Here is a 121896-nt window from a genome sequence, read left to right as displayed (position 1 = left end):
ATCCGAAACGTAATTAAATTTAATTAAATGTACGTGATTTTATGATAATTAAAAGGATTGTCTTTTTTCTGTGATAGCCTTGAAACCTTGTTTTTGCGTTGAGAGAAAAATATAAATATATTTAATGATCGATGTGGACTCTGTTTGATTCCAAAAATATTTGATCAGGAATTTCATTCAAGTCATTGTTTTGACAAATCGAACTTCTAAATAGATTTTGAGATGCTACATTGAATTAACTTAATCAAAGTTAGAACGGGTGATCTCTAACATTTATTTCTGCTTTTAAAAGGAGTATTTAAATTGAAGAAAAACAACAATTCAAATGTTTGTTAAAAAATATCTCTAATTATCATAGACAGTTTTATTCTGTAAGAACTATTGGGTAATTGCGTAATTTTTATTACACAAAACTACTTCTTGTATTACCTAAACCGTACATAAGAATCAATCTAAAAACTGTTTTCTTGAACAAGATATATTTCTCATAAAACAAATTAAGACTGACCAATTATATTTTACCCTGCCCTAGATAACGGTATTAAGGAGACAACACTGTGATTGTATGAACTCCAGTATTTAAAAGTACGTCTACCAATTTAATACTGTATTTATTTAGTAGGAAATAATTTTACCTGGTTGAGTTTAGACCTACTTCAGACTCATTAAGGTACGTTTTTGTTTAATAGTTCACTGTAGCGCATTTAAATTTTACTTTTACTCCAAACATCGTGTATTACTACTGTGCACTACTACACATAGTCGACGTTGCCCTAACCACGTCATTAAGGATCCTCCCGATCCATTAACGGTGCTTTGCAAGCACCAGTCAGGGTTCGACGAGTGAATTACTGGTGGTAGGACCTCTTGTGAGTCCGCACGGTAGGTACCACCGCCCCGCCTATTTCTGCCGTGAAGCAGTAATGCGTTTCGGTTTGAAGGGTGGGGCAGCCGTTGTAACTATACTGAGACCTTAGAACTTATATCTCAAGGTGTGTGGCGCATTTACATTGTAGATGTCTATGGGTTCCAGTAATCACTTAACACCAGGTGGGCTGTGAGCTCGTCCACACAACTAGGCAATAAAAAAAAAAAAGAATTAACCTGTAGACACAGCTCACAAAGTTTCTCGCCGGATCTTCTCAGTGGGTCGCGTTTCTGATCCGATGGTAGATTCTGCGAAGCACTCTTGCTAGGGCCAGTGTTAGCAACTTTCCCGGTGTGCGCCCCGTGAGGTCACCTACACATTAGGGTGAAACTGAAATAACCTCTCAAGGCAATCAGCATAGGTAGGAAAAAAAAACTACACATAGTGGAAGGTATGAGGAGGAAGAAATGTGACTTGCCTAAAGCCGGAAATGCATGTTATGTGCAATAATTTCCTTAGGAAAAATATAGTAATCATCTTAAGCTGTCTCCAGTAGGAGACGTAATCTCAAGAAGAAAAGCGAGAGCCATATAGGCAGTGTTTGTTCAATTCGTATGGACCATATGGTCCATCACACTTTTTTTTTAAATTTTTTTATTGCTTCGGTAGGTGGACGAGCTCCCTGCCCACCTGGTGTTAAGTTGTTACTGGAGCCCATAGACATCTACAACGTAAATGCGCCACCCACCTTGAGATATAAGTTCTAAGGTCTCAGTATAGTTACAACGGCTACCCCACCCTTCGAACCGAAACGCATTACTGCTTCACGGCGGAAATAGGCGGGGCGGTGGTACCTACCCGTGCGGACTCCCAAGAGGTCCTACCACCAGTGATTACGCAAATTATAATTTTGCGGGTTTGATTTTTATTACACGATGTTATTCCTTCACCGTGGAAGTCAATTGTGAACATTTGTTGAGTACGTATTTCATTAGAAAAATTGGTACCCGCCTGCGGGATTCGAACACCGGTGCATCGCTACATACAAATGCACCGGACGTCTTATCCTTTAGGCCACAGCGACTTTAAATCAGAGCTTTCGATTAATTTTTCATTCCTTTGTGTTCTTCTTCTCGCTTCAGTTTCCTCAATACTGAGAGTCGTGACCACCTCTCGAGTGAGTTTATTCTGGATCATTCTACGCCATTTGCTACTATCTGCCACCAAGTGTAGAGCATCGTGAGCAGTGGTGTCGAGAGTAGTGCGGATCTGGTCAGTCCAACTTGTCGGTCTTCTACCTCATTGTCCTATTCCTTTCCATTAGACTATCCTGATTGACCAAGACTAAGGAAATCAAAACGGTCATTAAGATAAAACTTATTTACTTTTGTATCTTGAATGAACACGTCTAGCACGCCATAAATTACAATTGTCAGTTTAAACAGTAATTTAAACAGACCAATGACAATGGAACTCAGATATGCATATGAGGCAGGCCAGCGTCCGAGGTTCCGTCTCGATTCAGAATTATTAAATGTAATTAATACCGGTACGCTATCATAACTATTTTGATCCGGCCAGCGATAACTTTTCGCAGCCTGGAGGCCTATTCTATTGTATTACAACTTCTCGAAGTTGATGTGTAGTGACCACAATACGGTTTTGTTTGATCTGTTGATTAATAAATGAAATAGGACTAACCGGAAAGTGAGCATAGTTACATTCGTAGCGAATACTTGAGTGGCCAAAGTCTAAGTTCAGTGTGCTTAGTGTGAGTTTTTTAACGTTCTCGATAATGTATAAGTTAAATCAAATTTGTATGGAGTTGGAATGTTTGCCTACGTTTGCCGTTAGAGGCGCTGTTCCAACTGCATACAAATTTGAGTCAACTTTTACGTTTATCGAGAATGTTCGCCCACTGAGTTTCTCGCCGGATCTTCTCAGTGGGTCGCGTTTCCGATCCGATGGTAGATTCTGCGAAGCACTCTGCTCTTGCGAGGGTCAGTGTTAGCAACTCTCCGGTTTGAGCCCCGTGAGCTCACCTACAAACGTTAGGGCGAAGCTGAAATAGCCTCTCAAGGCTATCAGCATAGGTAGGAAAAAAAAGGAAAAAAAAAGAGAACGTTAAAAAGCTCGCACTAAGCACACTGATACACTATCGTGTATGTTTATGAGAATGGATTATGTGTGGTAGATGCAGAGCCAAGTTACTTCTTTAACAATTTCGGTAAAACGAAACCATGTGGGTGGGCGGAGGTATTCACGTGGATGTTGTCTATGGGCTCCAGTAAATTCTTTACATCAGATAGACCCTCAATTCGGTCACCGCGATAGAAAAAATAGCATTTTACATTACGTTAGCGGTGTACAAACGCCAAAAAAATAAGTTATATATAACTGAAAGAGAAAATAACGGTAATAATAATTTCAAAACTTTTCCCTTACGTTTAGGATGTTACACGGTTTTCATTGTCACGGAAGTTTATAAGAAATAAAGTTTTGAAATTATAAATAAAGGAGGAACGCCGAATTAAAGAAGTCAATAGGAACTATCGACGCAATGTCGGAAATTACAAATTGAATTAACTAAGGATAGTAAGACTGGCGTCCCGTCGGAGAGGTATATTAGAAAGCCACACAAATCACAACGTGAACCCGCCTTGAGACATGAGGTCGATGTCTCAATTGTATTCTATGACGACTGTTCTATCCTTCAAATTGGAATGCAAGATCGTGGTACCTGTTCCTGCGAATCCTCAGTATGGTGCGCTTACGTAATTATTGCAAGTATTAAGCAATATTGCGCAGACAGCAACTTGGTTTTTTTTCCCTACCTATGCTGATAACCTTGAGAGGCTATTTCAGCTTCACCCTAACGTGTGTAGGTGAGCTCACGGGACTCAAGCCGGAGTGTTGCTAACACTGACCCTAGCAAGAGCAGTGCTTCGCAGAATCTACTACCGGATTGGAAACGCGACCCACTGAGAAGATCCGGCGAGAAACTCAGTGGGCTACGACTTGGTGGTGCTCCTGATATTGCCGATATCCGTGACCGATGGACATCACTCATCACGTCTATTCGTCTGTCTACAAATGAAAAAAAAAAGTTTTTCTGGTATTCGTTTATGTCGGCAATAAGATTACTAACATATGAGTTAATAAATTTGTTAAAAAAAATTGCGCACAAATGACGAGTACATTGATTCAATGTAAGCGGCATTTAATTTGTCACAGCACTAATGTTTTACGTTACAACTTACAATACTTTAATTAATTTAATAAAGCATGCGACAGTAAGCAATACTTCGTTTTAATCATTTAAATCTAGATCTGAGTGCGATTAATCATTTCGGTTCACGCGGCCCGCAAACGAACTATAAGGTATAATCGCGAACCACTCACGCTCCACTCTAATCTATATATTAATACGTGAAACAAAAAGTTTGTATCCATTTTTACGAAAATTGTGCCGACGGAGGAGTATGAAATTTTCCACATTTATAGAGAATATAGAGAAGAAGTGCACAATTCTAATATTTTTATAAAATAATGCATAAAAGATACATTAAATCAATAAAGAAAACATTACACACACTACATACCATGTATTTGACGCACACACGTATGCATACTATTTATTGTCAAACTTTTGTTCTTGACGTCTGTGGTCAAATTGAGAATAGATTAAATATTGATTGTCTTTGTTAACATTTTTTATAGTGTAGTCTTGGCGAAATTTGTGATTATAGAAGTATAAAATACAATCATAATAGTGTACAAACTTACAATTCCAATTAATTATAGTCGAATTTCGACTACTGCGGGACCTCTAGTATCTATAATTGTATGAACAGGCAGATACAAAAGAGTTAATTACGATTTTATCCTTTGTTTGTTTATGCAATTTCTATTTTTTGTTTTAATATGTAGCTACTGAACAGAGCACAATTAATGCTTCAACGAAAAAAAATTTTTTTTTTCCGCTTATATTAGTGGAGGAGCTCACAGCTTACTTGGTGCTAAGTGGTTACTGGAGCCCATAGACATCTACAGCGCATACTACAGTATAGTTACAACAGCTGCTCCGCCCTTCAAACCGAAACGCATTACTGCTTCATGGCCGAAATAGGCAGGATGGTGGTACCTACCCGTGCGGAAACTCAGTGGGTTGTGTCTGTGGAGGATCTTCAAAGTTCTTGAAACTGCGAAGATCTTCAAACTGTAAACTGCTAACTCAGAACGGAACAATTGAACTAGGCTCATATTCATAGTTGAGTACTTCGCAACGTCGATTAACATCCATCTCGAATTATCATACTTCAACACAAGCTATCAAGCACCACTAGTACAACAGAAAGATAGAATTCTCGTCTGATAAATATACGATATGTTAGACTGTGATCTTTTTTGAGAGCGTATCCTATTCTTATACCGGTCACTCACATTCGCACGAATACGCAAGCCCACAGGTGTAGGACGACATTTGCAAATGATTATGCAAAGTTTTCGCTGCATTCGTGGTCCAAGCTGTGTCGGTTTTTTAACGGACATCAAAGCGCGCGAACCGCTATCCTTCGCATAGTCTCCCACATATTCGTGTGACCAGTTGTGCCCACGATTGCGAAGGTAATGGACGTTTCGCCATTTTCATAGTTCGTGACGTCTACTGTGCAGCGTACCTTTATCATGGATTGGAACAACACCAAGCTGATGGAGCCACCAAGCTGTTCGTTGAACTCCTGCAAAATGAATCGACCATATGGGATCTTCAAAAGAAATCCCATAAAAACAGAATGGCCGTTAATGACGCCTGGGAAAGAATTAAAAACTTTTTTTCTCTTCACTGTTCTATTGACGAATTAAAAAAGAAGAGAAATTCGTGACATTCGTAAACAAGTGTACCGAACCCATTTGTACAGCCGCTAAGTTTGCGAATGAATGTCTGACGGCCCGTCACATGCGCGCGAATATTCGTATAGTGTACGAATGATCGCGCGCATGTGAGTGGCCGACATTAGACTAGTGTTTAATAAATCCGTTCAAAGTGACATGAATTTTAAACGCTTTCCATCTTCGATCAATAGTACTATTATTGATCGAAGCTTTCCATTCATCAATAGATAAAAAATATTCAAACACAATCAAGGTTCACACGCCGGTAGTGTTAATGAAATTATTTTCTGACAGGAAAACTAATCAGATATAGTTTTAGGTATTAATTTATTTTGACAATTACCAATACATTGTCTATTGAACCGTTGAGGTCAAATCGAGTGATTGAGCGTGAAACATTACTGAACATGCCTGTCCAAAAAGCTTATTCGTATACTATGATTGAAATAATTCATTATACAGTTTCTTATTAACATGTTTCAATTGCGTGTTCAAAACAGAAGTCGTCTATATGAGCATGTAAATATTTTTTAATAAAATTTGCAACCCATAAAAAATGGATGGATCTTCCATTCTATATTCCTCGTACTAGATAATTGTAAAGTAAAATATAATAAGTTCTGAAAACGCCGGATGACACTGTACAAACGTTGTCTGTACACTGTACACGTTACACTGCATTCCATAAATGGCTGGAAATTTTACTAATGCTCCGTCCTCTTCTAATCTTCGTATAAGAAAGAGACAAAATGTACCCGAAAGTTTCCACGTACATTGTGCGTTCGAGCTAAATCAGTAACTAATACATTTAATAACCTGTGAGCTAAATCAGCACTAAAAATCAGCATAATAAGGAAGGAAGAAAACGTGGTACCGAAAAGGTTCATGAATTTAATGATTAAAAGACGCCCGCCATTTCCTAATGCCACCGCTTTGTTGACTAAGTTGACTTCTCGTTAATTGTTACAACATAGAATTCCTTTGTACGAATAGTCATGCTTTGACTAGTTTACCCCGAGGCACTACCGCTTATTCATAGCACTAGTTAGTGAGTGGATATGTCAACGAACACAATTGGCTAATGTTTGAAACTAATAAACAAAAGACTAAGAATTAATAAATAAATATTTTATGGTGAAAAAGCGTGAGGTGCTTTTCAGGATATTATCAAAATAACCTTCTACTCATATCTGTTCATAACTAATGATACCACGCAAACCACGCTTTTTTTACAATAAAATCATTTTTTCTTACACTATTTTTAATTCTAATTTATTAATATTTATTTTCTATTTTTTAGTTGGATTTTCAATTTTTCTGTTCTTTTTATTAGTTTTTTTAAACTATTATTTGTTATAGCTATAGCATATAAAGGTCATAGCACTATGAGTAGACGAGGAGTGTCTACGGCTTAAAGTGGCTACCGAATACCCACACCTACATGTCTAGACCAATTGCCGATGGCAGATCATCACGATTTTGATGTGTGTCTTCTTTTAGGCAGTAGTAGCCATGATTTCTTTGTCTAAAATTCATCAGATAACGTTGCACAATTGATTTCTAGGCAGGAAATAGATAACACACTCGTACGTCTAGAACATCTTCCAGTAGGTAACGAAAGATTTACTTTATTTTTCTCTACGAAAAGATGAATAAGAAGCATTCTGCGTTTATCGGCTGCGTGTCACCATGTCATTATATGTCAGAGTGCCGGAGCAAATACGGCCAAAGTCTGGACTAGATTTTTTTAAAGAAAAATAGGTACTGTATTTTTTTTATTGCCCTTGTAGGCAGACGAGCATACGGTCCACCTGATGGTGAGTGGTTACCGTCGCCCATGGACTTCAGCAATGCCAGGGGCAGAGCCAAGCCGCTGCCTACCGGTTAATACTCTCCACAAGCCTCGTTTGAAGAAGGACATGTGATAGCGCTCGGGAAACACCGTGGAGGGGAGGTCATTCCATAGCCGGATGGTACGTGGCAAAAAAGACCTCTGGAAACGCACTGTGGATGACCGCAGTGGCTCCAGGTAGTATGGATGAACTCTACTCCGGTGGCGGGCGGTGCGATGGTAAAAACGAGATGACGGTATCATCTCGAACAATTCCTCAGAGCACTTTATTTATTTATTTGTTTTTGTTTTGTCACTTAATTCAACGGTATTAAGGCGATTTGTTCGCTATATTACGTCGGCATTTCTGTGCCAACTCGATTCACTCGAACAAAGCAATGTCCAGCGTTCGATAATCCGTTTGTGTGGTGGACAACGAATTCCTGAACAGGTCGACAATGTGATCGTGCAGCCCCGCCCTTACAGAGACCTGCCGGTTGTCGTTAAGGCGTGGTTCAAGCTAAGTCGCATTTGATTTATAGAATCGAAGTTGGTCACTTAAATTTTATTGGTTTTCGAAAGCAAGTACAGCTAACAGAAACTTGATTAGTTTTTTTTATTATCTATACATATAAATAAAATTGGAGTGTCTGTTTGTAATATTGAAATAACCGCTTTTTACTACATGCATATGAATATATATATGTATATACGGTACATACACCAAAATAACATTTTTTACAATTTTTGTCTGTCTGACTGTCTGTTTGTTCCGGCTAATCTCTGGAATGGCTAGACCGATTTTAACGGGACTTTCACTGACAGGTAGCTGATGATATAATTAGTTACTTAGGCTACTTTTTTTAGACTAGCTTCGCCCACTGTACGAGTCAATAATAAGATTTCATTTTTCTGAAGCGAAGCGAGGGCGGGCCGCTAGTTTATAAATAAATTTTAATGATAATGTCGTTTTTGTTAACGCTAATAATTGTTAATTACTAGCATTAATAGAAGAATGCGCAATTCTTTCATAATTGCTTCAAAAAGGTAATATTTGTTATATGATAAAGAGCACTTAAACTAGAAAAAAACAAGACGAAGAAACAAGACTGCGTTATCAAGTGCTGGATTATGTTCATCAACTTTCTAAATTGCAAGTGCCATTTGCACACAAAGATATCGGGCATTAATTGATTTGTCTGCTTTAGTTTATTGTCATAATTTCGACAAAAAAAATCATAATTATACACGAAAATATTTTTTGCTCGTGTTTGTTCTTTTCATTTTATTATTTTCGACGGTTCGGATACTTTACAGTTGCCGTAGTCACGGACGACTAACAAAAACGGAAGAAATTACAAAAAAAAACATGTTACCTAATATGATGCTGTATTTTTAAGCCGTCTTTAAAAAATAACGGTAAATAAATGTACATACATTAATGCTATCTGTTGAAGCAAACTATATTACTAAAGTTTTTTTTTAAGGCAATGAAATACAATTAGCGAACCAAACGTCCACCTTCTTTACTTGAGATTTCGGATTCATGAATTATTACTTTTTTATTTTTATTTATAGTTTAGCGAATTAATATTGCTTTCGTAAACAGTACATTTTGGGGTATAGAATAATTTGCTTTAAATCGTTTTTTTACAGAATATTCAGTTATCCTACTACATGTTGCGACTGTGGAGTGGTTTGTCGGGGACAGTTGTTCCACTCTTAGTTGAACACTCGATTTATCATAACAACCTTATCCGAGCCCGATCATCTCATAGCCGAGAAAGAGCTCGGAAAGGGAAAGCATAGCACTGGTCTGCACAAGTTCCGTGACCTCCACCATTCTTGATACCATGTACGATCTATATTTCAAGATACTTTGGTCAGAGCGTTACCTTATCTGCAATGCAAGCTACAAGCCCCGCGTACACTGGTCAAGTTTTATTGAGCACTTATTTATAAACCAATAATTATTAACATAATCAGAGCCGGATACGCAACTTCGTGATCAATGGATTACAACTGTCGACAAAAGTCGACGTGAAATGTTAACGAAAACATTGTTCTGAATTATGACTGGTGCTTTGTTCACGACTTTGGCGACTTATGAGGCACGTGGAGGTTTTTTTTTTGACGTTGTCTGGCAAACGAGATAATGTGGCGGTCGTTGAAATTAGTATTAAGCTGGAGACTGAAGCAGCCGACAGGAACTTCTATTATAATTGAATAGGTATGCAATTTCGAAAAGGGCACATATCGCATATTTTGTCAAATACGTTTTTTCATATACATGTAGTTTTGAGGCTTACCTACAGCCATTTTATAATAATTCCAGTAATTTTCAATTGCTAATTAACACTAAAATATATCTCAAAAGTTAATATTTTAAATTTTACACTGCTTTAGAAAATAATCAGATTTTTTTTTCATTTCCTGAACATTTTACATTTTCAGAGATGTGCCCTTTTCGAAATTGCATATTCAATAAAAAATTTTTTGGCCTGTTGATTAATAGATAAATAGTTGCTAAGTATTGACGCGGACGTCTACTTATGAAATAAAAGTGACCAGAGACGCGTAATTCCAATATTGTCACGCCGTCACGGAAAAAACCTGCGTCGCTTTGACTTTCTTTTTTTTCTTTTTTTTTTTTTTCCACAGGAGAAAATCGCCGGATCCCTTGAACCTCACTATAAACTCCTTGCGTCGTTTTTACTTGACTAAATTTTAGACGTAAGATTAAATAATTCGAATGGTGAAAGGCTATTTAGTTTAGGCGACATTTCAATGAATACGCGACATTTATCTTTTGTAATTAAAGGTCCGTTTTATTTGATTTTAGCATCAACAATTCGATGTTTTTAATTAAACTTCAATTAAGTTTGCCTCATTAACGTAGCTGAGGAAGTTTTTTTATTTTTTTTATTGCTTAGATGGGTGGACGAGCTAGCAGCCCACCAGATGGTGAGTGGTCCGTGGACATCAATAATGCATGAGGCACAGCGAAGCCGCTGTCTCGCGCCGCTTTCTGAAGGTAAGGGATTTCAATTCATAATGTGGCATTTATGATCTTTAGTTATTATTTATTATCAGATTGAACGTGGGCTAGTCCAGCCATTTGAGTTATTTACTAATGGCAGGACCTCATGTGAGTCCGCGCGTGTAGGTACCACCACCCTGCCTATATCTGCCGTGAAGCAGTAATGCGTTTCGGTTTGAAGGGTGGGGCAGCCGCTGTAACTATACTTGAGACCTTAGAACTTATATCTCAAGGTGGGTGGTGCATTTACGTCGTGGATGTCAGATATAACCACTTAACACCACGTAGATGTAATCACTTAACACCAGGTGGGCTGTGAGCTCGCCCAAAAATGCAATAAAATAAATTTTGGGAGCAATACACAACATCAATGCAATAAATAAATAAAAATTGAGCAGTCAAATCACCTTAAGATTGCCTTAACTTGCTGTCGAAGAATACTTAAGTCGAATACTAGTTTGAAAATAAATTCAACACAATAGAGTCCTTTGGATATTTCAGTAGTGAATCATAACAAACTTAACCTTGCTGAGTTTTAATTTTCTTTAGAAAGGCGTGGGTATAGTGAGTCGACTTGTTGTCAGTCATAGATTGAGTCATTGTAGAAAACAAAACACTGACTGAACTATAGCATATTATAATTATTTAAAACATAAAACATTTTTTTTGCTGACAAATTCTGATGAAAGGATTAATTTTTTAAACTTAATTGAATTATGATGCTATCTAGCATATCAATTGATTCTGATGGAGCGCTCTGAGGAATTGATTGAGATGATACCCTCATCTCGTTTTTACCATCGCACCGCCCGCCATCGGAATAGGGTTTATTCATACTACATGGAGCCACTGCGTTCATTCACAGTGCGCTTCCAGAGATCTTTTTGCCACGTACCATCCGGCATACCAACCTCTGATTTATGTAGGTACTTTTTATTTATCAGTTCACATTCTTTCTTCATTTCACTCCATAATATCATTTTTCATAAAAATATGAATATAAATTAAAATAAGACATGACTTAAAGGTCTTAGTTACCGGGTCATAAACACCCTTAAAAAAAAATTCTTTCTTCCAACCGAACATGATAAGTTCTCTTTACAAACATTATATTACATTATATTACGAGTACATTTGGGATAAAAATAGAACAGTAAAAATACTCTACTAATGTTAATATGTACTAGGATAAAAAAAGTAAAAAGCTTACAACCGGCTCTTGGAGAACAAAAGAGTTCAACAATCACTAGTTTTCCATTATCTCGCTATGTTGACAATTAGACACATTGACACAAATTTTACAATTATATCATCAGTACGGGCTTTTCCAACTCCCTAAATGACAAACACGGATTTTTTATGTGACGTCCGATTTCTTAAGCCGGATACTCGGTTTTTTTTTTGTTTTTTTTTTTTTGTTACAATTAAATAGATTTATAAACAGCCACTCAGCGTTTGATTTATGTTCAGGGGCATGACGTAATATGAATTATTGAAGTTTAATTGAATCACTTGAGGCCAGAGGAGTTTACACAATTGTAGCAAAAAAAAATGTGTGCGTGTACTAGTGTACACACGTAAGAAGTGAAACTTCTTTATGGCCTTATTTTTCGAAAAATGATCTACATGCAACTTTCTAGAGATTGGTTAAATAAAGTTAAATTAGATAAAGTTTAAACAAAAGGATTTTATTATCATAGACATGAATACAAAAAAGTTAAATTAGATAAAGTTTAAACAAAAGGATTTTATTATCATAGACATGAATACAAAAAAGATGGCGCGTAACGGAAAAATGTGACGCGTAACCGAAAAATGTGACGGTAAATTTTTTTCCAACGCCGATAAGGAAGTTTCACTTCAAAAAAAAAAACTAAATTTGACTACGTAATAAGTCTACCGCGCTATTAATGTAGTATAAAGTATGTAGTACTGCAGCTACTGAGGTAATTCCCTTTAAAGATATGAAAATAAAATATTGTTAAGACTGACACTGATATTGTCGTAATATTGACTTTATAAAGCGTCCAATGCATAACGACAATGTCATTCGGCAAATACGGTTCTTACGATAACTATGATTGATTAATAGATTGAATTTGTTAGAACATGTCGTAAATTCTTGCGTGAAACAGATATTGAATGGATTCCGATTGTCGGTCTCATTACAATTCAGCTGTGAACTAATTGAATATTGTCCTTAATAGTTGCAGAATGAATCACGCTTCACTTAGGCCTACACTAAATTAATCGATACACACGGGTAGGTACTGCCAATCCGCCTATTTCTTCTGAGAAGCAGTTTGAAGGCAGGTCTTGTACTGTAGAACTGAGACTTAGAACCCATTTCCTATGGGAGGCGGCGGCATTTACGTTGGTGACGTCTATGGGTTCCGGTACCACTTAACATCAGGTGGGCCGTAAGCGTCTAAATAGTAGGAGGGTATTTGAATAATTAAATTAAAAATGTGAATAAATGCAAATGGAATTGGGATTGCAGATAAATTTCTGGAATATTACCTAGTAAAAAAAATATTACACTATTTTATTATTTATTGAAAATATACTACTATCGTGAGTTGAATGAATTAAATATTAGATATTAACCTTCATAAATGTCGTTTAGTTTACCGAAAATTAAAGTCATTTTTGATAAATATTTTTTATTTATGTCAATCAAAATATGCCCTGATGCTAACGATGTATATTTATCGATGTCGGCGCAGTGATAATATTCCAAGGCCCTTTGTGAGGAAGTGTACTTGAGGCAACAAACTCCTCAAACGCCTCTCGGGATATTGATTTTTTCCCTACCAAGAAATTCTCTATACTTCCGAAAAAGTAGAAGTCTGTCGACGCAATGTCTGGTGATCACAGTGGATAAAGCAATACTTCAAAACCTAGCTCTTGCAGCTTAGAGACCGTCTATTATGCCATATGAGGTCCTACGTTGTAATGGAGAAATAGCGCAGACAAATGATTAACCATGGATAGCCGGAGATTCGAGTGCTTTTACATCATTGTGTCCAATTCCTCACAATACACACTATCACAGTAATGCTGGTGCCATTTGGTAAGAGCCTATAATGATTATACCGGTACTAGACCGCCAAACATTGACCATGTTTTTTATGGGTAAGTTTTCGTTTGGGGCATTGTCTTGGTACTGAATAGGGGTCAACCAACACGTTGAGCGCTTATAATTATGAAAAGAATCTTGTTTTCACTGCAAGTGACGATGCGGCTCCAAATTCCTTTGTTTCTGTATCTGTTTAGCAACGCAAGGCATAACTTAACGCATTCGTCACGATGGCGATCATTCAGTTCGTGCGACACCACAATTTTGACACAACTATTTCAAGAAAATTGAAATAATTGCCTTAAAATATTTTAATTATTATTATTATTATTATTTTTTTTTTTTTTATTGCTTAGATGTGTGGACGAGCTCACAGCCCACCTGGTGTTAAGTGGTTACTGGAGCCCATAGACATCTACAACGTAAATGCGCCACACACCTTGAGATATAGTTCTAAGGTCTCAGTACAGTCACAACGGCTACCCCACCCTTCAAACCGAAACGCATTACTGCTTCACGGCAGAAATAGGCGAGGCGGCGGCACCAACCCGTGCGGACCCACAAGAGGTCCCACCACCAGTAAATTCTCTGTTGTGTTTATATTCTCTGAAGATCCACTAGTTCTATTTCAATATTCGCGAAGCCCATAAAAATTTCATTTTATTACACAAATCTCGGGACTAAAATCCTGTGGCAGTATCAATGTTTTCAAGTCTCGTGACGACTCTTTGGCGGCGTTTTAAATTCTAATGTGTATGGCTTTGGGCATGGGTTCAGTTGAATCGAACGAGCTTCTTCCTACTTCGATATTTTCCGAGATTAAAGTAAATACGGAAGACGTAGAAGATGGGTGGACAATGGTAACTTGCTACATACTCACTTGCAGGCTTATTGGCAATATTAAATTAGAATGGACAAGATAAGTTTAGCGTGGTAGAACATATGATGCGTAGAGAGAAGATGCATGTGACTAGGAAATGTATGGAAATGGTAGTGCAAGGTAGAGGGGGAAGAGGTCGAACGAAGAAGACATGGATGGAGTGTGTGAATGACGATATGAGAGAGAGGAGTGAGTGTTGAGATGACGGCTGATAGAAGAGAATGGAGGAGAAAAACTAGCTGTACCGACCCCAGCTAGTGGGATAAGGTGGAGAAAAAGAAGAAGAAATTAGAACAAAAGAATTTGAATTGCGCATCAACAGAAAAAGTTATATTAAAATTCGATCGATCCATATAAAATGACACCACTTAAAGGTCAAGTGTACAGAATGCGTCGACGACGAGACCAAACAATGACTTTTATTTCGCTACGGATTTCCCAAGTCTGGTACAGAGCTGTGTGTAGTGCTTCGCGGATGTTAATACTGCGTAGACTCGACGTTTGTAGGGTTGAAACGTTAACTAAAATTTATTATTAAAATATATATTTTTTTAACGTTAATTGAAAATCTGTTTATTGTGTGAAAATACTGAGCTTAGTGTTTCATAGCTTGGTAAATCATTGTGAAGAAGAAAATTATGATTTAATTTATAAAAAACAACATTTAAAATCAACGATTTTCTGTGTAAGTAAAAATTAACTGTGAAAACGACTGGAAATAATGTAACTTAAGATGACAATACACATGCTTAGATGAACTGGATCTATCAAATAAAAGGACCGAATTCAATAAATAGATTTGATTTATTAGTTAGAAAAAAATATATATTTTTGAGTTGCTAACCCTACATCAGCACATCGCATTTCAAAGTAGGCTACATTCAAAAGCTTTATATTGGCGTGTCCGAACTCATTACACGGTCTCATTTATTTTTTCGAACGCCGTCTGTTCAGTTGACTGACTTTAAATATTACGCATACATATTTACGTGGTTACAAAATAATTGCGTTTTTCTCGTTTCCCAGAATACGTATGCTACTAAAGGCTTAATGACTGTACATCCTACTTACTGATGAAGTGCGAATCAATTGTATGCATGACCTATGTAGGAATATACGACAAAGGGAAGATCTTCCACCGAGCGGGTGATATTGCTCGGTAGACCGACGGTCCGAATGTTGTTGTTCGGAACTTGTATATATGCGCTTTATCTTGAAAATGTCGTAAGCGAGATTCAGGCATCTGTCAATTATCTTGCGTAGTATGATGGCTACCCACCACAACCTATGACATCATTTGACAGATTTGACAGTCATTTATTAGGACAGCTTGTAATTTTGGAAATAGGAATGAACCAATAAGTTTCGCTTTATCTTCATTTGTTGTTGGAAGGATCGCGCAATTCCAGAGACCTTGACGCTTTTTATTGCTTTATTTATTTATTGCTTAGACGGGTGGACGAGCTCATAGCCCACATGGTGTTAAGTGGTTACTGGAGCCCAAATACCTCTACAACGTAAATGCGCCACCCACCTTGAGATATAAGTTCTAAAGTTTCAAGTATAGTTAGAACGACTGCCCCACCCTTCATACCGAAACGCATTACGCGGCAGAAATAGGCAGGGTGATCGTCCCTACTCGTGCGGAAAAAAAACCCAGCTTATAGCCCAGCTAGTGTAAATTATAGACATCACAACGTGAATGCCGCCACCTACCTTGACACTTGAGTACTACGTCTCGGTTGTTGAGTAGTTAATTACGCAAATCATATTTTGTGCGTTCATTTTTATTACACGATGTTATTCCTTCGCCGTGAAAGCTATTTTTGTACATAAGTTAAATACGTATTTTTTAATAATAAGAAATGCCTGCCTGCGGCAATAGATCACTGGCGAAGTCAAAACAAGACAAGAGGGGTCGTCGTACCCCGTTACGGGGGCACGGAACGGGCCTCGGGGCAAACCCCATCACCCGGGCAGACGCTCCCTGCCACTTAGGGCAGGGGTGAAGTGTGTGCATGGTGAGATGGGGGAGGGGGGGGGAGCTGTTCGTAGCGTGCTCAGCACACCTACATTGACATACATAATACGATGGCTCGAATCCTGCCAGGAGTGACGCCCGGCAGCAAGCTCCCACTGGCGCCGTGCTGTCGTCTGCTTGTTTTTTTTTTACTGGCAAAGTCGCTTCGCTCGATACGAGTATATCGGTCTGCTTATTCTTTAGGTCACGACGACTTTTAAACCCGAACACCGTTTGTCTAGGATAACGAACTCATGAGCTCTGCCAGGATACGTTGTGATCATAATCAGGCGACATTAGATCTTATTAGGAATAACTATGAACACATTTGGTATTTCCAAAATTATAATAAGAAAATAATACCTCTACGGTGAGTTTATTTTATTTTATACAGTTATAAAAAAAACCAAATGTGTGCAATTCACACGTGTAGAAGTGAAACCTTCCAAAATTAAAATACAATTATCCTAAACGTCTTAAGTATATGTAAAATTTTGTCATTAGTAAATAATTGTAAGGTAGCGCCCTCTATGAATTGATATTTTAATTTCACGTATAATCCTAAATTAAAATTCACTACAAGAGCTTTTATACACACGTTAGTATTAAAAAATCTCACAGATGGCGCTGTATTAAATAGTATGTATATTTCTGTCTCATTCTTTGCTGGCTTCATCTTACACATTTTTGTATTTGTGTCTCTTACCTGTCGTTTTTTCCGTTGCATCCGGTTTGAAATCACAACGATTCTAAAGAAGTTTTCACTTCAAAAATCCATGGTTCATTTATTGTTTCAAAACAGAGGCTTCGGGCGTAAAAAGCATCCAATACTTTCGACGTTTACTAATAGAAGCCATAGATTTGCATATTTTACATGTTTGTCACGAGTTATTAGCCTGATTCGTTAAAAATTTATGATACTTTCCAATCTTTTAATATTTCAGTCCAAACACTATTTTTGGCTGGGCTTATTTGAAATATATTATGCTATTTAAATATTAAAATAGGGGAGTCAACCGTAAAGTCCTATAAATGAGAAGTGAAGTCTTAACTTTATGTTACGAAGTTATTATTTTTAAAATTTATTATTTATATAAATATTGATATTTCTGGGAATAGGCAACGAACCTATTGCTAATTGGATATCGGAGTCTTTAGATAACAAAATTTAAATAACGATACCCACTAAAAATATGAGATCGAAATATAAAATGGATTAATGTCCATTTAATATATAGTTAATTATAATTTTCCAACTGGAATGCAGCCATGCAGTGCTTTGCGGCAGAAATAGGCAGGATAGCAGTGACTATCTGTTCCGGCCCTACTGGTTAGCGGCTTGGTTCTGCCCCTGGCATTGCTGACGTCCATGGGCAACTACAACCACTCACCATGAGGTGGGGCGTGTGCTCGTCTGCCTACAAGGGCAATAAAAAAAAGGACCAAATTACGAAGGAACTGAAAATGCCTGTCAGCGATACACTCCACCAAGCTACAGAACGGGTTCGATGGAGACAGCTGGTTGACGGAATCGGACGGAGTCACGATCCTCAGCAATGAGGGACTGATTGAAGAGAGAGAGAGAGAGAGAGAGAGAGAGAAAAAAGTTGAAAAGCTTATATCAGTTTAATTAAGAATCTTAAAATTCCCACAAGTCCATCTAAAATTCAAACTCAACTTAAATTAGTATTCAAAATAAATAAATCAAATTTAATTTGTATAATATATTACGGGTATAATATATTTTGTTATAATTAAGTTGTTTTAATTTACAGCTCGTAGACAACCTTCGATCAATAATATTGATCGAAGTAGACAACGCAGCGTTACACCCAAAAACCGACAAGTTTATCTATTACTAGCGGCCCGCCCCGGCTCCGCTCTGGTCTCTAACAAAAATTTCAACGATATTTGACGTTGTTTTATTTTTTTTAATAAAAGAACACTTAGTGCGGCATAACTATAATAATAGTTAGACATATGCTGTCGTGACATTTTTTGTAAATAATGTGTTCTACAAAGTCATAGTACATTCTTTTATTCTATCATCAATACATCAATAGTTTTCGTAGGGCACGCGATGTAAAGAATATTTTAGGTAATTATTTTACACCTTGGGTTACATTAATGCAGTTTTAGTGAGGATCCCTAATTTTTTTCAAACAAGATTATAGTCTATGACACTCGGGAATAGTGTAGCTTTGAAACAGTGAAATAATTTTTCAAATCGGTTCAGTAGTTTCCGAGCCTATTCAATACAAACAAACAAACAAATCTTTCCTCTTTATAATATTAGTATAGATTACTATACGTCTGTCCGCGATTTCAAACGCCTTTTACAATTTAAAATAACTTTTAGAACGGATTTAAGTATAATAATAACAAGTTTAATAATTACAATGTTAAATGTTAAATTTGTTCATCTTTTTCTCCAGACAAGCATACGCTGTAACTGATGGTGTATGGTCATCATGTCGGGATAAAGGCTAGCCTAATCTGAAGAATGCTTACTTTCCCCCACTCCTCACCACACCCCCGCCTCCCTGAAGTTGGACGTAGCAGGAAATTCATTCGAGCAGGGAGTTCGCTGTCTTATGAACATTTTGTTCCAGAGTAGGGATTGATAGTGTAGCAGTAATAAGGACGGTATCAAAAAACTGGTATTGGACATTCACGCAAACATATAACCACACAAAAACTGCGTTGTCACTTTTAAGGTTTAGTATTTGGGTAAATAAAAATTTGTTGACAGACACATGTAACGGAATGACTCATTTTTCTCAATGACGACACCGCATCGTTTCGTATGTCGTGTCATCGCTGAGTTTCTCGCCGGATCTTCTCGGCGGGTCGCAATTCCGATCCGGTGGTAGATTCATTTGCGAAACAGCTGCTCTTGAGTTGTTAGGTCTCCTTTGGAGGATCTCGGGTAGCTGTTAGCAAATCCCACCCCTCTTGGCGCCTACCTGAGCCTTTGCTCGCCCACCTGTCCTAATGAAACTCGGCCTCCGGTAATCCCTCATTCATAAAAAAATCATATCATTTGATATTACCATTACATGAAGTAAAATATACGGCGAATTTTGAAAAAAAAATGGAAACGAAAAGGGCTCTTGGTTGGCGACACTTAAATACTGAAATGGGCTTCAGGTTTCATCTTACGATACGTGGATATTTTTTAAATGCATCTGAACTTTTCCTACACATTAAGTTTTTTAATGGGCAATCATTAAACACACATCAATTCACATCAAGTTATTCTAGATTTCATGATATTTTTAGTTAATGTATCCTGTATTTACTTCCAAAGCAAAACAAGTCTGACGGAATCTGGTCACACAAATAATAGTTAAAAAGAATCGTGACGCCTAAATATACAAGTTCTTAATGATATAATTTGGTAACCACATGTAATATTCATTTTTAAAGGAAACTGTTACACAAAACAATTCCTTGAACATATTACCGTAAATTGAGATCTAGTGCTAATCTCTAATCATATAATAAGGACCAGGACGTAGCAACAGAGAAAACGAATAAAGGGATTCGTTTTGGTATCATGGTACCATTTCGGAAAATACGGATTCGGGAAATAATAATTTTGTTTAATGTTGTTCTTCACGTATTGATGTCCTTTATGTCTCGAGGTCGAGAACAACCCTTGTCGGGATGTCGTGATCAATAAACATACACTGAAATTTCCACCAACCTATAAAAATTCTAAAGAGTTCTACTATGACCCAGAGCGCCTGTAGCCTTCGGGTAAGCATTGGGAAACATAGTGTATAAACTGACCCTATCAGTAACTTTTTAAACTTATTGTTTAATTATAATAGTTAGGCTCAGAACAGGGAGTATTAACTTATAACGTGTGGAGAAGAAGCTACATACATTAATAATATTTTTGTTTGAATATAAGAAAATTCTTATATCCAAATGTCTTGTTGAATATTCTCTATAAAAATTGATTTTAAAACTCAAAAAGCCTAAAAAGCGATAAATATATATTTAAGTAGTTTGGAAATTTCAAAGCCATCGCTCAGACGACTTTTATCGTTTCTTAAGTACAGCAAGTTACCAAATAAGTCGTTTAAATTAAGTTTCACCAAATACGTACAGCACAGGGTTGCCATACTTACAAGTGTATTGTCAAGGTAGTTTTTGTATCTTAAGTAATTTAGATACATTTAAATTGAAAATATATGTCTGTTTTGATTCTGCATAAAAGCAAGTATTTTTAATAAATATTTAAAGAATAACTAATAAAATAGTGGCATACAATGAAAGATAATAAAGTATATTAAATTATTTATAAATTAAATCTGACAAATCGATTATCTTTGTAGACTTATTTAACAGTGATAAACGCCCACTGAGTTTCTTGCCGGATCTTCTCAGTGAGTCGCGATTCCGATCCGGTGGTAGATTTTGCGAAGCACTGCTGTTACTATGGCTAGTGTCAGCAAATTTTCTTAAGTTGGGCCCGTGAGCTCACCTACCCGTCCGGGCGTAGCTGGAATAGCTTCTTAGGCTGCCAGCGAATAGGTAGGGGAAATAAAGTGATGTAGAGTAAATAGAGTAATGCAACAGTTGTTATGTGGTTTTTTGGTGTTTTTGCGTACAAGTTGTTGTGTTGTTTTGTATGAGCGTAAGCCTCGATTGTGGAACCAAATATTTATAGAATACCTTATAATCCCTTCTATCGTGCTAGTCTACTGTTTTTAAGCGTTCGCATTTCATTGAACTTTTGTTTTTCGATTAATACATCATTTTTAGTCTACTTTTAAATTTTTTATTACTTACGTGTGTGGATGAGCTCACGGCTAACCTGGTGCTAAGTGGTTACTGGGGCCCATAGAAATCTACAACGTAAATTCTTTCACCTACCTTAAAACAAGAGTTCTAAGATCTCAGTTTTAACAGTACAATGGCTTCCGCGCTCAAACCAAAACGCATTACTGATTCACGGTGGATATAGGTGGTGGTACCTACCCATGCGGACTCACAAGATAATGCTATTAAAAATTAGCGTTGAAGTTAAACTTTTACCAACGCTTACCTCCGATATCTCTTTACATAGTATTATGACATGCAAAACATAAAAACGATAACCTTGAGTGTGACCAACTTTTAATTTGCCTTCATCGACATTTACATATTTTCACAATTATAAAAAATCTTAATTACGATTTTAACACATTTCGATCTCATAACGACAAAAAATTTATGATCAATTGATTAATTCGCTATTTTATCGACATAGAACGAAATCGGTCCCATCTGTTTTTATTAGACTTGTAAAGCCCAAAGATTAACTATTGACTAAGCATTTTATGTATCTCAATTGCATTGGAACGTGACTAGCTCGCCAGGAGCGAGCCAGAACAGTAGTGCAGATTTTTAGAGGCTGGTATAGCGTCAGTTTCTACTGCTCTCTGAGACTCAACTGGAGAAATCATAGTGAAGTCTCTATAGCAGTGTAAGGTCGTCTATGTAGTACGTACTCTCGAATCAAGAAACTATTATGGCTAGAAATTGTATAAGCTTATTATGGTTACGCCTGTAAGAGCAACATCATCTGTCATCGAATGGCGGAATCGAATATCAAAGGAACTAGTAAAATCGAGAACACTCGAGAAGTACAACGCCATCTATTGTCAGATAGCGGAAACACATATCGAAGCTACTCGACCTGTTAAGAATGTTCTCGATAATTTTAGAGATGTCGTATCGACTATAAAAGCGTTGCAGAGATGACACGAAGTTAGTAAGTAATCAGACATTGTCTAGGCACTAAAAAAGCCGTCGTCGAAAAAAGAATTGGCTTATCCTCGCTGATGGTTATTATACGAAAAATCGTTACTTTTGTTCGGTCTCGTTGTGTAAGGTTTAAAAACTGAAGTGTAAATAAATTATTTCATTCACTACTTGTACTTTATAAATTGTTTTTTTGCAAATACAACCGTCGTTCATGACAGTTGTCAGTTGCCAAGTCCGAACTTCGGTTAATACAATATAAGCTTTGTCTCAAATTTGCAACCAAAATCAGAAGCTCCGGATTTTTTTCATTGAAAATCTAAAAAAGATTCTTTAAGATATACATATAAGCAAAACTTTAAAAGAGTGTGTTCATAATTTATAAGGCGAATAGCGCGGGCTAACCATTTAGGGTTGAATAATGTTGAATAATTGGATAAAATAAAATGTTTTACTGATATTAATTAAATAGATTCAGTTTTGAATAAAATGATGTGCTGATCCTGATGTCGTTCACCTGTCATCTCATATTGACTAGCATAAATTTCCACATACCTACGAAACGAGAACAGCTACAGCCAAACCTCGAATGGCTATCCACAAAGATAATTGAGGCCGTCAGCGCAAAAGTGACCTAACCGACAATTTTTCATATTCGTGCTTATATATTGCAATTTATTTAGAATGTAAGTAATAAATGTTGATGCAAAAGCGGCCTATCCCTAGTATCACCCATAGATAACAGATGGCTTTGTAAACATTATTTTTGCACGTATTATTTTTGTCTACGAAGCAGTGTAAAAGTAAATTCAGACCTTCTTATCTCTACATTATGGTAGGCTAAGGCCACCTTTGCGCTGACAGCCTCAATTAGAGTCTAACCCACTCAGTTTCTCGACGGGTCTTCTCAGTGGGTCATCATTTCGATCCGGTGGTAGATTCTGCGAAGCACTGCTCTTGCTAGGACTAGGACCTACCAGTCTGCCATCGGCGTTCGCGTAGCTGGAATAGACTCTTTAGTTTACCAACGAGTAAGAATGAAAAAAAAAACTAGAGTCAAGACTGACGATCATGAGATGTTCTATCTCATAAAGTATTAAAATTGATAGAATCCATCAAGAAAAAAAAATTCTAGCCCCAAATTAGGGTTCAATCAAATTTAAAAAAAAAAAATCTGAAAGAATCCAACAACCAGCCAGACCTTGTCCAACATTTTGTAATCAAAGTAGACTGACGGAAATGTGTTGTAAAATTTTAATTTACTTACTGTCTAGAGTCATTACTGTCATTAAGTAACACCAATGAGGCGAAAGGAGGCAAGCTCCGACCTATCTGTTATGTACTTTTTAATTTACTTTTATATTAGTATTTATTAGAGTCTCTATAGACTCTAATAAATACTAATATAAAAGTACATAGTGATAATTACTATTAATTATCACTATGTAAATGTACCCACCTTGGGTCATCAGATCGAAGCTTCAATTCTATCTTCAAATCTATTATTTGATAGTTGATCTATACTCATATGGGAACGACAACAACTTACACAAATCTCAAATCGTGGCTATTAAAAATTTTACGTAAGGAAAAATATCCATCCGTGAAATTAAATTTTGATAAAACGGCAACCCTACAAAAAAAGCTTACGTAAATAATGTAAAACAATATGATTGCAATAGAGTGCAAATAAAATCATTGTTATTTAGACATAATAGAGATAGAGCATGCTTAGTTGTACACCGAAGTAATTCATTAAAAGAACATATCCAAAATTGTATCAGTACCTATAGTTTAATACGATTAGTACTAGACAACCGTTGTATGAACTAGAATAAAGACAACAAATATTATTATGTAAATTGCAGTGTACTTTTATATTGTAGATTTTAAAATTGCATTAATATAATAATTATTTATTGATGGAATATCATCAAGACAATTGTAATATTCGAAATTCACATTGCAGTAGTAAATTGAACATTTTCTAGTATAACAAAGGTAATGTGCAATGTTTTAGCCAGAAAAATAATTATCAAATGTAGTCCTTAATTTCGTCTTCGAAATTTTGGTAATGATTGATTTGATTATAAGTACTAAAAAGATAATTATTTACTCTGAGAAACTTTTATCATAGTATCGGCATACATCGCTCGGCCGAAGAGACCTTAGACGGGGATTACCGTCAGTTCCTTCTATTTGCCGTTTACATACCGAGAAATGAATCAGGATTCAGACCAAATGATAATGATCGAATTCTAAAAAGTTAAACACAAAATCGTATTTCTTTTTACCAGCACACAATACCCAATGAAAATCCAACCGGAACACATACATCATCGGAAGTTTACATTGATTTATTCTAGAGTGCCCATAGTGACAGCTGAGGTCTGTCGAGTAAAGGGAATGGCCACTTCAAGTTTCAACTTCATTCAGTCAGTAGTGGTCGCGCGCGAGTACGGCGGCGTGTGCGCATGTCATGTCTTGCCGCCATAACAAACAAAATTAACCCGCCATTATTAAAAAAAGTTTTCATGTGATATTGAAATTGAAACGTGACAGTTATATTTTATCTGTGGACTCTTGTTTCGTGTAATCGTAGAACAAGGTAAATCTTAGAAATTATTTTGAATTTGTGAAAATAAAAACCATTTTTTTAATTCTTCTTCGAATATAATATGTTTTTATTGCTAATCAAAACACAGCACGCGTGAGTTTATAACATCAAATTTATGAAATAATTGTAATTTAACGACTGTTTTGACAATAGCTTCGCCTGGGTTTCTCGTAATTATTGTCTGAATTCCGTTAAATTGAGTTTGTCTTTTATAAATTTATTTGTTTATTATCGGTGTACCTAATGAACACATTTGGATTTCCGTAATATAATTAAGATTCTGCGCTTGTCTTGTTTATTATTCTTCTTTTATTTGTGGCAGGCCTATTGGGATTGGGACAACCTTGAGGTTTATTTACGCGAATTTGTCGCCGTAATACGGATTAAATAATACAAATGTTCATAAGTATGTGCATATAATCTCATTTAAATATTCAAATGAGTTCGTAATCTAAAAGTTATTTTGCCGTGTTAAGTTTGTATGGTGTGTTGTCAGTATAATCTGTATTTAATGTTTGTTAAGTTTTAGAAAGTCCGAGTAGATATTATATTATGTTTACGATAGATAGAATTTGAAGTCACTAAATGTGGAGCTGGTAATGTGTGAAAATAAACGTCGCTTCCATTAATTAATTCACACTTCCTGATAATTAAGTTTTTTTTAAAGTTAATAGATTGATTATACTGATCATACAAAATATAACTAGGGCGAATGTAACGTAGATTTAATATAGAGCGGGCTTATTATTATTGTGTTAACGGGAAACGACCCGGTATTGGAATAAGGAATGAATCTATGTTAATTATGAATAAAGCGATTGAAACATATACAATTCAAAATTTACGGTACTATATGTACTATATGATACATATATGAGTGTAACAAAGGAAGCATGATCTCCTGAATTCAAATAACATACGAATAAAACGATCATGCAGATGATAATCCATAAAATATTTCGAATTATTTATGAATAGGTAAATGTATAAAGTATCTAATTTATCGTCACCAATAACTCAATTTTGTTAAAAGATATCAACATATCTGTGACTTGATATAATAGGATGTAAAGTTGATTGACACGTAATATTCTTCTTTGTCTCTACGTTATCTGTTGTTACTTTCACACTTCCCCTGATATACTCATTCCTGATTTTGCCCATATTTGAAAAAAAACTCACAGACAGCCTAGTGAGTATCTTGCCGGATCTTCTCAGTGGGTCGCGTTTCCGATCCGTTGGTAGATTCTGCGAAGCACTGCTCTTGCTGGAGTTAGTGTTAGCAACGTCGTCAGGTTTGAGCCCCGTGAGCTCACCTATTTGATAGGTTATGCTGACATAGGCTCTCAAGGCTATGGAGTTTAGGTAGGAAAAACAAGTACAGAAAAGTGTAAAATTCTCGAAATTATGGAATAATGTATTGTCACTAATTTCATTTTGTAAAATGCAAGAAGTGCTTGTCGCCGATCTTGTCACGTCTTGTATATATTTAAGTTGTTATCGGAGCCTTTAACATCGTAATGCAAATTCCGTTGCTTGGTTTGATACAAGTTGGTCAAAAATTGCCACTTTTCTACCGATAATTTATTCTATTATATCATATATTTAATTTGTGATTCAAAGAAGAAATCAATCCATTTATGCTGACACGATTCTCAGTCGAACACCACGAAATAATACTTAATAAGAATAACAGATATATGTAACTTGAAAAAGAAAGATTTCTTCTTTCTATAATAATATAATGAAGATCTAATAATAATGAAGATCTAGCGCGATCTCTTATGTTGATAAATTACATGTAGTGATAAAAATGTTAGTAACATCTTAATGGCGTTTTATAAATGTTTTCCTGTCATACATAACACAACATTTGAAAGTATTAAGTTATTTGCTTTTTTTTGTGCTTATACAAACATTGCAAATATTTTTCTCAAATGTTTCTCAACAACGATTATTTGTATTACACATCTAATGATTCATTAGATGAGGTTTCCTAGCAAAAAAACCGGGCTATGAACTCGATTTGCTCATAGATTTCGTTATTACTGTATCATCAAGGAGTTATGACATAAAGGTAATGATAAAAAAAGTAACAAATTCACACATACAACAGCAAACAGTTGATGTCATCTTGAAATTGATGTGAATATTACTTTTTTTAGTTCCATAAAATGGTTTTTTTTTAATTCCTTTGACGTGCTGAACACGCGACCGATGGATCCAAGTCCTTAGGCATCCCAACATGCATACTGTCTCATCGCGCACGTTGAAATATAACGTTTGGGAATACATATATACGTTCTCCAATCTCTACCATTGGGAGTATTCCGAAAAAGTAAGAAGAATACACTCTCTAGCTAGAGCGAATCATTTTTCTTTACTTTAGTAAATTTCCAGATGAAATCTTTTAATCATCTAACTTACATTCGTAAAATGAATTATCTCGCACTCTTCCGGGCTATAAGGCTTCTTTATAAAGAGTTAATATAGATATTGTATTGTTGCTGTGTTATGTTCCTGCCAACATTACTCCGTCCTTGGAGGGTAATGACCACTCAGCTATATTAGTAGGTCACAAGTTCTTCAGCATCCGTTAGTGATAAGAATTCTGTTATTTTCTCCGATGTAATTTTTTCGTGTTATGTTATATAATATGTATGAAACCTTTTTTATAATAATAAATAAACTTTAAATTTTCAACACGATATTAAGCTAAAAGAAAAGTCGCTAATCAATTTTTTTTTCTTCTATAATTATATTAATCTATCTTATATTGAAATACGTCGTGCTTAGATCGCGTGCTAACAGCCAATTAATCGATTTATAACAAACGATAATATAATCAACATGTAATGTAGTCAGTACTTTGAATGTAATTAGCAAATGTCCACAAGCGGTACTCGGAATTGTCACTAAAGGTCTTTGTTTAAGCGCAAATACCGAATTAAAGGTGTCGTTCCACGGTAAACGATAAAACAATTAATTTCGTTTTATTCGGAATGTTACAAATGATATTGTAAAATAAACAATATTATGGAATACTGTTTTTTTTTTGTAACAATCCTGTTACTAATTTTGACATTGAACATTTCAAATCACCTATTATATTCAATCAGATACATATTGCAAATGATAATAAAACTGAAATTTTATCATTCGGTGATTTGAAAATAAAATTTGGTTCATTTGTGAAATTAGGTTTTTCCAGTTATTTTATAAAAATCGCTTGACATGAATATTTGATACAACAGAGCAAGACAGTGCTTTAATTTTTTTTGCCGTACCCGGAAAAACGATACATTTTTTTCTTATCAACGACCTCAAATCGAAAGTCCGCAATCAGTTAAAACGAGTTTTAATTGGGGAGAATAATACATATATCGTTACGTGTACATTTTTCCGGGTGGCCTTGTCAAGTCGTTGACACGGGAATAAGTAATTTGTAGTAAGTTTTTTTTTTTTTTTTCAGATAAAGCATTATTGAGTTATTTACAAAAAAGGGTGTTTTTTCTCAATTTTCAAGCCAAAAATTAACAATTTCAATATACATATTCATATAATAATAATTACACAGCCAATTAGACTAACTCGCGAAATGTTTAGGGGTATCAAACGGTGTATTTTAAATTGAATACAATAATTGATTTCTAGACTTTGAAAAAGCGACCATTTTGAAACATTTATGGTCAATAGCTCAGCCCGGTGTGTTTACAGTTCTATCTACATATTACATTCCATAGAAGTAGCGCAGATATATTTTTGCAGTGGGGGATGAAATATTTGCTGAAGATTTTAATGAAAATAATCCGTACTATTATTAGGTTATTAGAAGATACTAAAATGCTTTAGTCTCGAGTTACTGCTCCCTTATTCTTTGCCTAAAGTCTAGTATGCATAGTGGGTGTACTTTGTTAGTCTACACATGTAGCTATCTTTTAATTCATTTCTACCATGAAACAATCATGCTTTCCTTTTTCAAGGCTAAGTCAAACAGTATTGCAAGATAATTGAGTTTTTGTTTCCTAGTGACGTCCGGGGACTTCAGTAGCCGCTTAACTTCAAACAGTTTTTGAACTTACAACAATTTTTAGATTTACGTATACTTCTTTAGCTAACGATCAAGATAACTATGAATTTATTCATCCACATTACGAAACCAGATCTGTGATTGACAGAAGCAGGTCAGATCGGGTCTAAAAACTCATGTGGAAATAACGCTTTATGGCTCTCTTAATGCGCCATTAGTATATCAACGTTTATGGTATTGCGATGATCGAAGTGCTAATCACTCCGAGTCGTAATAAATCTAGTGCAGTGAGCATTAACAACATTAGAATGGTAATAGAAATTTGATAAGGTTACGAACACGTTGAACTTTATTGAAACAAAAACACTGACTTTTATGTTTCTTGGCCTTTGTTCGTAGATGACTTATTCACAACTGTTGTAAGTACTGTTAATTATCTGAATTGAATAATAAAATGTTATCTGGTAATATATAGGTAGGTTCAGTAGTTTTATTTTATCAAAACATTGAAGCTCTTTTTTCCTTAACACCATATGCCTGAGACAATATTAAAAAAAATCATCTCTCTCGTTCTCGTTTCTACGGCCGTCTGGTTTAGTGGTAAGTGACATGGTCACTACACAAGGGGGTCACGGGTTCGAATCCCGCCAAGGGAAGATATTTGTGTGATAAATATATATGTTTTTTCCAGGGCTATGGATATATATTAAATATTAAATACATGTATGTGTATAATAAAAATCTTACATTTATTTTTGTTATCTGGTACCTGTAACACAAGTTCTTTACGAACTTAGCACGGGACCAGTTAACGTGGCGTGATTGTTAGTAAATATTTATTTATTTAATTATCTCTTTCTCTTTCTCGATTTCTTTTATGTATTTACAGTTTATTGTGTAAAAGGGCAGATATCACGGATTAATATTCAGGGTCCAAAGTACTAGTCACTTTTTAATTTTCATAGGTAACTCAATGGTTTTAAATCCTGGATTAAGCTACACATTTGTTCTCTGTGAATTTGGAGATCTTCCTACAGGAATATACCTCATTAAATTTGGCGTCTTGAGTACGTTTCAAATTATTCGCTTACCTAAGCGCCTCAGCCTGTTTCTTTTTTCGCAAATGACGTAAAATCGATTAGCGTGTTTCATCAACAGCTTTATAATCCAAACATGCTAATAAGTCAACTAAATATGCACAGTTATGGAGATTTTGTGGTGAAATGCAGCGATATTAAGGTATTGTTATGTTTTAAACTCAAATTTTCGATCTTAAAACTTAAAAATTTAATTAGTGTAAACCAGTTTATCCACGTGACCAAGTCAAATTAGTAAATTATTTAAAAATTCTGACTCTTTGTGGCTATAACCATTATGCAGACCGATGATCATGAGATGTTCTATCTCATAAAGTATTAAAATTGATAGAAACCAACAAGAAATAAAAATAAATTAGCTCCAAATTAGGGTTCACTCAAAATCTAAAAAATATTCTGAAAGAATCCAACAACCACCCAGACTTCGTCCAAAATTTGTTATTCAAAGTAGACTGAAGGAATTGTGTTAAAAAAGTACTGTGAAATTCGAAGTTTTAATGAAGGCTGTGGATGTAGTCTACGGTCGTACGATTTCGATTGAACCCCATCGTCGCAAACGGATGTTGTAGTCATTAACGTACTTGTTTCGATGGTGGTGCTGTTCACAGCTGACAGGTAGAGACTTTGATGCTTTAGCAATTACGCTTCTGTCAACCATATAAGCTTTATGAACATAACCAAAATTCTGAAATTAATCCATATACCTAAAGGCGATTGCATGCAGCAGAGATGCGAATGTTGCGATGGATGTGTGGAGTAACGAAAATGGATAGAATACGGAATGAATATGTTAGAGGAAGTCTGAAAGTGGCACCTGTGACAGAGAAGCTGAGGAGTGCGCGTTTGGGATGGTATGGACATGTGATGAGACGAAATGAAAATGAGGTTGGTAAGAGAGGGTTAACTATGAATGTGGAAGGATATAGAGGAAGAGGTAGACCTAAGAAGAAATGGATAGATTGTGTGAAAGACGATATGGGTAAGAGAGGAGTGAGCGAAGAAATGGTATATGATAGAAGAGTATGGAAGGAGAAAACATGTTGCGCCGATCCCAGGTGACTGGGAGAAGGGCAGGATAATGATGATACCTAATAATAGATATTATTTTATTTTTGAAGATTTTTCGAGTTTTATTACATACTTGCGCGCACTACAATGATAGTACATATTTTCTAGAGCTTTAGAGGATTTGGCAAGTTGTAGACGTAAGTCATAATATTATTAGGGGATAATCTCATCTCAGTTATTCGATTGACTTTGAATGATTCGAGTGCAAAAGAGTTTTTGATCGCTTTAAAAAAAACAATTATAATTCGTAGATGTAACTGAATTACCGAATTTCGAAACACAACATTTTTACAACAAAATCCTTATTTAAAATGACGTTTAAAAATACAAATACAAACGTTTAATAAATCTATGTAATATCTACCCACGCAGACTTATATCGCGACACGTAATTGACGACATGAATATTTTACTGTCTGATGCGTGGAGATAAAACAAAATTATAATTTGCGTAATGACTGGAGGTAGGACTTTTGTGAGTCCGCACGGGTAGGTACCATCACCCAGCCTATTTATGCCGTGAAGCAGTAATGCGTTTCGGCTTGAAGGGTGGGACAGCCATTGTAACTATACTTGAGACCTTAGAACTTATATATCAAGGTGGGTGGCGCATTTACGTTGTAAATGTCTATATGCTCCAGTAACCACTTAACACCAGGTGGGCTGTGAGCTCGTCCACGAATCGAAGCATAAAAAAAAACAGATTTTTCTAGTCCTAACATTCTATCTGCGGTCTTCAGCTTACCCGCGATCATGGCAACAGGGCGATCATTGAAAGTGAAATTCAATACATGAACCTTTTATATAATATTAGTGTTAGAGTATTCATTTATACGTATTCATATTATAAAACATAAACATAAATAGTGTATTTAAAGTTGCAGCCAACTATTAGATAATACGGTATTGTATGAGCGGCTGCGCTTTGTTATACAGTGTTCCGGAATATAAACTGATTTAATATTATAATTGTTTCAAATAAATTGAATATTACTCGAGTTGATCTTATCTTTTATTCCAGTAGCCAACTAAGTAACTTAAGTTGGTTTAATGTACTGAAACGTTCTTTTATATATTAAATTAAGATTTACGATTCTTTTCAGTGGTAAAACTACATTCCGTAGCGGTGGTAATGTGACTCTTAAATAGCGTCTGTAAAGGTCGGCTTAAATTAAGTAATACTTTTTGTTTAGATTTCGGTGTAATATAATAAGTTCATTTAAACACCAAAATATTTCTTTTTGAAAATAATATCTGATTGGTTACTTGACATTTGATAAGTCAGCAAAAAAATGGAAACTTAATTAGTAATAAACTCGTAAAATTCTATAAAGAATCAGCTTTCTAAAACTATGGAATTAGGATATATTGTTTTTATTTCAGCTTCGCCCTAACGTGTAGGTGAGCTCACGGGGCTCAAACCGGAGTGCTGCTAGCACTGGCCCTGGCAAGAGCAGTGCTTCGCAGAATCTACCACCGGATCGGAAACGCGATCCACTGAGAAGATCCGATGAGAAACTCAGTGGGCTGTGTCTGTGGGTTAATTCGCTCGTCGAGCCCTTCGTCGCAAGCGACGGGTTCGATGAGGACGGTGACCGGAATATACTATAATTTACTCTCTACCATATAGTATGCTATACTCTAAATCAGGGCAGTCCAGAAAAGCGGCCCGCGGCTTGTTTTCGTCAGAGAATAGTTTTAGATATGAATACATAGTTTGGAGTATAGAATTCTTATACAAACATATAATCAATATTTGGTATAATTTATTTTAATCTTGTAAAATTCCATTCCCGTGACATCATTTAAAAGTGAAGCTATCTTTTACTATTGTTTTTATGAAAATATTTTTGTCTGGAAAGTATTTTTTTTTTGATAATTGTGTTTTCTGCGGCCTTTTAGCTCTTGTGGTAAATTTAATTAGCCCGCAAAGGTATGTAATTTGGACAGCCCTGCATGAAATGAAATGTAAAGTTATATGTCATCCGAGATCGGACACTTAAAACGATTTTGTATTTTCAAATTAAAATCTCGATGATTTCGTTAATTTTCTCCTATTCCAAATTTAAAAACTTCTAAGTATATTTTCATCTAATTTGTTAAGAATTAACAGAAGTGCGAAAAGTCGGTGAACAATATCAAAATTAATCGTTATTCAACAAAATATGTCTGATTTTGGTATTAAGATACATAACACTTGCCCAGTACTGATGAATATTTTACTAAATAACATCGAAATCGTAAATAATCGACAATACCATCAATGCCCACGATAAGATTTTATTATAGTCATAAATTAGTTAAATTAAAAAAATCATAAATAACGACCTATTACGGAATCCTTTATGTATTTACATTTATATTTTATAAGTAAAAAAAAATTGGAGCAACTGATACGCATTCACGGCCACTTACATTCCATTGGACTGCTCGAATTGTGGCCGGCAAGGTCGCCAGACGTGGGCTTGTAAAGATTTAGCGCAAACCGTTTACATTATGTAATTTGATTTCGAACTTTGAACAAATCCGTTTGATAGTAAGCACTGGGCTCCCAAAGGATCTAGGTCTAGTACTATAGCCCTAACTTGGGGACATATCTTTAAATAAATACGTGAAGCAAAAATGTACCCCTTTTATACGAAAATTGCGCGGACGGAGGAGTATGAAATTACCCACACTTATAGAGAATATAGTGAAGGAGTACAGAATGTAAATTTTTTTTTATTATACATAAGAAATACGTTAAATCAATAAAAAACATTACACACACTACCATGTATTTGACACACACGCATGCATAGGTATTATTTGTATATTTCAAACTTTTCTTATTGCTTATAGCCTATGGTCAAATTGAGAATAGATTAATTACATATGGTTTGTCTTAATTGATATTTGTCTAAAGTGTAGTCTTGGCGTAATCTGTGATTATAGAAGTATAATAGTCTGACAAAAGAATTATAGCAGTGGACAAACTTATAATTTAAATTAATTATAGTCGAATTTCGACTACCGGACCACTAGTTCTACGAATTAGGTGAACAATCCTTTAGGCATATACTACGTATAAGCAAAGTTCCTATCGGCTGGTAGCTTACATGTAGGGACGGATATACACCTAGAGTTATTAATATGCCAATAAACATTTTATTTAGGGGTATTTCGGTTATGGGCTTAAGTTCATCTAGCATGTAGATTGCGATTCACTATAATATAGTCCGTCGGATGTCAGTTGATTGTGCTGTACCTCAGATCCAATTTCTCATTAACCAATCAACCAAGTAAATAGAAGAAAACCTTACTAATTCGAGTTCCGGTTAATACTGTGATGCTCCGCGTTATGCTAATGACCCTCGATCGCGAGACCATAAGATGAAACAAATAAACATATTTTTTTTTGTACAAGTTCACATACGTGTGCAGCACATGCTAAATAAAAAAGTATCTTTTGATCGATGATTTTTAAAAGCTTTTGAGTTTACAACAGAACTTTTATTTTAGTTGTAAAATACGGAGTCACGATAGAAATTGAGGGGGGATCTAAATATGGTCCTTTTTTTGTTTTATTTTTTCCTAACTATTCTAGTAACCTCAAGGGTCATAATATATTCACCGGGTGAGTAGGTGAGCTTACGGGGTTCTTACCTGGCGGTGATCTCTGAAAGAATGAGTGAAAACCAAAAAAATATTCGAATATTAGGAAAAATACTTTTGACACCTATGTCCTCCCCTATATAATTTACTGTTGGGTTATGGTTACTGATAAAGCATCACAGAGACAAATTTAGAAAATGCCAAATGATGGGACATCTTGGAAGTAAAACTAAAAGACAAAATCAGAAACATCAATATTACATACAGAGAATAAAAGTGATTGATGTTCTAATGTGTATTTACCAATTGGAAAGTAGTTTACTAGCCACTTGTTTCGCTGTAGCAAAGAAAAATCAAAGGAAAGAGTGACACACATATATCTGAGAAATGGCAACAGAAGTTGAAATCGATAAAAAGATGGGAGGACTTTTTAACATTACTGGACGAGAGTAACAGCTGACCGGAAAGCAATGAAGAAAATAGGAGGAAACATATGCCCCAGTGCCCCCCACACACATAAAAATTAGAGTCCTTCTGTTAATTTGTGCATGTTAAAACTATCGATTTAGACAAAAAAAACTAATATACATTTTTAGATTCAAAAAACAAAGTGTGTGTACCCCAATAGGTCTTCTGATGAATAACTGAAAACAGTCATATTTAATCATAATAAAATCTCTAGCTTATGACTTCGACAAGTCGTGGCGGGCAAATTTTGATTTAACGAGGAAATAAACAAATTTTCGGAATAAAGAGTTGCTTATGTCACTCTTTGATCAATAAATTACAAGTCAATTTGTAGATCCGTGAAAATACGTATGGTTGCAAACATAGGCCTGCTTTTCTGCTTATATCTGCTGAGAAGCGGTTATGCATTACGATTTAAAGTGTGGAACAGGCTTTATTACAATGCAATCGAGATTACGACCTCATCACTTGAAACCGGCAATATCTTTCACGTTTTGATGTCTTTAAGCTTCGTTGAAAACATGCAGTTTGTGGGTGACCCATATTAGGCTTTTCAAGCCTCATTTCAATGAGCTTTCCTTCTATATTAATATAAACAAAGTTACTGTACTGTATTGTACTATTAAAAGTGAGCCCTTACAACTCATGTCTCAAGGTGGGTGGCGGAATTTACGTTGTAGATGTCTATGGGCTTCGGTAAATACTCAACAGCAGGTGGGCCGTGAGCTCATCCATCCATCTAAGCAATAAAAAAAAAATAAAAAACAATAATTAATAATTATTGAAATAAAACATCTGTGTTAGGCAATTTCATGTTATTATACAAATTACCACTTTAAAAACCTGCTTGCGTGCACTATGTGATAGTTATAATAGCATTTATATGATTGCTATATTCCTTTATAGCATTCAGTGAGTCATAGGCATTTAAATAAGCTTCATTACTATTCAAAATATAATATTCTGATTATGATTATCCTGAGACTAATTGGTAACCGTTTTCGGGGCCTTATATATATATATATATATATATAATATATATTTAGTTTCTTATTAAACGAGCTACACCTGTAACAAATACTAAATATATTAAAAACATTTTGAAATTCATATCTTGCGATCGTTGTCATATACAAATACTCAGCAGATCTACAGTATCTGTCTGGTACGTTTTCGCGCCGAAATCAATGAACCGATTGTGACGTAATTCGGCATGGAAGCGATTCGAACGGGTTTTTGCCCACGCAATATAAATATATAAATTGTAGACCGCGCGAGTGGAGTTACGGTCATTTCGGATCCTCGCGATCCACTAACGGTGCTTTTAGGTACCTCAAGCACCGGTCACCGTTCACATCGAACCCGTCGCTTGCGACAAAGGGCTCGACGAGTAAGTTAACCCTCAGACACAGCCCACTGAGTTTCTCGCCGGATCTTCTCAGTGGGTGGCTTTTCCGATCCCGTGGTAGATTCTGCGAAGCATGGCTCTTGCTAGGGTTCGTGTTAGCAACGTCGGCAGGTTTGAGCCCCGTGAGCTCACCTACTAGTTAAGGTTTCGCTGATATAGCCTCTCAAGGCTATCAGCTTAGGTAGGAAAAAAAAATGGAGTTGCGTCAGGAAAGTAAGTGACAAATAATCGTGCATATCTTAGCAGATGGTCGATCGTGTTGTAAGAACTAGTTCGGCCAGTGAACGAAATTCGACTGTAATCACTGTCGCCTCAAGGCTTAGATTCGTTTGTGTATTACATATTTTTTTTAAATATTGACATACTCCAAAACACTAAAAATTAAAGGTACCGAATATCGTATTTCCCTATTTAAATGAAAGGATACACACATGTAGAACAAATTAAAAATACTCGATATTAATAAATTTACATAATTATCGTGGGAACCAATTGGTATGTATAATACCACCGTTCTACTATTTCTAAGGCGAAACAGCCCAGCGTTGTAGTGGTCGGCAACCTTGTCAACCAAAACAGCCAAATATAGATAACACACAAATGAAATTTATTCAAAGAGCCATTTTCTTTAACATTTTGAGGCTGGTGCTTGGAAAATGTATACTAACCGTACTCGCCCGCTTCGCTGCGCATTTAAAATTAGCATTATTATTTATTGCCATTATTATTAGGGAGTCCAACACTCATATAAATATTAGCCTATCCATTAAGTACATGTATTTTCTACATGGATACCAAGTTTCAAGTCAATCGGATGCATAGTTCAGTGGTTATAACGGAACATCCCTAAAAAGCACTGTAGATTTATATTGTAGTATAGATTAGTCTCTTAAAAGGCAAGATAATAGGTAATATTTCACAGAAGAACCGTAGCCGAGGAGTCAAACAGCGAAGCGCGGGTTGACGAGCACTAGGATGATGGGATAGTTTTTATACAACGGAAACTGACTCCGTTCAACTTGTAATGTCGATAGAATTCGGTAACGTTACAGCTACTAACAAACACTATTTATTTAGATTAAACTTTACATAACACATTCAAATGTTTAATAAATACATTGAATGTTTCGAACAAGAAATAAGTCATGTTTTGCATTGATTAACTTTATACCTATTTGTATGGAACAAAAGCGGCTTTGCTTTACTATGTTGCAGCATTAGCATAAATTGTCGTTAAGGAAATATTAAATCTGTACTCCGTTCACATTTCGTGGAAATTCTTAGAGTGAAGGGCCAAGATTTTGCACGTTTCGGTAACTGGGACTTTTGAGTGCATAATATTATTATAAACTTCAGCGTAACACAAACCAATTAATAAAGGCCGACATTAAAATTGTGGAGAAGGATCAATAGGCAGGCATTTTACTTTTAGTTCCTTTTTATACAAAATTTGTTAAATTCATATGAAATATCTACTATCTATTTAAAAAAATGGATTTTTTTTAAAACACTATATAAAAAATTGATTGCCGAGTTTACGACACAAGCCACCAGTGGTTAGGACTCCAGAGCGAGAAACTTCCTCACGATACGCGCTGTATCAAAGAAAACTTCTTTCTGTAAAATAACCCTATACTCGAATCCCCGGATAACGAACGTTTTTAAACTTTCGATCGAAACTTTTCGCTATCAAACCGTGCACCGACATGATTATCGGCAACCCGCTTAATTTTAAGCTGTTATCAGATCCCCTAGAAATATGCACTGAACTTGTATATAGTCAGTAATCTAACTGTGATGGGAAACAGTGTGTGAGAAACATCATCTAACTGTGATGGGATTTACTGGTGGTAGGACGCCTTGTGAGTCTGCGCTTGTAGGTACCACCGCCCTGCCTATTTCTGCCGTGAAGCAATAATTCATTTCGGTTTGAAGGGTAGGGCAGCCGTTGTAACTATACTGAGATCTTAGAACTTATATCTCAAGGTGTGTGGCACATTTACGTTGTAGATGTCCATGGGCACCAATAACCACTTAACACGAGGTGGGCTCTGATCTCGTTCACCTATCTAAGCAATAAAAAAAATTCTAGTGACAAGCTAAATCAAGGAAATCATTAATTGTAGTGTTGCTTAGATCAGGGATGACCAACGTGCCAAATAATTGTGACATTAAATGTTGAACCAAATAAAACATACAATGACAAAAATCTCACATTTTTTTTACAAATAAATTTTATATATTTATTTTTAATAAAGATTAGTCGAATACCAGTGATTCACCATCTCTATAAAAGGCATAAGGCAACAGTATAAATACAAAACTAACAAATAATATAAGCAAGCAGGTTTTTAAACTGGTAATTCGTATAATATCACGAAATTACCTTAGATTAATGTCTTGTTTAAAAAAAATATGGTTATACTGTTTTCAAAATGTGGCTGTATGTTTGTAATGCTAAGGCCGATGATAGCAAGAGGCATAATATGTTATCTTCTAAGTTTTCACCATTTAATTCAGTTGGATTTTACTTGACTTTGTTGTGATTGACGATCACAGACTATAGTTGTAACTTTTGTCTTTTGATGTAGTTAGGCAGATTAGTTCTAATACGGCTGAACCAGCTCATGGCCAACTTGATTTTAAGCGGTTACTACAGACATCAACAACGTCAATGCCCTCATACATCTGGAGAAATAAGTAATTTAATAATATATTTTAGTTATTAAATTATTATTTTTATTATTTATTATTTAATATTATTAATATTAATTTAGTATTTAATTTTAATTTAAGATTAGATAACTAAAGTACTTAAATGTTAACGATAAATAACAATGTACTTTATCAATGTATTTACAAAAAAATAATATTTTTATTGTAAACACACATACACACACACACATTTTGAGTATTAAACTGAGTTTATGTACATTTTCTCTATTAGTTTTTATTCATGTCTTAGTTCTACAGTACAATGTCTGCCCCACCCTTCAAACCAGTAGTTTCATTTTTCCGTGCGTATCATCTGGTTTTAAGTGGTCATCGGAGCATAAAGATACTACAGCATTATTACTTTCATCTATCTTTGTGATGGCAGTTGTAATTGTATTGGAATTATAATTGCATAAGAATTATAAATTATAAACTGACTTCAAACTGGAAACATCATTATTTCGCGGCAGAAATAAACACTGGACGGTATTACAAAAGCGTGTGAGCTACAATCAGAACCTTCTAATTTCAGTAAGCTATATATTTCATATTATAATATATGTAAACGGTGTATATCTGTTTATTGTATGTATATATTTTCTATAATAATGTATTATCTTTAGTACACCGCAACATACCTGCTATAATAGTATATTTTCCAGAATTTCTGTAAATTAAACGGTTTTCTGGAAGAGATTGCTTTTAGCGATAAGACCGTCTATTGTACAAATGTATCTGCTTTTTGACTGTTTTTTTGAATATAAATTGTGTTTTGGTGTGCAATAATAGAGCGAATACATAAATAACGCTCGTCATTATTATTTGTAATTCATATCATTGTTATTATGAGCATAATCACAATTGATATAAGATAAAATCTTTTGAGCAACACACCTTCGAGTTTGGTGTTGGATTTCCCCTGTTTTAGCTCCAAAGTGACTCGAGTCGTTTGTCGAATGGAATCACGATTCGCCTTTCAAATCGATGCCATTTGTAAAGTGGCAAGGATATCACGAAACTGGGGGAAATCCGACCATAAACGATGCCACGACAATACGATACGACTGGTTCAGTTTCGGTGTTCATAAGATAAAACTCTCGATGTAAAACTAAAAAAAAAACTCCTTTCATTGTTACAGACGGACGTCACGAGCGGAAAGTGTTAAAGCAGAGTGTATGTGGCATCGGTGCGATTTAAAAAGTTGTACCATGAAAACCCGTTCGGTGTAGACGATCCCACGCCACTCGGTGTTATGCAAGCGACTTTAATCATCTTGCCTGTCGTATTGACATAGAGCGTTGACATTTCGTTCCAATGCCGAGCGTGTAGGCAATGGCTTTGGTAAATTTTACGCTCGCCGCACCCGAGGCGGTGGCGCCAGTGCTTGATGCAACGTCACCATCACCACTGCGCGTTGACCTCGACGACCTGCTCTACTCTCCGGAGGGCCAACAGCCAGACTACGCAGCACAGGAAGGAAGCAATGAACCCTTCAGTCCCCCTTCGAATCAAAAACGATCTAAGATTAGAAAACGGGCAGGCTCTACATATCTGCCACCGCCAAATCAATACACACGCTACCCAAGCATGCCTCATAATCCTTACGGCGCGCAGATGCACACACAGTTATACCAACAGAATTCGAGGCTAGATATACAAATAGACCATCAACGAGTACAAGAAGTGAATACACAGTTTGATAATACTGGCCAATATGTTCATGATCCCACAGGGGATTATGACTATGAACAGCGAAGATTAGGTCAGAACGGTCAACCTCCCGCATACAATCCTGGATACGCGGAAGGCTTCAGTCCGGCTTCGACGCCGAGCTCTTCTAGTCGTAAGTTCGATGGGAATTCGAATCAGAACGTGCACAATTTCAACTTTTTAAACAGACCAGTTTCGACTCATTCTCCTAATGAAGTAAAGAATATTGGTGTTAGCACGAGCGGACAGCCTCCCACAGATCGACCGCGCGGCTTCACCAAAGTGGAACAAGGAAGTCCGGGAGGCAAAACACAGCTCCACGCGGTACTAGACTATGACGACGACGATGAATATTACGATGATCTCTCCGGAGCAGGTAATTTATTTGTTACTTTTATTCTTTTAGGTATATATTTCAGGCCGCAATCTTATGTGTTAAGGTTGGCGGCGTTCATTTCATAATTTAAGTTCATCAGATGGTCCGAAGGTTCACAGATCGAGCAATGAATAAACATTACAGTACTACAAAGGCCACACCAGTAATCCTGGGTAACATTCACCCAGATTCGTGTACAATATTTAGTAATCGAGACAGACAAAAGCTCAAGTAGATCATTATCGGCCCAACTCGATACATACGACGCAGTTCTGAGGTGCACGTTCGAACCAATTACATCCACTATCAGTCGACAGCAGACAGTCGTAGCCTTGGCTTTTATATAGAGTTTTATATTGAGAGCGAAAAAGATTATTATTATTAAAGCCCTTTTTTAATCTCATGAAAATAAACCGTGAATTTTTGCTACTGTCTTTTTTTTATTGCCCTTGTAGGCCGATGAGCATACGGCCCACCTGATAGTGAGTGGTTACCGTCGCCTATGGACTTCAGCAATGCCAGGAGCAGAGCCAAGCCGCTGCGTACCAAATTACCTGCTGTCATGAAATTTTTAACTTAATAACATAATCAATTTCTATACTTAGTTATTAATAACTTATTCTGTTCTTTCATAGCGCTGTATGCTAAAACATATTCCAAACAATGGCCGTAAAGCTGTCGGTACTGACTAATCGCCAATGCCAACGGATAATGCTTGGTCTACCTGCATGTAGCGTCCTAGAAAAAGGTTTCACTTACGTTTAAATTTAATGGCGAAGACGACCATTTTCGTACTAAAACGTGGTCGAAACCGACAATAAAGATTACTATCTGACTTTGTAGCATGTCATTATCGCAATGCCAACTGCGTTCAGTGTTAAGGTGAGGGATTTAGCAGTCTCAGCCAACCTTTTGTTGAAATTGTAATAGACAGTCATTTTGCTCGTAGAGCACGAATTAAAATTAGAATTGAATGGTAGCATAATAACATGTGTAACAATAATATATTTAAGCTGTTATTATATGCGGAATTACTTTTTGTTTGTTACATTTTTGTCACAGTTTTTTCTAATTTACAAATACATTACCAATACAATTTGCAATTGTAAACGTTGGTAATAGGTCGAGTTAGGATTATTTCTGACTAATACCCTTCTATTCCAGTCTATTTCTGGTCTGAAGCAATTTTAACGTTCGATTTTGAGTCGTAAAATATACACGACTCGACTGTATTGAAGGTTGATCTTGTTTTACAAGGTTTCAAGAGACGTTTCAGGTTGTTGCGTTGTTGCGTATACAGGATAGCCATTTTACGCCGACCGAGAGGACTAGTGGTCGTGGCGCCAACGACCGCCCGTCCAGCGTCCCGAGGGGGAGGGTGATGGGAGAGATGTGCACCGCACTAAACGCTTCACTTTCTCCCCTTTGCCTTTACATGAGTTCTGTCTCATGCGATATTTGGACGTTGGTTGTTGAGCAACAGGAGATTTTAGTCGGTTCGACTCCGACATGCTCCGCCCGCCATCCCCAGTGGAGGGCGGGCGGAGCATGTTCGATACCCTGCGATTTCCTACTGCCCAAAAAAAATAACGTTTTACCACCGGCTGAGACGTCAGTTAGTCATTTATCGAATGGTGTCAGGCTATTTGGTTTAAGGGACATTTCGCTTCACGACATTTATCTTTGTAATTAAAGGTGCGTTTTATTTGGTATTAGCGTCAACATTTCGATGTTTTTAATTGAACTTCAATTAAGTTTACTCCATTCAAATAGCTGAACAAGCTTTTTTTGTATATATTTTTTTCTAAATTTAAACATTAAATGGCTCTCCTGTTAATTTGCAAAAATGTCGTTTCAGCCAAATAGCCTTCGCTATGTAAGTACATATATAAATAAAACAAGCGAATATAGACAAACACTACATAAAGATGAACTGAATAGTGATCCTGAACATTCGACCTAAGTAACAACGCTTTCGGTTTAATGAAAATTACGATGAAGGATTCCCAGTTCAATACCGGTGAAGCTAATAAAATCGTGTTAAAAATTAATGTTGTAAATGTTTAAAAAACACGAAATCGTTAACAGGGAAAAAAACATAAAAAATCCAATGATTACTGACTGACCGATTTCAGTTTCACAAGATTTGATTAGAGAGAAAAAAATCGAATGTGTTATATGGCAAAATGTGTTCAAGAACCGGCTTGGATTAAAATTGCTTATGATTACTTAACGCTAAGCTAGTTCTCGGTTGATCGTTAAGTTGTAACTTATTTCACACTTCTGTCCAAGTCCAATCTTTATTTACGTTTTGTTTTGAAGATATGTATCTATTTTTTTTTTTCAAATGGGTCATTCGGCTTAAACCTTTAATTATTTATCAGTCTTATCTTATACCTTTAAACGAGCAATTCTTGTATATTAATATATATATATACCTATATAATCTGAATCCGGAAACGGCTCCAACGGTTTTCACAAAATTTAGTGTACAGGGGATTTCGGGGGCGATAAATCGATCTAGCTGAGATTTATTTTCAGAAAATGTTGTTTTATTCGTGTTTTCAATAATCAACTCTTCCCGACATCTATTGGCGAATAATAATACTATTTTTCTTAATTGAGGGCAACTAACCGCTTTAAAGACACAACAAGATGGCGTTATCAAAAAAAAACGAGCAAAGCTCGGTCATCATCTGGTTTAAGTATATTTATGTATTATAATATAAAATAATAGTGAAACATGTCCTCTATACAGTGACTATCACTGGTTGAATGAAAAACATCGATTTCTTGAAACCACTTACTTTGTCGCTCACTTTGTCGCCTATTGATGATACTATGACTTTTTTGGCTACCCATCTACCAGTAGTCTCGAAGGACTATTTTAGCGTCACCTTGAATTGAGGGCGGGCAAACGGGGCTAAGCCTAAAATAATTTGCTTACATCTGCCTTAGCAAGACCAGTGTGTCGATAAATTCACTAAAGATCGTTAAAATGATAATAAAAAAACAAAAAAATAAATTGCTTGACAAAATTAAAAAGATAAAGTATGGAACTGTTTTGTTTGTTATTATTTTATTTTATTTTATTATAATATTATTTTCCTATTTATTGACAAACGTGACTTTTCAATTTCAAACGAGATTAATTCAAAGATTTCGTACTTCGTAACCCTGTAGGTACATAATTATTATTATTTTTTGTAAATTTTCACTTATATTATTTCTATTAGTTTTAAGTAACTATTGGATTCCTTAATTCTCAATTAATGAATAAATAAACATTTATAAGAATAATACCAATTTACGCTGTGAAAAAATATTAATTTAATATCTAGATACCAAAAATTCATTTGTGAATAAATCTACGTTTACTACGTGACTTGAGGTGCGTTTGTATGTATGTAGTAATAAGCTATGTTCAGTCGAAGCCCGGGCGCATATTGTCCGCTCTTCGATCCGGTTGTATAGGGCACGCGCCGGTTATCTATATATTAATACGTGAAGCAAAAACTTTTTATCCCTTTTTAAAAAAATTGCGTGGACGGAGGAGTATGAAATTTTCCACATATATAGAGAATATAGAGAAGAAGTGCACAATGCTAATATTTTTTTTAAAATAATGCATAAAAGATATGTTAAATCAATAAAGAAAACATTTCACACACTACATACCATGTATTTGACGCGCACACGCATGCATACTATTTATTGTCAAACTTTTGTTCTTGACGTTTGTTGTCAAATTGAGAATAGATTATATATTGTTTGTCTTTGCTAATATTTTTTATAGTGTAGTCTTGGCGAAATTTGTGATTATAGTGTGAGTATAAAATACAATCATAATAGTGTACAAACTTACAATTCCAATTAATTATAGTCGAATTTCGACTACTGCGGGACCTCTAGTGCTATATAATTACGAATATACCCCAAACACCTCTATAAATTCAACTATTAGAATTGGCTCTTTTAAGTCGCTCGCAATAATTTAATTTTATTTGTTGCGATGTACATAAGTGCCTACCTATATTTGAAAAAGGGCAAACGATTGTCCATTCTGCTCAGTGGTAAGACCGAATTCCGAATCGCTGGTAAAGTCATGATATTTGAAAAGCGCCTGTAAAGTCTTGTTTGAATAAAAAAATATTATGATTATTATTTTTTACGTTTCCACATTGTACTTTTGTACCGATCCGGCAAGTTTCCGGTGCACACCAGACGTTGTTCTTCTCGTATATTCCCTTAGGGCCTGACTTCCATGAAAATGTCGAATCGTTCATTTATCTACTTTTTACTGGGGGTACGACCTCTTGTGAGGCTGCCCGGGTCGGTACCACGGCCTATTTCTGGCATGAAGCAGTGATGCGTTTCGGTTTGAAGAGTGGGGCAGCCGTTGTAACTATACTTAAGACCTTAGAACTTATATCTCAAGGTGGGTGGCGCATTTACGTCGTAGATGTCTATGGGCTCCAGTAACCACTTAACACCAGGTGGGCTGTGAAAAAATAATGCTCGCGTCAGAAAAACGTATTTGCCGGGCATTACCGGAAGGACAATATGCGCCCGTAAACATGGCTATTGGCCTAACCTTGGTTTCGCTTTCGTAGCCACAGAGGTCGGAGCACTCGTCTCGAATCGGCTGGTTACGTCGGCATTACGTTTCCTTTTACTTTCGTTATCATAAAGAATAAGAAATTTTAATATTATCATTTACTAGCTGTACCCGTCCGCTTCGCTGGGCATTTAAAATTAACATTATTATTTCTCATCCTCACAAAGATTCTCATCATTAACGCCCCCGCAACTGGTGTAGGGGGTCCAACACTCATATCATTAGCCTATCCATTAAGTACATGTATTTTCTACATGGATACCAAGTTTCAAGTCAATCGGATGCATGGTTCAGTAGTTATAACGGAACATCCGTAAAAACCACTATAGATTTATATATTAGTATAGATTAGGTTAAGAGCCTACCCGCAGTTGACAATTGTTTTACTAAAAAAAATTTGCAGTTGTTTTAAGACTATGAAAATTTTTAACCAATAAAACAAGTTCCAAAGACGTCGTGTGATTTGAATACCTGTTAATTCTGCACTGACGGGAAGAATAAACATTATTATAGTGAATCTAAGTCTTCACACTCATATATTATATCAAACAGTAGCTATATTGCCCTTTGTAATCTATATATATATATAAATGAATTGCTGTTCGTTAGTCTCGCTAAAACTCGAGAACGGCTGCACCGATTTGGCTAATTTTGGTCTTGAATTATTTGTCGAAGTCCAGAGAAGGTTTAAAAGGTAGATAAGTATGAAAATTCTTGGAATTAAAAAAAGCTTAGGTCTTTTATTTATCGATTGACGCACTACGAAGTCTGCCGGGTCAGCTAGTAATAATATAAAAAAACTCGTATCTCAAGCTGTGTAGCGGTGCCTTTATTTGACATAACGAGAGCAGGTGTGTTTTAAAATAATGACGTCATCATGTCTGACGTCATTATCGCCATTGTCACGTTGGAACGGAAGAGAAACTCCAAATGACGGCTTTAGATTTATTTCCTTTGTGTACAGCGTTTTTCTCAGATACCTTCGTTTCGTGGCTCGAATGAGAGAACCTATAATGAAAACGAGAATGAATATGTACTTACTTTTTTAAAGTTAGTTTCTTTTTTATTTCCTCACGTTTACAAATTTTATAAACTAAATAAATGTGTATTCATTTTGAGGTTTATTGTAATATGTATTTTATTTAATAATGTATTGTTAATATTACATCGCAACATACCTGCTGTATTTTTATCTCTTCCAGAATTTCTGTTATTTAAATGGCTGTCTGGAAGAGATCGTTTTTAGTGATAAGACCGCCTGTTGTGCAAATGTATCTGCTTGTAGACTGTTTTTAATGTTAATTGTGTTTTGATGTGCAATGCACGTCATTCGGATCCTCCCGATCCACTAGCAGTGCTTTTAGGTACCCAAGCACCGGTCACCGTTCTCATCGAACCCGTCGCTTCCGACGAAGGGTTCGGCGAGTACCCACCGCCGGATGTTCTCAGTTGGTTGCGTTTTTTTTTATTTTTTTTATTGCTTCGATGAGTGGACGAGCTCACAGCCCACCTGGTGTTGAGTGGTTACTGGAGCCCATAGACATCCACAACGTAAATGCGCCACCCACCTTAAGATACAAGTTCTAAGGTTTCATGTATAGTTACAACGGCTGCCCCACCCTTCAAACCGAAACGCCTTACTGCTTCACGGCAGAAATAGGCAGGGTGGTGGTACCCACCCGCGCGGACTCACAAGAGGTCCTACCACCAGTAATTACGCAAATTATAATTTTGCGGGTTTCATTTTTATTACACGATATTATTCCTTCACCGTGGAAGTCAATCGTGAACATTTGCTGAGTACGTATTTCATTAGAAAAATTGGTACCCGCCTGCGGGATTCGAACGCCGGTGCATCGCTCAACACGAATGCACCGGACGTCTTATCCGTTAGGCCACGACGACTTTCCGACCGGTGGTAGATTCTGCGAAGCACTGCTTTTGCTAGGGCTACTGTTAAGCAACACTCCCGGTTTGAGCCGCGTGAGCTCACGTACACGTCAAGGAGAAGCTAAAATAGCCTTTCAAGGCTATCCAGCATAAGTAGGGGGGAAAAACGTGTGCAATAAATTATGTTCTCTCTCTCTTCTCTAAAATCAAACTTAATTTTTTAAATATAGCTTGATAAAGCCTACATAATGACAAACAAAACGGCTCAGAAAAATTAAGTCGCCGCACCTTTATTTTTATTGCCAATTGAGACCATTTTTTAAATCGTATTTTTAAATTAATGTATCTGATTTTTGTGATATGTTTGTGAAAACTTATTATGTAATTTAATAATTTTAGCAAATTGATTTTAAACAAATATACTACACTTACTACAGGACTTTTAATATACTCATTTGAGACTAGTCTTATACATAGTTTTCTATAAAATTGATATTATAATATGATAATATGTAGGTACATGTTTCTAAATCGAACTGTATATCGCAAATTTTATGCGCCTATATTAGAAAACCTAATTGTAAGTGTTCTGTGATACAAACCGCACTTAGTCAAGAGACTGAGATATTGTATTTACATACATATATTATCATAAGTCCGGTGAAAATATAAATTTTGATTTTTATTTTTCAACCAAACCTTCGAATGACATATTACATAATTATTAATATTAACTAAATTAGTAGTATAACTAAACTATTAAGTTTAGAAAAAAAAGTTCTTTGAAAGTTTTCTTATTTATTTCAACAAAAATCTGACTTGAATTTTTGGATGGCAAAAAGTCTAACAGCTTCAGAAGCAATCTCAGTTTAATTTCTTAAGGTCGGTGCTGATAATCATGTTAAGATGTCTAAGGGCTTCCGAAACCACTTAATATCAGATCATCAGCCCATATAGGGCAATAAAAATAGCCTAGCACCACATTACTTATGTAGTTCGTGTTTTAAATAACCCGTTCTGTTGTCACGGAGAGTATTAATAAAACGAAGCCCACGTGGATCTTTTTGAGATTCACGTATGGTCTTACGTTATTTAAGACATCCTTTGGAAATTCATAAATTGGTTTTTTCTCAATATAAATTTTTCCATAAAAGTCTTCTCAAATCTATACTTAACATGACGTTAAAGAACATAACATCACCGTGAAGGAATAACACCGTGTGATAAAAATCAAACCCGCAAAATTATAATTTACGTAATTACTGGTGGCAGGGCGTCTTTTGAGTCCGTACGGGTAGATACCGCTACTCTGCCTGTTTCTGCCGTGAAGCAGTAATGCGTTTCGGTTTGAAGGGAGGGGCAGCCGTTGTACTGTAAAAACTGAGACCTTAGAACTCATATCTCAAGGTAGGTAATGACATTTACGTTGTAGATATCTATGGGCTCCGGTAACCACTTAACATGAGGTAAGCTAAGTAAGTAAGTATCTAAGCAATAAAACACAATAAAAAAACATATTAATGACATTATAAAATCCTTATGCTATTATTGTCATGTGTTTATTAGTTCGACATTCATAATTTCATTGATAAATTCGATACTCTTGGTTTATATCTATCGGACTGTGCATATTAAAAATGATTTTACCTGGCCACTTGTTGTCGAAGACTGCCTCAAATAACAATTTCAATATAATAAATATATGTAATAAACTTTGGATATTATACATACATCCAAATCTGTTGGCATTTAAAAGTTATGGTTGAAAAATGAACTCATATTACTTACATGAAACCTAAAATTAATATTAGAATTCATTTTCTTGAGAGTTCGTGAAAAAATGTATTTTTTTTTATACACACAATGTCCTGTAATGAGCTTATGGAATGTCGATTTAAGATTTTGATTATCGTTTTACGATTTTATTATCTAGTATGGCTTAGGAAGAACACGTGTATTAATGAGATTTTCTCAATAAATAATTGCAGTTATTTTAGATGTGGCGCCTTAAAGTGTTGTAAAAGTATAAAAAACTGATTACATTCCAATTTTTGTTGCCTTAAACGACTAAGGTTTTGGCTGTCGGTATTAAAATCAATGAATTCTAAGGAAATGTTGTTTCCCCAACGTTGTTGTGATCCCATCTATTAGAAGATAGTTGGCATTTTCCAAATACCTGCGGTCGTATTATCGTGAATATCAAAACCCACAAACTAGCATACTTCAAGATACTATTAGTTAGTTCGTGTGAATTAAAGCATAAAATCTAGATCTGTTTTTTATCGCAAACAGATGGTAGTAAGCACATTAATTAAATATTAACCAATAACACCTTTTTACTGGTGGTAGGACCTCTTGTGAGTCCGCGCGGGTAGGTACCACCGCCCTGCCTATTTCAGCGAAGCAGTAATGCGTTTCGGTCTGAAGGGTAGGGCAGCCGTTGTAACTATACTGAGATATTAGAACTTATATCTCAAGGTGGGTGGCGCATTTACGTTGTAGATGTCTATGGGCTCCAGTAACCATTTAACACCAGGTGGGCTGTGATCTCGTCCACCCATCTAAGCAATAAAAAAAAAACAAAAAAAAACGTAGGAAATAATATAGTGAGAATAAAAAACGCGTGATTCACGTGTTTCAAATAAAATACTATAATAAAACTCAGTGTTAAATTTAGTGTGTATTAACAGTCACTTTATTGTTAGATACTAAATTAGCATGGTATTCACTGTTTAACAAGCGTTGAGACACGATAATTATATTATTAATAGTTAAACTTCAAGAATGCTACTCATGAAGCGGACGTATTGAAAATTTATGACACCTTATTGACTCCAGAAATTATTTTGCAAGAGTACTGTTGCAGTCTTTACATGGTCTCATTGTCAGCGTTCAGTATTCGGGGTCGCGGCTAACACAGAGAATGTTTTAAAATTTAAACAAAAAAAAAGGGAGCCGTCACGGGACGCCTTGTAAAAGTAATATTCAGAAAAGAAAAGATTGTGATAGGAACTAAATATGTCATAATGATAAAATAAAATATTACGAAAAAATAATTTGTTTTCAAGTAAAACACAGGTTATGTGTACTGTAGTAAACAACACTGTATACACTACGGAGTACACACTATAGGTATCCGAGCTCAGTGTAGCGAGAGAGATGGCTTAACGCCGGATCGAGTGGAAGAGAATCGCACAGTCGATTGCACATGGCGACGAGTCGCCACGGCATGCGTCGCCACGCCAGGAATCGGTTTTACGTGCGGCTATAGATGTTTCACATAAAAAAAAAAACTGCATAGTCTATACCTTCTGTGTTCTATGGATTGTGGCTTTTCTTCAAGCGGGTCGACAACTAAATGTTAATTGCTACAGATATATCAAGATTGTCGCTTTCTTTCGTTTTAAGCACACATTAATGTCTGACGGGTTTGGTAAATGTGTATTAGCAATCGACAGCCGTCTCGAACGACGAATAAAAATCATCTCATCGAGCTGTTGACTTTGTTTATGTAAGCGTGCTTGTTTTGCAACGAACTGTAGAAATTGTAAAATATCGCAACGCACGTAAGAGGGGCCACAGCCGACCGTTTATTTGCAGTCGGACCTATACGATTCTTGTGCGATAATATAATATCATCATTTTCGAAGAGAAAAAAAAATAAGAAAAACTTATCGGAAAGTGAACGAAGAGCGTCCTGTTTTACGTACAAATTAATAATGTATTATTTATAGTTAGTGTAACTTCGTGATTTAAAAATTAGTTTCATTTTTGTGTTATCGTGATAATGTGTGCTATTGTCTGCTGTGGTGAGTCGAAAATCAATAAATTTCAATATTAAGAAAAAATATCTATTTCACCATATTTAAGTAGATAGCATGCGACCTACGTAGTGGTGTGGATAAATGAATACCAGAAACTATAGACACCACAAAGTCAATATCCTCACCCAACGTATGCTGTAAATTAAAATAAATATAGATATGGTATCCGCTAAAATCGAAGAAGGAGACTCTTTCGTTCCGGGAAAATTCCGGTAGTTGTTTTTTCAGCTTTTGAACTATGTGACGTCATAAAAAAGTTACAATTGGCAGGGGTTGAAGCATTTTAGTAGGTTCTGACTCCCGACAGTATCGATGGGCTTTTTTTGAACACGTGACTTTATTATGTTGGTTCATCGGCGACCAAAGTACAAAGTATAACCGAAACATCAACAGATTGTATCAAATAATTATAATAAAAGTTGGATTCAGCCGTATAAATTGTTTTATTATATGCAAAAATAATTGCCTCTCTTTTTTATTGCTTAGGTTTGTGGACGAACTCACGCCCCACCTGGTGCTAAGTGGTTACCGGAGCCTATAGACATCTACAACGTAAATGCCACCACCTACTTTAAGATATGAGTTCTAAGGTCTCAGTACAGTTACAACGGCTGCCCCACCCCTCAAACCGAAACGCATTAGTGCTTCACGGCAGAAATAGGCAGAGTGGTGGTACCTACCCGTGCGGACTCTCAAGAGGTCCTAACAAATTATAAGTTTGCGGGTTTAATTTTTATTACACGATGTTATTCCTTCACCGGGGAAGTCAATCGTGAACATTGGTTAAGTACGTATTTCATTAGAAAAACTGCATTTAAGACATTAACCCCTCCCGTGAAATAGGTCAATGTGCCGTCACGCGTTTACATATTAAATGACACATTTCAATTTAAATATTTTTCGTCACTTCCGAATTGGTTACAAAATACTAATTACTTAATTGAACAAAGGTATCGCGTTGCACGAGAAGATGCTATTATTGCATAAATTTCTTACTCATTCCGTTGATTTTTATTGTTATAATAAATAAAAGGTGTATGAAAAAAATAATACTATGTGTACAAAATACAGCCAGTTCTGATTCGTTTTGACTGATACAAAAAAATTCATAGCATTTCAGAAAAAAATAAAAGTTAGAGGGAAAAAGTACTTTAGATTAGATTAGAAGTAGATGCCTTGTAACTTGTGTGCTTCATAAAAACCTCTAAAGATCTGTGAATCTCGGAGCGGCTTAGGAATGGGTCCAATACAAAATGTGTGGATAGAGTGCTTACCGGCATGCCTCGGTATTCTATTGGACCGGCATCTAACATGCGTTCAGGATAAGCGTCTTGTAGCATATCATATAAAGTTTAGATTTTAAAAACAACATGACTAAAAGTTTTTGTATTAAACAATTGACCCATTTACGGTTTTCGTTTGCGAGACATTACGTAATTAATTACAAAAACACCTAATGTCGTAAGCACATGTAAATGTGTCTTTCTCATCTTCCGGTCTAGACTAAAAGTTGGAATTAAAGTTGCGTAATATTTAATACAACATTGGTTTGTGGTGTATTAAAATTTGACGAGATTTATAATTTTAAAGAACCAATGCTTTTTTTGGAAGTTAAGAATGTGATGAAAACCAAGTACAACCTTATCTTTTTTCTATTCATTCATTTCCATTACAGCTTTTAAACTGTGAATTACACGACTAATTATCTTATTTTTCTAGAAAATCATCATCGCATCGCATCATGCTTACTTTATAACTTCTTTAACATTGATCATGCTCTTTCGTTACATACTGTGTTAATACAATCGTTTTTTTTTTCCTAGCTATTCCCTAGTAGCCTAATCTAGCTACGCCCGGACGGTTAGGTGAGCTCACGGGCTCAACCTGAGAGAATTTGTTAACACTAGCCCTAACATGAAGCAGTGTTTCGCAAAATCTACCACCGGATCGGAATCGCGACCCACTGAGAATATCCCACAAGAAACTCAGTGGGCTATGTCTTTGTGTACCTAAGTCGCTCGTCGAACTCGTCTGAACACGTCGGTTAGTTCGACGAGGACGATGTCCGGTTATTTTTTTAACTTTACACAACATTAAAACACTTTTTACTGGTGGTAGAACCTCTTGTGAGTCCGCACGCGTAGGTACTACCACCGTGCCCATTTTTGCCGTGAAGCAGTAATGCGTTTCGGTTTGAAGGGCGGGGCAACCGTTGTAACTATACTGAGAGCTTATATCTCAAGGTGGGTGGCGCATTTGTAGATGTCTATGGGCTCCGGTAACAATTTAACACCAGGTGGGCTGTGAACTCGTCCAACAATCTAAGCAATAAAAAAGTAAAATATGGAGTATATATAAAACCGTGTTTATATTTATATCAGAATTCAATTTTATTTCGGAATTCGTATCGTCGAGTATACTCGCTCGTGTTTCGCATGTGTATTTCCGAAAGCATTTAAGCAACTATTTGAAGTTCTCTTGGTGAATTCTAGATATTTTCCTTGAGAAACAAATTGCATGTGGTTATAAGGAAACCATTGCATACGTCTTTTATTTGAAAACGGGCTCACGGGACAGGATAGGACTTTTAATCATTATTCCAACTTCTTTCTTCTTCTTCTCCGTCGCTCCCTCATTGTTGAGGATCGTGACTGCGTTTCAGCTCGTTGACTGCCAGTCTCCATCGGTTCCGGTCAGTTGCCTGGTGTAGTGCAGCGCTAAGTGGTCCGCTGATTTGCTCGGAGATCTGGTCGGACCAACGTTTTCACGTATGCATCAAAAACATGAACATTAGACCGAGTGTCTGCGATGCGAATTTATTTAAATCAAGGATTAATTTACGTGACTACTAAAAGAACACGTATTTAGATTTAAATTTTAATGAGCGCGATGAGTAAATATTAAATAAATTGAGTCATTAGCAGAAACGAGGTCGGCGTCCGGCTGTGATCATAAAATCTTTAAAGGCTTCGTCAAACAGAACGCGTACTTAGCGCTGCGTTTTAACGTCGCGCTCTTTACATTTCACACAAATTGACTAGACGAGTCCAATGCTCCTTGACGCAACGTAACGCCAAATCACAGTGCCTTTCGATAGCAGTGTGAAAATTTAAAAGTATTAAGATGTCGAGTAATTCAGATGTGGCATTGTATAAACATGGGTATTTCCTAAATAATTCTATATCAATTTCCGGCATTATCCAGTATTTTAATACACATTCACTCGGACGCTAAAATAAAATTTGTAAAAACATTACAACGCCTGACGTCAAAGCGTCCTAACGCCGCGACAGAGCGCTCTGTTTGACGAAGCCTTTATTCGACGATTCGAATGATTCGTCTTATTCTAAAACACGTCTGCTTTTCGGAAATGTGAAGGATCATGGTATCTTATCGTACAGCCTCATAATATTATCTAATAATAAAATGCACTGTACAATCACAGGTACGATTTTAAAGGCCACGTTATGCTCTTTTATGTGTTCTTTGAATAGTAACAATGCTTGCTCTATCAAAAATAAAACGTGTTAAGGTATACTTAGAATGCTTCAGAGGCAAAGGGGTTATTGAACCGCATTGCCACTTGCGATGAAAAATGGATTATACGGTCATCATGCTGGTTAAACCCTGGTTTAACACCTAACCTATGGCCTTAGACAATGCGACTTACAAAACTTACAGTGGCACCAACATTTTTGTATGGTTTCACAAAATCCAAATGTTCATTTAAACTAGCTTTCCTTTGACGAGACTTAAGGAGTGGTATTCCAATGTCCACGGCGGCGATAACCACTTTTCATTAGGCGAATCCCAACTCCTTTCCCAACGTAACTGGAAAAAAAGTGATTAAGCAGTTATTCGTAAAATTGGTAGCCAATTGCGAATTTTGCTATGCAAATAACAAGGTCTTGCTCTAAACACTATGTTTCAGGCTAAATTACTGACATGGCATTAAATTTAAATTCACGACTTAACCCAAAAAGATTTTAATCATAGTTATTATGTCAATGTCAGTTCACAGCTGCAAATAGTGCGTTGAACTTACCCCTACCGTTTGTTTGTCGATTTTATTTCCAACTTCCATATCATAACAACAAAGTAATTTTAGCTTAATGCTACCATAAAATCTATAACAAATCTAATTGCTATGAATGCTACGTATAAAGCATTTTATGAATAGCTTCAAAACAAAATGCAAATATTTGCGAATTTAGTTCAAAATATGTGTGATGCAGTTGAATCTCAATTATTAAAAAAAAAACTCAATTACCTATATCAAACAAAAAACGAAGAGAAAAACGTAGATAATTTCTAAGCCTTTTTATTTGAATATATATGTAGTTAGCATTATTTTTTATTTAATTTCTAAATACCATTTCTTTAAAATATTACGGTATCTTTGACGGCTACTAGCGATGTATCGATTGGCTCGCCGCGGTGCCGTCTCCGCCATTATATCTTGACTTTTGAGTCTGAGTCGGAATAGGCGTTTGTTCTATTCCGATGCAACCGGACCAACATTTTCTAGTAGGAACCACGACACTAAGTATCGACTGGAGAATTTTCGAAGCTAAAAAACATTGTATTGTGACACCTGGTAAGATAAGCACGATTATTTGATGCAAAAATAAACTCGAAAGCCAATAAACAAATGGTAGGGCCGTAACTTGCGTGGGTATGTCGCAGAATATAAAAAAGGTTTCACCTATCAGCTTGGGAGACAAGCGATTTCGCAATCGGCTTCTTAAGGGTGACGCATTGTGTTTCGAGTTGAACGTATTGCGTAACGTTATGTAGGTGAGATAAAGGTAGCAGACTCGTTGATAATACTGCAGCGTTCTCACTGTGGAGTGCAAAAATATTCAAATCAGAAAGCCGACGTGCGTTCCTTGAATCACTTACGTTTTCATTATTAGTTTCGACAAACAGACTGACGTGCTCAAGACTGACGTTTGGTTAACTATAGATAAATGAAAGTAAAAAAGACTCTGTTTGCTTAGTGCGAGCTTTATTTAAACGTTCTCGATAGCGTAAAAGTTAACTCAAATTTGTATGCAGTTGGAACTTTACTTACGTTTGCCACTAGGGGCGCTATTCCAACTGCATACCAATTTTACTTTTACGCTATGGAGCACGTTAAAAAACTCACACAAACCACGCTGTTGGGTCGAATCCTTAGTTACACCGGAATAGCCGCCTTCACGCCTTTAGAACGACAAGAAGGATCACACTGCCGTAGAAAGGATATGAACATTCGTGATTATTGACAACCTTTACTAAAGAACAGAACTAAGGGCGGTTGTTTTTTTCTTCTATTAGTCGTAGTCTAGAATGGCGGGCAAGATTATAATTAATCTGTTGTTATGACACTGCCAACTGAGAAAACAACGTCATTGTCTCAGTCGAGGAGCCTCGAGAGGCTATTCTGGCTTCTCAAAGACTGATGGGCGAGTTCACGAGACTAAGCCTGAAAGAATGTGTTAGCATCTGCCCTAGTAATAGCAGTGCCGAATCTACCACTCAATCGAAATCACGACTCACTGAGAGCATCTGACGTGAAACTCAATGAGTTTGAGGAGGACGTATTTTATTGTAAAACAAAGAGAAGACTGAGGTGTGCTATCTATCATGAGAATGTAATACCAGTCGGCCTGAAGAGTTGGAGTCATATGATTGCTAGCCAGTCAAATCTCTCTGTCGGGTTAAATGTTTTCAGATTTTTTTTTTTTTTGTTTGTTGCGTAGATAGATGGACGAGCTCACAGCCCACCTGGTGTTAAGTGATTACTGGAGCTCATAGACATCTTTAACGTAAATGCCGCCACCCACCCACCTTGAGATATAAGTTCTAAGGTCTCAACTATAGTTACAACGGCTGCCCCACCCTTTAAACCGAAACGCATTACTGCTTCACGGCAGAAATAGGCAGGGTGGTGGTACCTACCCGTGCGGACTCACAAGAGGTCCTGCCACCAGTAAAAAACCACTTACCAGAAGTTCGGTGGCAATAAAATTTTATTTTCTATTTCAGGTCAACCTGCTGTGACGCCGCTACAAGGTCCGATACTTCTACGAAACGGATCAGTGCCGGTCGTTCCCCTAACTTCCTATAAGACAGTCAACAATGGATCCTTCTACCAAATACCGGTGAGATTATATTAAATAATTAAAATAAATAATAAATAAATATATATTTACCAACGAACACGCCACGTTAACTGGTCCCGTGCTAAGTTCGTAAAGAACTTGTGTTACAGGTACCAGATAACGGAAATAAATGTAAGATTTTTATTATACACATACATATATATATATATATATATATATAATATACATCCATAACCCTGGGAAAGACATTTTATATTTATCATATAAATATCTTCCCTTGGCGGGATTCGAACCCGCGACCCCCTTGTGTAGTGACCATGTCACTTACCACTACACCAGACGGCCGTTAAATACATTATTCGATAGGAACGGGGACGCAAAACTGTATAGGCCCTGTTTCGTATTTTTATGCCATTGGTAGATCAGCCGATACTGTTTATGAATTCTGGTAACAGCTTACAACGTAGTGAGTCGTGTGAAATCGTCATGACTTAAATTAGCCCACTGAGTTTCTCGCCTGATCTTCTAAGTGGGCCGCGTTTCCGATCTGGTGGTAGATTCTACGAAGCACGGCTCTTGCTAGGGTTCGTGTTAGCAACATCGTTAGGTTTGAGCGCCGTGAGCTCACCTACTAGCCCGGTGATGCTGACATGGTCTCTCTAGACCATCAGCTTAGGCAGGAAAAAAATGAAAAAAAGTGACTTAAAGGATAAGAGGCCCGGTGCATTCGTATCAAACGATTTGACTGTGTTGGTGCTCGAATCCCGCAGACAGATATTACTTTTTCTAATGAAATAACTACTGGCCATATTATTGTCGCATGTGGTCGCGATCCTCAGTAGTGTGGGAACGATATAGAAGAGATATTATTGTTATGTAAGCTGAAAATGTCTTCCATTATATACTCCACACATACATACAAATGATTAGCTTATATGAACGAGTAGATATAAATGAGCCTGTAGTTAAGTATAGTTAAAAAATAATTTTCAATAATATAGAAAAAAAATAACGATACGGTTTCATGCAAAACAAGTCTAACCCTAAATAATTAAGCTAATAACTAATCACTGATACAAATTAAATTCAATGTGGTAGGTTTTATGACAAAGGGAAGATCTTCCGCCTAGCTGGTGATATTGCTCGGTAGATTGACGGTCCAAATGTTGTTGTTCGGAAATCGCATACATATGTATGTACATGCAAGCTTATCTTGAAAATGTCGTAAGCGAAATTCAGGCAAATCTGTCAAATATCTTGCGTTATATAATGGCGACCGCCACATTCAAAATTGATACACTAGGTAGACACTATTAGATTACGAAACAGAATTGTTTTTTATGCTCTATATATTGTTGATGGGCACTAATTCACTGCCCACCTGGTGCTTAAGTGGTTATCGGAAACCATAGACATAAAAATGTGAATACGACCACTCACTTGTGTGACATATAGCCTCTCTACCATAGATTATACACTTAATATATTTGAGCTCTCTACTGATCAAGTTCGAGAGCAGTGTTACTTTGCGGCAGAAACACGGTAAAATGGTTAATAATTTTTATCTATTAATTTGTTTGTGTAATCCTATTTTTCGTGAGCAATAGTTAAATACAGAAAAACAACAAACGAAACTTTATTTTGCAAATTCATCTACCGGTAAAATCAAAGTATTTATTGCTCGGCTATTTTAATATTAAATCAAGATTTTTTCCTAATTAAAACACCAGGTGTGCATTCGTATTCAAATGTATTTATTTATATTGTCTTTTAAAACATTCTGACCCCGAGTCGTTTGTGTTAAATGTGCATTTGAATTACAACTTCCTGATGCGATCGATGCTAAGCCGATTACTTTATAATCAAATGTCATTAATTCTACGAAATGTCAAATATGGATAAAGGACCAAACAGGTCAGCAAGTCGGTTTAGGAATTCACAAAACTTAAGTGCTGTTGCCACTTTAAAATAATGCGTAGGCTCGAGATTTACCAAAATGAACAAAGCCTGTGTTCAATTTAACTTGATTTACTGGTAAGGATGTGGACGAAAGAAATAGGTTAAGTAAGTAAGAATATATTTTAATATTTTCAAATTCAGAATGCTCACATAACCAACAAAAATTTATTATTTCTTAAGTTATAGGTAGAGCGCCGTGATTATAATAATATTATCTTTGATTTCAAGTAAAGTAGTGTTGATGAATTACACAACGTAGCCAGCGCCGCGATCAATGCCTATTACATTCTGTACAAATCATCGACAAATAAACGTTTACGATTTTTTGTTTGTACGTCGTGACTTTGACAATTTCATTTAGATACTTGCGAAATTGATTACTTCATCATAATTATCCCAAATTTTGCTGCATAGTGGAATTTCATTAAATTTACATAAGACACCTCAAAAAATATGAGCATTGTCTACGAGAAGAAGTATATTTTTTCCAGTTCCATATTTCGCGAAACCGCATTTTTTCCTTATGGCCACTCTAAGTATTATAGTCTACCATTTTAGGTCTGTTTAACTCAAAGCCACCAATCAAAACGAATCAACATAAAAGTTTCGAATATAAAACTTCCCACAACCGGTCTCAAAAACATTGAAAACAGTACATACATTTTTGTTTAATAATTTCAAATAACCAACTTTAAATGTGATGATTCTAAATTTTGTCAACTGTTAAAACGTACAACGATAATGGCCGTATAATTCGCACTACATTTCCGACAGCTAGTATTATCATAGAATCGAAGGCTGATTAGCATTGCGACAGCGTAGGCCCGCAGGAAACGTCCGATCAAGCTTAACTGACTCACACGCGTAGGCCAGATGATTCTGAACGTGATCGAATTTTAAGATTCTCGCTGTCACTGCGCCTTATAATTCTAACTGCCGTGAAGTCTCCGAACATTCACCTCGATTGTTAGGTAAATGCACACGTAGGTTTAGAATTTTAATATTATTAAAATTTCCCTTTCGCATGAAGTTGGACGTTCGTGACGCTGTTTAGTTATTCCATTATGAGCGTATTGTGGGAACCGGGAATTGCAATGCATTATAATTTTTTATTCTGTGTTCTTACTGAGCATTAAATTTTTCGATAGGATCCGCGATCGTTTGTGAAATTACTGTAAAAATGTTACGAAACGATCTGCTAATATCACGGTAGAAACAAATTGTCAAAAAATAAATAAATAAACAGTGACACTGCAGTGTACACGTGGAGATTACGAGTTCGACTAAAGCTAAGTTCTCAACTCAGAAAATGTCACGTTTTACGACTACGTGGAGTGAATCGAGGCATAATTTGTAACAGACGGTCGATACAGAGCATTCGCGGTTTCGCCCACTGCATTCGAAGTAACAAATTAGCCGCAGAATGACTGGTTTCTACGCAGATTCATTATAATTCGTGGTTGCTGTCAGGACTGAAGCGCGATCTTTTAACTTGTCAACAATTTATATTAACCAATAATAATTTTAGGAACTTTGAGATTTATTTTTGTAAAATCAAATATGTACATAATCGGATAATCAAAATAGCGTTTCATTATGTACGTCTTAGAGGGGAACTAATTGTGTTTACGGATGAGATGTATTGTACAATCCTTCCTGCCTATTTCGATCGCGAAGCAATCATGCATAACGGTTTGAGGGTTTAATACTTAGAACTCTCGTCTCAAGGTTTTTATTCTACCTACCACCAGTAATATAATTTTCCTACTCCATTTTAATTTGAAGCCTTGTTGCCGATTGCTCCTAAGTGCATCTCGATATTTTAGAACCTAATTCGAACAAGCCAATGATTTATTGAAAATATAATTCTGCAGATTTTGTAGGTACAAACTGTGCTGAGCTTTTAAAGATCTCAATTCATAAACGCATTTGCAATACTTATAAATTTCGCAGTTGCTAAGTGTGGAACCTAAAACGTGTGAATTGATAATGTTTGTTTACGTGTATGCTAATACATATTACAAGACAAGACGAGGTTTGTTGGTGTTTGGAATCTGATCCTCTTATTGCGAAAAGGAAAGAGGGCATCGCATCGCATGAATTTCGGTCAAACCATGAACACGTTATGTAAATATGTAAAATGATTCTTAACGATTCACTTATCGGTTCGTACGCTTGCCAATAAATAAGTGAGCGAAAACCGCAAATATACGTGATCGCGTCTATTGATGTTGTAACACTAATGTTGCCAAGAAACTAATAATTATAATTTAAATAAATAAATTACGTATACATCTATTGTTGGCAATAAGTATGTACAAAAAAAAATATAAAGAAAAATAAAACAAAAGGTAGAAAAGGGCAAATTAATAAAAACCATTAGAGCTTGCCTCGAGGCTATCGCCGTGTGGAATGTTGATTTAACCATCATTTTTCCGACAGTTGTGTCCGTGCAAGGTTTGATAGCGAAAAATTTCGACCAACACCTTAAGAAACTTTCGTTATCCATCAGGGATATGAGTTTTTTTATATTTATTGCTTTGATCGGTGGACGAGCTCACAGCCCACCTGGTGTTAAGTGGTTACTGGAGCCCATAGACATCTACGACGTAAATGCGCCACCCACCTTGAGATATAAGTTCTAAGGTCTCAGTAGAGTTACGACGGCTGTCCCGCCCTTCAAATCGAAACGCATTACTGCTTCACGGTAGAAATAGGCAGGGTGGTGGTACCTACCCGTGCGGACTCACAAGAGGTCCTACCGCCAGAGTGTTGTACAAAAAGTAGCTATCCTTGATAGGGCGCGTATTGTGAGGAGGCTATGTATGTGTATGGCTTGTGTAGTAGACACCGCCACCAGCAGCAATCGATTTTTTTATAAGTTTTTGAAAGATAATATTTTTAATCCATATTTAAATATATGTATATTTGATTAATAAGACTTTAATAAATATAGTAATAATAATGGCAATAAAGTAATGTTTGTTGATAATTTAATTGGGTTTAGAGTTTTAGAGGTAGAGGGGGAAGAGGTCGACCGAAGAAGACTTGGATGGATTGTGTGAATGACGATAGGAGAAAAAGAGGAGTGAGTGTTGAGATAACGGCTGATAGAAGAGAATCGAAGAGAAAAATTAGCTGTGCCGACCCCACCTAGTAGGATAAGGTGGAGAAAAGAAAAGAAGAATTTAATTGGTTTTGTCCTTACAATCGTTAACGCGCCAAAATATCTTAACTGACCCAGATGGGGTAAGAGATCGATAAAACGACTTAATAAAATAAATCAATTATCATCAGAATCGCAATAAGCCTTCAGCAATTTCAAGTTACTCGCCGGAATTGTTATTGCAAATCGAGAATTGAAATGTGCATCATATCGAATATCATATCAACATCGAAGTTCATAAATCACATTATCAAGATACGGCGCCAGGAGTCAACTGCGGACGCCTTCACGCTTCTCAATTATACTTTTTTGTCGACAAAAATATGTAAATATGTTTCGTTTCATGCAAGGTTATTGACACAGTTGCATCTAAAATATACTGTATGGCTTTTGTATTGCTAAATAACAAGCGCTTGCTAAATTATTAATGACCCGATCCAGTTTTCCGTTTGGCATTGCGTAACGTAAATCCTCTTTTAATTCACTTGAAATACACTTACGAGCTAACAACGTTTAAATATGACTAGTGGTCCCCTGGTAGTCGAAATTCGACTATAACTAATGGAAATTATAAGTTTGTACACTATTATGATTTTATTGTCAAGGACTATTTATTAAACTTATTTAATCACAGATTTCGTCAAGATTACACTTTAGACAAATATTAATAATAATAAATTTGGGGGTTGGTGCTTCCCGCTTCCGTAGGTTTAACCCGCGATTCCCTACAAGTGACCCCTGGGTGGTGCTAAACGGGAGCCGAAAACATAACCGGTGGTAGGACTTAGTCCGACTGGCTGGCGACCACCCTCCAACTAGAATCCGCCGCCAAATAGCCTAGCTGTGTTCCGGCGTGTGGGTTGGAGAGCCAGTTCTATCCCTTCCCTTTCCCCTTCCTTGTTGGGGGTGAGTCTTGGTTACGCCTGGAACTTGCGGAGCAGACGTGCGTGCGAACTCGCGGGGCGTGATTGTTTGACGGGGGTATAGGGAGACCCAGTGAAACGGTATCCGCTGCCGCCCGCCGGTCAGTAGGGGACCTGAACCCGGGTGTCTCTACTAAACTCCGCCCCGGGAAGCTGTCCCGCCAACCGGTGTAAAATTCTGCCGTGCGGTCGTCGTGCCGGAGTCGGAGACCGGAGTGGATCCCGGCGATCGCACGCAGAGTGGACTGGGGGCCCTTCCATGCCCTGCGTCAGTCTCTCACGCAACCCGTGGTCGAGCACGTACTATGTTCCGCGCTTCATTCAGGTGTTGCCTCGATCTCACCTCTAACATCCTACCTCTCCTAATCCTACTCTCCCGAAATATAACAACTTAATGAAGTCGAAAAAAAAGAAAAGGGTTTTACAGGCGGCTCCCCATTCCACATTTAATGTGGATTTCAGCAATGTCAGGGGCCTACATAGCAACCTTGACGCCGTACACCACCACCTTGAGACGGCGCAGCCTGCCCTGCTTTTTTTAACGGAGACGCAGATATCTGCTCCGGATGATACCTCATACCTTGAATACCCCGGCTACGTATTGGAGCACAACTTCCTGCGTAAAGCCGGGGTGTGCGTATTCGTCCGGGCTGATGTCTGTTGTCGCCGTCTTCGGGGCCTCGAACAACGGGACCTGTCCCTCTTGTGGCTGCGCGTAGATCACGGGGGCCGTAGCCGAATCTACGCGTGCCTGTACAGGTCCCACAGCAGTGATGCAGGTTCAGCTCTGTTTGAGCATGTGCAAGAGGGGACTAACCGCGTGCTTGAGCAGTACCCATCTGCGGAGGTGGTGGTTCTTGGAGACTTTAACGCTCACCACCAAGAGTGGTTGGGGTCCAGAACCACTGACCTCCCGGGTCGGACTGCCTACGATTTCGCCTTGGCCTACGGCTTCTCCCAGCTGGTGACACAGCCCACCCGTGTCCCAGATATCGAGGGGCACGAGCCTTCTTTGTTGGACCTTCTGCTGACCACAGATCCGGCCGGATACAGTGTGGTGGTCGACGCTCCGCTTGGATCGTCTGATCACTGCCTTATTCGTGCTGCCGTTCCACTCTCTCGTCCTGATCGTCGAACGACGACCGGGTATCGAAGAGTTTGGCGGTATATGTCAGCAGATTGGGATGGATTGCGTGAATTTTACGCATCCTACCCATGGGGGCGGTTCTGCTTTTCCTCTGCTGATCCTGACGTCTGTGCGGACCGTCTTAAAGACGTGGTGCTCCAGGGGATGGAATTGTTTATTCCCTCCTCTGAAGTGCCCGTTGGGGGTCGCAGCAGACCCTGGTATAACAATGCCAGCAGGGATGCTGCACACCTCAAGCGGTCCGCATACGTGGCATGGGATAATGCCAGGAGACGTCAGGACCCTAACATCTCAGAGGAAAGGCGGAAATATAACGCCGCTTCCAGGTCCTACAAGAAGGTTATTGCCAAGGCGAAGTCGGAGCACGTTGCTAGAATTGGCGAGCGACTGAAGAGCTATCCCTCTGGGAGCCGTGCTTTCTGGTCGCTCGCCAAAGCTGCAGAAGGAAACTTTTGCAGGTCTAGTCTCCCACCACTACGCAAGTCCGATGACAGTCTGGCCCATAGTGCGAAAGAGAAGGCTGACCTTCTGGTCAAACTCTTCGCCTCGAACTCGACTGTGGACGACGGGGGTGCCACACCACCGAACATCCTCCGGTGTGATAGTTCCCTGCCCGAGATCTGCTTTACACAGTGTGCAGTCAGGCGGGAACTCCGACTCCTGGACGTCCATAAGTCGAGCGGGCCAGACGGCATCCCTGCAGTGGTTCTGAAAACGTGCGCCCCTGAGCTGACGCCTGCGCTAACGCGTTTGTATCGCCTCTCTTATTGCACTAACAGGGTTCCGTCTTCATGGAAGACTGCCCACGTCCACCCTATCCCCAAGAAGGGTGACCGGTCGGACCCATCGAGCTATAGGCCTATCGCGATAACTTCCTTGCTTTCCAAGGTGATGGAGCGAATAATTAATATACAACTCCTGAAGTATCTGGAGGATCGCCAGCTGATCAGTGACCGACAGTACGGTTTCCGTCACGGTCGCTCAGCTGGCGATCTTCTTGTATACCTTACTCACAGGTGGGCTGAAGCCTTGGAAAGCAAGGGCGAGGCTCTTGCTGTGAGCCTTGATATCGCGAAGGCCTTCGACAGGGTCTGGCATAGGGCACTTCTATCGAAGTTACCATCTTACGGAATCCCCGAGGGTCTCTGCAAGTGGATCGCTAGCTTTTTGGATGGGCGGAGCATCACGGTCGTTGTAGACGGTGACTGTTCTGATACCATGACCATTAACGCTGGCGTTCCACAAGGTTCGGTGCTCTCCCCCACGCTTTTCATCCTGTATATCAATGACATGCTGTCTATTGATGGCATGCATTGCTATGCAGATGACAGCACGGGGGATGCGCGATATATCGGCCATCAGAGTCTCTCTCGGAGCGTGGTGCAAGAGAGACGATCAAAACTTGTGTCTGAAGTGGAGAACTCTCTGGGGCGAGTCTCCGAATGGGGTGAATTGAACTTGGTTCAATTCAACCCGATAAAGACACAAGTTTGCGCGTTCACTGCGAAGAAGGACCCCTTTGTCATGGCGCCGCAATTCCAAGGAGTATCCCTGCAACCTTCCGAGAGTATCGGGATACTTGGGGTCGACATTTCGAGCGATGTCCAGTTTCGGAGTCATTTGGAAGGCAAAGCCAAGTTGGCGTCCAAAATGCTGGGAGTCCTCAACAGAGCGAAGCGGTACTTCACGCCTGGACAAAGACTTTTGCTTTATAAAGCACAAGTCCGGCCTCGCATGGAGTACTGCTCCCATCTCTGGGCTGGGGCTCCCAAATACCAGCTTCTTCCATTTGACTCCATACAGAGGAGGGCCGTTCGGATTGTCGATAATCCCATTCTCTCGGATCGTTTGGAGCCTCTGGGTCTGCGGAGGGACTTCGGTTCCCTCTGTATTTTGTACCGTATGTTCCATGGGGAGTGCTCTGAGGAATTGTTCGAGATGATACCAGCATCTCGTTTTTACCATCGCACCGCCCGCCACCGGAGTAGAGTTCATCCATACTACCTGGAGCCACTGCGGTCATCCACAGTGCGTTTCCAGAGATCTTTTTTGCCACGTACCATCCGGCTATGGAATGAGCTCCCCTCCACGGTGTTTCCCGAGCGCTATGACATGTCCTTCTTCAAACGAGGCTTGTGGAGAGTATTAAGCGGTAGGCAGCGGCTTGGCTCTGCCCCTGGCATTGCTGAAGTCCATGGGCGACGGTAACCACTCACCATCAGGTGGGCCGTATGCCCGTCTGCCTACAAAGGCAATAAAAAAAAAAAAAAAAAAAAAAAAAAAAAAAAAAAAAAAAGAGAAAACAGTATTTAATCTATTCTCAATTTGACAGATTATAACTGACAGACTGCAAAGAAAAGTTTGAGATTAAACAAATAGTACGCATGCGGGTGTGTGTTTATCAAATACACGGTAGTGTGTGTAATGTTTTCTTTATTGATTTAACGTATCTTTTACGCATTATTTAAAAAAAAAATTTGCATTGTGCACTTCTTCTCTATCTTCTCTATAAGTGTGAAAAATTTCATACTACTCCGTCCGCGCAATTTTCGTAAAAAGGGATACAAAGTTTTTGCTTCACGTATTAATATATAGATAAAGCGTTCCCTCCACGCTAAGATTCTATATTCAAAACGAGTATATGTTTTGTAGTGTATGCCATTATGAATCGCAATTGTCGTTTTGCGTATCCCTCATCTGTATGAGCAAAGTATTTTTATTTATTTTTATCCATGCACGGCCTAAGGCTTTAAATACGAATACATTATAATAAATGTGTGTATACTGAAAAAGTTTGTCCCTCACAGCGGTTATCCAGCTAATATAAAATCGTCGTGCGTCAGAGTTGCGTTAAGTGTTTTTTTTTTCTCTCATTTCGGTAGTCAATTGTTTTTGTTTTGTGAACATTCAGTTAATTAGCGCACCTTTGAGAAGCAGGACGTGTTAATTAAGCAAATTGTTTGGCGGACATGGATTTGTTCTGGTTTAACGTGAGTGGATTAATAATAGTTAATTTCGGTTTTTTTCGGATATAGTGTTTGGATTGAGTCGCTTCAGTGTAAGTATAGGTACATACACGATAAGATTACATTTAATATAAACAAAAAAAATGTTTTATTGAAAATTGCTTAGTATATTATACAGTTACAACAAAATTTTAAAAAGTAGATCTTCGAAAGCTTTTTATTTGGAGAAAATATATATTTGTTCTTACGCTGAACATAATTGAAAGTCTTGATGTAAAATATCTAGTTAAAATAGTCGGTACTATTTTAAGCACAGTCTTTAGTTTCTAGTAGTATACTTTGTTGAATATAGAGAAGCCACGAAGCCACAAGGTTGCTCTACAGTTTAAAAAAATTTGCACAGAATATATAGTATTAAAATTAACCCACTTTTTTTAACTTCTCACTTAACATAATGAGAGATCTTAATCAAAACCCGTTTATTGTCGATCCAACTCAATAACCGTGTAAGTTAATTACTTGTTAGTTTAGCTGTGTACATCTATTGTTTCATTGTGCATTGTCAGAAAGGTACTTCCTTTTGGTTCGTCATCATCACGTTAACAACACGTAACTGTAACAAATTATGCCGGTGTTTTATGTCTTCCTATACTCATGACTATGAAGCCCCGGATCCTATACGTAATCAAACTCGCAAAATTATAATTAGCGTAATTACTGGTGGTAGGACCTCTTGTGAGTCCGCACGGGTAGGTACCACCGCCCCGCCTATTTCTGCCGTGAAGCAGTAACGCGTTTCGGTTTGAAGGGCGGGGCAGCCGTTGTAACTGTACTGAAAACTTAGAACTTATATCTCAAGGTAGGTGGCGCATGTACGCTGTAGATGTCTATGGACTCCAGTAACCACTTAACACCAGGTGGGCTGTGAGCTCGTGCACCCGTCTAAGCAATAAAAAAAAACTTCTCAGCGGGTCACGAATCTGATCCGGTAGTGTTAGTAGATTCATACACGAAGCAGCTACCCTTGAGTTGTTAGGTCTCCTTCGGAGGCGCTCGGGTAGTTTGTCATACCGTAATTCGATTCGTGAGTTTTTGCAAGCATTTCAGTATTTTTGTTCATAAATGACTTCAATAAATACACACTTCTATTTTACTGTGGATAGGGTATACTATAGCACTCGCGCGTGGTTGATAATTGCGAAAGATTACAGTAAAGTGGAAGCCAGTAATTAAAAACCGTGCTCCCAAGTTGAGATAGTTCTGACCCAGCCGGATATTCATTACTTTCCTCATCCTTTGGGTTCGAATTACCCTCTGACCTTATTCGAAGTTTTGTTCCGTCCGGGGCATATTGGTGACGGGGGAGTTGATTAATGGGTCCAGCGTTTGGAGTGATGATCTAGCAATTCAAACATTCAGCTCGAAGTTGGGGAGAGCATCAATGCGTCGATCGTCTTCATTGTACTGGTGGTAGGACCTTGTGAGTCCGCGCGGGTAGGTACCACCGTCCTGCCTATTTCTGCCGTGAAGCAGTAATGCGTTTCGGTTTGAAGGGTGGGGCAGCCGTTGTAACTACACTGAGACCTTAGAACTTGTATATCAAGGTGGGTGGCGCGTTTACGTTGTAGATGTCTATGGGCTCCAGTAACCACTTAACACCAGGTGGTCTATGAGCTCCTCCAGCCAATTAAGCAATTTTTTTTAAAAAAAAGTCAGGATTTTGAATAAATGTCATGATATAAACTAAAACGGAATGAATTTATTACGTTAATCTTTCAAAAAACGCAAAAGGACAGGTTATGTTTTTGTTAGCATCAAAATATGAAAATTGAATTTCAGATTTTCTACACTAAAATACAACAGGGGATTTCCAAACTGCCGTATGATTAGTGTAGGAAAAAACGTGTTGGACTTTTTTAAAATAATTTATTAGGTGTTCAATAGTTCCTTTTCATTTTACAGGTTTCATAGTTTTCAAACGTTATTTATACTTATAAGGAAATTAAATGAACCAAAAATAGCATTTGTAATCCTTATATTCTTTAAGAAAAACTTAACGTAAAGTTGTTTGGTTAAACCATATTAGTTATTTCGTAATAGTTAAAAAACGTCTAGATAAAAAAAAACTAACAGCCACGGTAAATTTTTTTGAAAGAAACTTTTGGCTAGGGAGGTGGGAGTGAAAATCTTGAGTAAGAACTAAATCGTTATAACCTCTTTCCAGATTTTATGGACAGCACTATCTTTAGCTCTCGGATACGAGCTCCAGGGTCAAATAATCAGAGGTGTGCCGTGCGTTAAGAGAAACTACCAGTTGTATTGCCCAACGGCTGGAAACTCATATCCTTTGTAAGTTGAAGCAACGAATTTTCGTTTGTGTAATTTCATCTATTTAATAATGAATTATACTATACCGCAACATACCTTGCTGTATCTTTATCTTTTCAGAATTTCTTTAGATAATACGGTTGTCGGGAAGTGATCGCTTTTAGGTATAAGACCTATCCTATTATAACAATATTTGCTTGTTGATTGTTTTTTAAATGTTTTGTTGTGTAATAAAGTATATTCTCTCGCTCTCTCTCTCTCTGCCTCTCTCTCATGAAACTTTAACCGACGTTATCCAATATTAGCCAGTCCGAGCTCATTCATCATTTTACTGGCGGTAAGGACCTATTGTGAGTACGCGCGGGTAGGTACCACCACTGTGCCTATTTCTGCCGTGAAGCAGTAATGTGTTTCGGTTTGAAGGGTAGGGCAGCCGTTGTAACTATACTTGAGACCTTAGAACTTATTTCTCAAGGTGGGTGGCGCATTAACGTTGTAGATGTCTATGGGCTCCAGTAACCACTTAACAACATATGGGCTGTGAGATCGTCAACCCATCTAAGCAATAAAGAAAAAATTATCTAATAACCACGATTTCGTATTACAGGGAACAAATCGAAACCTTCATAGACGAGAACAAAGCGTTGATAAAACGGATGTACGGTTCGTTTTCGACGCCGCCCGGCAGCCGAGTGAAGAGAGCACCCGGAGTTCCGGATATGCATGACGCATCTGGGGATTCGTACTTCCGTCACGCCAGACAGGCCTCGAACACACAATTGCCTGACGCGCAGGCCGTCAACAGTACCGGAAGGTGCGACTTATTGATTGGTAGATTCGAACACATTCCACGAGTATTTTTGAAATTTTGAATTTTATAAGTCGTCGTGGCCTAAAGGATAAGACGTCCGGTGCATTCGTATCCAGCGATGCAGCGGTGTTCGAATCTCGCAGGCGGGTACCAATTTTTCTAATGGAATACGTACTTAACAAATGTTCACGATTGACTTCCACGGTGAAGGAATAACATCGTGTAGTAAAATTCGAACCCGCCAAATTATAATTTGCGTAATTACTGGTGGTAGGATCTGTTGTGAATCCGCACGGGTAGGTACCACCACTCCGCCTATTTCTGTCGTGAAGCAGTAATGCGTTTCGGCTTGAAGGGCGGGGCAGCCATTGTAACTATACTGATACCTTAGAACTTATAGTGGTATATCTCAAGGTGGGTGGCGCATTAACGTTGTAGATGTCTATGGGCTCTAGTCACCACTTAACAGGTGGGCTGTGAGCTCGTCCACCCAAGCAATAAAAATAAAAAATATTTTCGACAGCCGCTTGGCTCTGCCCCTGGCATTGCTGACGACCATGAACGACGGTAACCTCTTACCGTCAGGCGGGCCGTATGCTCGTTTGCCTAAAAAATATAATTTAATGAAATATTGTTTAACTTCTGTGTGTAACAAACAAACCCTTAAAGTAACTGACTTAATTTCAGGGTGGATGCGTGCGAAAGCAAAACGGAAATCATGACACCATACTGGGCCCTCAACTCGGCAAGGAAACTCCGAGCTATTGTGAACACTATGCACTTTGAACAGGCCATACATCAGGAAACTTGCAGGTGATTATGAATTAGATAAAATTTCCTTTAGGAATCCAAAACAAAAATCAGCTCACAAACAGAAGGAGTACCTATACCCACATTGGTTGATAGATTTTACAAAGAAACTGTCTCTGACCAGAAGTCGAACTGTTTCAATTTTATAGACGGATGAACAAAATCACAGTCCATCTGGTGCTATTATAGGAACTAGTTGACCTCATAATGGAAATGCAGCCACAAGCTATGAGACACGAAGCCTAATTCTCAATCGTTTAATATAACGGCTATACCATCCTTCAGAAATACGCAGAATAGTGGCCTGTAGGGGGGTTTATAGTACACTCCATCGCAAGTTGTATTTTTTCTATTATTCCGTCATCGTGGTAATCTGTGACAAGGGGTCAACTATTTAAACTCGACTCGGAATAGTGATCCGAAGGTACATTTTCATGCGATTAATCCACTATTTGATTTGCCCAATAAACGATTTCCCGCGTAGATTGTATTTTTTCTGGAACGAAGTTCCTTATGGGACGATGCGGAGGGGTACCCTAACAGGGAAAAACTGTCCGTAACGTAAGATTTTTATTAATAATGCACACAGTGTACGACTTAACTTTGTAATAACGTACAAAAAATGACATATTTTTTTATCATTGATTGACCACGATCTCAGAGCGTTGGTTTGCACAATACACTAACTCTTAAGCAAACAACCGTGAATGAAGTGTACCACAATAAGTTCGCACGTTACCGAATGACCGTAGGTTGTTGCCCACACGTCTTTTTTAAAATATATTTCGACTCAACAAAAACCTTTTTTGCAGCAAAACCACGACCGGCCGTTGCAACAGAGACTGCGGTTGCGAGCAAAAATACAAATGGCACCGGCTGCTCGCCTACGATCCGTCAGACGACTGCGCCGGTATCTTCATGGACTGGTTCCTATTTCCGTCCTGCTGCGTTTGCAGGTGTAAGCCTTGATAATTTTTGTTCCATCCTCAACTATATAGAATTTCACTGGGAGTTATTGTAGAATTATTAGATGTAGAATTTGAGAGTACGTACTCGTTCATTTACCTCGTTTACAGACGTGACCACAAAACTGTAAAATATCCGAAACCTCGGATTCAACCGTAAAAGTACTTGCAATTAAGCCTACGACTCGCGAAAATCGAATATCAAATCAGTACCAAAACTTGTTGGAGGCCAAAAATTTATTCGGCTAACATTATTTTATTGAACTAATCTTAATTAAAGACTCACTTAAACTCACTTCACTCTCCGCAAATCAAAGCATTCACAAAAAACTCCCAAATGAAAAGTGAAATGAATGTATTAATTTATCATTATTTTGTATTAGCGAGCAAATCAAGCTCGTAAATTTAGAAGCTATTTCTTTTTAATTATTATTCTAAAGTCAGATTATTATGTCGTTTCATTCTATTAGATTTATATAGAACACTGCCATTGTATTGTTACGAACAAGGAACATATATCTATTTATAAGCTAGTTAAGGTTCATAAAATCGTCTTTGTAATCAATTTATTTCATATGTTCGAATTTTAATCATAAACTAAAATGTACTTAAGCAAATTATGAGTAATTTAACGTTATGAAAAAGAAAAAACTAGTGTCTGAGTCAATTCGTATTTAATAATTTTTTTGTATAGTTTAATTAATAATTGTTTAATGTTTTCGTAATAGAACGATGTTAATGTTAATACCAGATTTGTAATTTTCATTCCCTTGACGGAATATATTCTTAATTCAACTGTGTCGATACTCAAATAAGTATTTCTCGATATTAAACGTGCAATAAAATTTAGTTTCATCTTTTATTTCAATCATCATAAAAGTTTAATGGCGTTCGAATGCTAATTTCTTAAATATTATGCGTATTATTTATGTTTTCATTTTCGAAACCATTACACGTATTAGACAAGATGTGTTGCCAAGTTAGGCCGTAGAAGACTGCCGCGTGTTTAGTACTCAGACAGGCTGATAAGTTCAAGGGTTACCTGTTGTTAAGTACTTATCAAGATATCACAACCTAAATGCCCGTTTATTTACATGGGTTTGAAGTTTTGGTAATAGCTGTCCGACAATACATTGAAACGCGCGACTGCTTCGCAAAAAAAAAGACAGGAAAACGCTACCCATACGCGCTAAATACGACCTATTGAAGTGATAATGTCTTCTCTAAGTCACAACAGAGAAATATCAAACAACATACAAAAACATTTTAATTACAAAATTTATTGAACTAAAAACGATCACAAACACTTAAATCTAATTACATTAAAATTTAAATAACACATTTATGTATCTTTGTTTGCATCCTTGGCTTTACTTTGCTCGAATTCCCGGAAGATTTTTTCGCTTAGCTTTTCGCCTTCATCGTCTATTTGTTCGACAGCCAAAACTTCTGGTATGTAAAACTGCATCATATTCTGTACCTGTAATTCACGTAAATTCTCTTAAAAACTTTAATTCTTTTAATCTAGTAATAAAAATATCTGTTTGAAGTTTACACAGTTGACACTAAAGGTTTTTATAACAGTACAAACAACGCATGATTTTTTAAAATTTTATTATTGTATAGTAATGTCAATGATATCACGCCCCAACTGGTGCTGAGGAGTTCAAAGCCAACAACGTGATTGACACCACCCTCCTTGAGATGGATTAAGGACTAAGTGTCAGTATTAGTATTGTACTAAGTTCTCAAGGCCTTTAAACCGGAATGTGTGATGCTTTATGGATTATTCCAAGTTTATCGATCATATGAGGAAGGATGGACGGGGACTAGAAGATGTATGGAAATGGTAATGCAAAGTGGAAGAAGAGAGAGAGAGAGAGAGAGAGAGAGAGAGAGAGAGAGAGAGAGAGAGAGAGAGAGAGAGAGAGAGAGAGAGAGAGAGAGTGAGAGAGAGGAGTGAGTGTTGAGATGACGGCTTATATCTAATATATAAAATTCTCGTGTCACGGTGTACGTGATTGAACTCCTCCAAAACGGCTCGGCACGGATTTTCGTGAATCTTAGCGTGTATATCAGCCAGGGTGGAGAAGCGGACAACATCTATTTTTCATCCCCCTAAATGTTAAGGGTGGACCACGACAAAATTTTCTTTTTTTTTTAGACAAATTTTTTTGTTTTTATTTTTTTATGATACAGCATACAAAAATACATACAACCCTAAATTTTCACCCCTCTACTATCAACCCTTATTTTTTATTTGTTAATTATAAACTTTAATTTTTTTGGCAAGAATTTCTTTTTGTCATGACTTAAAATAAAAAAAATCATATTACTCTCAATTTTAACTCTTATACGATCAACCCCTATTTTTCCATCCCGACTTTTATTTTTTTTATTCTATGCACAGATCCGCAATAAGGTTGCAAATATGGCAATCAAATATTATAATTGTAGTACAATAAATTCGATATCTAGGTTATTTATCTTTCCTAGCAATAATTTATAGGGCAAAACAACATTTGCCGGGCCAGCTATTATACATATAAGGCGAACTAGTAGACTTTTTTATAATTTTTTATTATTATTGTCAATTAATAAATAGTGAAAACTGATCCTTACCCCATTTTTTAAAGTTACAATAGAGCTTGGACAAGAAGAGCACGATCCTTGCATCTTTAGCCTCAGGATTCCATCTTTAAAATCAACAAACAGTACATCGCCACCATCTTCTTGTACAGTAGGACGAATCCTTGTGTCCAGCAATTCTTTTATCATTTGAACTATTTCATCATCATCTTCATTTATCTCTGTTAATTAGAAATATATACAAATAAAGCAAAAAGTAAGTGAAACAAAATAGTACATGGTACTTTTTGAATTTTTTATTTGCCTAATTCTTGGTACTGTTTCGCTTGACTTGTCTGCCCAGATACATAGACGTAAATACTTCTACATACATCTTACATCGCCATCATCATCCTGAATATTTGTGCTGCAAAATATTTGTGTTCTGGTATGAAGATTGTGGTATCTGTATTACATTCCTATAAAGACTTCTATCTCATGCTTTAATGTGGTTACTTCAATGTCAGTTTCCTTTTATTTTATTTCATTTTATTTAATTAATCATATTTGTATGTAACATTCCCCCAAAATTATTACCTACCTACATATTTAGTAGACATTTAATTATATTATTCTAAATAATAACAATTATAATAGGTCTTGTTTACTTATATACTAGCGACCCGCCCTCGTTTCGCTTCGGAAACTGTAATTTATTATTGATTTTTCCACTATTTAATGGATGTTATTATACATATAAACCTTCCTCTTCAATCACTCTATCTATTAAAAAAACCGCATCAAAATCCGTTGCGTAGTTTTAAAGATTTAAGGATACATAGGGATATGGGGTCAGAGAAAGCGACTGTTTTATACTATGTAGTGATGATACACAAGTGACATTACCATTAAATAACTGGATGGATTCTGCTTTATTTGTTTGTAGATGAGTAATAAATACACTTAAAATTAAGAGTTAGGCTGTTGGGTCATTTTAGAATATTCTTTTTAAGGGTGAAAACTTTCTTTATAAGCCTACACACTTTCTTGTTTCTCCCAATATCTATTTCTGTATTTATTTTCTGATAACTGTATTTATTTTCTGATGTAAGACTAGTTCAATTCGATTTAGCCTCAGGACTTTGTTGGAGTATTTAGCCCTGACATTGCTTACGCATATTCCTATAAGTGGCTATAAACTTGCTTGCCTTCAATGGAAATAAAAAAAAAAGTGTCAGTGTTTGGACAGCTTTTGATATTATCCTTCTGAATTATTTTTGGTTTCCACTGGTGAAGAATTTAAGATCAACAACAGGTGAGTGTGTGGTTACTAACTGGAGAACATAGACATAAACAAGCAACCTTCTGAAATCAATTACACTGCAGTATATTGAACATTAAAACAAATGCAGTACATTTATTCCTTACAAAATGGATAGAAGGCTTCAACTTATAAAGAGGAAGGCAAGGCATTTTGAATTCTACAAAATTATACATATAGTATTGGGCAGTTTCATGAATTAAAATTACATTTTGTTTTTAAAACAACTTGAATGAAAGTACTTACGAGTATCACCCGAAGGTTTAGCATCTGTTACCACAGGCAGTCCGCTGGCAAAGAAATCCATTATTGTACCAAATATTTCAGGTTTTAATAGCTTCCAATCAACATCATCGTCCTGTTTTGTTACAGTAATGAATTCTGGTCCAAAGAAGACTGCTTTCACTCCATCAATGCGGAATAACATTTTGGCTGAAACAAAATTTCAAAGTTTTCACTAGTCTCTTCTATAATGTGGTGCTAAGTGTCTTTTGTATTTAGAAGTAGTGGTTTCGTTTTTATAGTATAAGATAAAAAAAAGTACTGTAATAAGAACCTCATTAGGAGTAACATTCTTAAGGCTAAATTTCAGTATCCAGGGTTCTAGATAGAGCCACAGCCCTATAATTGAGACTATTATGTTCCATAAGAAGTATTACATTTTAAGTCCCAAAATGAAATTATTCCATTTATCTAGTTTGCTTCACTAGTGATTATTTTTTTCTCTACACCTGGCTTTATCTTAAATTCACCTATATGATTTGAGAGCTAGAATATATATAATAATATGTAGGGTAAAAGAAAATTCTTATTGCATATGAACATACAGTTCACTTCAAATGAGGTGTTAAGAAATTATATATAAAATTTGCAAAGCTCTACTTTAAATGTTTGCTAGTGAGTCAGTTTTTATTTACCCCAGAAACTTTTTACTTTTATTTTCAATAAATTTATGTTGTTGCATTCTTTAAAGCCAATTGATGATTTGGCAAAAAGGCCAAGATAATCTTAAGAATTATTCAGTGTATTCTTGATGAAACTTTTAGCACAAAACACATATTTGAGCATAGATTTCAAACTTATTGTCACTAGCAAACTTTTCACTTTTCAGTTTAGGCCTTTTTTATTTATTGCTTAGATGGGTGGACGAGCTCACAGCCCACCTGGTGTTAAGTGATTACCAAAGCCCTTAGACATGTACAAAGTAAATGTCACCAACATCCTTGAGATATGAGTTCTAAGGTCTCAGTATAGTTACAACGGCTGCCTCAGCCTTCAAACCGAAACGCGTTACTGCTTCATGGCAGAAATAGGCAGGGTGGTGGTACCTACCCGTGCGGACTCACAAGATGTCATACCACCAGTAAGATATACTGGTGTGTAACCATCCTATATTGAAATACACAATAATGACTTACCAAGTGGACTGCAGTGTGCAGCTCCAATATTAGGAAAGTCCAAAGTTTGACCCGGCTCCAGAACTTTAGTACCAGGTAAAAACTTCAAGCTATTTGGATTTGGTGTGTCTTGAGTTTGTATGAACATGGTACGGAAGCATGCAAAAAGAGCTGGACTCTTTTGTGGAATGTCAGACTTTAAAATACCTGATAGTCCATGGTACTTTCTTGTCTGCCTGAAAGATAAGACACAGTTTCAGTCTAGACTACATTTCCTTTGGATTGTTAACTGTTTTCTTTTTAAATAATAAACGCTGCTAATTAAACATTAAGGAGTTAATGATTTATGTACAATTGCATAACTTTTTTATTTCACCTTTGTAAAGTTGATGCGAATAGTACACGGTTGCACTGTTTACTACTTTTTAAAAAGCGTAGTGGCGTTCGTAGCATAGTTTCAATTGTTTAAGTAATTTGAAGTTATCAAACTGTTATCAGCAACGATTCAATATTAATGTTATTGTTTCAAAGTAAATTGGTAAGAGTAAGAAATATAGTAATTAAAATACGTTGACAAGTGAAATTTTTTAAAATAAAATCTGCCTTTAATTATCAATTATTTAAATTAATCAAGTATGGTTAATGTGTTTGAATTTAAGTAATTGGTGAAATCACAAATAAAATTTTAAGATGAAATTATCAATTGTCAACAACAGTCAACACATGCTTTGTCAAATTCAAGATAGCAGTAGCTTCATTTTTTCAACTGGAAAGGCGAAAGTATCGCACCATACAGACTTCTTTTATTTGTGCTGTTTTATGAAAAATTATTTGGAACGAAATGAAAGAAAGTTATTGAATTTGAGACATTAATAGGGATGAAGTTATATGTAAGAGATGATATAGGATAAAATAAAATCTCAATAAAATAGTGGCTACTTACAAAGGCTTTGCTGGACATTTTGAAAAAACACATGGAACCAGCGACTGTTTCATTTTCCCACAATTAAGTACTTTTACACGTGATAAACAGTTATTAAACCACTTTTATTACACGGTTAAGCCCGAAGAAACCCTAAATTAACAAAATAATGCAATTTACAAAACTTCGCGTACGTCACGTTATGTTTTGGGTCTCCCTAAAAATTGTATAGCTAAGACATAAAATTAGCTAAAGTTAGGACGATAATTTCGACAGATCGCAGTAAGGGTGTGGTAGTGTTTAACCGTCAATAAACCTATTCGATCCTTTGGTTGCATGGATATGATACGTAATGTGATATTAAGTTATATTATTCCCTTTTCTTCATTTTCTCGATGGCAGCTCCTAAGGAAACTTGAACGAGCGTTCTTTTGTCTTAGAACTTTTAAGGGGGAACACAACTTACACAACATTACATTAATTTAGCTAAACTTTAACCGTTTCCGCAGGACACGCAGCGGAAGCTCTCAAAAGGAAAAAAAACGCCGATTTTGAAACATTCTTTTTTAGTGTTCTCCTTGTATTGGTCTTAGCCTTCCTCAATAAATGGGCTATCTAACACTGAAAGAATTTTTCAAATCGGATCAGTAGTTACTGAGATTAGCGCGTTCAACCAAACATTATAACCAAACATAAATTCTTCAGCTATATAGTATTAAATAAATAATAATTAATATAATTAGTTAAAGTTGTAATGATTTTGGTCCTGCTACAGAAGATCTATTTAAAATCACAAACATGAATAACTTTCTATGGTCAAAACTATTTAATATTTAATATAACCCTTTGCCTGTCCACTTGACGAATTAAATAAAAAATGTCAAACAACTAACAACTTCACGCAAGATGAAATATTATTAGCAACCAAGAAGTTTCAAACATTTCTTCATCGATATTTAAATAATTTTACCACATTCAGATACGACTGCTAGCCGTATTTTTAGGTGATCCTGGTAGGTATACTTTAAAAGCTGTAGGTGTATAGAAATATAAGCCTTCAAGTTATTTTAATATTCAAAAATACTCTGAATGATTGCGCGCCCTTAGTCGAACTTAGAAATCGCTTATTTAGCGTAAAACATTAGTGGGTTAGTTGCAAAGTAAAATACGTTTTCTAAATGTCTCCGCTGATTTTTTCAATTAAAACAATAACAAATAACGTTTTAACCTAAACAATGGATTGCAATAAGTGAATTAAATTGCGTATAACTACCCAACATAACAAGATGTATTCCACATGACATTTTGTATTTTATCAATTGGAAAGCGTACACAAATAATATTGTATACTTTTACAATATTTAACATAACCATACTTATAAAACAATATCAATAACATTAAAAACGAAGCAAGCTGTTTAATAATTTTAATAATGAACAATTATTGAGATATTTGTTTAATGCTATGATTTATTTGTAGCTATTGGAGATTGTTAGTGATGGCAGACCCAGGCAAAGGCCGGGGGCGAAGCTTAGCCCTTTTACAGGCACTGAAGAAGTCACAAATGATGGACTCTCCCTCACAATCTGAGAGTCAGTCTCCTGAAAGTACACCAGAACAGAGTACAGCTCCAAGTACCATTGCAAGTGCAACTCCTAGTACTGTAAGTAGTAATAATTTATGTGCTTTTTTAAAAGTAATTTCTTATATACAGCTCTGACTGCAGTGAATAAGAAATTACTTTAAAATGCTCTGTCAGGGTTATGATTGAATTGAAATCTTTACTGAAAAGTTATCAATTAAATGCTCTTTATGTGTGATTCTCTAAAAATATGGTTAAGTAAATTTCATTAAAGAATTCAATATATTCACTGAAAAATAATGTCTTCTAATAGGGACAAACTCATTAGCTTCAATTCTATATATATATGGTCAAAGTTTGAACTCAACAGGAATAGTCATATCTGTTTTCCATTTTTATATGTTCTCTCTTTCTGATAAAATTTTAGTCCTGTGATATTTTTATTTTTATATAGTTTATAGAAAAACTATTAATGATTGTAATCAACTTTGATTTGTTGCTAACAATATGCTCCAATTATTAGCGTTAATAAAAAATAAAAAGATACTTAACATATTTTTAGTCAGGAGTGAGTATAGGCGGTAGAGGACGCGCAGCAGCATTGATGCTGGCTAAAATGCAGCAGAAACCAGGCTCCACAACTCCAGGTATATAACGGAAATTTCAATTAAGTACTCACAGCATCCTTTGTAGTAATATATATATATATATATATGTGTGTGTGTGTGTGTATTTTTATGTATATAAATTGTTTTGTATCTTGTAATATGTATATATTATTATATGTAATGTTTACTGTATGCACTAGGTTTGTGTTCCTAATTCTTCTTTCCTTTTGCGGGCCTACTGGAAGAGATTTCAATATGAAATAAGTAGTGCCCTTGTACTCTGTATCCTTATTGTCGTTTTCCTCCTAACAGCTGTGTGTACAAAATATATTATATAAATAAATAAAATAACACACTTGTTAGCATTACCAAACATGAAATAAGAGTTAGAAAATTACCTATCCAGACATGATGTGAAGATACTTTTTTTTTTGTCGCTAGACAGTCTATGTAATTAACTCCTATCTCATGTCCAAGTGTTCAATTCACTAGATGAGTGATCTACATCTAGTCAAATATGTATTTTTTTCCAAATACAAGCCGTCTCAATTTCATCCATGAGGGTATGGGATATGAAAGTGAACTAATTATCATTTCCTTATTTCAGCAATTTTTGTGCCACCTTCATCAACTTCTGCACCAACAGCTGGAACTGGACGTGGATTCAAATTGCTTCAGAGCTTGTGAGTTTAATTAGTACATTTTTATATCATAAATATTATTTAAAAAAAAAAACATTAAAATCACAAATATGCCTTGGTATATGTATGTATTTATGTTAATAATTACGCACCATACCTATCAATTCTTACTATTAAAAATGAAATTAATAGCATAGTGTCAAATTATAATGATTGTATTGAAAAACCAATAAACATTCTGTAGTTATTTCAATAGTCTTATGAAAGTAATAATCTCAAAAGTTAAACCTTAATCTTTCAATACCTGATGCCTTGCTGAGATTCGCCGTCAAGCTCATGTCCCACCTGGTATTATATGGTCACTGGAGCCTATAGATATCAACAACGCAAATGCCGACACTCATCTAACTACTAAGACTCAGTTTATAGTTCAATAACTGCCCCACCCTTTAAATTGGACCGCAGTACTGTTTCACGGTAGAAATAGGCAGGGTGGTGGTAACCAACTGTGAAAGCTCAAAAAACGTTCTATCATCAGTAATTACGAAATTATAATTTTTGTGGGTTTGATTCTTATTACATAATGTCATTCCTTGGTGGAAGTTATTTGTGCACGTTTACTATTTATGGATTTCATCAGGAAAAATGATACCTATCTCTGGGATTTGAATACCAGCACAGTCGCATCTCTAGAATGTACCGGGCACTTTATCTCGCAAGCCCCGAATTTGCAGTACAATATGCATTATTTATCATAATAATATGTATATGTCACATAAATATTTGTAAGCTTTTAATCAAATTCTATTGTTGAATAACCAAAAAATTAGGAATTGCCCTTAAAAAAAAACATCTAGAATATAACTCCCTGTAAAACTGAATTGTAATGTATATATTTAGTGAGTGTTTTTTATTGTAGAAAAATCGCAATTTATTATTTCAGGCAAGCCAGTCAAAAAGCAAGCAGTCAAGTAGCAAGCAGTCAAGTAACGAGCAGTGCACAAAGCGATATTAAAGATTTGACTGAAAAAATGTCTGAAACTTCAGTTTCAGCACAGACATCTTCAGTTGCCAAGAACAAATATTTCGTAAGCATAATTCACTGATAAACTAAATGCTCTAAATACAAAAATCTATCCTTATTTTTTTGAAAACAAGTTAAGACATGATTTTTGTTATTAAAATTATATACTTTATTTCATTTAGCTTGTTAGCTTTTACTGGTGGTAGGACCTCTTGTGAGTCCGCGCGAGTGGGTACCACCACCCTGCCTATTTCTGCCGTGAAGCAGTAATGCGTTTCGGTTTGAAGGGTGGGGTAGCTGTTGTAACTTTACTTGAGACCTTAGAACTTATATCTCAAGGTGGGTGGCGCATTTACGTTGTGGATGTCTATGGGTTCCAGTAACCACTTAACACCAGGTGGGCTGTGAGCTCGTCCACCTATCTAAGCAATAAAAAAAAATTGTAAGCAGTAATTAAAAAAACCATATTTTCCAGAGGGAGGTGAAAGACACTCCTCCAGTCGTAAAGAAAGGTGAAACAGGTGTGCCTATAGAAGTGACTTGTAACTACATTTATCTCAATTTCAAAGAGAACATTGTTTTTGAGTATGAAGTGAAGTTTGAACCAGATCAAGACTATAAACATTTGCGATTCAAATTGCTCAACGGTAATTATATTATCTGTTTTAGGTTGTCTAAAATCTCCTTACATTGAGCAAAATTAATTAATGAATAAAAATATTGTTTTTTCTTTATCCCACAAACAACGAAGCTATATGCAATAACAGACAAAATGTTTAAAAATTTTACCATTGGGAAAGATTCATTTTAAATATTTACAGTACTCAACAGTGGGACAATCTTATATTATGTAGTTGAGGCTTAGTCCTAATTTTATTACAAAGGCAATAAAAAAAATGTTTCATGATGGGTGGTGGCATTCATGTTGTTAATATCTATGAGCTCCTATAGTGATCTATAATATCTATGAGTAATTGCTTACAAACCGGCGGACTGTGAGCTCGTTCGCCCGTCTGGGAAATTAAAAAATAAAACTGAAGAAGTTATTGCAGAGAAATTGAATATTCTCGTCTTTTTTACAGAGCACATTGAACACTTTAAGGAGAAAACATTCGATGGTACCACCCTCTACGTGCCACACGAACTGCCCGATGCAGTCCGTAATTTAGTATCTACTAACCCATATGACCAAAGCAAAGTAAACGTTTCTGTAAGTATTTATAGATCAATCCTTTGCACTCGAGAGGTGAGTGAAGTATCGCTCACCATATGATTTAATTACAAACAACAAGAACAGATATTAAAAACAAAAATATCAATCATCAAATAAAATAACATAAATATTTATATTATAGTTTGCAACATTGTGCATTTAATTTCCACACCAAACAAAATGGTGATGATTCTTGCAATCATCACTCGAGTGAAAAGGGTTAATTTACTTTTTTTGATGTTTGCTATTACTCTCATTATTTTAGACATCTGTAACTGTTTTAGATAAATGCAATTATTGTAATGTTTATTACATTGATATAAATAATGTAGGCAGCGGCTTGGCTCTGCCCCTGGCATTGCTGAAGGGTTTAGGTACATGGGCGACGGTAACCACTCACTATCAGGTGGGCCGTATGTTTGTCTGCCTACAAGGGCAATAATAAAAAAAGGGGAATGCTCTCACATGGTTATAAACACATATGAAAATATTCCACACTGCCATGAAATTTTAGTTAACACCAAAACTATACTAAAAAACTGTTCATTCTTTGGTTGTTTTGAATGACAAATAGTCTGAAATATCAGTAGATAGTTCACTTAATTCTTTTATTTTTTATATAAATTATAATATAGTAAATAAAATAGATAAAATGATGTATTTCGTAAATTATTATCATGTATTGCATTATGATGAATTAGATACTTATGTGGCGTGGCTTCGAGATAGCAGTGTTATAAAATCATTATTAAATTTGATTAATTTCTCTTTTCATCTAGATTATATTTCGTCGCACACGTCGTTTGAGCGAAATGATTCACATATACAATGTGATGTTCAAATGTATAATGAAGGATTTGAAATTGATTCGCTTCGGACGCCAACATTACAATGAGCACGCAGCCATACAGATACCTCAGCATAAATTAGAAGTTTGGCCTGGGTAATCGATTACTAATTTTATATGATAAATAATAATAAAATATTACGTATATTTCACGAAGGCAAAATTCACATTTTGATGTGAAACAATTAAATTTTATAAAAGAAATTGAAACTTTCAAAATGCTTACCGAAACATCTTAAAAGAGTCATTGCTTACCATCCATTCCCTAAAGATTTTCTTTCTGTTTAGCTATGTGTTTTAAGCATTTTCTAATTTGATCAATGCGAGAACTATATTTTTCATTGCAAATTTGTTTGGATTAAAATATTAGTGTGTTCGAATTTATTTTTTCTATTTGGAAAATTTCTTATTTATTTAATTATTATCAAGGGGTAAAAGGCTGTTTGGTTTACGCGACATTTCGCTTAATACACGACACTTATCTTTGTAATAAAAGGCACATTTTATTTGGTATTAGTATCAACAATTCGATGTTTTAATTAAACTTCAATTAAGTTTTTTGAGGTTATTTGTTAAGATATTTTTCTCTACATTTTTTGTTCTGATATTTTTTCTAAATTTTAAACTTCAAATGACTCTCCTGTAAAGTTTCAAAAATGTCGCTTAAACTAATACCACCCTCCAAACAATAACACTTAAACAATCACCCATCGATATGAAAAAGGTGGAATAGAGGTTGAAAAAAATCTAATTTAATTAATGATACAAAAAATAATCATTTTATTTTAGATACGTAACAGCAGTAGACGAATACGAAGGCGGTCTGATGTTAACATTAGATTCGACTCATCGTGTATTACGAACGCAAACCGTTCTCTCTCTGATCAAAGAGGTTGTGCAAACTGAAGGAGCTAATTGGAAACGTAAGATGACAGATATACTAATAGGAGCCTCTGTTATGACTACTTATAACAAGAAATTGTTTAGGTGAGTTGTTGGCTTAGTCAAAATGATGAGGAAGCGTTCAAGGCATTTATTTTGATTTATGTAGATGCACAGACATAACATTCTCGAGTTTTAGCGAGACTAACGAACAGCAATTCAATTTTTATAAATATCATTGATTAATCATTTTTTCAGAGTTGATACAATTGACGATAAAATGAGTCCGAGATCAACATTTGAGAAAACAGAGAAAGGCGAAACTGTACAGATTAGTTTTATAGATTATTATAAGAAGAATTATGGTATCGAGATAATGGACTGGGATCAACCCTTACTCATTTCAAGGTAGTTTTTTTTTTGAATTTTCGGCCCATTTAGACATTCGCTAATCTTTAAGTCAAATCACAATTAGTTAAACCAAAATGAAGTAAAGTAATCATCGATTTGTGATAATTTTACAGAGACACAAAACGTATGCCCGGATCAGACACTCCAACAGATTTCATGATATGCCTCATTCCGGAGTTATGTCAATTGACTGGTTTAACAGATGATCAACGCAGTAACTTTAGATTAATGAAAGATGTAGCTACTTACACGAGGATCACTCCAAATCAGCGCCATGCCGCTTTTAAGAAGGTATTATCTTGATATCTTAAATTGATTGACTTTTAAAAAGAATCAAAAAAAAAAAAATCTACGAACATATTTGATTGGGTTAATTCAGTCTTAATGGAAAAATTGTTATTTAGATATTTAAAAGTACAAAAAGTATTGTGGCTGCATTTAGTTGTAATATAATATAATTGAAGACATGAGTGGATGAAGGGGATATGATACAATTTGTCAATAACTCCTTAATCACATGCAATTTTAAAAAAATAGTCTTTAATCCCAGAGTTTAATGTTTAAAATGGTTTATAGGCACATAACACCTACACCTTCATTGCAAAATTCAAATTTCAATGCAAAAACTCAAATATCTTAAAAATTGTACTTAACCCCTTCATCCACTCATGTCTTCTTTTACTTTTATAAGAGGATGTTATTAGAGGTTTCTATCTTAATAGAGGTTTCTATTTTAAAAAACCTATCCCTACCTACCAAGTGAGATTATTTAATAGTATGTTTTTTTTATTAAACCTTAGTACATAGAAAGTGTAATGAAAAACGAAACTGCCAAGAGTCGTCTAGCGGGTTGGGGTCTCAGTATAGCACCGGAAACTGTGAACCTAACAGCTCGTACCCTGCCACCAGAGACACTGTATTTTGGAGACAATGTTAGAGTTCCCGGTAAACCGAATGCAGAGTGGAACTCTGAGGTGACTAAACACAGTGTGATGCAAGCTGTGGATATCATGAGATGGGTTCTGTTGTTCACTCAGAGGGATAAGCAGGTTGCTATGGTGAGTGAATTGAAATATTGGTAGGCAATGTTGGAACTACTTGTTCTTAGCTATGTAAATCCATTTGAAATACAAAAGATTCTGTTATGTTAGATTGATGGATACAGGTCGACCTAATAAAAGCATGTTAAAATGAAGAAAATTGCTTGACCAATATTAGAAAAAGATATTGAAATGTATGCATTATTGCATGCATGCAAATGTATGCAATTGCCTTTACAGATTTCTAAATCTATATATGTTTTTTTTTTTTTTAAAAAAAACCCCAGGTAAGCTAGACTGCTGTCTGTTTTTCATATCGAAGTTAGAGGAAACTCGAACACACAACTATCTATATATTAATATGTGAAGCAAAAACTTTGTACCCCTTTTTACGAAAATTGCGCGGACGGAGGAGTATGAAATTTCCCACACTTATAGAGAATATAGAGAAAGAGTGCATAGTGCTAATATTTTTTTAAATTATGTTTTAATAATATTATATTAAATCAATAAAAAAAACATTACTCACACTATCATGTATTTGACACAACACATATACTGTGTTTATTTTGAAAGTCTGGTCAAATTGAGAATAGATTAATATTGTTTGTCTTTAATGTAATTTGTCCATATGGTAGTCTTGGCGAAATCTGTGATAACAGAAGTATAATAGAGATAATATAAATATAATAGAACCGTAATAATGTCCAAACTTATAATTTCAACTACAGTGGGACTACTAGTTATAATAAATAGATTAACCGGTTTTTGTTTCTTTTCTGGTTTGAGTCATAACAACATTAAACACACTTTTGTCAGTCTAAGCCGAATTGTTTAAATAATTTTTTAAATATACTACTTTTGAAGTCATTTTTTTGTATTGATTCACAGGACTTTCTTAGTACACTCAAACGAAATTGTCGACCAATGGGTATTATGGTTTCTGACGCTGAATTGGTACCCCTCGCCAATGATAGAACAGATACGTACGTACTGGCATTGAAGAAGTGCATAACGTCGTCTGTACAATTAGTCGTTGCAATATGTTCTACGAAGAGAGACGACAGATACGCGGCCATTAAGAAAGTTTGTTGTGCTGACAACCCCGTGCCTTCACAGGTAATGCTGGCAACACTTTTTTCTAGATCCCAGTAGAAATAGATTTTTGAGTATCATATTCTTGTATTTTTTTTTTTTTTTTTTATTGCTTAGATGTTTGGACGAGCTCACAGCTCACCTGGTTTTAAGCGGTCACTGGAGCCCATCTACAACGCAAATGCGCCACTCACCCTGTTATATAAGTTCTAAGATCTCAAGTATAGTTACAACGGCTGCCCCACCCTTCAAAACGAAACGCATTATCGCTTCACGGTAGAAATAGGCAGGGTGGTGGTACCTACCCACGCGGACTCACAAAAGGTCCTACCACCAGTAATATTTTTTTTTTATTAAAAGATTAATAAAATAAAATTATTTTCAACAGGTTATAAATGCACGTACGTTAATGAACACGAACAAGATCAGATCGATCACTCAGAAGATTTTGCTTCAGTTGAATTGCAAACTGGGCGGCACGCTTTGGAGCATCAGCATACCGTTTAAGAGCGCAATGATTGTTGGCATCGATTCGTATCACGACCCATCCAGGAGGAACCGGAGCGTTTGCAGTGAGTGCACTATAAACGCTAAGCTGTCCTTCTGAAAACTGAGTTATCTATACTAATATGTATATAAATCTACGGTGGTTTTTACGGATGTTCCGTTATAACTACTGAACCGTCCATCCGATTAACTTGAAACTCGGTATCCATCTAGAAAATACATGTACTTAATGGATAGGCTAATATTTATATGAGTGTTGGACTCCCTAATAATAATGACAATAAATAATAATGTTAATTTTAAATGCCCAGCGAAGAGGGCGAGTAAGGGTTGTATATTTATAAATTTGAAGTACTCAGTATTGATATACTTTAAGTTTCATCTGGTGATGTTGGAATGTGACAAGAACGCAGACCTGAGATCCAGATATATGGGCACAGTAAGTGTCTGTGGCGATCAGATGAACTGCTGGTTGGCTGAACCTATCGAGCTGAGCAATTCTTTTATATCGTTTTTTTGTTCTCTATAAAAATGTCTGTGCTATCTTACAAGGCTGGCAGTCACTTAAGGTGATCGAAGCCTCATTAAAACTAGAATAAAAACAAAAAACTTCATTTATTTGTTTCAAAACTTGTAATTTTTTATTATTACAGGTTTTGTAGCATCCTATAATCAAAGCATGACGCTTTGGTATTCGAAAGTGATCTTCCAAGAGAAGGGTCAAGAAATAGTTGATGGCTTGAAATGTTGTCTCGTTGATGCGTTAACTCATTATTTGAGATCAAACGGACAGCTTCCGGACAGGATCATCATATACAGGTAATCGTTTCAGGGCCAGTCATTGACTCGGTAATACTTACTGAAGAAACTGTAGTTTGAGTATAATTGCTGTGGTGATTCACTGGAATTATATGTTCGCAAAGTAAATAAGGGTATAAAGTACAGTGTACAAACAATCCTGCATATTTCTAATATAAAACAATGCTTTATGGTTTATAGAAAAACTTATTTTGAAGGGGAAATGAAGAAGGCTGGCATGTTATGATAAGTGAATATTTTGTAGAAATACATTGACAACCACAAAGTGAATTTCCCCGGTTGTCTTACAAGGACCAATACCTATTGGTGTCTCAACTTCTACATTTGCAGTTTGTTTGCAAAAACAGCGGTAAACTAATGTATTCGATTGAATTCCATAGATTTTTACAATGATTCTTCAACAGAGACGGTGTAGGCGACGGGCAGCTGAAGTTATTGCAGCAATACGAGATACCTCAAATGAAGATTTGCTTCACGATATTGGGATCGAATTACCAGCCTACCCTGACCTATGTTGTCGTACAAAAACGTATCAACACTAGGATCTTCCTGAAGTCGAGAGACGGCTACGACAATCCGAACCCCGGGACCGTGGTCGATCACTGTATAACGAGACGGGACTGGTCAGTTTTATTATTCATTTTGTTTATTACACTTCATGCTAATTCATCATTCTCCTTCCCTTCTCCCAGTCACCTGGGGTCAGTGCAACATGTTTACTACTTCCATACTCTTCTTATATGATAGATGAGTATGGAAGAAAAAAACCTGTTGTGCCGACCCCAGGTGACTGAGAGAAGGGCAGGAGAATGATGAAATGATGATGACTCCTCTATCATATATGTATTTCTTCGCTCACTCCCCTCTTACACATATCGTCTTTCACGCAATCCATCCATTTCTTCTTAGGTCTACCGCTTTATTTCCTTACACATTCATAGTCAACACTCTCTTACCAACCTCATTTTCATTTCGTCTCATCAAATGTCATGGTTCTATTGTCAAAGACTGTTATATTTCTAATCACAGGTATTGCCAAGGTTACACTCGAGGACAAATAATATTAAAGACAAACTATATTATTATATTCTCAATTTGACCACAGACCTTAAACAATAGCAAAAGTTTGACAAAAAAACACAGTGTATATATGTCTTGTGTCAAATACATGGTAGTGTGGTTAATGTTTTTTTTTATTGATTTAATGTATGTACATATTTTTTGTGTATAATTTTCAAAAATGTTAGCATTCTGCACTCCTTCTATATATATTCTATAAGTGTGGTAAATCTCATACTCCTCCGTCCTCGCAATTTTCTTAAAAAGGGGTAAAAAGTTTTTGATTCATTAATATATCGTCGTTGTCAAACCAAAATCTGCTATATGCACTTTTTGAGATTTTTACTTTTTAATTTTTACGTGTAGTTCACAGCCCCATCTACCGTATAAAAAATACTGCTATGTGTCTATAGCTTTAATATTTATCTATAGCTTTCATTTGATATAGTTCTTAAAAATTCACCTTCATATAAATTTTTATACGAAAATGTTTTTACTCGTTAATTCAAAATAGAGTTTTTGCACATAGCAGATTTTGGTTTGACAGCGACGATATCACTACATAGTATAAAACAAAGTCGCTTTCTCTGTCCCTATATCTGTCCCTATGTATGCTTTAATCTTTAAAACTACGCAACGGATTTTGATGCGTTTTCTATACTAATATTATAAAGAGGAAAGATTTGTTTGTTTGTTTGTTTCGAATAGGCTCCGAAACTACTGGACCGATTTGAAAAATTCTTTTTCCATTAGAAGCCGACATTGTCCCTGATGAACATAGGCTACTTTTTTATTTTATTTTTTTATTTTTTTGTTTTTGGTTTCATGTGTGTTTTAATGTTTCCGAAGCGAAGCGAGGGCGGGTCGCTAGTTTTTAATAAATAGAGTGAATGAAGAGGAATGTTTATATGTATAATAACATCCATTAAATAGTGGAGAAATCAATAATAAATCACAGTTTCCGAAGCGAAGAGAGGGCGGGTCGCTAGTAGACAAATAAAAGTTAAAAAATAATCTAAGTCGTATTCGTTCGATTCCAGGTACGATTTCCTGATCGTCTCGCAGAAAGTGACCCAGGGCACTGTCACCCCGACCCATTACGTGGTGGTCTACGACGACAGCGGGATCACCCCGGACCAGTGTCAGCGTTTGACGTACAAGATGTGTCACTTGTACTACAACTGGCCGGGGACCGTGCGCGTTCCGGCGCCCTGTCAGTATGCGCACAAACTCTCGTATCTAGTGGGACAGTGCGTGCACGCGCAGCCGTCTGACGTTTTAGTCGATAAGCTGTTCTTTTTGTAGTTTTTTTTTTCTCATCTAAGTTAGTTTAGCACGGGGATTCCCAAAATAATAGACAAGATAGATACCTCTGAAAATGATATTTCTTTAAAAATCCTAACTGTCGTATCTAGTGGGACAGTGCGTGCACGCGCAGCCGTCTTGACGTTTTAGTCGATAAGCTGTTCTTTTTGTAGTTTTTTTTTCTCAACTAAGTTAGTTTAGCACGGGGATTCCCAAATAATAGACAAGATACTTACCTCTGAAAATTATATTTCTTTAAAAATCCTGACTATCGTATCTAGTGGGACAGTGCGTGCACGCGCGGCCGTCTTGACGTTTTAGTCGATAAGCTGTTCTTTTTGTAGTTTTTTTTTTCTCAACTAAGTTAGTTTAACACGGGGATTCCCAAATAATAGACAAGATACTTACCTCTGAAAATTATATTTCTTTAAAAATCCTGACTGTCGTATCTAGTGGGACAGTGCGTGCACGCGCAGCCGTCTTGACGTTTTAGTCGATAAGCTGTTCTTTTTGTAGTTTTTTTTTCTCAACTAAGTTAGTTTAGCACGGGGATTCCCAAATAATAGACAAGATACTTACCTCTGAAAATTATATTTCTTTAAAAATCCTGACTATCGTATCTAGTGGGACAGTGCGTGCACGCGCGGCCGTCTTGACGTTTTAGTCGATAAGCTGTTCTTTTTGTAGTTTTTTTTTTCTCAACTAAGTTAGTTTAACACGGGGATTCCCAAATAATAGACAAGATACTTACCTCTGAAAATTATATTTCTTTAAAAATCCTGACTATCGTATCTAGTGGGACAGTGCGTGCACGCGCGGCCGTCTTGACGTTTTAGTCGATAAGCTGTTCTTTTTGTAGTTTTTTTTTTCTCAACTAAGTTAGTTTAACACGGGGATTCCCAAATAATAGACAAGATACTTACCTCTGAAAATTATATTTCTTTAAAAATCCTAACTGTCGTATCTAGTGGACAGTACGTGCACGCGCAGCCGTCTGACGTTTTACTCGATAAGCTGTTCTGTTTGTAGTTTTTTCTTTTTTTTTTTCAACAAATTTAGTTTAGCACGGGGATTCCCAAATAATAGACAAGTTACATACCTCTGAAAATGATATTTCTTTAAAAATCCTAACTTTAGTTTTTTTCATATTGATACAAAATAGTTTATAATTAAAAAAAAATAGGTTACGTCATCGTCGACATGGACCCGTTTAAGAATCCCTGTTGTAGTACAACGAAACTGGGTAGGTACTTTATGTTCGTGTAGCGACATCTCTTATCAGTATTCTGAAACTAGGAGTCTAGTAGAGTATTAACAAAGTCAAGTTATTTCAAGGTTACAAGACATTCCGGGTATTTAGCACTATTGGACAAACGTATTGAAAAATAGCAAAAAGTAGTTTCATATTAAATGCCTGTACCGTAAAGTGTTGTAAAATTAATCAAATGTCCGATAAAATATTAAGCTATTATCTATTTTTATTCTGAAATAGGGTATTCTAGTCTAGTTTCTCCTCACAGAGTTAACAATATTCGTTGTTAGATGCGAATTGTTGCGTCTCCCTCTCGCAAAGCCAATTGTTTGTCTTCCATTACGCCGCTAATTTCCTCTTTATCACATTATTTATTTGCACATTGTTATTATTAATTACAAAACACACACTTTCCATTATACTAATTAAAATTAATTCCTCATGTCGTCGAATATAAACGAAAACATTAATCATTTATGGTTATAATTTTTCGGGACCAATCATATCCTATGATATCGTTTGCAATTTCGTGATTACTTTAGTATTGATATTATGAATCACGTAAATATATAAACTAGGAATTTTATTTTGTTAGGTGAAATGACGGGAGATCTTCACGGTCGATCTTCGACTTTTGTTCTTTACCTAATCGTTGTTAGCCTAAGGGGCTATTCCAACTTCAAGTGGACTAATAGGTGAGCTCATGGGCGCAATCTGCGAGAATTGCTATCACTAGCCCTAGCGAGAGCAATGCTTCGCTGAATAACACCGGATCGGAATTATGGCTCATTGAGAAGATCCGGTGAGAATTTCAGTGGGTTGTGTCAATGGTCTAGTTCGTATGTCGAATTCTAATCGACCAGTTCGACGAGGACGATGACCGGTGCTTGAGAAGCTTAAAAGCACCGATAGTGGATCCGGTGTATCCGACCAGACATATTTTGGATGACGGCAGCTTTGCTTTGTCCCGTCGCTTGGGTCGGATAAGTAATTAGCGATAGCCACGATAAGAGGGTATTGAGTCGCGTCGCTTTTTAAAAGTAGCGTTCTGATGCTTCCATAAGATTTGTACTTTCGTATCGGTTTTAGATTTAGGTCGTCGTGAAGATCTACATTCCTCATATACCACGTTGTTCTGACGGCTATCCGGCAGAAACGGGATTGGATGACCTGGAGAGAGTTAATGTATGTATGTAATGTAATGTACGGGCGCGTGAGCGAACGCTACACTTGCATAGGTCATGACGGAACGTTTGCAAGTTTTGTAGAGTGTCACCTTGTTATGAAGGGATAATTTACTTCGCTTGTAAATCATGGGACAGTCGACCGAGTAGGAACTTGGCTCGGTCGCGTACTGTCCTAATAAGGTCGACCTCCGACGCTTTGGATCGACCAAAGAAAATGAAATCCCTAACAGGTATACTTGAGGCATTTATTGAAACGAGAAAGAACAGAGATATGGAAAGAATTGCGTGAGTCAATTAAAAAAAAAAACATGTGCGTCTCGGGATGCACCGACAGAAGTGTGAAGTGATAACTTAAATTACTATTTAATATTGGAATTGTTTAACTTGAGAAAAGCTTAGATTTTTACTTACATTATCATTTGATATGTGCAAAATATAGGTAAGGAAAGTAACATAAATTGAAAGATATATATCAATAATTAGGAGTTACATACGTTCTCAGCACCGCTGCCGTAATGCATGAGAGAAAGGGAAGCTAGATAGACTGGCGCCGTAACGCGTTACGTAACGATGCGCTTTACTTCCCATAACAAGTTATCACTGCAGAAAATTTCACGGATACGACCTTTAACGATGAACTAATCGATCGAATTGTATGTTTGAAGATAATTATATATCTTTTAAACTTAAGTAGTTTCCATTTGGAATATGTTCTATACGCCTGCTTTCCCCGCGCCCCTTGATTTTTGGATCGAGAGTCGTGAATTCGACTCGCACTGCAGGCAAACATACGTGTTTCAAACAGTGCATGTTTCTTTGTCTGGGCATTTAACATCTATTTATGTATCTACATAATTTGCGGCATTGTAAACAAAGTAATAAAAAAAGTAAAAAAATACTTATTAGTGTGCGGAGGAAATCGCCGGATTTATTCTTCCCGTTAGAAGACTTTCTTTTTCATAATACATATCCATCTTCGGCGTCGTGCACTGTCTCCATCTCTGGGCTCTTAAGATCATATCACTCCTTAAATAATTGTACGAGATGATCCCACATATTATTTTTACCGGAAGACGTTTTAAGGGAAACGAAATTCATCCCTACTGTATTAATCCATAATATGCTCCCCGAAATGACTTTGAACGCGTACTACTCATTTCCATTACATTTGAATTACAAATTATGGTGTTTCTTCATTATGGATTAATTATGGATTGCGTGAAAGAAGAAATGGTATATGATAGAAGAGTATGGAAGGAAAAAACATGTTGCGCCGACCCCAGGTGACTGGGAGAAGGGCAGGAGAATGATGAATGATGATGTGTTTCTTCAGCCCCACGTAATCCTGCTTCAAATTGTAATTAGAAATATTGGTTTAGTTGTAGGTTAGTTTTGCTATGTGACATCACTGGTTTCCTTGGCCATTTGTAACCGTAGTCTTTCAGGTATGCGCTCTCTCGTATTGGAAAGGTACAAAATAGGTCTAGGATTAGGCTGCGGGTCCCTTGAATCGTTGAAGCGGGCCGCAGATTCACGACCTCTGCGCATGCGCGTATGTCCCACTTCTTAAACTGCAATTAATAACATACAGCGTTACATAAGGAATCTCTTTCAAAAATCTTAATACATAGTTTATAGTTCGTTTTTTGCACTGATTCAGTATTTTTTTTGAAGTGAAACTTCCTTATCGGCGTTGGAAAAAAATTTACCGTCACATTTTTCGGTTACGCGTCACATTTTTCCGTTACGCGCCATCTTTTTTGTATTCATGTCTATGATAATAAAATCCTTTTGTTTAAACTTTATCTAATTTAACTTTTTTGTATTCATGTCTATGATAATAAAATCCTTTTGTTTAAACTTTATCTAATTTAACTTTATTTAACCAATTTCTAGAAAGTTGCATGTAGATCATTTTTCGAAAAATAAGGCCATAAAGAAGTTTCACTTCTTACGTGTGTACACTAGTACACGCACACATTTTTTATTCCTTCCTTGTTATCTTTATGTATAAAAGTTAAACATGCTGTTATTGTACCTGATTGTAGTCGACGACTGAAGTAGTTGTGAAGAAAATTCAGTAAACGCGGCTTTTAACCGACTTAAAAAAAACGCGTGAAGTTTTTCAATTCGACTTATCTATTTTTTGCGTGCTACCTCAGAACTTTTTTCTATGTGAACCGATTTTGATGATTCTTTTTTTGAAAGGTTTGGTGCTTATCATAGGTTCCTATTTAAGTTTTATTAAGATCTGAGCGGTAGTTTTTGAGTTATCCTTAACGATGCCTATTTAATTGACTTCGACTGCTACATTGATGATATTGTAATTTTATTTCGTTGAAGTCGGTATTCTTTATTTGTTTTAAATTTCGGAGAATTTATTGTGTTGAAGTACTTATCGCCTCAAATTCCTCGGCCGAGTTTCGTGGGTTCGATTCCCCTATCGGGCCAACATTCGTGTGATGAACGGTTTTGTTTGCTCTTTGTCTGGGTGTTTAATATCTATATGTCTGTATATATTTAAAGGTATATAAGGATGTATGACAATCTCTGGTTCCCATAGCACAGGGAATCCTAGCTAGCTAGTTAGATGACCGCGTGTGATGTGTTCCCTGCTATTATTATCATTAAATAATGGCGTGACGGTATTTGATTGATTTTGGAGGCTGAAAAGTCGATGTCAATTCAAAAATGGAAAGGTTTATTCGAGTGATATGAACATAAAATAATTTTCTCAATTATGTACCTATGTAGTATATATCCTTCGGTTTTCACGGGTCGTAGATCTAATAGAAATTATTTTCTTACAGCTTAATTTTTTTTTTTTTTTTTTTTTTTTTTTATTGCCTTTGTAGGCAGACGGGCATACGGCCCACCTGATGGTGAGTGGTTACCGTCGCCCATGGACTTCAGCAATGCCAGGGGCAGAGCCAAGCCGCTGCCTACCGCTTAATACTCTCCACAAGCCTCGTTTGAAGAAGGACATGTCATAGCGCTCGGGAAACACCGTGGAGGGGAGCTCATTCCATAGCCGGATGGTACGTGGCAAAAAAGATCTCTGGAAACGCACTGTGGATGACCGCAGTGGCTCCAGGTAGTATGGATGAACTCTACTCCGGTGGCGGGCGGTGCGATGGTAAAAACGAGATGCTGGTATCATCTCGAACAATTCCTCAGAGCACTCCCCATGGAACATACGGTACAAAATACAGAGGGAACCGAAGTCCCTCCGCAGACCCAGAGGCTCCATAATATCATGTTTGTTTTCATTATCATAATGTTCTTTTCGACGGTTCGAGTACTTTACATTTTTCATGGACATTTTTCATAATAATAGGAGATGTATGGAAATGGTAGTGCAAGGTAGAGGGGGAAGAGGTCGACCGAAGAAGACATGGATGGAGTGTGTGAATGACGATATGAGAGAGAGAGGAGTGAGTGTTGAGATGACGGCTGATAGAAGAGAATAATTAGCTGTGCCGACCCCACCTAGTAGGATAAGATGGAGAAAAAGAAGATTTTTCATAAAAATATGATTAATAAAAAAAAAAAAACGATTATTCGTTAGGTGTCCGATGTGTAGTTTTGAGCAGCAATAACTCGCACTGTCTGCGGTTCTTTAAGATTGTGTAAATATTTCGAAATCGAACACCGCTTGTACGTCCGTATCACGTCATTACGGATCCTCCCGATCCGTTAACGGTGCTTTTAGGTACCTCAAGCACCGGTCGCCGTCCTTGCCGAACCCGTCGCTTGCGACAAAGGGCTCGACGAGTAAATTAACCCACAGACACAACCCACAGTTTCTCGCCGGATCTTCTCACTGGGTCGCGTTTCCGATCCGGTGGCAGATTTTGCGAAGCACTGCTCTTGCTAGGGCCAGTGTTAGCAACAGTCCCGGTTTGAGCGCCGTGAGCTCACCTACACGTCAAGGCAAAGCTGAAATAGCCTCTCAACGCTATCAGCATAAAAAGAAAAAAAAACGTCCGTATATAACGGTCGTTAGTTGAACTAATAATTAATTGCATGATATTCTCTACATCGGCCGTTTAGAAGTAGTAGTAGTAGTAGTAGTAGCAGCAGTAGTATAGTGCGTTTTAAAGTGACCCTAAACGCCACCGATGCTTAATTTTCGTGAAAACTTGAAAAATATTTTTATAATACTAAGTTGTACAATTAGTAGCAGGGTAAACGTTAGCACTGTGATAAACTTAAAATTAAGTTATCGTTGTGGTGTTTGTAGTGCTATTAAAATGTTTATTACCGGTTATTATTAATATTTGCCCACCACTAAATCGCGTGTGGCTAGGATCCACAGTGGCCACAGGAAAAGATCTAACGATGGGACATGAGATATTGGTTTCTACAACTTACTTAATCAGAGGACAGTACGAGGCGTAGAAATTTTGATTTCAGATATCTCTCGTCTCGAAGTGTTAGACAAATTTTGTTACTGTTGGTAGATATGACTAACATACCTGCCATTTAATATGTCTGTCTTTTATTGTGGCTTCCAAACACTCTTCATTCTTAGAGTCATAGTAGATTTCACATTAAAATGGCCTATCAATTGTATCTGTGGGAACCTATATAATTTTACTATGGTAGCTTTTACTGAGTCAGAAATAAATGTTGGGACTGACTAGTGCGGGCTTACAATGCGTCCACTAACAGTATATATGAGCATTTGATACGAATAGTAGTGGAATTCGTTGATTGGTAGACGTCAGATACATAATTATGAAGAGATGCGTTTGTTTATAATAAAAATGGCGGCATTGATAGCGCAAACGTAAAAATGTTGCGAAATAATGGTGAGATTATACAAAAAACAAAATGCTCATCATCTCAGTCATTAACTACTTTGTAAAATATTAAATTTAGTTTTAATTTAAGTGAACAAGAAATTTTCTGTTTGCCTAAACGCATTCATCGAAGTTTCACTAAATTTGCCCTCGCTCTGAAGTCAGTGTTCAATAAACTAGTTCTAAGTGTTGAGGCTTAATCGTTAAGTTATTGTTAAGCATTTATTGATTTTGTTACGAAAACGCTCGATTCGATTGATAAACTCGATTGCAATCAATCATTCGATTGTATGTATGATGATCCGTGTGAAATAAGGATGCGATTTAAACTATGATTGAAATCGATTATCGTTATCTAAATGAGTGTTATTCTGGTTAACACGAAACGATAATCAAAAAAGTTTGATTGTGAAATCAATACGCGTTTTTTTTGTTAGATTGATTGCATATTTGCGTAAAAATTGCTTTCTTTTTTTTTGTGTACCTTTTAATTTGAACGAAATAAAAACTTTCTGTTTTGTAACATCGATACGGTTCTTCTTTGTGTGATATTATATTAAGATTGTGTTCGATGACTAAAATAAGGAATCGAATCATACATCCCATCGATTACCGAACTATGTTTTACTGCCAAGTTAAATATTAATTACTTTATATGAGACGTTAAGAATGTTGACTAATAAATTTTAATTTTCATACAAAATTATGGGTGTTTTATTAGCGGCTGATGTGATAGTCTGATATATAATATGAAGCTTTAAAAATCCCTACTGAATTGAAGTTACATTTTCAGGTGTTCACGGGTTAACAGATGTAACGCTTTGTGTATCATAAACATTCTCAGTGGGTCGCGTTTTCGATCCGGTGGTAGATTCTGCGAAGCACTGCTAGGGTACGTGTTAGGAACACTTTTTGAGCCCCGTGAGCTCACCTACACACGTTAGGGTGAAGCTGAAATAGCCTCTCAAGGCTATCAAGCATAGGTAGAAAAAAAAACATTGTTTCCAGTAAATACTGATTGTTTCTCACATGATATAATTAGCACATTAAATTATAGAACGTATATTTTTTCTCATACACAATCGCTTGTAGCCTTAGGGGCTATTCTGAGAGAATTGCTAACACTAACCCTAACAAGAGCAGTACTTCGCTGAATCTACTACTGGATAGGAATTGCGAACCACTGAAAAGATCCGTCGAGAAACTGTAAGTTCTTACTTTCATATACCTAGTGGGCTGTCGCCTCGGGTAACCAACCCCTTTAGTAAGAATCCATCCACACGTCTGCTATTAAATAACAACTAGCATTTTCAGAGATAATGTCGAAGTCTGGATTGTATTGTTTAAATGATTGTACTACTCATTGAAGAGAATAATGGAATTATGATTTTGTTCTTATGTTCTACTGTAAAGGATAATGTCGTTTTATCATGACTGCAAAACATCAGATGGGTCGTGAAAGTATGTACATGAGGTCAAAGAATAGATTCATTGTTTGAAATGAGTTCGAAGGCGAACCGAGTAAAGATTCAGTTAATAAATTACTAATATAATTTAGTAGTTTTATCAAGTCTACAAATTCCAAGCTCAGTGCTTATCCATATGTCGCCGACGTTGCATTGTTATTAATATCTTGGAGGGAAAATCAGTGAGTAACGTAAGTATACAAAAAAAAACAAGAAGAATAAATATTATTTTTTCCTCTGTCAACTGATTTTTTTGCTGAGTGGTTTTTCAGTTTCAATTCTACCTATACCTATTTTTTTTAATTAGATTCAATAATAGTTAAAGATAAAATGTTATTGTAATAATAAATATAGACAAACTTTATCTAAATTCTAAGGTGTCTATAGTCATGGTCAAAATTCGACCGCTGGAAATTGGTATACATAGTAAATTAGAGAGACCATGAGCACGTCTGCCTCAAAAAAACGAACAAATCCAAAATTAAATTATCAAATCAAACAAATGTTGCACTTAAAATATTGAAAAAAACAACCAGTAAATATTGGACGACAGTCGCTATAGAAGTACGAGCGTATTATAGCTTTACAAGACTTAAATAATTTCTTAGATACGCGTATTTAATCAAATTATGTTCTTCAGTATGACTTCATTTAATAAAAATGCCATCAGCGTTTATTTTTTCACTCTGATTTCACACTATGTTAGGAATGCCACCGAATTCCTTCATCGATCTTGAGCAGATGATAAATTTATCCGTGTTTTCTTACGACCGCCGGATGATCACATTACACATTAATTTGTCACGGGCGTTTTTGTCGATTACGCTGCGGACGCTTCTGCAAAATTGCAAAACTTTTGTAAAACAATCTATACTAATATATAAATCTACAGTGGTTTTTACGGATGTTCCGTTATAACTACTGAACCATGCATCCGATTGACTTGAGACTTGGTATCCATGTAGAAAATACATGTAGGTACCTAATTAATGGATAGGCTAATATTTATATGAGTGTTGGACTCCCTAATAAAAATGACAATAAATAATGTTAATTTTAAATGGCCAGCGAAACGGGCGAGTACGGCTAGTCATACATTAAACAACACTATGAGTACTTGTGAAAGAATAGAGATATGGCATTGACCGAATCCCGTTAAAATATAGGTTACTATTTCATTGTAAAAAAACAATTCTCTGACAGCCCAATTCTATCATTAGTTAGGTATACAGGAATCGTTTCAAGATGCAAATTGGTTTAATGACTATTGACGTGCGATATAGCGAGGGCCCGGAGGCCTACTCGACAGGCGACGAGATGGCACGTTTTCTAGAAAGGTCCGAATTAGAATAGGATCTAATTCCCAACGGAATATCGTCCTTATTTTTAAACTTCCCTGCGTTCCAAGCGAACGAAATTATCTAGACTTCTTCTAAAGCTACGTTCGGTCGTTAAATATCTTTTGAATCGAAGTTAAATTGTTTCGATAATTTTCACGTCTTTTTTTTTGTTACATTTAATTTGCATACCTGGAATTTCGGTCTATTTCAAACTTTGATCTCCATGAAGGACTGACAGCATTGACGGCAAGATTATGTATGTAATAATATGTGTCTATCTGTAACTTGGCTGTTTTGTGTAAGATTTATTTTTATTGTTCAGATATTAATTTGTAGTTACCTATCTATACCATATCTAAATAATTTAGAAAAGCCATAGTCATGTGTAATTACTGTCTGCTTCATCTCCATAAGCTGAATTTAAATAATTAAATTATTACAAAAAAAGAGAAAATGTACATTTAAATTTTACGCCATTAAAATTAAAAGCAAACTTCTTAAAAAAATTGCATCATAATTACTTATAAAATAACGTCGAAATTAATATTTCACAGATACATGCGTACTGAAAATATGAATCGCTATCTCTCTCACACGCCCGCACGGTAAAGCGGTGACGTCATGAAATATTATATGCATAATTTTTTTATGTTTTATGATTTCCTGCATTTTTAGATTAAATATGTTTCTAACTTAGTTAGTTTTGAATATTTTTGATTTTGACAACTAACAGTTCTTTGTTAGAAAATTTATAATTTTAATAAAAAAGAAAATAACGGTAGAATTGAATATTTTCAGTTAATATTAGGAAAGTTTAACTGATAGAGAGGTACTAATTTCACCCATCTAATTGGTATCTATATGAGTTTAAAATGTAAGCCTATTTCTAAAAGAATAGGTAATACTGAAGTTAACTGGAATGTTGACGACGAAATAAATTTGAAGCATTTTTTTTTATTTTTTTTTATCAATTTCAAGAATTATAATGCATTACTCGCGAATTTTGCAAAAACGCTAATTGGACAACTGTGTCAATAGTGACATAGTTGTCCAAATTTGATAGCAAATGCAATTTATTGAGAACTTGTCGATTATCATCTATGAATTACTAAAATTACTTTCATTAGATATTTTTTCAATTACGGTTCAATTGTTAGTAAGATAATGTAAATCATAGATAAATTTCATTGTCGGTATTCTTTGAAATTTAGGCCTCCATTAAATATAATCTTGTTTAAAATAAACTGTAATTAAACCTATTATATATTTAAAAGTATCAAGAAATTTAGTTACAGATACATGATTACTTAAAATTCAATAAAACAAAATATAGAATTTGGTTACTATTTTTTCATTGCGTTGTGTTATGGTTAAAGGATATATCGTCCTCTCGCATTAAAACTGTATAATTTCAAAACTTACTAATTTTACAGAGGAGTGTTTTAAAGGTTTACTTAACATGTAATATTTTTTATATTAATCATCTTTGCAACATTTATTTTTTATTTTTTACCAGTTACATTGTCTTTTAAAGTAAGATAAAATTATGTATTAATTTGGTTAATAGTAGTCAACACAAAGGTAAACTAAAAAAAAAACTAAAACTAAACAACGTTCTTTTGACAGTAGGTATTTATGAGAAAAATACTGGTGATACCAAATGATTCCGCATATTATATACTCTCATATAACTCAGTTTCAAATATTTTTGGGAATTGTATACTTTTAATGCGAAAAGACGATATGTACATATTGTCTTGTGTATAAACATATTATGAATTTGCGTGGAACGAAATTGTCAACTACATCCTGCAATCTTGAAATTACGTGAATAGTATCGTTCATCAAAATAGGCGTTTAGTGCGTACAATAACATACTAGCTAACCTGTGGGCTGACGTAATGTATGTCGGTACCAGCCTCAGAGCAATCTGAAATACCGACGGCGTGTGTGGGTGTGCTTCGTTTAACGAAAGAGCGACAGTCCACCACGCTAAACAGGGATAGAAATATACAAAGAGACAAGGACGGAAGAGTGCGCAGCCCGTGGGAAATGCACAGTAGTGGTCAGATCAAGACTGCGCGCGCGCCGGCCCAGTGCACGTATTATTGTATTGGAATCTTCGATGCTCACAACTTATGATATTGGTATGGCCAAACGATTTCGATCTTTAAACTTTTAATATAAAGTTTACTTTCAACAAAATCGCTCGAGAACATTGGATGAAAGTCATATAAATAGGTATAATGATTTTTAGCGATCAAGCCAGGTTTGCGGTGGGCTTCGGTTGGGATGCAAATGTAGTGTTTACGAAGTCGATCCGGCACACGCCTATAATAAAAGCAATGTAGCGTGCTTAATAAACACGTATTCAAGACGATGTTATAGTAATAAGGTACTTTGCTCGGTTGTTTTCTTGCTGAAAACGTATGTAAGTACAACTAAGATACCTTTGATTTTTGCACTTATCCCAGAATGTAGGACTAATCAGATTTGTATAAAATTATACAAAGAGATACCTGAACGTAATATACATTAGCAACTTAGTTGCATGTACTCATGTTTCTCTACACAAATCTGTGTGAGTTACATTATAATTAAATCTGTAGGAATTGTTTTTTGAATTTCATACAGCATAATACAGTATAATATTTATAGTTTAAGATGAAAAATATCTTACAATATCTATGTATATAAAAATGAATTGCTGTTCGTTAGTCTCGCTAAAACTCGAGAACGTCTGGACCGATTTGGCTGATTTTGGTCTTGAATTATTTGTGAAAGTCCAGAGAAGGTTTAAAAGGTAGATAAATATGAAAAATCTCGGAATTAAATAAAAATAACAATTTTGTTTTTCCTTTGATGTGTCCCCCGTCGGATGGATTCCTTTTGTTTGTTTTAAGTTTATTTTATACAAAAGCTATAGGTCTTTTATTTATCGATTGAGGCACTACGAAGTCTGCCGGGTCAGCTAGTTAATATAATAAAAATATAGTTAGGTACTTTTAAGTTGGAGTTCTTTCCTAATCGACAATTTCATTCGAAAAATTGAAATCTTAATTTGAAGACTTCGTTAAGATGTAACGTCCACCCACGCGGAAATTAAACTGCAACTCACTTATTTATTTATTTATAACTTCATATACTAGAAAGTATAAAGGCGGACTAATGCCATAGGCATTTTCTAACAGTCTACCTTAGGGGAGTGCAGAGATGAACCTTGGTAGGTGTAGTGTGAAGGTGATATTACTTAAGCATATGTGTATATATAACATTCATAATATTTATAGATAGAAATACTCGTACTTAAATAAATACATACACATACATATATACATATAAATATCATAAATATATACATATAAAAACATATATGTATAAACAAATATTATCAATTATGTTATTTCAATTTGTAATCGTAAAAGTAATATTCGTTTAAAATAATTTAACTGCTCATCTCTATCAATCAAGATTGTCATGAGTTAGCGTAGCGTTCGCCCACGTGAAAGTCGCTTAACGTTCTGACTGAAAAGTGTAATAGAATAATTAATAATTCCTAGTTTTAAATTCAATCAAATAATCAAGAAATCGTTCTAGTAGGAAGGCGAGTAAAGCTAAAAGTTGTGATGGTAAATTATTTATTTCCGCCGTGAAGCAGTAATGCGTTTCGGTTTGAAGGGTGGGGCAGCCGTTGTAACTGTACTGAGATCGTAGAACTTATATCTCAAGGTGGGTGGCTCATTTACGTTGTAGATGTATATGGGCTCTAGTAACCACTTAACACCAGGTGGGCTGTGAGCCCGTCCACCCATCTAAGCAATAAAAAAACTATAAAAAATTTTTTTAGATGGGGGATTTCGGTGCCAAATAGACACTATTATTTGGAGATGCCAGACTAAAATTGTCTAAATCCTGCCATTCTTATAGCTAATGTTTACGAGTGTGGGTAGTTTCTAATAGTAACTGCAGCCCACAATCCAGTCCGCTTGAAATCAACGAAAAGGCGGCTGTGAAAAAACTATCGCACCATGCGGATACAAGGTCTCATTTATCTGTCTCTCATCCACATCATCGTTGGTCCAATATTCTCGAATTTATTTGTTACTAGCTGTACCCGTTCGCTTCGGTGGGCACTTAAAATTAACATTATTATTTCTCACCCCACAAAAATTCTCATCAATAACGCCCCCCCAACTGGTGTAGGGTGTCCAACACTCATGTAAATATTAGCCTATCCATTAAGTACATGTATTGTCTATATTGATGCCAAGTTTGAAGTTAATCGGATGCACGATTCAGTAGTTATAACGGAACATCCGTAAAAACCACTGTAAATTTATATATTAGTGTAGATATCACGCATACTGAGCTCAAACGCTACTACGATCAACGCCATAACCCACAGCGTGAGGACGATTGCGTTTGTGACGTGTTCATCATATCCGGAAAACAGATGTACTTGCATACCTATTTAGAAAACGCTAACTCAATTATAAGCCTTCCCAGTATTTCCATAATAAAAAATTGTAAAATAAACTAAGCATATGTAAATAGCTTTTCCGTATGTTCCGTTTCCATACTAGAAACTATGATTTCGAAAACGATTTATTTATGCTTTTACATATTTATCATGAAAAAAGAATTTACCATACATCAAGGGTACATTAGTTCCGTTCGAAGCCTGCGACTGAAGAACAATAGTGTCTGAATCGAGGGCGGGTCGATCTCATCGATATGTATCTTAATTAGGCCTCACAGGGAGATCCACGATACTTTTTTTTTATCCTAGCCGCCCCCATTCCGTGACGTAAACTTATGCGGACACACAAAATTATCTTTTGCCGTCAAATGTATTTTTTTTGTATTAGACGTTTAAGATAAAAGTCCAATAATCAACTCGGATTTAAGTTTGTTTTCACTAAAGATGTGGCGGTAATTAGACGAGCCGTTGACATGGCGTCGTACTTCACCATTCATTCTCTTAATGAATCGGTTGTTTGTGCTGTAGTTTGGGAGCTTTGAATGAATGTTTCTACCGGAGATCTTTATTAAGTTTTCGGTAAAAAAAAACGTATGTAAATTATGACTTCTAGTGGAATAGTAAGTCTGACCTTTTTCAACGCAACTAAAATTCATGTTTTTGCGTAATGAAGAATATCAAGTCTTTTTATTTGGACTAGAGGTCCCACAGTAGTCGAAATTCGACTATAAGTAATTGGAATTGTAAGTTCGTACACATACTATAATCACAAATTTCGCCAAGGCTACACTATAAAAAACATTAATAAAGACAAACAATATTTAATCTATTCTCAATTTGACCACAGACGTCAAGAACAAAAGTTTGACAATAAATAGTATGCATGCGTGTGTGCGTCAAATACATGGTATGTGGTGTGTGTAATGTTTTCTTTATTGATTTAATGTATGTTTTATGCATTATTTTAACAAAATATTAGCATTGTGCGCTTGTTCTCTATGTTCTCTATAAGTGTGGAAAATTTCATACTCCTCCGTCCGCGCAATTTTCGTAAAAAGAGATACAAAGTTTTTGTTTCACGTATTAATATATAGATTTCGCTTGCCGTAAACAAAATTAAAACTAATTAAACTATTTAATCTCGCTTTTTTCACTATCATTACATTATTTCTAACGTTTGGAATAAGTTCAATAAACCTGATGTGACCACGAAAAATTTAAAGCATTCAGAACATCTGAAATACCTAATAGAATGACAATATAAACGTGAGATCATATTGTAAAAGTAGTTTAAATTCAAATTCAAGTCGTTGAGACGATAAAATATATTCACGTCTAACTTAGTAAATTAATATTACTAGAGTTTTCATTTTTACTTTCCACTGCTCCATATAGAAATGTTTTTTTTTTGAAATATAATTGTACCGTTATTATTTTTCTCTTATCAAACTGATTAGAATTATCGAGAATCATCGTTGCATTCTTGTTACGTCATTAACTATTTAAAATGAATAGTATCTGTTTTAATATTAAAATTAAAGAAAATGAAACAGACGAATCGAATATGATCTAACTGCTACAAAAGGCATACCTAAGTGCGTAATTTATTAAGATATTTAATTTATTTTGATGAAATAATAGATGCAAACGTGCGATCTCCAGCTGAGCTGAGTGTGTATTTTACTGCACCTGAACCGGTATTTGCATAGATTTTTTTTAATTATACCAGTTATGTAGTTGTTTAATCACTTTTATTTTTACCACTGTTACGAAATTGCAGCAGACGTAATTATATTTACAAATAAAGATTCAGATGTAGTGTTGAGGCGAGTCTGGTTCTAAAGCAGCGTTTCTTTTATTAATTTTTTTTGCTGTAAATATTGTATAAACGAAATTACTCTTTGTTTGAATATTATTATTATTTTTCTTTATTGCTTAAAAGGGTGGACGAGCTCCCGACCTATCTGGTGTTATGGGGTAAGTGGCGTCCATAGACATCTACAACGTAAATGCCACCACCCACTCTGAGATATCAGGTCTCAGTTTTTACAGTACAACGGCAGCCCTTCAAACTGAAACGTATTATTGCTTCACGTCAGAAATAGGCAGGGTGGTGTTACCTACCCATGCGGACTCACAAGACGTCCTACCACCAGTAAATCGGACATCCATATCGGATAAAAATAATGTTCAACTGTTTGTTTGTTTTCGATAATATTATTGTTTTTCAAATATTTTCACTACATTGACGATAGCTATAGAAACAAATTACATTTTCAGCAAAATCAAAATAGGCAAAGTTCCATTACAAGTACATTATTTATGGATTTTTTTCCAAAATATGAGTTTTTCAATTTCCTCGAATGCCAAGTTTAATAACTTATAGTTTACATAGTAATTATTAAAAAAAAAAAAAACTAATCTATAATAGGAGTGATATTTTCGTATAGAACTACATAAAATCGAACGCTAGATTCTTGTGCCTTTAATTTACTAAGTCTTGCTAACTTGCACTTATTACATTTATCCTTAAACAATTTTAATTAAGCAATTCGGTATTTTATTGCAGTTTCGATTCTCTCACATATTTCGAAAGCAATCCACCCTGTCATCTTAAGCTCACAGTAGGTAAGCGCGGTCGTATCTGTACGCATCATTTACCCCTGAGGCATTACGCCGTGGGAACGCTGCAACGAAGCTTCAGATAATACTAATAAGTTTTCATCACAGTTATATCTTTTTATTTACTAAGCAGCATATACAAGTTAAAGTGGCTCCTGAATTTAGGCGGTTATCAGGACTCATACATAGCAGACATTTGAGATATTATGATAAGATTTAAAATGAAAGAAGTAGCCCGAAGTGAGCGAAGTCATTAATCGTAATATACTACTTACTATTAGACTTTGTATTGGTTTAGCATTACAAAGTATATTAGCTAAGTTTGTGGTAGTTAAAGTAAAAATTGTCACACGTATCATATGATACGTATTTCCTTCTAAAACAATTTATATGTTATATATCGAGTTTCAATTATTTGAAGTTGATTAAATTTAATTAATACGTTTAAATAAAATAAAAGTTTTCTATATTTTCAAAAAATAATTAAAAACAGTAGTACAACGCTCTACTTAGATTCGTTTAAATCGTCCAAGTTTTTAAAACAAAGTTTGTGTTTTGTTTGTGTGTGTTATGGAGCTGGATTTTTCTTACTGGTGGTAGGACCTCTTGTGAGTCCGCGGGGGTAGGTACCACCGCCCTGCCTATTTCTGCCGTGAAGCAGTAATGCGTTTCGGTTTGAAGGGTGGGGCAGCCGTTGTAACTATACTGAGATCTTAGAACTTATATCTCAAGGTGGGTGGCGCATTTACGCTGTAGATGTCCATGGGCTCCAGTAACCACTTAACACCACGTGGGCTGTGAGCTCGTCCACCCATCTAAGAAATAATATAAAAAAATTTAAGCACTGATTTAACAGATAACAGCCTGAGATTGTTCTAGTTCTATTTGCATATGTATTTATATATTATTACTTTACATGTATATTATATTGTGTGTAATTATGTGTATGTATGTATTTTATTATTTTATACATAGGTATATTAAATTGTAGTATGTTTATTTATGCATACAAAGTCATATGTAATCTATATAAGTACCTATATTTAACATTATGTGTATTCTATAATACTGAGATGTTACTTTAAGGAAGATTTTTGGTTTGATTTAGTTCTTTTTTTGTTTTTTTTTTGTTGTTGTTTGTTATTCTTTTGTTGGTGCACCTACCATGCATTATCTCTGCACCACCCTATGGTCGACTGGAAGAGAATGCCCATAGCATTAATTCCGCCTGTGTACAAGTTTTGTTTTGTGCATAAAGTATAAATAAAAATAAAAAAAAGTAAACCGTTGGTAAAGTACAAATTGTCATCGTAATCCTATTCGGTTTGATAGTGGTAGGCCGTGTCTCGTCTGAACGCAGCCCGAGGCGTTTCGCCGTGGGAACGCTAAGTCGATCCAATCCTGCTGTCCTCTTTAATACGAATTTAGTGCCGACTGCCCACAGTTTATCTTAAGTTCACCGAGATCCGTGCCGCGTTGAGAAGGTTTAGGTTACTAGGCTTCTATAAGGCATCTGATGTTGATTACTTAGAACAAAGAAACAGTGTGTCGTGTCTGGCACTGGCCTTATTTAATAATCATCTATACTAATATTATAAAGAGGAAAGATTTGTTTGTTTCGAATAGGCTCTGAAACTACTGGACCGATTTGAAAAATTCTTTTTCCATTAGAAGCCGACATTGTCCCTGATGAACATAGGCTACTTTTTTTTTTTTTTTTGGTATCATGTGTTTTAATGTTTCCGAAGCGAAGCGAGGGCGGGTCGCTAGTTGTTCATAAAGTGGCAACATTTTTGTTTTTATTATATTAGGATTTATTTTTTTATTTTTTTACATTACAACACTGTTCATTACCACGCAGCCGTTTCATTTTGAACTCCCACATCAAAGATTTAGTAAAATTAAAGTTACGCCGAAACACAGTGCGAAGAGATTTTTGATTCGTTATCACCGACGCTAATCTCTTTCGTCTAGTTCGAGATCTTTTTTATTATGTGAACTAATTTAATATTATTTTGTAATTTTTTTTTGTATATGTAATTTGGAAAGAGCTTGAGTTTCTTGAGGTTTCTTATCGGTGATGGACTTATATTTAAAATCGTTAGTTAAGTCACGAAGATTCAAAAGCATCAGTGAGCGCGTACTTGAATAAAAAAGTTTTGATGCTTAGAAACTAATGTTACTCAGTTTTTCTTTCATTGGTCTTATTTGTCTATATTGGTCTAGTGATTAATGTCACTAAATATAGTGCTCTATTTCAAATAATTTATTGCTTGCGTTTTCGCAATTAAAAATAGAATCACTTCTTAGCGTCACATTTCACACTTTGTTCTATATTCATAACTTGTTACTCAGAGATAGATCAGTTAGATCACCCATAGACGCAGCCCACTGAGTTTCACGCCGGATCTTCTCAGTGGGTTGCGTTTCCGGTCCGGTGGTAGATTCTGCGAAGCACTGGTCTTGCTAGGGCCAGTGTTAGCACCACTCCGGTTTGTGCCCCGTGAGCTCATCTAAACGTTAGGGTAAAGCCTCTCAAATAGCTCTGAAATAGCCTCTTAAGGCTATCAGCATAGGTAGGAAAAAAAGAGAGATAGAATCACGTGGTAAGCCTGTAAAAGCAGTTTTATTGAAGAGATCTTTAGCATTTGGGGTTTCGATTATTTCGTCTGGCATGCGTTAAGCGTTGACATGGGACACACGTCATTACGGATCCTCCCAATCCATTAACGGTGCTTTTAGGTACCTCAAGCACTGGTCATCGTCCTCGCCGAACCCGTCGCTTGCGACGAAGGGCTCGACGAGTAAATTAAGCCATAGACACAGCCCACTGAGTTTCTCGCCGGATCTTCTCAGTAGGTCGCGTTTCCGATCCGGTGGTAGATTCTGCGAAGCACTGCCTGCTAGGGCCAGCGTTAGCAATACTCACGGTTTAAGCCCCGTGAGTTCACCTACTAGCTCGGTGAGTCTAGAACAACCCCCGAGGTTACTAGAATAGGTAGGAAAAAAAAGTCAACACGTGAAATTCCGGTAAAGCGTTGTTGAAAGTGGTACTTTTACGCACAAAATACCCTTTGAATATCATTTATTAGAATACTCTACCGCGTACGAAGTGTGATTAGGTTTTTGAACGCCTCTGCCTGAATACGAAAGCTATAAAAAGGACCAATGAACATACACAGTTAAATATAGATTTTATAAATCATAACCCACTTTTGCTTCTGAATAAACCCATGTCATTAATAAAAAAAAACTTCAGTCGATCAAAATTAAAAACAAAAATGAAAATATTATTTTGTCGAGAACCTCATCTCATTAGTACAATGAATTGTTTTATTTACAAATTAAAACGTAACCAAAACACATAATGATTTGGTCTTCACACATTGTGAAGCGATGCCATGAGTCATCCTACATTAAGACGTAAAATATACTTCAAAGACGCACAACTAACACATCCAAGTAATCCGACACGACACGAGATACGATCCCGATACGACATAAAATCGAATGCACTTGATAATAAATGTCATCGTGCCAATACAAAATAATAATGATAGGTCTTATATTGTTTCAAATTTAGAAACATATTACAAAAAAAATAAACTTTATTTTCGTTCACCTTCTGTGATGCACGTACAGCATCTGCAAAAATACGGAAAAATATGTTTAAAATATGTTTAAGTGGTTACTGGAGCCCATAGACATCCACAAAGTAAATGCGCCACCCACCTTGAGATATAAGTTCTAAGGTCTCACGTATAGTTACAACGGCTGCCCCACTCTTCAAACCGAAACGCATTACTGCTTCACGGCAGAAATAGGCAGGGTGGTGGTACCTACCCGCACGGAATCACAAGAGGTCCTACCACCAGTAATTACGCAAATTATAATTTTGCGGGTTTCATTTTTATTACACGATGTTATTCCTTCACCTTCCTTAATAATTTAAAATTTACTTTATAATTTTTGTAAGCAATACTAATGATTGGCCGATAACAGAATTACAAGGGAAGTCATTTAGATAAATGATGGCACATGCTAAATTTACTACACAATAAATTATATTATTGATAATCCATGTGAATGTAATTCGCATTTAAATGTTTCTAATAAGGATCGGAAGCATCACACAATCATCTATACTAATATTATAAAGAGGAAAGATTTGTTTGTTTGTTTCGAATAGGCTCCGAAACTACTGGACCGATTTGAAAAATTCTTTTTCCATTAGAAGCCGACATTGTCCCTGATGAACATAGGCTACTTTTTTTATTTTTTTTTTATTTTTTTTTTGGTTTAATGTGTGTTTTAATGTTTCCGAAGCGAAGCGAGGGCGGGTCGCTAGTATAAAATAAATTGAATTTGAAATGCGTTTTAAAGGTTGCATTTGAAAGTTACTCCTATGACTTTACAAATAATACTTACATAAGTTATTGTTAAATTTTATACATTGATGACTAATAATGAATCTGTAACACAAAAAATTCTTAACAGAGAAGATCCAATAATTTACGTTACCTCAAACATTTGAAAGGAAATTCCTATTTTCCGACATCTGCGGATGTGTACCTTACCCATATACGGCTCAGGAAGTCTTTATTTGGAGCCGACAATGTTTCCCGCTGTTTGCTTGTCTACATGAAGACAGACAAACAAGATATCGCCAAAACATAAGGATCTTAAATTCTAAGAACGACGCGTGAAAACGATAGGGTGCTTTTATGACTTTAAGTGAAACACAGGACTGACTATATTTGTTTGTTATACATAGAAATCCAATCGAAATGAAACCTTAAAGCATTGAAATAAAGCTTAACTAGTGTATTTTGAGCGAGCGTTTTTGCAATGGTCTTGTCACTTGTCTTATTGATGTAATGTTGCGAAATTAAATAATGCGTCGGCTTACTTAGTGTGGTCTTCAAGCGAGGGTGGTCTTTGTTTTGTGCTTTACGTGACGTATTTTTTTGTGTGTCGTATTTCGGAAACCGTTGGATTTCATTTACCAAGTGCGCGCCTATGCTATTCAGCTGGTACTGATTCAAAGCGGCTCGCCAGTTTGGTTTTTACTCAGCTTTTTTTTTCAATTCTCATACAAAATAATGTGAATCTTATACCTTTAAACGAGCAATTCTTGTATATATATTATATATAATCTGAATCTCGGAAACGGCTTCAACGATTTTCATAAAATTCCGACATCTATTGGCGAATAATAATATGTACTATTTTTCTTAATTAAGGGCAACTAGCCTCTGTAACGACACAACAAGATGGCGTTATCAAAAAAAAAACAGAGCAAAGTCGATCGGTCATCATCTAGTATTTTATTATTTCTGATCAATCCGATCCATTGTCATCTGATGGAAATTATAAATTACCGACGTTTGTGTATTAGTAATTCCAGGGACGCTGAAAGCTGTGGTTATATCTTTTGACGAAGACGAGTCACAACGCTACGAATAAATAACAAGCAACGGCTCTGATTTGGTATAGATTATCTCAAATAATTGCTCAGAGCACACGTATAAGATAAGATAAAATAAGTACATACTAAATTGCCCCGAAGATTGTTCCGGCTGTACCGGAGAACTTGAGAGAGAAATTTCTCCAAACACCGGAGATTCCAAAATAGTGAAAAATTAAAAACTGATTGATATGATTTTTTCTATTTTTTTATGCTTAGATGGGTAGACGAGCTCACAGCCCACCTGATGTTAAGTGGTTACTGGAGCCCATAGACATCTACAACGTAAATGCGCCACCCACCTCGAGATATAAGCTTTAAGGTCTCAAGTACAGTTACAACGGCTGCCCCACCCTTCAAACCGAAACGCATTACTGCTTCACGGCAGAAATAGGCAGAGTGGTGGTATCTACCCGTGCGGACTCACAAGAGGTCCTACCACCAGTAATTACGCAAATTATAATATGCGTTTTGGTTTGAAAAAGTGGGTTAGCCGCTGTGCTTTAAAAACGGAGACTCTCTAAGTAACTTATGTCTTAAGGTGGATGTCAGCAATTGCGTCATTAATGTCAATGGGCTCCAGTAGCTACTTAACATCAGGTGAGCCGTCAATCTGAGCCAAAAAATTATAATAGTATTCTGTTTACGAATTCATAGTTAATTATAACACATTTTCGTTTCTAATTAGTCAGTATCGTCATTGAAAATAGTTTCAACTATCCTTATTATATCGTCAGTACAGAGCGCGCCATGTATTTCATAAAAAAAGCCAACGGACCCAACATAATGTGACATGTACTCGCTTATTTATACCCCTTTTACCGTGATGTCCGCACGTAAAGGGCGCCGCTTATAATAACAGGAGAGCTTTTGTACTGCACATGACTACAGCGGCCATTCATCTCCCCGCGACTTTAAGAAAGAAGAATAATGCTCTCACAATAGTCATAATTCGTGCGCTGACCGGGAGAAGTATCGTAAGTGTGATATTTTAAAAAAAAAATTCGTTTATTTAGCCGGCTTCACATATTCAAATAACTTTCTTATCGCATTTAATTAATTTATAACGACGTAACTGAAGCTTGTCCGGTATCGAATTTTTGAATACAACCGAAAACATAGATAGATCTGGGCGTTGATTGAAATTGTTTTTTATTTTACGTGTGGTACTTGTCTGGCAGGCGATTTCGGACCACAAAGATTTGCCGGCTAAATTGAAAAAGTATTTTTGACACTTACGTCGTGGTTAATGTTATTGGATCGCCTACTTAGGATAGTAAAATTTATATGTTACAGGTAGACTTTCAAGTTACTTATTGTTTTGAAGAAGAGAGTAGGACGTATGATATATTTCGGAATGATTTTTTGGGAACTTTAGTGCGGTAATTTTTAAAGATATCTTTTAGACACGTTAATATCTGGCCATAGGATCTTGTTGATAATAGTCTGTCCTGCCACAAGATGAACATTTTTGTGTGCAATTTCACTATTTAAATTTTTTAAGTTTTTTTCCCTTTGTATTTGTTGTTTGGATACGAGCATACGGCCCATCTGAGGGTGAGTGGTTACCGTTATCTATAGACGTCAGCAATAGAACCAAGCCACTGCCTACCTTACGTATTCTCAAGTTATTATTTTTTGCTTCCAGATCCATAGTTACCTACCCTGGTGATAAGTTAGCCTTGTTAACGTAAATAAGCAACGGTAATGCTTATCATTGAGAATATTACTAGTTCTGGGCCGTATTATTCACTCGAATATGCACCACCATTCTACCTATTTCTGAGGCGAAAGTCATGCGTTAAAATGTTCAATAGAGTATTTAATTAATACACTTTTATTAGCTTCAGGCGTGTATGTAACGGAATCTTTGAACACAATTTTGACCCCCTTCAAAACGTCGGATTATCTCGAAATTTGGTAAACTTATTAAGGACCAATGACAATTCAATATTAAAAAAAAAATGAAATTCAACTAAAAATAGAAAATAAATTTGAATTAAAAATAGTGTAAGTAAAAATGATTTTATTGTAAAAAAGGGTGGGGTGCATGGTATCAGTAGTTATAAATATTTTATGAACAGATATGAGTAGAAGGGTTATTTTGATAATATCCTAAATAGCACCTCACGATTTTTATAATAAAATCATATTTTCATACACTATTTTTAATTCAAATTTATTAAAAAAAAATCTATTTTTTAGTTGGATTTTCTATAAAAGCTTGTTACAATTGTTAGTTTTCCAAAAAAACAAACATAAAAATTGTTAGTTTTTTTTAAACTATTATTCATTTATTAAGTACGTTAAGCCTAGAAATAAGAGCTATCGGTTTGGCACTAATTCCGCTCGAAAAGGACAAGGCCATTTAATTTTTATTAAAACTAAAAACCGTTTTTTTTTTCTAATATGCAAAAACGAATGATCTAATATCCTTGTCAAATAATTGGGCTTAGAGCTCACATAAAAATTTATGATTCGAAATTAATGATAAACATCATTGGCCGTTCTAATTAATATTCATCGAAGTCGTGAAATGATTTAATGAAATTCATAAGCCATCGTTAATTATGATGTAATGTTTGCATAAGACACCAAAAATGTTTCTGAACGTCCCACCAAAATTATATATCTAACAAAAGATGATTTATTTTTTTCAAACCTACAATGGTATTTTATTACAAAAAAAATAATTAAATGACAAGAACCTGCAATGGAAAAGCAGAAAAAACCAAAACTCACAAAGCTATGCAGGTGGATTCTTGGCATTGGTTGATTATATATCTGCTCATTCATAAAAAGATAATTACAAATACAGTCGATGAAGGAAAACAAAATTTATGTCGATTGAAAAATGAGGGTGTCATTAGCTTTGTAGCTTCATGCTGGAAAGACAGTGTGCTAAATCGAAAAATGACGTCATTTTGTAAATTCTGGTAGGCAGATACCATCACCTTACCTGTTTCTGCCGTGAAGCAGTGATGGATTCAGATTTGACAGGCTGTGATGGGCTGTGACAGTATTTTTACTACACTATTGAGACTAGACTCATATTTCAAGGTGGATAGCGGTATTCACATTACGATATCTTGAGTTCCGATAGTCACTTAATACCAAGTGAACTATAAATTCGTTCGGATTAAAAGGCAAAAAAATCGCATTACATAATTTACTTTGAGGTATATGGATACAGAGTTCCATCTAAATCCCCACGAATATATTAAGGATTATAAACGGAACGAGCAATAGGCACATTTAAGTATATTTTTCAATAGACATAAATTAATTAATCTAATTTTTCTATTTAAATAAATATTTTGACATTTATCCTGTCATAGCTTAGGAATAAGTTAGCAATATATACCTGAAATTCCTATCACACTTAGATAGAGTTAGACTAATTAAATGGTTTACTTAATAAATTGTCAAGTTTTATTGTTTTTAGTGATTTCTCATGTCTAGATCTTTAACATCGGATCATTTACCAACCATTGTTACGTTCAGTCGAATTGCAAACATGGACTTTGAGATTTCGTTCACTCTTTTCATAGCTAAGAATATCGACATTTTATGAAAATTTCAAACGTGCTGTCTACTAATATAACATTTAAATAAAGATTGATTTAATGTTTTATAATTCAGAGCAGAATAATTCCAATTACCTCTAAAATATACTAGTTGAATAAATCAGTCTTTTTTTGTAACGAAACAAGACGATTCTTGTATCGATATAAAAGGCTCGGCCTTGTTCTATCTGGTACTTCAATGTTATGACTTATTTGTCTCGACCGCTGAAATTTATCGATTAACGATTAATAAAATCGATATTTTCTTTATAATATATTTATTTAATAACATGCAAATTGTTTTTTGGCGTGGCAGTCATAGAAACATCAGGACGAACATAAGGAAGGAAATAAATAGCATGCAAAAAACCTATTTTAATATTATTGTCGTCTCGTTTCTAGAATGATTTGTGTAGCCATTAATCTGTCGTTGATTGGTTGTGTGACGATATGTCGCGCAGATGTTTTAATTTTCCTATTAATATTTTACATAATTTAATAGGTAAGTCTGCACGAACATTGTTAAGAAACATTTGATTTAATTATGATATAAATTGACATGATTTGTCACGTTGTTTATTTTTGTTCAGCATACTAATGATGGATTTATTTAGATCTCTACAATATTATCAAAATTACAAGAAGCTTGATTCGTGTTTCTAATCTACACCAATACTTACGGATTATGAATCGTATCAGCTGCGTTAAAAATAAGTAATGAAAAGTCATGGATGTATTTTCATTTCGTAGCGGTCTAAAGGCTTGTTACGGATACATTCGTTGTATCCGTATCAAGTGATGTTGTTATTCATCATCTTATCTTTAGATTCTGCGGGCATTTACCTGTTTTGCCCCAGAAATACATACTTAGTGGGTGTTACTCATCCTCCTATCTTTAAATTCTGCAGGCAGTTACCAGTTTTGCTCAGGAAATACATACTTCATGAATGACTTCCACTATGAGACACCCGTTATACGATATAATTGGGATTTCGACTTCAAGTTTTAAGGTGTTCTGTCGATATCTATGGTTTTCTGTGATTCCTTTAAGGGCCAGGCGGGCTGATTTTGTTACAATCATAGACAAGTTTATATGAGTTTTTTTATGAAACTTCGTGAAACATACCTTTTAGCTTTAAAATAATGTCTCGTTTTCATGCTTAGGGATAGGCATGTTTCCTCTTTTAACCTTAAAATAAACTTATTATGTTATTCCTTTGTATTCGGAAACAGTACTTTTTAACTACACAGGTTGACAGGTTGCATTTCTTTGGATTTAAATGCCGAGTTTTTTTTCTTCATCATTTCACGATAAGCGCTTCGCCCGTATTTCAGTGCGAACCAGTGGTACTTTGATTGCACTGTTCAAGAAACTTATCCTATACAAAAACAACTGTAAAAGTTTTTTCAATGAAACACAATAAACGAACGTATGAGACACGAACGAAATACCAAAATCAAATAAATCGAAGTAGCGTAGTAGCAAAAAGAGGTACATAACAAATAAAACGATCATCACGGTCTTTCGGTCGCGCGATTGTTTCAATAAAACCGGTGCCGTAAATTATAACATTGTTGTTCGATTTGCATTTTTATTGTCACGTACGAAATGGACGAAGACCGTAATTTAATTCTCGGATCGGGAAATTGAATTATTTATTATTGTGTTTGTTGTATTAGTGAAGACGGCTTGCGGTGCGAACGTTTTACGATCGTCCCGAATCATTTGGTGGCAGTGGGTAAGCGTGCGATGCATTTGTATTCGATCCAAGCATACCATACTAGAGGCAGCTACCATTTTTGTACATAAATACGTTACTCAGTTATCGAACGAATATCTGGTTTAACATCTAGTATTAAAGATCAAATTCGTACTAATTTTCATGTCTACCGGTGGTGGGGCCAAGTGGATAGCTACCATTTTTGTACATAAATACGTTACTCAACTATCGAACGAATATATGGTTTAACATCTAGTATTAAAGATCAAATTCGTACTAATTTTCATGTCTACCGGTGGTGGGGCCAAGTGTATGTACTATCATTCTAATTCAACAGCGAAATATCAATATGGGCCAGTTTAGAGGTCAGTGTGCTTAGTGCGAGTTTTTTAACGCTCTCGATAGCGTAAAAGTTAACCCGATTTTGTATGAAGTTGGAACGTTTGCCTAGGTTTGCCGCTAGGGGCGCTGATCCAACTTCATACATATTTGAGTTGACTTTTACGCTATCGAGAGCGTTAAAAGACTCGCACTAAGCACACAGGACGTTTATTAAGGTGAGTGGTGGCTTAGTGGAGTCCATGGGTTTTGTGTTTTCAGATGGCTCACGGACTTTGACTGCTCTTTAACTTCCCACAACGTTAACAGCTTAAATTAATTTAAAGTTAAACTATAATGGATTATATTATATATGGTGTGGATTGGGAGAGGCCTATGTCCAGCAATGGACGACTGTGGGCTGTTGATCATGATGATGATGATGATTAAACTATAAAACTTTTGGAATGATCATAAATTTCAGATTATTTGTTCGGCTTATGAGATCGCAATCTTTAAATTGACGACATAGTTCATTTCCACTAATTTCATCAAGGACGAATAGCAACATCAAAATACATTTTTCACTTCATAGCTACTAGGTACATAATTGGTTATTTAATGTTTAATGTACTTACTGAGTACATTTAAACTGTACCACGTATTGTAAAACGCAATTATTCGGTGTCCGAAACTCGGAATGTTCTGTTTCTTTTTTTTTGAAGGAATCAATTTTTGACGCGGTCACATTTAAAACTGCGATTTTAAAGGAAAAATTCAATTCACATAACGCCCTAACGTGTTGTTGTTTGAGCGTTATTTCAACTGTGGCATCGTTTGATTGAGATTGTTTTTTGTGTGAAGTTTTTTTTTTATTTTTTTATTGCTTAGATTGGTGGACGAGCTCACAGCCCACCTGGTGTTAAGTAGTTACTGGAGCCCATAGACATTTATAACGTAAACGCGCCAGCCACCTTGAGATATAAGTTCTAAGGTCTCAATATAGTTACAACGGCTGCCACACCTTCAAGCCGAAACGCATTACTGCTTCACGGCAGAAATAGGCGAATGGTGGTACCTACCCGTGCGGATTCACATGAGGTCCTACCACCAGTAGAAGTGTAAACATATTATCTTTTCGTTGTGCATTTTGACTTATTTTGATTCGCATGTGTACAAACTGTCAATTATTTTACTTGTAGTGTCAGATAACCATTCTTCTATCGTCATTATGTTTTATTCGGTGAGGACCTAAAGTCTAAAAGACTATGCGACATGTCGATCTCACTGTCTGTAGGTGTTATATCCGAGCACCAACAGAAGTGTGTGATTTCCTCACACAAACATGAGATTGCTCTCGTTACAAACAAATTTCTAAAACTAACTTAATATAAATTATTATACACCTATATATACCTCATTTGTTATACACCTATATAATAATAATTCCCATTTTAAAAATTT

The 121896-nt window shown here is 36.0% G+C and overlaps 3 protein-coding genes and 2 long non-coding RNA genes across 6 annotated transcripts; 4 read left to right on the top strand and 1 right to left on the bottom strand.

The window, feature by feature from the left end:
* The first annotated feature begins 13325 nt into the window (after window positions 1-13325).
* On the top strand, window positions 13326-19366 carry LOC134201182 (uncharacterized). The gene is made up of 2 exons (XR_009976391.1): window positions 13326-13705; window positions 19047-19366. It is a non-coding gene; the product is annotated as an uncharacterized LOC134201182 (long non-coding RNA).
* Window positions 19367-24739: 5373 nt separating this feature from the next.
* On the top strand, window positions 24740-73815 carry LOC101743559 (protein spaetzle 3). Its single transcript, XM_012695233.3, has 7 exons — window positions 24740-24976; window positions 40505-41452; window positions 57815-57930; window positions 70277-70401; window positions 70988-71194; window positions 71879-72004; window positions 72814-73815. Exons 2-7 carry the CDS (start codon window positions 40699-40701, stop codon window positions 72968-72970), a joined length of 1485 nt encoding a protein of 494 aa, XP_012550687.1. The 5' UTR covers window positions 24740-24976; window positions 40505-40698; the 3' UTR covers window positions 72971-73815.
* LOC134201184 (uncharacterized) lies at window positions 30829-100155 on the top strand. The gene is made up of 2 exons (XR_009976394.1): window positions 30829-31167; window positions 95931-100155. It is a non-coding gene; the product is annotated as an uncharacterized LOC134201184 (long non-coding RNA).
* On the bottom strand, window positions 74227-79020 carry LOC101743701 (NFU1 iron-sulfur cluster scaffold homolog, mitochondrial). The gene is made up of 5 exons (XM_004931759.4): window positions 78629-79020; window positions 78274-78488; window positions 77102-77287; window positions 75589-75776; window positions 74227-74446 (listed from the first exon to the last, which is right to left on the bottom strand). Exons 1-5 carry the CDS (start codon window positions 78703-78705, stop codon window positions 74309-74311), a joined length of 804 nt encoding a protein of 267 aa, XP_004931816.1. The 5' UTR covers window positions 78706-79020; the 3' UTR covers window positions 74227-74308.
* Window positions 80043-100155, top strand: Ago3 (argonaute 3). 2 transcript variants are annotated; one of them, XM_012695095.4, is made up of 17 exons: window positions 80043-80187; window positions 80655-80838; window positions 81320-81404; window positions 81973-82048; window positions 82950-83094; window positions 83506-83677; window positions 84113-84240; window positions 85023-85186; window positions 85880-86077; window positions 86231-86380; window positions 86497-86674; window positions 87184-87441; window positions 88315-88542; window positions 88907-89090; window positions 89679-89844; window positions 90249-90467; window positions 91944-100155. In XM_012695095.4, exons 2-17 carry the CDS (start codon window positions 80674-80676, stop codon window positions 92206-92208), a joined length of 2781 nt encoding a protein of 926 aa, XP_012550549.1. In that variant the 5' UTR covers window positions 80043-80187; window positions 80655-80673; the 3' UTR covers window positions 92209-100155. The 2 variants fall into 2 exon arrangements, with proteins under 2 accessions (XP_012550549.1, NP_001098067.2); NM_001104597.2 differs by lacking the exon at window positions 80043-80187 and having other exon boundaries at window positions 80674-80838; window positions 91944-92208.
* Window positions 100156-121896: the final 21741 nt, after the last annotated feature.

Source organism: Bombyx mori, chromosome 3 (genome assembly GCF_030269925.1).
Source record: "Bombyx mori chromosome 3, ASM3026992v2".
Classification (NCBI taxonomy): Eukaryota; Metazoa; Arthropoda; class Insecta; order Lepidoptera; family Bombycidae; genus Bombyx; species Bombyx mori.
Note: the sequence above shows the minus strand (reverse complement) of the source record. Positions and strands in the feature narration are given on the sequence as shown.

Coding starts and splice junctions, on each gene's coding strand:
- LOC101743701 (XM_004931759.4), bottom strand. CDS start 78,705: ATGCTACGAACGCCACTACGCTTTTTAAAAAGTAGTAAACAGTGCAAC. Junction 78,489..78,628: donor TTCGCATCAACTTTACAAAG/GTGAAATAAAAA, acceptor CTTATCTTTCAG/GCAGACAAGAAAGTACCATG. Junction 77,288..78,273: donor TGCACACTGCAGTCCACTTG/GTAAGTCATTAT, acceptor ATTTTGTTTCAG/CCAAAATGTTATTCCGCATT.
- LOC101743559 (XM_012695233.3), top strand. CDS start 40,699: ATGGCTTTGGTAAATTTTACGCTCGCCGCACCCGAGGCGGTGGCGCCA. Junction 57,931..70,276: donor GATCCTTCTACCAAATACCG/GTGAGATTATAT, acceptor ACCTCTTTCCAG/ATTTTATGGACAGCACTATC. Junction 71,195..71,878: donor GCCGTCAACAGTACCGGAAG/GTGCGACTTATT, acceptor ACTTAATTTCAG/GGTGGATGCGTGCGAAAGCA.
- Ago3 (XM_012695095.4), top strand. CDS start 80,674: ATGGCAGACCCAGGCAAAGGCCGGGGGCGAAGCTTAGCCCTTTTACAG. Junction 82,049..82,949: donor TTCAAATTGCTTCAGAGCTT/GTGAGTTTAATT, acceptor TTATTATTTCAG/GCAAGCCAGTCAAAAAGCAA. Junction 86,078..86,230: donor TATAACAAGAAATTGTTTAG/GTGAGTTGTTGG, acceptor TCATTTTTTCAG/AGTTGATACAATTGACGATA.